Source organism: Cryptomeria japonica, chromosome 5 (assembly GCF_030272615.1).
Source record: "Cryptomeria japonica chromosome 5, Sugi_1.0, whole genome shotgun sequence".
Lineage (NCBI taxonomy): Eukaryota > Viridiplantae > Streptophyta > Pinopsida > Cupressales > Cupressaceae > Cryptomeria > Cryptomeria japonica.
Window position 1 is genome coordinate 619,716,593 of NC_081409.1, and position 144,179 is coordinate 619,860,771.

The following is a 144,179-nucleotide window of genomic DNA, read 5'->3' on the forward strand; positions in this document are numbered from 1 at the left end:
GCTCAGATATTAGTAATTTCTTTCATACTTCCTTTGCTTGTATCTTAGTGGATATGGAACTATTAAAGGCTTTACAAGGTGAGATTTTTCTTCAAGTGAATGAATGCCCATGGACTTAGATGATCAATAATGAGGGCATTCCTTTTCACTATAGATATTTTTTTGTTGGGCATTTGACCTCTACTCATCGCTATGGCCCTTTTGTAAGGTCTTTCTTTGCCTAGTGGAAGAATGCTCTTATGAGCCACCTCATGGTATCCCTTGATGAATTAGATGATGATTCAAATGATTATACTTATTTGACGCCTCCTTTCCTTTTTGCTTCCAATATTTTGGATGCCTTGGATGTTGTGTCCTATTTTGTTACCCCAAAGTTTATCTATGGTTGCCTAATTCTCCTCTTCCATTTTTTGTTCTTGATACCAAGTCTCGGGTGAAATATATATCTCCCTCTTGGCCTAGTTATTATTTACGTGGAGTCCCTTTAGTTTTTTCTAATGATTCCTTATTTCCTACACCTAAAATTTTAACTCATGATAATTCAACTTCTTGGACAGTTATATAACATAAGAAGAAAATTTATTCTTTGAAGGTCTCTCTCCCTCTTAGGTATTTTCTTCGAGGGTGAAGTTTGGTTTTAACTTAGATTTTAATTGATTTTCTAGGGTTATTTCCCAGCTATAGCTAGTTGTTTGGTTTTCACTGTACGATTGTTGTCCTACAAGTTGGTTGCAAAGCTATTGAATTGATCCTTTATTAATTTTTATTTTTTTCAGGTTACCTATTTGGTATCCTTTTTGTTTTATTCTAGGGTCTGGGCCCTATAAAAATATAACTTATTAAAAAATGAAAAGATAATATTGACCATATTAGAGGGGTTAGTACTTAGTATGATACACGCACGGGGGCTTCACTAGCTAGGAAATATTATATCATGTGCATTCATATTGGGGGGTTTAATATCCTAAACAATAAGCTCAATTTATATTGCCTATCTAATAGAAATAGGGGGGTTTTAATTCGAGTTGTGTATTGGGAGGGGGAGACAAAAAAGGAGTTTAAGGCAACACTTTTTTAAAATAGGGGGATTCTTTAGTATGCCATGAATGCATGTGATATAACCTAGGTTCACTAAATGAAGCCCCCGTGGATACACGTAGAAATATAAATATTAAAATCCTCATGGCATTCTCCACCATAAGTTAAAGAACCCATAATGTAAAAAAATCGCCAAACTAACATTAAAGGTCATGCACACTAGTTACAACCTCTCAAGCACTAAAACCTCTTCCTTAAAGGAAATAAATATTATAAAGAATAATTTTTCAAATATAATAAACTAAAGTTGTAAATAATTGGGGCTTTCATGGTGGATGGATATATTTAATTCCCAAATTAAACTATTCAAACTACCACACTAAATTGTTATCAAACCACCTAATACATAAAATCAAGTTAATATATTTAGTGAATTTAAAATTAAACTCACTACCTGTATAAAGTAATAAAGCTGCCAGTGGAGAATTTTATGTTAAAAACCCCAAAAAATATTATGAAATCAGAGATTATAAATTTTTGAGCCGAATATAGATAATGTCATGAAGCTTAAAAAAGAGAATTTCAATTTCAAGACCCTAGGGGACATGACCTTTGGTAGTATATTTCAACTTTACCTCATGTTGAGTTAATAAGTTTTTAGAAGTATTTATGAAAATATATATCAATATTTTGACACATTAGTATCAAAGCTAAAAGGTTCACACCTCAAAACATTTAGCCAAAATTGGAGACCTCTGAATAGGCTAATAAATAATAAAAATAGCATAGGAAAATAATTATTAGTCCACAAAATCCAAGACTCTCGATGAATTCCTATGTCTTCTAGATGGCATTAAAAAAAAAATTCCCATACATGATGGGCTATCTCATAGTGATGAGTATGAAACCTAAAGCCATCCCAAGCCATTTACTTATTTAGTATAAAAATTACAACATCAAATTTATAATTTATGGGCATCGTTTTCTTCCAAATCTTTGATACTACATTTAGTAAAATGTGCCAAGTCTTTCTAATAGATTACGAGTAACCCACTTGTCCTAATTTTATAATATTTCCTTACACTCTTTAATATTAAACCACAAATTACCCACCTTAATATTATTCAATCCAATTAGAATATAAATTATTAAAACCAAATTAAATAAAGTTACTAACATCTAATTGAAATTCAAATTTTAATGTGTGATGAGCGAGATCGAGCGTGCAGGCTTTAGAGGGCAAGATAGGGTTTCATCAGCCGATGATCCTAGACATGGCAATGAGGATATCGACGCAGACGGTGGGGGAGAGGATATCCCACACTTTGCTCCTACCTCCTGCGGTTGATGTGCGGGCCCATTTTTGCCTCTGCTTTATGTGTGGTTGCGGACCGGTGTGGTGGGAGCAGCTCCTCTGGCGTCTGGAGTTTTTGTTTAGGGATGCCCATTCCCTCGTATGTTGTTTTTTCTCTACTTCGTGAGGATGGGGGTTTGTTTTTGGTTCGTGCTGGGAGTGGAGGGGTCATCTTGATGCCTCTCTGGTATTCGTTTGGGGATTTTGCCTGCCGCCTCCTCTTTTTTTGTTCTCTTGGCGTGGAGGGGAGGTTTGGGATTCAGGTGGTGTTTCCTAGGCCTGGTTCTTTTCTGGGCTTGGTGCGTGCAAAGGGATGTGTTGGAGGGGTGCTTTTCTCTGTCAAGGCCTAGTGATCTCTTCTGTGGTGGTTTCGCTAGGTGTTCTTGTCTTGTCTTTTGACAGGTTCGTCCCTTTCGAGGTCTTTGTCCAGATTGGGCCACGGCTTTCTGAGGGAATGATGGAGAACTTTTTTCTGCACGACTTTGTGATCGCTCAAGGGTTTGTTTGCCTTCTCATTTACTCTCTCTATTTTCTTTCTTATGGGTTGTGTGCTGAGGTTTCTATTGAGGTGGATTTGTGTCTCGCTTTTCATCCCGATAGTAGATGTAGGGAGTTTTTTCAGATTGCTACCTTCCTTTGGTGATTGATCTGGTCTCTTTTTCTCATGGTTATGGGAACCATGCTAAAACCCAGAGATTTGGGTTTGGGGAGCTTGCTAAAACCCCGTGGGATGGATTTCTTTGGTCTTGAGTTATTTATGAGAGCCCCTATTTTCTTGTTTCAACAGAAGGTTAAGGGAGCCTTTTCAAAACCCTTTTTTATCATGCTTTTGGAAAGTGATCTTTTTTGTGCATGCTTGGTCTATCCTAGTTCCCCTTTTGATGATGGTTTTTTTATCCCTATCTCGCCTGGTTCCATGGCTCAATTTATTATGCTTTTATATCTCCATCCTGTCATTTCTCTGATTAGTCCTTTTGATGTGGATTTGTCTTCTATGCAGGTGGATACAGAGGTGGCTAGAGGAGACCTGTCTCCTATTGAGGTGGAGTTGGATGTTGTTGGTTTTGCCTGGAAGCCTATTTCTATTGCTGAAGGTATTGGGTGTTGTGTTAAGACCTTATTAGGTTGTGGGAGCCTATTAAAACCCTCTCTCAAGGTTAAGGGAGCCTGGTAAAACCCTTGGTTTATTTCTTTGGATAGGCTAGATGCTGGCAATTTTCAAGGGCCCAGTCTGGCCAGTTTGTGTTTTTGGTTAGGATCTGGTTTTGTTGCTAGTGAGATGGAAATTCTATTATAGGTTAAGGGAGCTTGGGAAAACCCTGATTTTTGGCTAGGGGTTCCTGTTAAACCCTCATTTTCTATTTCTCAAATCTATAAGGTAGTTTAGATGTGCTGTTGTTGCCAGCCTAGTTTGTATTGTCTCTCTTTTGTATTTGGCTAGCGGTTGTGTTTTAGTTGCTCTGTCCTATAGCCTCTGGTGCCACGAGAGATGTAGCTAGCGGTTGTGTTTTAGTTGCTCTGTCCTGTAGCCTCTGGTGCCATGAGAGATGTAATGTTTAATCCCTTTTGGATGTCTCTGGTTTTGCTGCTGGTTAGCTCTATTGCATCTGTCTGCAGCATCCCTTTGTTGGTTCTAATTCCGTGAAAAATCTGAGGGTTTCATGTCCCTTCAAAACCTGTTGTATGGGGTTTCTGGTCCCCTCAAAACATGTTTATCCTAATAAAAAAAATCTAATTAAAATACATAATTAAAGAGAAAAGGATAACAAGATCTAGATATATCTTATTGTATTTGATTCATGTTTCAATTTTCATAATAAGAGATTAGCATGTAGTATAGAATATTGTGACCCATTGATCATGTTGTGATGTATTTCAAGATAGAATTACAGACGTGATCTTGGTCTTTTGTCATGATCTCAACCTTTAGTAATGATATTGTCATTCAAATTACTACATATATAAAAATCTAATTGTTATATATCTCTGAATGCATATAATATTTAAGTTGACAAAAGATTATGTGGATATGATAAGATTAAATCATACTTATACACAACGCTTAAATGTACACATAAACTATCCAAATGAAAAAAATAATAGATTGACATCTCAACCAAAAAGGTTCAGTGCTTATTCAATGGGAAAGTAAAAAATTAGAAAGAGAAGACATCAACATGAACCTACAAAGATACAAAGAAGAACAAGAGCTGTAGATATTTACAATTAAATGAATTAAAACTAGAGATATGCACATAAGTAGATCCACATGATATATACAGAGAAGTAATCAAAATATACTATATTCTATTATATAAAGTTATTTCTAAAATAAAACATTCAATTTATTTTAGGAACTAGACAACTCATCAAATTGGGTTTTTCACAAAAAAATAAAAAATGAAAAATCCTTGATATTTTGTTCAATAAGAATGGTAGAGAAAAAATTTCATAGTGTATTTAAATTCCTAAAATATATTTCTTTATGATAACCTCCACACTCATTAAAAATTAAAAAATTACACAAAAAATGATATAATCATAATTATTATGTCCAAGGGTTGGGGGCTCAAGCTCGATTAGCATTGGTGAGAACTTCTAGTGGTGAAGCCTGAGATCATGAGGTCTAGTCTTCCCCCAGCTAAAATGTTTACCCAACACATTCTTGTAGTCTAAAAAAAATAAAAAAATAAAGATATCCAATACAAAATCTCAAAACTCGCAGACTAAACCGATAACTGCATAATCCCATAATACTTTACTCTCCCACACATGGATATACCACATCACTAGCTAAGCTACACACTACACTAGATTTTTGTCATCGTATAGCACTAAGTAAATGTTCAAAATGTCCCAACTACAATTGACATTTCATATTATTCCATAGCTATGTAGAACACCAATGCAGAACACATAGTGCTCATAATTACCCATATGATGCAAGAAGAACCAAAAATCCTATGAATGGTATGATATGTGAAGAATTTTGCAGCTATCCCTAGAAAATAAAATAGATCTAGTAGAAAAGAAAGAAGAAAACTTGCAAGTAAAATAGAGAAGAAAATCAAAGTTGGATGAATGAAACTAAACCATTTACATTACTAATTTGTATGAATTACAAAATGATATATATAGATCATTGGAGCAGAAATTATGCACAAGATGCATGAAATTTCTGAAGATCAACTGAAGTGGCTGAGAGAAAACTCTTTGGTTAGGATTACATTCGAGCATACAAACATACCTCTCCATAATTTACGGGAGCAAATAGAATGTGTAAGCAAACAAGCATGCATTCATGCTTCTCCATAAATCACATCTTATAAAAGGAGAGCATGCATAATCTAAGCTCTATGGATCATGGTAAACACAAGAAGTTAACTGTGTTAACACCCCCCCTTAAGTCTAACTAAGGAGAGATATGTGTCCTGGCAACAAAGCTTGATAAAAAAACCCACTTACAAAGAGGAAAAGAGAAAACCCAACTGAGAAAAACACCTAGCCATTTATTCAAACTATAGAAGAAAGTTGAAATTGTCGATGAAGAACTGCAAATGAATCCACACTGCAACAAGATTATATCAGATTCATAGAAAACATTGCATGAGTACCTCCAGGATACTTTAAAAATGCAGTTGTACATATTCTGCATTGCTCAAATGGATGTACACGGTCTTTAAACACAGAAATCGATCATCTAAAGATAGGAAGATATGAATCTGCAAACAAATGTGCTCCAAACTAAATGACTGCAAAGATGACCTCCGATTGGGATGATACAATTGTTTATCTAATGTTCAATAATGTCCCACTGGAAAGAAACTCTAGAAGCATTCAAGGATCTGACTCTAGAATCTCATGTAGCCAGGAACCTGCTAGAAAGAATCTCTAGGAGCAAACAAAGTTACAACATTGGAATCTCATGTAGACAGGAATTTAAAACAAAAGAATACTTTTGGTTGTCAATTGGAGGAAGTGTGCAGAGCTTAGTGGTTAATAGCAACATTAATCTTCTATTTTCATTCAAGAAACTTATTAAAAGAAACCTATACTAGATGCTTTAAAAAGAAAACCCCCACATTAAACTTTACGAAAGTTCAATGTTATACAAAGCCCCAAATTTCTCGGATCTTTATCAATGTCATGCTTGCAAAGCATATACAATTTTTAAAGAATCAATATAGAAAATAAGCAAAGAGCATACAAAAATTAGAGGAAGAATATGCATGCATCTAGAAACAGAGGTCTACGTCAGCTTCCATGGTGATGGTAATCTTTTGAAATCTGCCTGCAAATAATTGTGTTTAGCTTCTTCTTCCTAGCAACCTCGCTCTGATACCATCCTCTACAAAATAAAATAGATCTAGTAGAAAAGAAAGAAGCAAACTTTCAAGTAATATGGAGAAGAAAATAAAAACTGAATGAATGCAACTAAATCATTTACATTACTAATTTGTATGAATTTCAAAATAATATATATAGATCATTGGAACAGAAATTATGCACGAGATGGATGAAATTTTTGAAGATCAACTAAATGATAGAGAGAAAACTCCTTGGTTAGGTTTACATTCGAGCATGCAAACATACTTCTCCATAAGTTATGGGAACAAACAGAATGTGTAAGCAAACAAGCATGCATTCATGCTTCTCCGTAAATCACATCTTATAAATGAAGATCACGCATAATCTAAGCTCCGTGGATCACGATAAACACAAGAAGTTAACTGCGCTAACAATATGATCGAGTATAGTTGCCAAACTAGCAACGTGCTCAATGGACTTCATACATCTGGAGAAACAAATCTGCCCATTTCATGGATTTTCCACTTTTTAATCTCCATCTTTCTTCTCCCCATTTTGTCTCTCTAAAGAACATTAAGAGGATTGTCAGATGCAGCATTATCAGGAATGACTATCCTGAACTTCAGTCTTAGGGGTCGCTAGGGTCTAACATAAAGGGGAGAAATGGGCGAACAAATCTCCGTCAGATAGTGTACCTTAAAGCTGCCGCTTCGGAGGTGGCCAATGTTGTTAGAAGAGAGTACAAGTAGCATTTTTCCGTTTTGTATACTCTATTCGCTATCCAGTCCATATTTCGACAGGTGTTTTTGTAATAGATCAAAAGGTATAAAGTAGACATTAAATTATTGCCTATAGCCTCACTAGATGTAAGTGCAATAATTTCCCACGTCCTCTTGGAATATAAGTAAACATGTTTGGAAATACAAAGTAATAAGATTTATTTCTATATCTATCACAGACTACTGTTCAAGATCTAGATGATTCTGGTGCTTGCTTTCTGATAGAAAGTCTAGATGCAATTATCTGAATACAGGTAGTGACTTCAGCTGCATCTCAGTTCTTGTTATAATTGAAAAGAACTGATTGTCATCACTTTCTCTGAATTGTTTTACAGAAAGCACTAACGTTGAGTGGAATACAACTAAGCTTCACATTTTCTTCTGTTTCTTCCATTATACAGTTCGTCAAACCCATCTCAAAAAGGAATATCTTCTGTTGTCTATACTTAGCTCTCTAAGACCAGCTGTAATGGATTTAATTGAGAAAAAGGAATGATGCCAGTTGTAAATTGTAATGTAGTTAATTGACATTGAAAAGTAAGCACAAATATCTTTTTCTGCTCATGAATAATTTCAGTAGCATGAGTTTGTTCCTGTAGGAGTGACTAACTTTGAGTACTTGACCCAGGGTTCTAAGTTTTCAATTAACGTCTGAGTCAAAATGTCGTCATAGTTTCTTTATCGTCTGTCTCTACACCATACCCAGCGCCTGCCGCATTGAAGGGTATAGTTGAAGTAAGAGATTGAGAGGACCCTAAAATATTGTAAAATCCATGAAAGTCTTTAATAAAGAGGGTTAAATATTAGTTAAATGTTATACAGAAAGAAAAATGATCGAAACTAAATGTTATACCAAAAAAAAAAAAACTGATCAAATATGGGTTCAATAATAGTTAGCCACACAATCTTGAATCTATAGCGTAAGTGTCAAGAGAGGATTGGAGATGTCAATAAAGAGTTAAAGTTGGCTATAGTTGAAAGATGAGGTATAAGCAACAAATATCTTTCGTGGTATATGCAATTGTGAAATGGTATATCAAGATACTATTTTAGAATCATTTTATCAAGTTTAAATATTCTAATCTTAATTTTTTAGATCATGTTAAGAGAAATGAAATCAATAACTATTTGATATATCTTATAATATTTCTTTGGATAGTTATATTTGGTCTTTACTTCATTCTGAAAATATAAGAAAGAATGGGGACCTCTAAAAAGACTAATAATCAATAGAAATAGCATAAGAAAATAATTATTAGTCCATAAAGTCCAAGGTTATCAATAAATTCTTATATCTTCTAAATGCTTTAGATAAAAATAATATTTTCTATATTTAATGAGCTCTCTCATTGATGAATATGAAACCTAAGGCCATCCTAAGCCAATAGTTTATTGAAAATTACAAATCAAATTTATAGTTTATGAACATCCTTTTCTTCAAAGTTCTTGATATTTGATTTAGGGACAAAATAGTGTCAAGCCTTTCTAACGCATTAAGAGTGTGCCTCTTGTCCTGATTTTATAATAGTTCCTTACATTCTTTAATATTAAACAACCACAAAGCACCTACCTTACTATTATTCCGTCCAACTGAGATATAAATTATAAAAACCAAATGAAAGCATGATAAAAATGGGATATAAATTATAAAAACCAAATGAAAGCATAATAAAAAACTATAAAATATCATGTTAATTATTACATAATAATTAACTGAAAATTACAGCGCAAATCAATATTTTGAAACAATCTACAGCGTTTGTTTTTAGATGCAATCATTTTATATTTGAATCATATGTAAAAGCTCTACAAAACCATCACATGAATTAGTGATGGCTACGCCAAAAATAATAGGTAAGCGCAGATTTCTATGTTTGAGATATAGAAGAAACAGCTCTACAAAATGAAAAGACTCAGAATTATACAAACAATAGTTCAACACTTGTCTGATTTTGTGCTGCCCAAATTCGAACAATACAAAAGGATAGACAGAGAGGAAACCGAGAACATCAACCGCTTTCATCAAAGCTGCCAAATCTGTCATAAAAATCCAACCAGATCTTTCACTGTCAGTAGTGTAAATTGTAAAATAAATTGTAACAGATAACAGTAATTGTAGTATTTATAACATTATATTTACCCCAAACGTAGTTCAGGCTGTAGATACTGTTCTGGTTCTCTCAAATTCATTTGACATGGCTGCAGACGAAGTGCAGGAGTTGAGGGGAGCAAATTAAGAGGATTTCCCTTACCTTGCCCAAATGCCTTATCCAACGCAGGCCCTTCATTACAATTATTCACCTGAAAATACCCAACGTTGAATATTAGTATGGACTTATAAGAGACTAGTAAATTTGAAATGACGAGAGAATGTTGAATATCTAGCATTCATACCATTTTTTGCAGACGGGCAAATCTCTCTTGCAGAACGTCACTCTATAAAAGGGTGAATAAAAAAGCTGTTAAACTGAAACAATTCGTACAGCAAAATAATTCATAAGACAGATCAATTAAAAATCTTACCTCTCTTTCAACTGCTTCAATCTGAAATATTCACACCACCAAAATGATTGTTAACTTTTAACCCACTTAAATTTAGGACAGCTTTCAAAATACTGAACTAAAATCTTACCTTCCGTAGACTGTGCTCCTCTCGCTGAATAAGCTGATTCATAATTTCATGCTTCCATATGAACAACCAGAGAAAAGAATCAGGAAATTGGTTAGTTAATTTTACTAGAATTACTTTATTAAACTTAAAAATGAGGCTAGAGCCAAGCGTTTCATCGGTACTCACTTTCCTTGATCTGACCCTAGATATTGAAGTATTGAGAACATCTTCAAGATTGTCCAGATCCTTTGGTGTAAGTTGGGTAAGATTCTCCCCCATGAAGTGACTGTAAATCCATAAATATTTTATATATATTACAGTATACTCGGTGCCTGTGAAGTGATTACGATATATAGTAAATGATAAATACCTTATAGCAGCGTGAAGTCTCTCATTCTCAGCTTCTAAATGTTTAAAATGGAAGGGACTATTCTGTATATTTGTTCAACCATACAAAATACAACTGCGTTAATCTTGACTACACAATGCTCTTTTTATTTTTTATTTTTGTATGATCTATTAAAATGCAGAAAATGAAATTAAACTTAAGATTTATTCTTACTGGATCTCCATGAAATCTCCCTTCTTCAAAATAGTACCTCTCTAAAATTTGTTCTAGACTGTAAAAATTACAAAATTGTTTAAATGTAAAATGAATTATAATGATACACTTTAAAAAAAAAACAACTATTATTAGATAGTTATATATATACACAACCATTTATGATATATAAAATATATTACTTTGAAGATTCAGGTTGTGTGAATAGCTTTCCATTGCTGGAGAATACAACAAGACCAACATCAGCAGAACATAAAATGGAAAGCTCTTGAGCTTTCTTGAAAAGGCCAACTCTCCTCTTGGAGAAGGTAACCTGCCTATTTGATGGATTTTCAATTCTTTTAATCTGAATCTTTCCTCTGCCCATTTTGTTACTGTGATGAAGACACTTTAAGGCTATTGCCAAATACAGCATAAACAGGAATGGCGATGGAGAAGTTCAGTGTTAGGGTTCCTTAAATGGACAAAGAAAGGCCCACGAGATATTGTACCTTAAAGCTGCCATTTTGGAGGTGGCCAATGTTATTAGAAGGGAGTACAATTAGCATTGTTTGGCCGTGTGTACTCTAACTCTATATCCATTCAATATTTCGACAGGTGTTTCACAAGGTACAGATTTGATATTAAATTAGTACATGTAGCCTCGCTAGATGTAAATGCAATAGTTTCACGCCTCATAAAATATAAGTAAACATGTTGGAAATATAGAGTAATGCTTATGAAATTTTCTACCAAGGTATTCTAGTGACCTTCTTTGGAAAAAGGAAGTATGGTTTTTAAATTATACATATTCAGTGTTAGTAGATGATCAGATATAATAAATATTAGATAAAAGGAATTTATGTTATTAATATGCAATTGAAAAATATAATTGTGACAGGAATAACAAGGTGTAAATTTATCTTATTGTGTTTGATTTATGTTTAATTCTATAAAATAAGGAATTATTATGATGTATAGAAGATTCTGACTCATTAATCTTGTTGTAGTGTGTTTCAAGATAAAATTCTGGATGTAATCTTGACTTTTTATATGATCTTATCTCTTAGATATGATCTTGTCATCTAAATTACTACATATTTGAAAATATAATTGATATATATTTAAACACATATAAGAATTTAAAAGTAAAAAATTAGAAAGGAGACATCCACTTGAACCTACAAACATAAAAATAAGAGAAAGGCATGCATATGTTTACAATTCAATAAAATCAGAGATATGCACATAAATAGATTCACGTGGTATATTCATATAAGTACTCAAAGGATATTGTGTTCCATTAGATAAAGTTATTTCTAAAAGCAAACATTTAATTCATTTTAGCAACTAGACAATTCATCAAATTGGATCATTCACAACAAAGAAAAATTATTCATATTTTGTTCAACTAGAATAATAGAAAAACTTCCACATCATATAATTAAATTCCTAACATAAATTTATTTATGAATAACCTCAACAATCATTAAATATTAAAAAAGTTACACAATAAAATTGGTTCAATCATAATTTAAATGTCCAACACAAGAATTTTCCATGTTCTTTTGTAGTACCCCTCCTCATTTGAACATATTAAACTCATATTTTACTATTGCTTACTTTCAGTGGATACATTACTATGATGTGTTATTCAAAATTATATGACATTATTTCATGCTTTATCTGGATATGAGATGCATAATTTATTTGTAGTATTTCATACTTGTGATTTATGACATTTTGTGGATTATTGCTATGTATGACACTTTACTTTATCTATGCAATGTGAAATTTATATGTTGTGTGTCTGCGAGTGTATTGGATGCAAGGGGACGATTTTCCTTTACTCACTCCGGTGAGATAGGGAACATCGCGATTCTCTTTCATCAGTGTGCATGCCGTGTTTTCTATATTGTATATATGCATGTGTGGTTTGGTGATGCAGGATATTGCAGGTACAAGTGTCGGGTAGGTACGGGGTATCGTCTCCACCTGGTTTCACAGGTTTGAGCATGCCTTATATTTGTCTGATGGAAGTGGAGGAGGTAGTAGTTGACCCTATTTTACCCTGTTACATTCTTGTGAGTGTTGTCAGTTGGTCATCCTGTCAGTTTGTTCGGCCTTCGTATTTTGTCGTTTGACTTTTTATGAGTCTTTGCTTGGGGTTTGCTCAGTTTGTGTCTTTAGTGGATTTAATTAATTAATTAAATTTATGGAGTTATCTCATAGTTGGTATTTTTGAAATTATGTATTTTATGCATTGAGATTTTAAATTTAATTAATTAAAATGAGTTATTAAATTAAGTTGAAAGTTGCATTATATTAGAAATATATCTTATTTAAATTTTAGTGAAAAATAAATTAGATTAATTTCATTTATTGTTCCTAAAATTTAAAAAATAAAAAATAAAAAAATGAATAAAAAAAGAAATAAATGAATAAAAGAATAGATTAGAATTAAAGTATTGCTTTATTTTCTTTTTTCAGAAAATTAATTAATTTGCATAAAAAAAAATAAAAATAAAAAATAAAAAAAAAGAAACGATTATGATTTTTGCTTATTGCATGTTAATTTCTTTGATGAGAATTAGAAAAGAAAATAAAATTGCTTTTATTACTAAAATTAAATATTAAGTTTTTTGGGGGAAAAATATGTGCAACCTAAAATTTTAGGTTAAAAGGGAATATATCTTTTTCTTTTTGGGAATCATGGGAAGAAGGAAGAGATTTTGGGAAGAAAAAAATATATTTTGGAAGCAATATCTTGTTGAAGAAGAAATTATCAGAGGACTGCTGGTAAGAGAGATTGGCTTGGAAACCCTGTTGCAGGACAAAGCTCATCCACGTGAATCTTCCAGGAAAGCTTTACAGGTTGGGTTGCTTTGTCTAGTGTTCTTTTGTCTTCTTTAAATAAAATTAATATAGTTTTTTGAATCTCCAATCTCTGTTGTGGAGATTCTCATGTTTATTGATTATTTCATGTATATTTTAGTTTTGGTATTGTGAAAATCATAGGGGGTTATGCTGGCAAATTTTTGCCAGATTTACCCTCCTCTGTTCCATAAAATGTTTCTCTGTGTATTATGCAATTTTTGCATTCTTCCTGGTTGAAGGAATTTATTAAAATTGGGTGAAGAAATAATTGGATTAGGGAAGATATTTGTGTAAATAAAAATGGAGTACGTGGGGATGCATTGATTTTTATTTATGTTGAAAATCAATCTTTTTATCCGTATGAAATTTAATTTTTAATCCCTGTGAAAATTTGACTTTTAATTTTCTGTGAAAATGGATCTTTATATTTAGTAAAAAAAAATTGATATTTATTTTATATATTCTTTGTTAATATTTTCCTTAATAAAAATAAGGGGGTTTGTGAAATTTTTTATCTATGTATTTAAATCTGGGCATTTATTAAACTTAAGTTTTAAATTTAAAAAAAAAACGGTTTATGGGAGGAGGTCGGTAGTTACTACCGACGGTAGCAGAACTACCGACAGTAGTATCTGCTACCATAAGGTAGTAGTACTACCAACGGTAGTACCTGCTACCCGTCAGTAGCAGTGCTACCATGCGGTAGCACCTGCTACCGACGATAGTACCTGCTACCATAAGGTAGCAGTGCTACCCGCGGTAGTACATGCTACTATAGGGTAGCAAATTAAGTTTCCAAAACACAATAAATATGCTCTTTTTTTTGCGTGCCTCTGGTAATTTTTGTAGAGTTTGGTTTTTTAATTAATTTATGATATATATATATATATATATATAAGTTTTAAAAATTTTGGGTATTATATCATTTAAGTTATTTAATTTTGTACAAATTAATTCATGTTTCAATATATATATATATATATATATATACTGTAATATGAATATAGGTATATGACATATATACGATGAATATATATATTCATATACTTATATTATATTATATATATATATATATATAATTAATTCAAAATTTGGTTATTTCCAGAAAAAGCTTATATTTTTAGATTCTATATTTATTCTTGGAAATACATTAGAAGGTTAATTTTTATGTGCTTAATTTAGCCTTGTTGATCAAATGACAATTCTGCTTTTCTTTTATCAATGAGGTGTATTTTCTGCTTTTCTGAAATAACTGTATTTGCAAGTAATTAATGCTTTTTACTGTTTTAAAAAGATTGCCTGTTATAGGATCTTTAGAATAAAGGGTATTCTCGGGCAAAAGTATTTTTCATTGTAAATTTGATTTGAGTTATTGTCTTGTTACTAAGGTTGTTTTTACCCCTTAGTTAGGTGTCATTGTATAACGCTGTTGATGTGAGTCATTGTGTGTTATGTTTCCAAATGGTCAATCCTGGGTTAGTGATTGTGTATGCTTCACCTATGGTTTGTTAGGATTAGTTATGGCTATCAGTTTCGACATAGAGTTCTCGTAAAGAGACCTTTCTTGTTAGTGTCCTATGAGAGAGTGGCTTTCGAGCGAGGGCCACACCCAAAGTGGATGGCAGGATAACCCTTCGAAAGTCAGTTAAGAAGTGATAACCTAATAATTGATTAGGGGGTGGGTAGCTAAAATATTAACTAAGATAATATGCCTCGCACATGGTTGAGTGCTTGTATAGGCTCAGGATGTGGTGAGAAGGCCTAGAATGGAAAACCTACCACCTTGTCTTCGTGAAATGATTGGTAGGGTCTGCATGATGCTTAGATGGAGCTGGGGGTTTGGGAGAGGTTACCAGGATAACCCAGGATGGGGGCCGAGACCTATGGAGGCCTACCTAGGGTAACCACCTTAAGCCATGCGATGACACTCTCTCCTTAGAGTCATTAGTGTTTGTGAGTTGAGTCACATGGATATTTGCGGAGTTATGTAGTTCTATTGTACTTGTCTTATTTTGCTTGCTTGAGGGTCTTCTACTATCTCCTAGCACAGTGGGGTAGTTCCATTTTGGGATCACATGGTCGGGTGGTAGTGCCACTTCCCATCGAATGTTCTGGATTGTATCCTCAGGGGAGGAAAGGCTTCGCTGGTGTTTTCTTGGTTCGTGGTTCATGTACCAGCTCATGTTTGTGATCATTGTTCAGTTGAGACCTTGTGGTCGTTGTATCAAACATTTATGTAACCTTGGCATTGTAACTTTTGGATACCATGGTATTTTTGGAAGCTATGTATTTATGGATATTGTAATATTATATCAATGGAATGTATGTTAAATTCAGTTGCTTTAATCTTTTGTATATATGATCTATGGGAAAATAAATGCATTGGAATACTTTGATTCTTTCATTATGGAATTTAGATGTATGTGTAGGTTTTATTTTAAGCATTTAATTTTCCTAATTAGATGGACAATTGGATTAACCATGGTGTTAATATAATCAGTGAACTAATCTTCATTGGTAACCCTTAGGAAATCATGTGTTAAGACTTTCGTTGTGTTATTAAATGTGCAATTGTTATAATTAATGCACTTAATCTTATAAAAATCACCCTTTAGTTGCCTAGTTGTGTTGTTTTCCTTTAGGGTTTTTGGCGGGGCATTACATCTCTCCTAATTTGTTCTACTATATCAACCCATCAGATAGTGTACCTTAAAGATGCCATTTTGGAGGTGGCCAATCTTATTATTAGAAGAGAGTACAAGTAGAATTCTTATGCTTTGTGTACTCTATTCTCTATCTATGAATATTTCGATAGGTGTTTTTGTACTAGATCAAAAGATACAAAGTAGACATTAAATTATTATTACCTATAGCCTGACTAGATGTAAATACAATAATTTCAGACATCCTCTTAGAGTATAAGTAAACGTGTTGGAAATTTAAAGTAATATTGAACAAATTTTATATGCTAATGCAAGGCATTTAGGTGAGCTTCTTTCGTATTATTGAAATGATTAGAACAATGTGCATAGAATACCTGTAAGAAGACCCAGGTAAATGTTGGACCATCTCTGCTTAATATATATTTAGTTAGATTGTATATAATTCATTCTGGTTGGGTCTTTTAGAGCAATAGTAGAACATATCACTGAGTGAAAATAAAATCAAAAGTAAGTAGTGTTAGCAAATGATTATATCTCTCAATATAGTGAATATTATATAAAGAAAGGTAAATTATTGATTTTAATTGAGAAAAATAATTGAAAGAGAAATGGATAAGAATGTTTATATTTATCTTATTGTATTTGATTTATGCCTAAATCTATATATAGTAAATGCTACATATTTGTGAGTACTTTCTTTTATAATATTATAGTAGAATAGATGATAGATGAGTTATGTATAATAATTTGAAGACAAGATAGATAATAGTTTGATAAGCTGCATGTATTACTTATTTATTGATTTTTAATAGGCATAAATATGATTATATTAATCAATTGATTTAGAGTTGGACCATTGTAGTATAATTATAGCTTAATTAGTTGAAGAGATGTAATTATTTTACCACAAAGTGAAAGTATATAGTTGGTTAACTATAAGTTAATTGTTACTTTTGCTAAAAAATATAATGAATATTTGATACAGTATTTAAATAATTATATTAATTTGAAATTATAAATATCTAATAATGATAAAATGTGAAATAATTTGTTGGTTTGTAAACTTAAAAGTATTTATCACAAAGTGAAAGTAGATTTTATATTAACCATAAGTTTTGATTAATAAAAGTGGGAGAGGGCTTGTACCTTTTACATAACTGGGAAGAGCTCACAAGAAGTGAAACTACCAAACACCAAAAAGGAGGACACCCCTTTTTTGAGAAACAATGCTAAATAAAAAAGCACCCAACCAACAGGAACAATGGTCCCAAACCCTAAAAAGGATTTCACTCTCAAAATAGAGGGGTTTTAGAGAGTATCCAAAATCGTAACCCTAACAAAAACCCTTGCACTCACTAAAAATTCGAGGAAACTAAAATCCTAACAGGTTTTGAAAGGCATGCCACAACCTTAAAGGAACACCTAGACAATCATTCAAAACATAAAACAAACTCAAATGGACTAGCCCAAACATGCTCAGAAGCACCTCAATAACCCACCTGACAATGAAAATCCTAGAAAGAAGGATAACTTGGGAAGAAACTCCATTAAAAAACCCAAAGAAACAAAGATCTTGAAACCTACCATAGGTATGAGATCCAAAGAGAAATCCATAAGGGCACAAACAATGAGGAGAGCAAGGAGTGAAAGTAGAAGTCCTCCATGATAAAAACACCCTCTATAAGTAATAAGGATCCAACTTTGTATTAGAAACACAATAAATAGAGCGCTCTTTGGTTAGGCACATATAGGGTAGCCAACCCCCAACATCCATCCCAGGTCCAACCACCACAACACAAGGAAGCTTGCTACCAAATAAAATTGCCTCTTCACAAAGAACAAAGGCAACACCCCACCAGCTCACATCTTTAGAATAAGCCTTTAACACAACACCTTCATGACCAACCACCAAAGGGTTACTAGAAGTAGAAAGGAAACAAACACTTTCATTCCCCCCACCAAACAGGATAGGAGAAGTGAAAGAAATCCATACAAAGAGAAAAAAGAAGATGACCTCCCAAAGAATCCCCATGTATTGAAAGACTCCACCATCCAAAGCAAGAAGACCCCCTCCATAGGAGAAAAAGCTTAAAAGAGAGGAAACCATGATGTAGAGAAGCAGTATCTAGAAGCAAATGAAGAGATCCACAAGTGACCATGCAGAAACAATAGCCCAACATGAACACTACTAAAAATCAAACTTTCCCAACCATGGCATTCAAGGAATGCGATGGGAAATCCACATAAACGACAAATGCATCCATACCAATGGGAAACACAAGAGAAATTGACTAATCAATTAGGGAAAAACACGTCTAAAGTAAATAAATTGATTAATAAATTGAAAACATTTGAACTTGAGCATCATAAATCCCTTGCCACTAGACTAGAAACACTAGCTAGTGGTGCCACAGCTGTTTCCACACAAATTACAAAATGGGAAAACTTTAGGGATATATGTCATTAATAATATGCTGATGGGTTATCATATGAGGGAGTGAAAAACAAAAATATTAGTAAACAACAAATATGTGCCCTTTTTCTTGATTCTAAAAATAGTGTCATTACCTCTTAATGCAAAGAGGTTTCCCATACATTGGTGTACCAATGTGTAGATGAAGAATCTTTTTTAGCAGAGGTGGTGGATGGTCTTTGATGGTCCACCTTGTAATAATTATGAGGTGCCATTGTATTTTTTGAGAAAAGTATACTATGATTTTTCCCTCAATGTGAGGCCAAACTATTTTGACATGAGAGAGGTCCATGGTAGAGGTGGAAGCTCTACCCAAGATAGACCTGGAGCCCATAGGCAAGTAGCCCCAGAGAGTCATCGCCCCCTAGCACCCAAAACCAAGGTGCATTAGGTTGTCCTAGTAGAGATGAAAGATTCAATGGAGATACAGACTCTTCAAGCAGCCACAACATTGACTGGTGCCATCATCCAACATGGGACGTCATTAGCACACCCTATTGTATTGGTTGATGAGCCATTAGTTTCTTGAGGATGTGTTTAGGGATGGATGACATGGCCTCTGTAGATGGATCCACATCTCATTTGTGCATGATTTGTGGGAGTAGATGTCAGGCTCGCATGGCTGAGGATTTGGTGCTTACAAAGGAGTTGATGGACACGGTGTTTGCCCATGAACAAGAGACACAGGTGTGTTTATTTGAATTCATAAAATTTTATTTATCAATCACTTTAAATTTTTAATTACATAAATGAATTTTTATTTATACATCAAATTAAATTGAGACAAATAATATGCATTTCAGGATGCAACAACGATATCTCATACTCCTCTTGTAGTTGCTACAACACCAACTTCGATGCCTAAGTATAAATTTGGTAACATGTTGAAATAGAATAGTACACTTTGAATTCAAAAAAATTACAAGATATACTAACTATCTTTAATGGTTGGTCCAATTTTTGGTTTATAGGTGTTGACTAGGGACCAAATGTCCCAGATTGATAACATCACACTCTCAACTATCAATTTTGGCCTACAAGGCTATACATTATCATATTTTGTACAACCTTTTTTATGTATTATTTTGATGGAATATGGAAGTCATTTCATTTTAGGTTTTTTAAATTATGTTTAATATATTATCTGTACTAATATCTCATGTTAATTTTGTTTATTTAGGGTACCCCCTCCGCATCTAGGCCTCGTCCTAAGAAAAAGAACTCCTGAAAGATGCCAAAATGTGGGAAGAAGGTAATTGAACACATTTTTAGTTGTAAAATTGTTTGAAAATGTTGAAATCAAGTCTTAGTTGGGGTTTGTAGATTGATTAGTGTTTTTTTGTCTATCTTACATGTACAATAGCCATTGAGCTATGTGGATTTGTTGAATGCACCTGATTCACCCATGGATCAAGAGAGGACAGAGGTATGTATCTCTAACTTATTTTATTGATTTCATGATTATATGCACGTGTACATGTGAACTTGTGATAAATTATAATCTTATATTTTTTTCATATAGGAAATATCCATAGCTTCTTCATCAATGGCAAGCCCTCCTCTATGCACTGGAGAAGCATCTCAAGATCCGGTACACTTTTGTTTGATATATTACATTAATTAGTTTTAACCTAAAATACTTATCATTATATTAATTGTATTTAATTTTTTATCATATTTTGTATAGGTAATAGAGACAATTCCTCCATCGATGGTGAGACATCCTTAGTCCATTGGAGAAGCATCTTAGGCACCGGTACACCATTGTTCTCTATATTATAGATTTTTAGTGTTTTTGATGTATTTATGTTAGTACATTGTATTAATTGTACATTTAAACTACAATAGACCCTTTCACGGTTCAGCCATAACATGGATCCTTTTAAGTTTGTCTTCAAGCAAACTCCTAAGAGTGAAAAGGAGAGGAGAGCAAAGACATTAGCTTCGAGATCAGCCGATGAGGTTGTTGGCAATTGACACTCAATTGATTGGTTTCACCATGTTATCATTGATGGCAACATGGTATCTTGTTTCAGCTTCATGTTTTGGTTCGGTTGTGTACCGACAGGCACTTCACCGACACCGACAAGATAGAAAGATTTCTTTGGTTACCGGCAATGCAGGCCAACATGGTTTAAAATAGGATTATCTAGATTGGAGGCCGACATCTCTTGGATCCGACATCGACAATTTTTTTTGTTATCTAGCCGACATGTAATTTGATATTGTAATAATCTTTGTAAGCCAACATAAGGCATGATATGTTGTATAGGGTATATAGGTCAGTTGGATTAGATCATTTTTTATATAGATATGTGGATGTGATATGATGTGAAATACATTAGAGAGATCATGTATGTAAGGATATTTTTGTAAGGGTTATTGCGGTAAAGGGATTAGGGTTTCAGACCAGAATAGATAGAGCTTAAACCAGAACTATATTTTGGCATTGAAGATGATATCTTAGTAGTTCAATACTTCTCCATATTGCAGTATGGATTTATATGTAGTCAGTGAGGATACTTTTATGATTGAGAAGTGTGCTCTAGGTTGTAAGGCTTATTGCAAGTGCAGGCCCCTTATATTTTGTAATATCTCTTCATATGGCCAGTGGATTGATATTGTGGGTCACAAATCCCACCATGGTTTTTCCTCTTTGAGGTTTTCCACATATAATTTTGTGTGTTATGATTCTTATTTATGTGATTGTCTTATTGGTTGCTTTACTTATTTCAATTATATATGTACCGGTATATGAGTTGGTGTATGCATGTTTTAATAAGGCTAAAATTGATCATTCTAGTATAACACTTATTCATTCCCCCCCCTCTCAGTGTTATTGGATTTGGTAGAATGATCATCAAGTATAAGGTAACTCAGTCAAATCGACTGAATTCTGTTTCCAGTTCCTATATTTTCACAACATATAAGACGATGAGAGAAAATGAGAAATTGGATCTATGTGGTTGGATGTTAGATGAATTGTTAATAAACCCAGGAAAGATTAAAGATTAAAAGAAAGGACCTTTCCAGTATGACAACATAATTGTCTATTTTATGTTTTTTTCCTTGAATCACACTCCCGGTTTTGGGAAGAGGCAATGGGCATTTGATATCCCAATAGGGAGACAATTGAAATAGTCAATTGCTACTTTAGGCAGTCAGAGAGATGATAAAGTATGGGGATATTTTAAGGGATTCCAAAAATCTATGAAGTCTAGGTAAAGGGTTCCTAAGCATATTGTTGAAAAATACTCAACAGACATATGCTTCATGGTAAAGAAGGATGAAACACTTATGGAAGAAGTAAAGCCCTAAAATATTTGGATTGAGGAAATGGGCTATGAAGTGGATGCACAAATCCTTGAGGCTTATGCAAAAACATTGATTGATGCACTTGTTGATGAGGCAAAGAAGCCCTATGGTACTGCAAAGAAAAAATCACAAGAGGTTGAAACAAAGTTCAACTAGAAGAAGAGAGAGAAGCAGGAAGGAAAGGCTAGAAAATTTGTTGAGAAGGTTTCACAGGACATTAAAGAATTAATTGATTTTGTCCCAGAGAAAGGCAAGAAGAGGAAGAATCCAGAAGTACACATTGAGCTTGTTACAACTGAGTCTAAATTTGAGGATGACACACCCCTGACATTCAAGAGGGTTGTAAGGAAGAAATCAGAGGAAACAAATGTAGAAGCCAAAAACCAATCGGTTAGGAAGGTTACATTCAAAATACCGGCACAAAAGCAAGCACCAAAAGTAACCACTTCAGCTCCATCTGATATTGCAAGAAGGAAGAAGAAGAATGACATTGATGCAACTATTCAATATGGTAATGTAACTATCATACCACCAAAAACTTGTGCAGAGATAGTAGATGAAATCACTAAGGATGGCATGTAAAGAATCTATAGTTTTATTATGAACATCTAGAGGATGCTAAACAAAGAGAGCTAGAGGAAGCAGTATTATTGTAGGATTTTGCCAAGATCAAGGGCACAATGAAAAGCATAAAAAGAGAGACAATAGAATGACAAGAACAAACTGTATTCTCATCAATATGCAAATGATCAACTGGATTAACCAATACAATGAATATAGGCCTTCTTATATAGGCAAGGCCATATGGATGTATGAGCACACAAATATGACATGTGGCTCAATGAGAAACAAGGGTAGGTAATAAATACTAGGGGTAGGTAGGAGAAATAATATAATATTCCACAAGAGGTGGATGACCCACCGAATGTGGAGTGTAATAGCAAAATAAGACCACAAAAGGTGGAATTTCTCCTACAAGCTCTATCCCTATGTGCACACTTCCCTAAGTGTCTCAAATCCAAACTACAAAGAGATGCATTATCCTAAGTTAACTTAAGTAAAGTGTAATAATATCCAAAATGAATATTTATTTACACCAACACCCCCCCTTAAGTGCAACTTAGGGGATTGAAGACTCAAGTCAACAATGCAAGATGGGTCCCGGCTACTAGGCCATGATAGGTACCCATGTACAATATGCAAATGCAAGCAAAACTATGCAATGCAATCTCTCACAAATGGAGAAAGGGAGAAAACCCAGTGGGAAAAAAATCCCCCCCAAAAGAGAGATGAATGTACAAAAGACTCTCAAAGAAGAAGGACAAAACTTCAAAGAGGAAAAAGTCCCCCCCATAAGAGAGGAAGGAGAAGTCAGCCGACCCCCCTAATGACACATCCCACACCCCCAAGAGAGCTCACAACTACTGGAACTTACTCTCGGTGAAAGGTTTGGTGAATATGTCAGCAACCTGCTCTGTTGTAGGACAATACTGTAAATCAATGACCTGCTCCTGAATGAGCTCTCGGATATAGTGCATATGAATCTCGATGTGTTTGGTCCACTAGTGCTAGACCGGGTTCTTCGAGATTGCAATAGCACTCTGATTGTCACAATGTAGAACTGTCGGTCATGGAGTGGTGAATCCAAACTCAGTGAGAATCTGTTGGAGCCAAATGGTCTCTATCACTGCTTTAACAGCGCCTCGATACTCAGCCTCAGTCGAAGAGAGAGTAATAGCATGTTGCTTCTTGCTCTGCCAACAAATGGGGCCTGAACCAAGGTGAAAACTATAACCAGAAGTAGACTTACGGTCATCAAGATCGCCAGCCCAATCGGAGTCTGTGTAACCAACCAAGCGAAGTCCTGTGCCTGCTGCATAGTGAATCCCATAGTGATGTGTACCCTAAATGTAATGAAGGATGCGTTTGGCGGCTTTCCAATGAAGCTCATGTGGTTCCTACATGAAGCAGGAAACCATGCCAATTGCAAATGAAATATCAGGGCGTGTATGAGTCAAGTAGATGAGACTACCCACAAGCTGACGATACAAAGTGGCATCAACTGGTGGAGAAGAACATTGAGCCTCAAGCTTGACTCCTGAAAGAAAGGGAGTCGGGGTAGGCTTACAATCAGCCATATGAAAGCGTGCAAGTAGATCAAGAGCATACTTGGGTTGCGATAGTGTAATCCTAGAAGGTCACTGTGAAATCTCTATCCTGAGAAAGTAGTGCAAAAGACCCAAATCAATCATAGCAAATCTGTCATGCAAAGTAGATTTGACCTTGCTAATGATGGATGAAGTAATCCCTGTAGTGATCAAGTCATCAACATAGAGCACAAGTATCAAGTAAGAGTCATCCTGTCGCAAAATGTAGACATTCGAATCGGAATGACACCTGGTGAAACCTGCGGAGAGAAGAAAGGAATCCATCTTGGCGTACCAAGCCCTGGGGGCTTGCTTAAGGCCATAGAGAGATTTCCTTAGTCTGCAAACCAAGGAAGTATCCTGGATGAAACCCTGTGGCTGCTCCATATAAATCTCCTCATCAAGGTCACCATGAAGAAAAGCACTCTTCACATCCATCTGATGTACAACCCAACTATGAGCTGCAGTAATAGCAAGTGTCAAACGAATGGAGTTCATCTTGGCTATGGGTGCAAAGGTCTCATTATAGTCAACACTTGCAACCTAAGAGAAACCTTTCGCAACAAGCCGAGCCTTATACTTATCCACACTACCATCCATTGCAAACTTGGTCCAATATATCCACTTACATCAAACCATCTTTCTCCCCTTAGGGAGATGGACTAAATCCCATGTGTTGTTCCTCATCAAGGAACTATACTCTTCCTCCATAGCTTGGTCCCACTTAGGAACCCCTGATGCTTCCCTAAATGTCTATGGATCTGAAATGGTAGCAATGAATGCATGTGGTAGATCTTGATGCTATGATCGAGTTGTCCATGTATCTGAAGGATCCCCAACAAGAGAACCCGCAGACTCAAGTGTCTGTCGAGCCCAACAAGGTTGAGGTGGAGGTGGAGAACAAGGCTCCTCAACTGCAAGTGGACCCTGCGGAGGTGTAACCCTACGAATCGGAGTTGAAGGAGTCTCATCAACTAAATCACTAACATCACTATCCACAATGGAGGAAGGTGGAGGAGGTAGAGAGGCTAAGCTAGGAGAGCTTTCCTCAAAGTGAACACTCCTCTCAATGAACACCTCATGTGTCTCTGGATCCATCAATCTGTATGCCTTAACACCCTCAAGATATCTAACAAATATGCAAGGCCGACTCTGCGGTTCCAATGCCTTGCATTTCTGTGGAGGTATGCGAGCCCATGCTGGACACCCAAAGACTCTGAAATGTCTCACAATCAGTTTCCTACCATCCCAAGCTTCAAAAGGAGTAATACCTTGCAAAGCTTTGTGAGGAACCCGATTCTGGATGTGTGTGGCACAACTGATAGCCTCTGCCCAAAAAGCAGGATCAAGAGAACGTGCATGTATCATACAGCTAGCCATTTCTTTGAGAGTTCTATTCTTGTGTTCTGCAACCCCATTATGCTATGGAGTGTATGCAATAGAATGCTAAAGATCAATTCCCTCAAATGTACAAAAATCCTCAAGTCTTTTGTTCACATATTCCCTTCCATTATCTGTGCGAAGAATCTTGACCACTTTCCCTGATTGCTTCTCCACACGAGTCTTGAAGTCCTGAAATCTATCAAATACTTCGCTCTTATGAATAAGAAAGTAGACCCAAGTGAAGTGGGAGTAGTCATCAATGAAGGTGAGAACATAGCGGGCCTTACTAAATGAAGGTGCTGGAAATGGACCTGCTACATCGCTGTGAACAAGTTGAAGAACTTCCAAAGCTCTCCAAACTTTCCCCTTATCAAACTTCTCTTCAGGATGCTTGCCCATGGAACAACCTAAACATACACCCTCTGAAAAACTGATTCGAGGTAGACCTGTGACCATGTCTTTAGTGCTGAGCTGCTAAAGATAGCGGTAGTTGAGGTGACCAAACCACTCATGCCATAGCTTACTTTTTGAATTTGAATGAGTATGCAAGGCCCTAGAAGGTGAACTTGGTACAAAGTGGGAGAATGAATAAAGCCTTGAGTTGTCATTGACTTGTCCCACTGCTATCAAGGCATCATTATCAAGTTCCTTGACCACAATGGAATCTGGTGTAAACTCAACCTTTTTCCCATTCCCATAGTGAGTGATTTGGTAGATGGAGAGAAGGTTGGTAGACAAGTTAGGAACATAGAGAACATTCTCAAATGTTCCATCATCCATGTCAACTGAACCTTTCCCTTCAACCTCTACTTGTGTATCATCACCTATGTAAATGTGAGGTACCTTAGATGGCTCCAATGAAGAAAATTGCTCCTTTGTAGAACCCATCTGATATGAGGCACCTGAGTCAAGTATCCATTGCTATGAAGAACTTGTTGTAGCCACAAATGCTTGCCCTTTTCCCTTAGACTGTGAGGAAGAGGAAGGAGATGAATCCTTCTTTGTGTAGGCGGATGGCAAGTTGATGTTGTTTTTCTTGAGAAGATTAGTTAGCTCATCAACTTGCTTTGCATGGCATCGATGCTCATCATGACCATACTTCTTGCAATATGCACAAGTTGGTTTATCCTTCTTAGGTGGTGTCCCCTTCTTGGAAGAGGATGTAAAATCGCCTTGTGATGGAGAGGATGATTGTCCTTTTTCCTGGTGTGGCTTAGACATAGAGTGCTTCTTCTTCTTGTTGGAATCTTTGCCTTGACTTCCTTGATTCCCTTGATTTGCCACCAAAGCCTTGGACTTTGAAGACTTGAGAAGCCCAATGTTCAACAACTTAGATTGTTCCAATATCAACATTTCTGTGAAAGAATCAAATGAAGGCATAACATAGGAACTCCCCACTGTCAAACGATGAGTTTGGAAGCTAGACACAAATGCTGCATATTCTGGTGCAAGCTTATCCAACAAGTTGAATATCAACTGAGCATCCTTTTTGTCAATTCCACAATCCTTAAGCTTTGCTCTTAGCTCATTTGCTTTGGTAACATAATCTTGGATTGTATCAAAACTCTTGGGATCCAAGTTGGTGAGTTCATTGTCAATCTGATAGCCTCTGATTTCATCAAGTTGACCATACAATTTCTGAAACATATCCCAAGCCTCTTTGATTGTTTTACACTTCTCAATGTGGAAAATGAGGTCATCTGATACATACTTGCGCAAAGTTCCAAGAGCCATGCAATTCTTTGTGAGCCATTCTAATTGAGCATTTGGATTAGCCTTAGAATCAGGTGGTGTTGTTATTGTTCCATCTATGTAATGTGTGAGACCCTTTTCCTTTAATTTACTCCATACTTTAATTTTCCATGATGCATAATTATGTGGAGTTAAAGGTGGAAATTTATGAGGACTCATTGCAAAAAAAAATAGAAAGAGCACAAAGAGAGGCACAATCACACAAGACACCCCCCCAAATTCACTCAATCAAAGAACCCCCCCCAAAAGTGATGATTTGACACTTTATACTTAGTGCATATACAATGGGCCACTTGCAAAAATGGCAAAGTGGACTTCTGATTAAAATTTTACAACTACCTCAATAAGGCCAAAAGAGACTCAAACTGATAATGCAAGAGGTCTAAACTAAGATCCAAGCACTTTACAAGTACCTAATAGGCCAAATACGACCAATATCTAAAAGTACAATGTCCATTCAAAATCTCTGAAATCTAATTATAGATTATGAAAGTAGACGAAAAAACATGCACGTTTTAAAAAAATGGCACCTGAAAAGGAGGTCATATGAGCTCAAACGAGGCCCTTGAAGTTGCAGAATTGAGGATTGGATAGGTACAGCTGAGAGAATCCAAAAATTCTAAAAAACTTATGTACCAAAATTATAAAATAACCATACCACTACGAATATCATGAAATTTTAGCCCATTTCAAAAAAAATTGCACCAAAAAAGGAGCAAAAATGAGCAAGATATGGCCTTTCAAAGTTGGACTGCAAAACTGAAAAGCTCAATGGAGAGGGGGTCAAAATTTTCAAAAATATGTTGATGTAGCACTGATGTCAGCAATTCACTGGCTTAAATTTGACGGTCGTATGATCATCATGCAAACTTCACCTCCCTACTGACTGGGCGTCTGTACCGTACAGACTGATGACTGGGTGCGGTGACTGTGCAGCTGACTGTGTGTACGGTTGGCTGACGTGGCGCGGTGACTGTGTGTACGGACTGTAGACTGCGGGCCAGTGGCAGTCTGCCACATGGTAGGTGCAGATTCCATCAGTTTTGTAGTCGCTGACGGAGAGAAGGCGTCGTCGGAGAAGGATATTCCGACGGGCCAAGAGCCGAGGTCGTCGGAGGTGGAGGGAGCTGCCGGAGAGCCGGAGGTGGAGGGAGTTGTCGGAGAGTGTGGGCGGCGGCTGGCGGGGTCCAGGTGGCACGGTAGCTGGGCGGCGCGGGTCTCGACGGCACGGGTCACGGTGGTGGCGGGTACACGCCGGTGGCTCCGACAGCGCAGGTACGACCTGCAACACCTGCAGCACACGCAGGGTACGGGGGGGTCTGCGGAGCCCCAAAACAACCAAAGAATTTATTTATTTATTTATTTATTTTTATTCGCCTTTTTTTTTTCAAATTTTTTCAAAAAAAAATTTGATCGCCCTTTTTTCCAAAAATTTTCCTTTTTTTTTTTTCTAAAAAAAAGTTTCGAAAATAGCCAAAATGGGGAAAAAAAATTTCTCACCAAAACAGGTCGACTTTATAGTCGAAATTTATGGAAATGGCCTCCTGGATTCAACGGTGATGTCCACATCGTTGTACGACACCCCCAAAAAATGAAGATCCCCAAATCCGAAAATAGAAGCCTCCAAAATGTCTCCAAAAAACTAATCAATGAAGCCCCAATAGCTCTAATACCATGTAGGATTTTGCCAAGATCAAGGGCACAATGAAAAGCATAAAAAGAGAGACAATAGAATGACAAGAACAAACTGTATTCTCATCAATATGCAAATGATCAACTGGATTAACCAATATAATGAATATAGGCTTGCTTATATAGGCAAGGCCATATGGATGTATGAGCACACAAATATGACATGTGGCTCAATGAGAAACAAGGGTAGATAAGAACTATTAGGGGTAGGTAGGAGAAATAATATAATATTCCACAAGAGGTGTATGACCCACCGAATGTGGAGTGTAACAGCAAAATAAGACCACAAAAGGTGGAATTTCTCCTACAAGCTCTATCCCTATGTGCACACTTCCCTAAGTGTCTCAAATCCAAACTACGAAGAGATGCATTAGCCTAAGTTAACTTAAGTAAAGTGTAATAATATCCAAAATGAATATTTATTTACACCAACAATTATTATATCTGGATATTTATAAGAAAGTCTTAATAGAAATTGAAAACCAAATACCAACAGAATTATATAATATGTTACATGCTAGAAGATTGTCACTAATGCAAGAAGATAAGCATAATTAAATTCAAGAGTTGTTATTTGTCTGTGTTACTATTGTTCTAGAGGAAATGGAAAGGACACTTGAGGTGGCACATAGAAAAGTCTTTAATAGCAAACATAGAATAACCAGTCCGATGTTAGGAAGGGTAAATGAGATAATAAAGGAGACTCAAAAGGCATGGGTTAAGTTCTTTAGAGAGAACAAAGGTTTCTTTACTTCACCGGAATCAAAGACAGACACTGCAGACTCCTTGATTGAAGGAAAAGGAAAATGGATTATGGGTACTTCATCCTCAATTTTCAAGAACATTAAGATAGTGGAAATCAAGCCCCCGGTAGATACAAATGTACAAACAAATGTTAAGATATTGGCTAATACTAAGAGTGAAAAGATTTATATTATACAGGACACTAATATTGAGGATAAAAGTCCTCCGGATACAAATGTATAGGTTGAGGTTACAGCTCCTACAGAGGAACTCGTAGTAACAGAGACTACACCAAGTGGCAAAGCCACCAGTGCAAGTGAGGAAGCTATACAGGATAAATCATCAGAGGAGAAGAAAGGGGAATCCGGTAGGGAACCGGTAGTAGGTCCACCATTGTTGTCAATTGACACCTCACAGGTTGTAGAGAAAAACATAACCAAGATGATTCCTACTGAACTCATGATGATGGCTTCACATAAATTAATGAAGGAGGGATCTACAGATAAAGAGATTATTGATCATTCAATTACTGTTTTACACAAACTAGTCCCAGAGTGCAAGATTTACAATGAAGTGAGCCCATCTAGTAAGCTAAAGATAATTATCGAGAACATTTCAAAGGATTTTCAATCCTTGTAGCAGATCTCAAACCGACAAGCACTAGAGAGATTCACATAGGCTAAAAGAGTTGCATTTGATTAGGTGATTGAATCTGTAAAGAAGAAGATTGATGAAAAGTTGAAACTAGTAGATAATTCTTTGAAGTAGTGTACAAATATTTATAGGGTATGTTGTAACACAGATATACTTTCAGCTAATGTGGATAAAAGAATAAAAGAGTTTCAAGAGAAAATTGCAAATATTGCTAATTCTTTTGATGGATTGACTTCATTGACTACATCCATTGATGGTTAGATTTTGATTTTGGAAGCCCAAATTTTTATTCTTGAGAAAGAAAAAGACAAAATAATAAGAAGAGATAAAAGTTTGAGAGGTGTTGTTCACCAAAACTGGTTAACCCAAGTACAACTACAATTGATCTATGAAATAGCCAATTCAATCTATGAAGAACCTCATGACTTGGATAACATAACAAGGATCTAAATTCTTCTACTCTTTAGGCTCTACAAAACCTAGGTGGGTGTACCTTTGATGCATTGAATAAGACCCATTACACACAAAACAACATCAACAAAAAGAAAATGAATCTCAAAAGGTATAAAAACAAGGAGGGTACTCTAGATTGGCTAGATCTACACTTACAACTCAACAATGTTTGAATCATGAGATGGATGGAATACTACCACAGAACAAGAAGCAAAAGATGTTCTGATTTTTTATTTTAAAAGTGTTGCAAGTAACCTCTAGTTGTAATGGACCAATGCCTTAACCTGGGCATGGAGTCAAATATATAACATTATAAGAGAACCTAGTTGCAAATATGGTTTACCAAAATATCCCTACATTAATGCCTGACATTAATACATTCTACATTCATTCATAGAACCATGCATAATCCAAACAATGATTCAGTTCCACAATTTCTGCTACAAGAATTTAAATCCTTTCTGTAAAAGATTCCTAATTAGAACAAGAATTTCACTCCCCCTTGGAGAGGAAAAACTTAAAATCCCTTGAAAATTGAATTATATTGAAACTAACAATAAATGCCTGAAGACAATTCTATGGCACTTTACACCTACCTTGCACATGTATGACCTGCAACTAAACCAATTACAATCTTATGCAAAATACCCACATACAGAACTAAAACTCTGAAAACATTATTGAACTAGAAAATTCATTGCAAATTTGGAACTTACAATTTCGGATTTCTCCCTTGGAAAAAATCTCTAAAAAATGGAACCCTTACAATTGAGAAGAAATGGGAATATGAAGGAGGGGGGAAAAGACCAAAATACATCAGAACGTGCCAAGTGTCCCTTTTTTCCTAACTGCAAAAATATCTCCTCTTCTTCCCATAAAAACTTCTCTCAAAATATCTCATATTTGTTGAAACTAACTATATGACTGGATTCCTCATCCTGAGAGCTTTCCGATGATATGTAATACTTTATATTTCGAGCAAAAAATAACCCCTACGCGAATTAATCTCTCAATGTGCACCATCATTTAAATTTTTCAATTTTACACTATAGTCTAAACTATACAATTTAACTTTGATTTTTCACCATTTTTGGACTTGCGCCCTGCCACGTGGCATCTTGTGATTCGTCAGGAGGGTCCACTGATTGCCACTTGGGATGAAACCTCATCTTTTTGCCACTTGTCGGCCACCTCATGCCACCTATCTGCCTCATCACTACCACCTCAGCGAAACCCGCTAGCTCACCTGCCAGCTCATCTTTCGCTATTTCACAATGGGTAACTAGCAAGCATCTTCACTTCGCAAAACAATGTGCATTGTCCAATCTTTCTCAACTTGCAAGCTCTTTAACCTTTCACTACTTCACGATGGGTAACTAGTGAGCAGCTTTGCTTCACAAAACAATGCGCATCGTTGATCTGCTGCGATCTACTGCAAACTTGCTCACCTATTATCTCACCATTTCTATGCAAAATTTTCCTTGGGAATCATGCACACGTTGGGTCCACCTGGTCGCTAGCTATCTCTTCACTGCCTCGGGGCTCGTGCACGCACGCGTGGGGTCCACTGGGCGCCCATTAGCACCTTGCATCAAAAGCCTTCAAGGATTTGACACTATGGATGTGTTTGTGTTTGTATATAAATATCAAAATGTCCCCATGCCCAGGCAATGTGGGATAATTGCTTAACCTGGATCTGCAGTATCTGAAGGTTTTATGAATGTTTTCATTTTCTTTTCACATTTCATGTCAATCCATCCATAGAGGAACGCTGGCAATACACCTACCAATTTCGGTTGCAGAAGCTTAGTAGCCACACAAGGGAGGAATCTAGCTTAATGCCATGCCAAATGCAATTGCTTTAAAGTTTAATTGGCCTTCCTCCATTTCCACATTGCAGGGAAGAATGGTTGAGCTTTCTTTGGCCTTGTCAACCATCACACACCACGCATGGAGGTTGCTGACAGGGGTTTTGGAGAGGAAACTCTACACTATTGCATTTGCTTGGAAGTGTTTTTAACTGCTCAACATTGCCCCTTGTTTCCAACATAGGGGAGAAACTAGCAAAGGGTGTGGAATTTGGTTATACACCTACCAATTTCCATTTGCTTGGAAGTTTCTTGAAGCCTCTTCAATGCCACATCATAGGGGATGTTAACAATAGTTGTGGAATTTGGCTTGCACCTACCAATCATTTTTCTTGAAGTTTTCTATGGTTTAACCTTTCAACATAGAGAAGATGCTGGCAAAGTCACATGGAGTGTAGCCTTTACACCAGCCACTGCATTTTCCTCAAAGTTTATAAGCCCTTGTCTGCAGACTTTAAGTACGCCACACATGAGGAGGGGATTTGGCCTAGAGCCTACCCACTTGAAATTGCTTGAAGTTTCTAATGCCTTGGGGTTTATTTCCTTTTCCATATGCCACACGTGGGAGGGAAATACACTTGCCAATCATTTACCTGAAAGTTTACCTTCAGCACTTCACCACGCCACATTTACAGTAGGGGAAGACAAAGGATTTGGAATTTGCATTATACCTACCAATATGCATCTATTTAAATCTCCTCTTAAGCTTTTCAACCACCATGTAGGATGGAGGTTGACTCTACACCAGTTAATTACATTTTTTTCGAAGTTGCATTGTCATTTCCCACAACTCACCCACCATGCAGGAGCTCATGGCAGGGAGGAGAATGCTAGCTGGGCATGGAGACTGGGCTTCTGCACTTTACAATCACATTCACCAATGCTACTACAGATTGCATTTGCTTTAAAAAATAAAATTCAGAGATTTTTCTCACACGTGGGAAGGGGAAGGAGGCCTTGCACCATTGCATTTGCTTTAAAGTTTAAAACTTTAGTTTGCTATGCCATCTACAAAATGCATGGGTTTGAAATTTCTATGCCTCCAACGCCACACAGGGGACTGTCAAAGGTTGTGGAATTAATTTTACACCAATGAGATTTTCTCTTAAAGTTCCATTCAGCATATACTCGTATACTAGCATTTGTTCTTGTTGCTCAGTGCAAAAACCAATGAGCCTTGCCGAGATCCTTTGGTAGCTACCATTTCAGCTTCTGGTAATGTGTGGCAGAAAAAGTGACACTAAGCAAACATGCCCTAATCTCACTTTCAACCACACACTTGTGGAATACGAAAGAGCCTAGAGGTATCACACAATTGGCTACTTCTTTTTGTGGAAGAGAGAGCCACGGGCTACCTATTAGGATTTCTATTCCTTTGTTGCAATTGAAAGATAAAATGATGCAAGTTCAATCCCTAACCCCAAAGTGCAAGTATGAACTAATAACAAGATTGCAGAATTGAACTTAAACAATGGAAAGTTGTAAACACAAGGACAAGACAAGAATGTAAATGCATACCCGGTGTTAAAATATGAGTGAAAATGTTTGGGACGGGGGCGCGGGCGCCACTGTCCTGATTCTGCCCCTGAAACTGCTCCTAAAACTGCTGTTTTGCAACCTGAAAAGCTGTCAAAATGCTGAAACTTGTTGTTTGACAGAAGGACCAGGGCACCCAGCGCCCCTATCCCAGGGACCAGGGTGCCTAGCGCCCCTGTCCTGGCAGGACCAGGGTGCCCCATGCCCCTGTCCTGGTCTTTTGCTCTGAAACTTGGTGTGGAGTGCTGTCTCGGTCTGCTTCTTCCGGATCTGCAACTTGTGGCGTCATCCGAATTTCGAAACCTGTACTTATATCTGAAAAGGTGTGGTGGGCGGCTATATAGGGTTTTGCCTTAGTCAAACCCCCGCTTTGGTGATTTCCACCTCCACGAATAGCCAAGTTGTATTGTAAAAGTAATGTGTGTGTAGACCTTGTGTGTGTGTAAGATCCTAAAATGCAAGTAAGCAAACTAGAGCAACCTAGAAAGTAAACCCTAATTGCTTGTAAATGATAATGTAAATGCTCTAAATCAATATGCAAAGTGATCTAAAGCATGAATACAAGTGATATAATGAGGCTTATGCAAAGACATGAAAACAACATGAAATCATACCCAACCCCAAGGGAGGGGTAGAAGCCAATCTTCAGTCGGTAATCCCCTATTGTTCTTCAATGTCTTCAAAGCCCTAAATGGATGAATGAAATTGATGAATGCTTGATGGATGGATCTTGAATGTTGTTGAAGTCTTCAAAGATCTGCTCTTTCGCTGCATAGAAGGCCCTTGAAAACCAAAAATCGGATCCTTTCTAATGAAGAAAGAGAGCTCTTATATATGAAACCCTAGGTCTTAATTTCAACTTTTGGCCGACCTAGAGATTGGATCTCCCACCAATTTCTTGGGATTAAGCTTTATTTTATGATTGGATCATGCTCCTAAGATTTCGAGAAAAATGTCCGGGACCATGTGCACGCCGGGCGCCATGGTCCCGATGACTTTTCACCAAATTTTCAGGGCCGTCGGATATGATGATTTTAGAGAGAATCCTGAAGTTACAGCTGATTTTGAGATGTTTTGACCCCCAAAATCAAGCCCCCAAGTTCAAAATAGGACCTAATTAGGGTTTTTGATTAAATGATGTATTGGAGGAATAAAATGAAAGGGGCACACTTTTAATGAAAGGGTCAAACTTTATGATGTGGAAGATGATGAAATAAGACCTTAGACCTAATTAATTTAATTAATTAAGTGCTAAAGGGGAAATGCAATGCAAAATGCAAAATGCGCCAAGGCGGGTGCTAAACTAGGTGTGAAATTGTACCACCCTAGCAAGTGCGTACAATTTACGATGCTACATTTAGCCCCCACTTTAGCGGTCATATGAACACTACGTGCATATGTAAGCTAAAGTACAGGAAAGTAAACATTATTTGAAAAAGGATATATCCATAAGTCCATCGAACGAAGCCCCCAGCGGTATCTGCAGTACACAGTTAGGAACCGCACCCTACAAAACACGCGTTAGATCACAAAATCACCTAATGCTTACTAAGGAAGGTGATGAAAATTCGAGGGTAGCTATATGCCCCCCCTGTTTCGACTTGCTAATTTTAGTGAGTTGAAATAGGGTATCATGTTTACCACTTCAGATTGTTAAAGAATATTGATGACAAATGCTCACAAGAAGATTTGATATGAGATCAAAAACTAATGGAGAATCATTTGGTAAGAAAGAGGACTAAATCTCAATTCCAACACAACAAAGAGTGCGAGGGTTTGAGAGTTCTCTAACACAAGATGAAGGATGTAAATGGAAACAAAATGCAAAGAGAATAAAAGATAAGGAAAAAAGCATGAATACACACATTGGTGATCCATGAGAAGAATAGTGAGAGAGAAAACATGGACTTCTCGCCCCTAGATCTTGTCTAGGTGATCCGAGGGACAAAGGACATGGAAAACTAGCCCCTAGAGTCTGTCTAGGTGATCCATGTAAGGGAGGAGAGTGAGAAAGTCTAGCCTTATGCCGCTAGTTCCACTCAACCTCATGCATGTGTGTGTAAGGGAGGTTAGAAGCACCTCATAGGAGTCTATGCCCGAGTGTGCTACAACCTATATATGTATAGTACAAAAGCGTGACATCTCGCTCTAAGAGTCTGTGCTCTGGTTCCGAGAATAATCACCTTGCATAAAAGAAAAATGGAGACATCTCGCTCTAAGAGTCTGTGCTCTGGTTCCGAGAATGACCCATTGCTCAAAAAGTGTAATGTTTATGTCATAAGCAAAGTAGAACAAGGATACCTACCTTCATCACAAAAGAAGATACCCCAAAAATGCAACAATGTCATAGATCCAAGCAAGAGAGTTTTTTACTCTTTTAAGCAAGGATAAGATAGTTGAAAAGGGATATCTTGTAGTATGTGTAAAGGAGATCCTTAGAGGAGAAGAGATCTTTGTACAAAAGACACCTATCCTCGAGAGGAATTGTCTTATACAAATATAACATCTTCTAGAATAAGACAAAGAAGAGAATAAGAATGCAATACTTCCTTCTTTTGCGAGGTGAAAGTGATTCTTAATGAAGGATGACGCTCTTTTTAACCCAATTGGGAGAGTGAATTCATTATGGATGTATTTTACCAAGTGCAAAAGAGATTGTAGTCAAGGACTTACACCTCTTGTAAGAGAGAATCCTTGAACAAACAACAACAAATACATACAAGGAATAACATCAAGTAATAAAGTTCACACCATCCACGAAATAGGAAAAAGTGGATCCTTAGATAAAAATAAGAAAAGATCATTGCCTCCCAAGGATAAGGACAATGAGAAGGACTTACACAATCTTCTAGGGAGAGATTTAGACATAAGCAAAATGTACTACATACTCACATGAGTTCATGCCAGCAAGACATTAGTGTATGTAAAATGCTCCTCAGAAGAAGTGGGTAGGATAAGAAAGAGAATACACGTCTTCTCCCATATCTAGGAAAAGAGAATTCTAAAGCAAAGATGATCAATATTTCCACACTATTACCCCATAGGAACAAGAGATAACATAGAAAAATTAGTCTATTATGTTGCTTCAAAAATATGATTGCACTTGAAATTGTACCATCATGAATGACAATGAGCCCCCAGTAAATGAGCTACCAATGTCACATAATGATGAGCAACATAATAGCCATTAATGTTATTTAAAGACATGATAGATTGAATGAGGTATTTGAATATGACATGCTAAATGCTCAACTATAAGTGAGATCAAAAACATGTATAAAATGATAAAAATTGAAGAAGAAAAGTCACAAGAAATCTTAGAAGAGGGATGAGTGTAATCTATTAGAGCCTTATCCCTGGAGGAAAGGACTTTATGATGAATAGGAGATAAAGATTCATAAGTGGATTTAGAAATTTGAGGGGATTCATAAAGAGATTTGCTCATCGCCAAGATTTCCTTATGAGGGGAATGAGAGTTGATAGAAGTAGAAGATGATTTAGTTGGAGTGAGATCATCATCACTACTAAATATAGAATTCACATTGAGAGATGGTCTTTTAGATGCTTTGGTGGGCTTAGAAAGATTATATCCAAGTCCAAATGAATATTCATGCATGTTATGTTCTAAAGGAACTTTAATTCCTTGTTCATTTGTGCCACAACCATTTCCACTATAGCCACTCTTAGCCAAAATATGAAAACCATGACCATAATGATTAGCCATTTCAGAAAGAAAAGGTGTTTTTTCATAAGACAAAGAATCAAATTCTTCAGAATTAGAGGTGTGAGGAGAAGGATTTTGAGAAGCGGCCACAAAATTATTGCTCATAGGTTCAGGTAAGACTGATTGATCTCTAGTTTCTTCCTTCTTTTTAACTTTAAGCTCTCTAGGAGGAACCCTATACTCACCTACAAAGGTGGGATTAAAATCAAGAGATCCCCAATCGTCTTCTGTGAGAACCTTCTCAGGATTAAAAGCCTTTTCATGTGTAGATTCAAGTTGAGAAAAATCTTCTTCAGGAACTTCAAACTCATCCAAAGAATTTTGATTATCAGAGGGTGATGATTCATCTATAGGTATCTTGTTTAACGAGTCATCACTAGAAGAGGAAGGCTTAGAAGAACCCCCTTTGGAAGTAAATGTTTGTAAACAAGCTTGAAAATTAGTATCACCTATCAAGGTATATGTCTTATTATTATAAATAAATTTAACTTGTCTATGCAATGTAGAGGGGACAGCTTGCATACTGTGAATCCAAGGTCTCCCTAATAACAAGTTGTATGTTAGATTTCCCGACATAACATGGATAGGAGTAGGCAAAGTAATAGGTCCCACTGTGATGGGTAAGGTGATAATACCTAATGAAGACTTAGCCCCATTATCAAAGCCTCAAATGGGATGAGAGTCGGGCTCAATAAGGGATGTATCCACATTCATCTTATGCAATAGATTAATGCTACACACATTAAGGCCAGAACCATTATCTACCAGTGTTCGTCTTATAGCAGTGTCATTTATGATAACCACAATCATCAAGGGATCATATTGATGTTGAATTTCACTAGTAGGTAACTCATCTTGAGTAAACACAATTTGAGCTTTAGGATTCATCACAGAGTTAACCAAAGACACTATATTACTAGATGTATTAGGTGGAGGAACATTCAAATATTTCAAGGCATCTTGTAACATTCCATGATGACCGGAAGAAGTTTGGATCAAATCCCAAAGGGATATCTTAGCAGGGGTAGCTTTAAGTTGTTCTATGAGATCATAGTCCTTACCGAGAACTTGTGAAATACGAGGAGCTTGAGGAAGAATAGGTTGGGAAGGAGGAAGTGAAGTTGGGATAACTGGAGGAGGATTAGGTTGCCTATTGTTTCTTGTGTTATAGGTGTGAGCAACCGCATTATAACTCTCTCTAGTCAGTTGCTTAGCATACTCATAAGGGCTCTTAGTAGAATAACCTCCTTGCACAATAATAATAGGTTTCTTGGGAGTGCAAAAAGAATCATTAGCATAACCACCTTGAACCACTAAGATAGGCTTATTTAAAGGTTGAGAATTTTGAGAAGGACAAGCACCTTGGATAGTGAAGAGAGGTTTGTTAGGTGTTTCATTTACATGTATCAAATTGATTGAGGATGGTTTAGGGGAATGAACAAAAGTGTTGGAAGAATTGTTGATAGTCTTCTCTTGCACTAAAATCTCATCACGGATTAAATCAATTTTAGGAGAGAGACAAGGGGTAGGCATTGATGTTCCAGTAGGAAAAGTAATACTAGGAAAGGTCATATCATCCTCTATCATCAAAGGATCTACATGGGGAATAAACTCTCTAGGAGAAGGATCAACATTACTCTCTAAAGTCTCACTTTTGAGATGGAGATCTTTGAAAGAGATGTTAACCATCTTGCTTTGAACTAGGGTATCCTTATGAGTAGAACCAAGTTGAAGAGAGGGAGATGCTTTATTTTTAGAGGGAGAATAATTGAGATTCAAGGAAGGTGAGAAACTATCAAGGGGGTTTTCAATCTTGATTTCATCCCCTTTGGCTAGGGTTCTCTCATGGGGTAGAGAATAATCTACACCTTCTTCTAATGGTTCATCCCAAATAGCGAAGTTGTTGAAAGGAATGCTTGAAGTATTGTTAATTTCGGGAGAGGAGATAACATTGTTTATTAATTCCTCATCCTTAGGAGGGAGAGCATCAATAGATGTGTTAAACCCATCCTCTTTCCTCAAAATATGTTCAATATGATCTTTAGGGGAGAGAGAATTAAGGAATTTGCTTATTATTTCATCTTCTTTCTCTAAGGGATGCTTATGGGTAAGACAAACTTTAGGAGAAGGGTAAGCATTTATCATTAATTCATCATCTCTAGTTGGAATTTTGTTGGAAAAGGAAATGCCATCACTAGGAAATGTAGGGATAATGTCATCTTCTTGCACAAAAGGATCCTCACGAAGGGAGTGTTTTTTAGGAGGGACATGAACATATTTCTCCAAAGATTCATGCTTAGGAAGGAGATCTTTGAAAGAAGTGTTCATAACCTCTTGTTGCACTAACATGCCCGCATTGGAAGGACCAACTTTAGGAGAAAATAAGTCAATGTCCATCAATAAATCTAGGGAAGGTGAAGTAACATTAAGAAAGGTGTTTATGATATCATTCTCTTCCTTTAGGATAGATAAATAGGAAGGGCACATTTTAGGAGAATTGTCAAGATCACTCTTAAAGTCTTCATCCTTAGAGAATGGGAGAGTCTCAAAGGGATCAGAAGCAACTCTTTTAGGTACTAAAATGTTGTTATAGATGGGGGGAGGTTCTTTAGGACAAGGAAAAATTGAAACAAGGGAAGCTAACCCATTATCACATCTATGAAATGAATGCATCATGACAACAATTTTCCTTTTTCAAATGATAACACATGCAAAATAGAAGGAAATGTTTAATTTTAACCAATACAAGCACTTAGAATGTAGATTTAGAAAATGAAATTTATGATTCAAATGAGTTCCTAAATCAGATTTGAAATTATTGATCCCAATTAAGCTATCGACAAGCTCAACTTTGAATTGACAAATTAAGGTTTTTAGCAAAAATTTCTTCCAGATTTTTGAATCTTGCAAGAAATTAAAACTTGTAAATACAAATTTGATTTTGAAATAGCATAAACACTCAAATTTGAAAACATAAATTAGAATTAGAGAAGATTGAAATTCACGTCGGGTTCACCAAAATGTGTGGGGGAAAAAGTGACACTAAGCAAACATGCCCTAATCTCACTTTCAACCACACACTTGTGGAATACGAAAGAGCCTAGAGGTATCACACAATTGGCTACTTCTTTTTGTGGAAGAGAGAGCCACGAGCTACCTATTAGGATTTCTATTCATTTGTTGCAATTGAAAGATAAAATGATGCAAGTTCAATCCCTAACCCCAAAGTGCAAGTATGAACTAATAACAAGATTGCAGAATTGAACTTAATCAATGGAAACCTATAAACACAAGGACAAGACAAGAATGTAAATGCATACCCGGTGTTAAAATATGAGTGAAAATATTTGGGACGGGGGCGCGGGCGCCACTGTCCTGATTGTGCCCCTAAAACTGCTCCTGAAAATGCTATTTTGCAACCTGAAAAGCTGTCAAAATGCTGAAACTTGCTGTCTGACAGAAGGACCAGGGCACCCAGCACCCCTGTCCTAGGGACCAGGGTGCCCAGCGCCCCTGTCCTGGCAGGACTAGGGCACCCCATGCCCCTGTCCTAGTCTTTTGCTCTGAAACTTGGTGTGGAGTGTTGTCTCGGTCTGCTTCTTTCGGATTTGCAACTTGTGGCATCGTCCAAATTTTGAAACCTGCACTTATATCTGAAAAGGTGTGGTGGGAAGCTATATAGGGTTTTGCCTTAGTCAAACCCCCACTTTGGTGATTTCCACCTCCATGAATAGCCAAGTTGTATTGTAAAAGTAATGTGTGTGCAGACCTTGTGTGTGTGTAAGATCCTAAAATGCAAGCAAACAAACTAGAGCAACCTAGAAAGTAAACCCTAATTGCTTGTAAATGATAATGTAAATGCTCTAAATCAATATGCAAAGTGATCTAAAGCATGAATACAAGTGATATAATGAGGCTTATGCAAAGACATGAAAACAACATGAAATCATACCCAACCCCAAGGGAGGGGTAGAAGCCAATCTTCAGTCGGTAATCCCCTATTGTTCTTCAATGTCTTCAAAGCCCTAAATGGATGAATGAAATTGATGAATGCTTGATGGATGGATCTTGAATGTTGTTGAAGTCTTCAAAGATCTGCTCTTTCGCTGCATAGAAGGCCCTTGAAAACCAAAAATCGGATCCTTTCTAATGAAGAAAGAGAGCTCTTATATATGAAACCCTAGGTCTTAATTTCAACTTTTGGCCAACCTAGAGATTGGATCTCCCACCAATTTCTTGGGGTTAAGCTTTATTTTATGATTGGATCGTGCTCCTAAGATTTCGGGAAAAATGTCTGGGACCATGTGCACGCCGGGCGCCATGGTCCCGAACGACTTTTCACCAAATTTTCAGGGCCGTCGGATATGATGATTTTAGAGAGAATCCCGAAGTTACAGCTGATTTCGAGATGTTTTGACCCCCGAAATCAAGCCCCCAAGTTCAAAATAGGACCTAATTAGGGTTTTTGATTAAATGATGTATTGGAGGAATAAAATGAAAGGGGCACACTTTTAATGAAAGGGCCCAACTTTATGATGTGGAAGATGATGAAATAAGACCTTAGACCTAATTAATTTAATTAATTAAGTGCTAAAGGGGAAATGCAATGCAAAATGCAAAATGCGCCAAGGCGGGTGCTAAACTAGGTGTGAAATTGTACCACCCTAGCAAGTGCGTACAATTTACGACACTACAGGTAACATTTCCTTTTGAACACTACTACTTAACACTTATCCCAAACTCCACAAATCTCTTCTTTTCAATGATATAAATTCCATTCCTTCATAGTTAAATCATATAAACATATGATTGAAAACAACAATTTAAACCTTGACAAAAAGGGCACATGAAGGTACAAGGCAGGTCGGGCCCCAAAGTGGGTTCGACTAAAAAAAAATTTGTTTTCATTTAACTGACCTTTGAAATACCTCAAGCACCTTGAACATGCCTCTGAAATCGGTCGATACCATTCTTGGATCAATAAACTGAGTTTCACAACTTTCAGTCACTTGCGCCACATTTTTGCATTTAATCCCAAAGACGTATTTTTCAAACTGGTCAAAACACCTTTCTAGACTTTGCATACTGACAAGCGTGTACTTTGATATATAAAAATTAACTCTGCCAAGCCGTTTCTCAAGACAAATGCTGAGTGAAGAAATATTAATGGTCAAAGATGACCAACTAGCTTTGTCATGCGAACCTGATAAAGTCAATAAGCAGGGAACTCATGATGCCTTTCTTAAAAATATCAAACGATCTTCATAGACCCTCAAATCTGAGGCATAGGTACTTTGAAGTATGGATCAAAACTTAGAATGCTCAGTTTGATTGGGAAGCTGATAGGGTACAAATAGTGCGCTCAGGAAAATAGCCACTTTAACTGATGTAGCAATGAAAATACAGAACACTGAATAAGGTGGCTCAAGAAACCCTTTTGAAAACTAATCAAATGGATTGGTAGGAGCTTGAAATTTGAAACATAGCTTGTCTTTTATACCAAAAATAGTTCCTTTTATACCTGACATGACATTCACCAAGGCATATTTTACAAATGTGCAAAGCGAGGCTCTGACTAGCTCCTGAAACAAGGACTTATGCAAACAGTAAACTGCAAATGGATTGAGCTTGCCAAACTGAGAAATTGGATTGAGAGGGACTTGAAATTTGTCATGTACACTAACTTTTATGCATATAATTCAATACACCTTTAATTTCACCATGAAAATCAACAAGTAAAAAGTTATGGGCACTCAAAGTAGGCTACTTAATAAAATCTGCATTTGCACCTAACATGCACTTTCAGCTCACCCCTTGAAGTGGGTACCTGATAAATTGATCCAAAATGAATTCTGAAAGTTGCAAAACACTTCATAAGCCAAATGAAAGGTATAGGACACATTTCCCAAGCCTTACCCTTTGATAATTAATTGGCTCCATTTTACCCTCTTTCTAACTAGGCCATTCAAGTTGACTCATTTTATGGTCATTTGGAAATGCAGAGAAAAAATTTGAAATGGGCCTCTCAAATTCACCAAATTTAATGAGTCCCAACAAGAGGTTTGGTGAGTCCTCGGTTGGATTCACTTAGTGTACATAAAAGGGAATGTATGGATATGGTTGGAAATCCCACACCGACAGAGGTAAGTGAGAAAGAGTCCTTTGCACATACATTAAATTGACTTGTATCTATTTTTGATACTTTCAAAGTTGGTTGGGATACTTATCTTGAGCTATTGGATAAGACTTATCTAAAAATTTGGAAATTTGTTAAGCTCTGGTAAGATATTTTTGGGATATTCATTTTACAGCTTTTTGGATCTTTGACTTTCTTTTTACAATTTTTGATGGAATTGATGTCAAAGGGGGAGTGATATAGATGTGAAAAATAATAGGAGTTGTATACATTAGGGGGAGACATGGAGTATGGAGTATTTTGCATTGATGAATATTCAGCTCACGGGGAGCAGGCAGGATGAAATCAGCTGATTAAACCTTGACCATTTTTCACATGAGTGTTTCCATCAATGCCAACGGGGGAGATTGTTGGCAATTGACACTCAATTGGTTGGTTTCACTATCTTGTCATTGATGGAAACGTGGTATCTTATTTTGGCTTCATGTTTTGGTTCAGTTGTGTACCAACTTGCACTTCACCAACACTGGAAGGATAGAAGGATTTCTTTGGTTACCGGCAATGCAGGTCGACATGGTTTAGAATATGGTTATCGGGATTGGAGGTCGACATCTGTTGGATCCGACATGGGCAATTGTTTTTGTTATTCATTTATTTATGTTAGCTAGCCGACATGTAATTTGATATTGTAATAATCTTTGTAAGCTGACATAAGGCATGATAAGTTGTATACGATATATAGGTCAATTGGATTAGAACATTTTTATATAGATATGGTGATGGATATGTGGATCTGATATGATGTGAAATACATCAGAGAGATCATGTATGTAAGGATATTTTGTAAGGGTTATTCCAGTAAAGAGATTAGGGTTTCAGACCAGAACAGACAGAGCTTAAATCAGAATTGTATTCTAGCATAGAAGATGCTATCTTAGCAGTTTAACACTTCTCCAAATTGTAGTCTGGATTTATACGTAGTTAGTGAGGCTCCTTTTGTAATTGAGTAGTGTGCTCTAGGCTGTAAGCCTTCCTGCAAGTGCAAGCCCCTTATATTTTGTAATATCTCTTCATATGGCTAGTATATTGATATTGTGGGTCACAAATCCCAATGTGGTTTTTCCTCTTTGAGGTTTTCCACATATAATTATGTGTGTTGTGATTCTCATTTATGTAATTGGCTTATTGGTTGCTTTACTTCTTTCAATTTTGTATGTACCAGTATACCGGTTGGTGTATGCATGTTTTAATAAGGCTAAAATTGATCATTCCAGTATAACACTGATTCACCCCCCCCCCCCCCCCCCCGCCCCCTCCTCGTGTTATTGGATTCCAATAGAGGCAATCTACATTTCAATTGCAAATGAATTATAGTTAAATGCATAGTTATGTTGTTAATTGTGAATTATTTTTTACAAAAGAATTCTAACTTGGGTTTTGAATTGTGGTTTTGCAACCATCTACAAAGTCGTGCACTACATCAAAGAGGCTTGATTTTGATGATCCACCACAAGTTTAGGATCATATAGTGTTAGTTGTGGTCATAGAATGACCAATACATGTATATATTCTACATTTTTATTGTATATCAATTTGGACATGGCATATGCCACATCTTTGTAATACTTGTATTGACTTGGGAGACATGACTTTTTTTAATATATATATATATAAATATTGATATTCGATCCAATAAATGTGTACTAAGTTCATTATTGTTTATTCATTGTATTTCATGGCTATCCTTTTATAAAGTTAATTGAACATTTGTCTATGTAATCAACAATATGAATATAAACAACAAAAATCTATGATATTAAACATTGCAATCATGGAATATGATTTGATAAAATTTCTAAAATGTTGAATTAACCCTACAAAACTCCTTGTATTCAGTTCATTATTGTGTATTCATTGTATTTTGTGGCTGCCCTTTTATAAATTTAAATGAATATTTGCCTATGTAATCAACAATATGAATATAAACAAAAATATGTGTGTGGTGCGAGAGCACCCTCACCCTTGTAGTGGTCAAATTTTGGTTCTCGTGTGAACAAACTGATGTCACAAGCACATCCGGGTGGGCAGTTTTATACTAGGCATGCTCCTCTCATGCATCCCAAAGCATCGGATGTCGAGAGTCATTCCCTACCGATGCGATCTCTCAAGTGCCCTGAATCCAAAAAATTGTGAAACTTTGACAGAATGTTTCCTCCAATCCATGACACATATGATTGATTTTTTTGAACTTATGGGGTTGCATGAGGCTCCTCTACGATGCATTATCTAGGTTTTTGATGACTTAGAGCCATTTTAAATTGGTAGCATTTTTTCGCCTGCTGCAAAAATCATCAGTTGCATGCAATTCAAAGTTGCAAGATAGGCTAAAATAGATTTGGTTCATCATGTGCACAAACTGAAATCATGAGCACATCTGGGTGGGAAGGTATACGCTAGGCATGATCCTCTCGTTCATCGCAAAGCACCAGAACATCGAGAGTCATACCCTACCAGTGAGATTTCTCAAGTGCCCTAATTCCAAAAAATTGTATGATCCTCTCGTTCATCGCAAAGCACCAGAACATCGAGAGTCATACCCTACCAGTGAGATTTCTCAAGTGCCCTAATTCCAAAAAATTGTCAAACTTTGATGGACTATTTCTTCCAATCCATGACACATATGATTGATCTATTTGAACTTGTGGTGTCCCCTAAGGCTTCTCTACAATGTCCTATCTCGAATTTTGATGAATCGAAGCCATTTTTAATTGGTAGCTTTTTTTTGCCTACTGCAAAAACCATCAGTTGTATGCAATGCAAAGTTGCAAGATAGGCTAGAATTGATTGGGTTCATCGTGTGCACAAACCAATGTCACAAGTGCATCCGGGTGGGCAGTTTTATGCTAGGCATGATCCTCTCATCCATCCCAAAGCATCAAAACATCGAGATTCATACCCTACCGATGCGATCTCTCAAGTGCTCTGAGTCCAAAAAATTATTAAAAGTTTACAAAATATTTCTTCCAATCCAAGATAGATATGATCAATCCATTTGAACCTGTGGGCTTGTGTGAGGCTCCTCTACAATGGCCTATCTCGATTTTTGATGAATCAGAGCCATTTTCAATTTGTATCATTTTTTTGCTTGCTACAAAAATCGTCAGTTGCATGCAATGCAAAGTTGCAAGATAGGCTATAATTGATTCAGTTCGTTGTATGCACAAAACAAAATCATGATCATGTCTAATTGGGTAGGTTTATTCTAGGCATGATCCTCTTGTGCATCTCAAAGCATTGGAACATCGAGAGTCATACCCTACAGACGCGATCTCTCAAGTGCTATGAGTCCAAAAAATTGTCAAACTTTGACAGACTATTTCTTCCAATCTAGGCCACATATGATTGGTTTGTTTTAACTTGTGGGGTTATGTGAGGCTCCTCTACAATGGACTATCTCAGTTTTTCATGACTTGGAGACATTTTCAATTGATAAAAAATTTTCGCATGCTACAAAAACTGTTAGTTGCATGCAATGCAAAGTTACAAGATAGGCTAGAATTGATTCGATTTGTCTTGCTCACAAATTGACTTCACAAGCGTGTCTTGGTGGACATTTTTACACTAGGCATGATCCTCTCATGCATCCCAAAGAGTCGGAACATCGAGAGTCATACCCTACCAGCACGATCTCTCAAGTGCCCTGAGTCCAAAAATTTGTCAAACTTTGATGGACTATTTCTTCCAATCCATGACACATATGACCAATCTGTTTGAACCTGTCGGGTCACATGAGGCTCCTCTACAATGAATTATCTTGGTTTTTGACAACTCCGATCCATTTTCAATTGGTAGCATTTTTTTGCTTGGTGCAAAAATCGTCAGTTGCATGCAATGCAAAGTTGCAAGATAGGCTAAAATTGATTTGGTTCATCATGTGCACAAACTGAAATAATGATCACATCTAGGTGGGAAGGTATATGCTAGGCATGATCCTCTCATGCATCCCAAAGCACCAGAATGTCAAGAGTCATAACCTACCGATGAGATCTCTCAAGTGCCCTAATTCCAAAAAATTCTCAAACTTTGACAGACTGTTTCTTCCAATCCATGACACATATGATTGATCTATTTGAACTTGTGGTGTTTCCTGAGGCTTCTCTAGAATGGCCTATCTTGGATTTTGATGAATCAAAGCCATTTTCAATTGGTAGCATTTTTTTGCCTACTGCAAAAACCGTCAGTTGTATGCAATGCAAAGTTGCAAGATAGGCTAGAATTGATTGGGTTCATCGTGTGCACAAACCGATGTCATGAGCACATTTGGGTGGGTAGTTTTACACTAGGCATGATCCTCTTATCCATCCCAAAGCATCAGAATGTCGAGATTCATACCCTACCGGTGCGATCTCTCAAGTGCCCTAAGTTGAAAGAATTGTCAAACTTTTACAAAATATTTCTTCCAATCCAGGATACATATGATCAATCTGTTTGAACCCATGGGGTTGTGTGAGGCTTCTCTATAATGTCCTATCTCATTTTTTGATGAATTAGAGCCATTTTCAATTGGTATCATTTGTTCACCTGGTGCAAAAACCATCAATTGCATGCAATGCAAAGTTGCAAGATAAGCTAGAATTGATTTGGTTCGTTGTATGCACAAAACAAAATCAAGATCACATCTAATTGGGTAGGTTTATTCTAAGCATGATCCTCTCATTCATCTCAAAGCATCAGAACATCGAGAGTCATACCCTACCGGCACGATCTCTCAAGTGCTATGAGTCCAAAAAATTGTCAAACTTTGATAGACTATTTCTTCCAATCTAGGACACATATGATCAATTTGTTTGAACTTGTGGGGTTATGTGAGGCTCCTCTACAATGGGCTATCTTCATTTTTTATGACACTGAGCCATTTTCAGCTGATAGCATTTTTCACCTGCTAAAAAAACTGTCAGTTGCATGTAATGCAAAGTTACAAGATAGGCTAGAATTGATTCGGTTTGTCATGTTCACAAACTGACATCACAAGCATGTCTAGGTGGACATTTTTATGCTAGGCATGATCTTCTCATACATCCCAAAGCGTCAGAACGTCGAGAGTCATACCCTACCAGCGCGATCTCTCAAGTGCCCTGAGTCCAAAAAATTGTCAAACTTTGACGGACTGTTTCTTCCAATCCATGACACATATACTCGATCTGTTTGAACCTGTAAAGCAAAAAAATCGAACCCTAGTTGTTCTCCCCTCCCCAACTCCAAGGAGAGAGAAGGGAGAGTCACTAGGGTTGATGGTTTTTACTTAGGGGAGACTTTACATTCAAAAGAGGGGTTGAAACCCACAAGACCCAATCCCACGCAATGCAATATTGGATTCTAAATGAGTTTCAAGGGTTGTGACATCAAGGATACCCTCTTTTGTAAAGAATGTAGATAGAAAGATTGAACTAGGAATGCATGTAAAGTAGGAAAGATTCACTTATAAACAAAGATAGGGATATGGGATGAAGCTGTGGACCTGGAATTAGTAGTAAAATGTCGAGACGGTGCTATTCTGCAAATTTGAGTGAAAGTTGACAGGACGATGGCGCCCGGCGTGCACACGGTCCTCCGAAAAATCCGCGAAACGAAGGGGGATCTGTTCGTCTCTACACAAGGATTCCAGATCTTCAATTACAGCTGCATACCTACAACCTACACACAGAAAAGAGAGGATGATTGGGGGCTTAGGGATGAGGGGTTTGCCTTTAGGTCAAACCCTGGTTTTGGAATTAACCAAGAAATGAGAATGTTGTAAATGTAAATGTTTGTAATGTAAACAAGTACTGATACCTTGTTGTAAGAATGTGTGTATTCTTACATGCGAAGGTGTAATGTATGTAGTATGTTGTATGTTGTATGTGATCTCCTCTTCAATGGTTGAATCCTTGTCTTGAATGCAACACCTAGCCTTGAATGGAGACTTAGAATGCTCAATTGCTTGAAGGAATGCTTGAATGCTTGAATGTTTGAATGTTTGAATATCGCTTTCGCGTCTTGCTCGCATATGTTTTTCTCTTTCCTTACCTCCTCAAATGGGAGGGGAAATGTAGTTTATATTCTTGTCAATTAGGGCTGATAGACTGATTTTCCCAACCTTAGGCCGACCAGGAAACATTATTTCCCGAATTGCAAACTTAAAGACCCGATGCCCAAAAGAGACCGGGCCCAAAATAGGGCCAGGGACCAGGGCGCTAGGCGCCATGGTCCTAGGGGACCAAGGCACTAGGCGCCCTAGTCCAGAAGGACCAGGGCACTGGGCGCCATGGTCCCACCTCCTGGGACAGCAGGGTGCAAGGAGGAATCAGGCCAGGGTACAGAAAAATGCAGTTTTTGGTGTTATAAACAGATTTCGGGGTCTCCATTCAGGTTCAACATTGCGCCACCATCGTGAAGACCCAAATGCAGTCAAAATTGCAAGTGTCACAATTTTAGGATGCTACATTTAGCCTCCACTTTAGCGGGAGTATAAGCGTACGCCCATACTTCCGGTAAAGTACAAGGAAACAACATTGAAAAACTTTCACCATGTCAAGGAGGCAAGATACACCAAGCCCCTAGTGGACTAAGGATCTTACGACTTTGATTGACAAAGTAAAAGGGAAAATCATGAGGGAGAACCATGACTATCAATAGTAAGGTTCCCTCTCTATGAGTCATGCAAGAAAGATATCAAAAATTTTCAAGGCAAAGCTAAATTTGTCAAGAAATTTTCAAGTATCTTGGAGAGATATGAACGGGGTGTATGCCCCCTATGTTAAAGCGATCGCACATGCCTCACCGGGGGTGATTGCTTTAAGGTAGTGATACATATAAGAAATGAAAAAGGAGCACGTTATCACAAGGATTTAGCCCCCAAGTGTGAGATAAGCCCAAGGATAATAGACACAAAACACAAAGCACAAGGTGACTTCGCTTTCCTCGGGGTCAGTATGCTGTATGATAATTCATGTATATCATATGTATGTATGCATAATTGTTCTTCATTCCCCAATCAAGGAAGGTCACCTAGAAGAAGGGAACACATGTGTCTTTTGAGTCAACATGAGAGAGACCAAAAGAGATCTCAATGCTTTGCATCGTCCTCAAGTAGACAAAACTAAGGAAAATAAATAGAAGAATGAGAATAACACATAGAAGAAGTAACAAAAGAGATCAAGAGAGGAGGAGAGAATCTGCTATGCTAATGAACTAGTCTAGCACTTCATCTACCCCCCGATCTTGCTGATCAATATTTCAGGAAGGCAGGAAACATGCTAGAGGAGGAACATTCAACACAGCAGATGGAGCTATCACAAGATCCAAACAAGGGCTATGTTCATGTTCCGAGCCACGTTGTTCTTGTCTAGGAGATAGGATAAGTGCTTTAGAAAATTCATTAGATAAATGGTTATCAACATCAACATATTCATATTCACTATCAGAATGAACAGGAGTAACATTTTCATCATGAATAACATTTTCATCTATATCATCATCAAGATTTATAAAAATAGGATCTTTAACTCGCATAGGATCAAGACCATCATGCATCTTATGTTTAGGAGATTTCGGCTCAATCATCAGCTGAGGAGAAAATGGAATAATAATGGTTGAAGGTGTTTTTGGGGATTGCAAAGTTTGAAAAGTAGCTGCCTGAGCTCTAAGATGATGCTTTTGTCGGTGTTCACGTGAAGAACAATTTTGTCTAGTCTTAGTAGGAAGTTGAGGAGATTGAGGAGGAGGAATGTTCTCATCCTTATCACTTGGGTGTTTAGGTTGTGGTCTCTTAGGTTGAACAATAGGAGAAGAGGAAGGTCTCTTCTCTCCATAAGAGGAAGGAGGAGGAACTGCTCCATATAAGGGAGGAATATTTGGTTTAGGAAGGAGACCAAGTCCATCATGACGAGGAGGGATAGGTCTACTTTTAGGAAGTTTATTAGATCTAAGCATAGTCACATTCATAAGGATGGGTTGGGAATCTTCTTGAGGAAAGACATTAGTTTTATCTTTCAAAGGAAGAACTTCCTTCTCAAGAATGATAGGAATGTCAAGTTTGGGTGTTCTAGGTTCACTTAGAGATAGGATCATATCTTTTTTCCACTTTTGATAAGATTTGAAAAGATGATCACTTTGCAGAGGAAGAGATTGGAATTGTTTAGGCCAAAAATAATCAATAGGAATGCTAGAAGTTCTTTCAGCTGGTTTAAAGAGACTATGAATGACAGTAACAACTTCACCATTATGGGGAAATTTCAAACACTTATGAATAGGAGAAGCAATAGCTTTCATGGAAGATAGCCAAGGATAGCCTAACTTCACACAAAATTGTTCGGATGATGGAATAATAGCAAAGTCCACATCAAGGGATTTGTTATGGACCTCAATAGGTAATGTAATAGAACCAATTGTAGGAGAAGAAAATGCATCAAATAGTTTCACAACCACATTTGTTTCATCATAGATCACTTGATTCAATTGCAAAGTAAAAAGAAATTCTTCAGTAATGATATTAACCATACAAGAAGGATCAATAAGCACTCCACGGCAAGGTGTATTCTTGACATTTGCAACTATATATAAAGGACCATCAGTTGCCCTGATAGTTTCACTAGAATCAAAGGTGATGGAAAGTTCTTTAGGGATTTTCTGCTGCTCCACAAAGTTAATCACATTCGGAGTCATAGACACAAGATCATCAGGTGAGACAGAGGAATCAGTAGTATCAATCGCATTAGAGGTATGCGAAGGTAATGGATCAGTAAAAATCTGAAGATTTTGGTTAGGAGGAGCTATAGATGTGTTGCCTTTATCATTCACACTAGAAACAGAGATAGTATTATTATCAATCAAATCTTGAATTTTACCTTTTAAAGCAAAACATTTTTCAGTATCATGCCCAGGATGACGATGAAATTGACAAAAAGATTTGTTATCAAAATAGGGTGAGTTAATCTTTGCAGGATCTATTTGCTTTATAGGAGGAAGAGTAAGCACATTTTGTTCCAATAACTTATTCATAATACTATGCAATGATTCATTCAAAGGAGTAAACTTTCTTTCTTTCTTGAAAAACTTAGAAATAGGAGGCACACCTGATGCCGCATTCACATTGTTGTTAATGATGTTTTCATTGAATTTAATGGACTCTTTGTTCGGTTTAAACTTCCCAAATGGTTGTTGACTACTATCACCCTTATCACTCGGAGCCATAGGATTTGCTTGTTCCATTTGACTCACAGTCAGTTGATAATTGTGAAGAGTTGCGCACAACTGTTGGAAAGAAGTAAACTCAGAAAATAGAAGTTTTTCTCTAATATCTTTTTGTAAATTAGAAATAAAGATTCTTTGAATATCATTGTCAGGTACTGGAAAAGAAATTTGAGCATACAAATGCTTATATCTACCAATGAAATCAGTCACTTTTTCTTTAACACCTTGTTTACAATGCATTAAATCAATCAAAGTAACTTTAGGACTTATATTGTTTTGAAATTGTTGAATAAAAGCATTTGCAAGTTGTTCAAAAGAAGTAATAGAATAAGAAGGCAATGAGCAATACCATTGTAGGGCTTTATCTCTTAATGTTCTAGTAAACAGTTTTGCAAGCAACCTTTGGTCATAAGCAAAATCAGTACATATTGTTTGAAAGGTCTTAACATGTGTTAGAGGATCACCCTTACCATTATAAAGCTCCAAATGCGGAATTTCAACATGTTTAGGGGGGATAGCTCAAACAATGTCAAGAGAAAGTGGGCTCGCAACATCAAATGTGGGCACACTAAACTTAGATTGATTCATAGAGGCAATTTGTTGCTGTAAAGAAGAGACAGTTTGTGCAAGATTGTTAATGGTCGCTTCAGTCGAAGAGTTCATATTAGACATGTTAGATTGTGATGGAGGTGTTATGTTATTGAAAGAAGGTAGAGAGTAAGGTGGTGGGACACTATGATAGTTAGTCATAGGAGATGATTGGAAAGGAGGAACACTACAAGGAGGAATGGAAGGGTTAAATGAATTACCCCCTTGCGTCATGTTCATTTGTGGAGATATAAGAGGAACACTCATTGAAGGAATGAATGAAGAAGTTGGATTGAATGAAGGAAGAGGGTTGATTGAAGAAGAAGGATTGCCCCCATGACTAGTGATCATAGGAGGATTGTCTTGTATTGAAGTAGTCATTATGTTTGATGTAAAAGTAGGTATACTAGCAATAGGAGTTGTCAAAGGAATAGAATGATGAACTTGAGTAGGAGGTTGTGTCTAACCTAAGGTTTCGGCACAACTTTTCATTGGCATCACATTCGAATCCACAATGTGTGCAATACCACGCAAAATATCAATTCCATTCTTATCACTTTGAACCATACACTTTAGACCCTCAATTAATGAAAGAGCTTCACTATCAGGGTATTCTTGAGACATCCATTGTCGAAACTCATCAAATTGGTTATCCAATTTCGAAAGTTGTTCTACAGAAACCTCATGGAGAGCTTCTTCATCATTAAGAGGATTAGAGGAATTACCCATGTCCTCGTTAAATAGGCCATTCAAATTAGGTTCCATTTCCTCAGTAATTAAACCTTGGAAAGACTTAATTCTAAGGCTTCGTCTAACGGGAATAGTGTAAGTAGGACTTATTGTTGTAAAACTCATGCACTAAAGAGAGAGAGAAGATTTTGAATTTTAGAGGTAGCAAATTTCAATAAAATCAGCCAATCTCCTAGATTTAAGCTGTTAAATGCAATCAGGACAATCTCCCGAAATTTCAGAAAAAATGTCCGGGACCGTGGCGAACGGAGTGCACACGGTCCTCGCAACTTTTTTCAAAATTTTCAGGGATGAAATTTATGATGATTTTAAAGCTAATCTGAAAAAATTGAGTGATTTTATGATCTGTAGATAGGCCAAATTAAAGTTGCAATCTCAAAATTTGAACCCTACCAAGATTGTTGAAAAATGTAAAATTTGAATTTTGAAAAAGAGGGGGAAATTGAAATTTTGAATTTTATGATTTTAGAGGGAATACTAAAAGCAATGCAAGTGTTGAAATTTAAAAGTTGACTCGATTTCATGCAAAATTCGAATTTGAAAGTGGAAATCAAAGTTGTTGCAATTAAACACTTAATTTCAAAAGTCACAAACTGCAAAAAATTGAATAAAGCGCTGAAATTTCGAATGAATGCCAACACACTTTTTAGATTTAGGACTGTAAGAAACACAATTTTAACACGAATTTCAATTTCAACAATTTTTTGAATGATTAGAAGCCTCAATCCAAGCAATCGCTAGACCAACTTTGACTTTAATTTTGAAAGTGGTAAAATTGATAAAATCAGCCAAAATTCTGGATTTTAGCAGAAAAATACAGTAAGATCTAGCTCCCAAAATTTCGGAAAAAATGTTGGGGACGATGGCGCTCGGGGTGCACACGGTCCTCGCAACTTTTTTCCAAATTTTCAGGTATGAAAGATATTGTGATTTTATTGCGGAATCCAAAGTTACAGCCGATTTGGAGGTGTTTCGATTAGTGAAATTATCAGTCAAAGGTTGAATCAAGAAGGTTTTAAAAATTAGGGTTTTGACATTTAACCACTTAATTTTTAGAATTAAAGCACAAATATGAATTGACAATTTGCAATAGAAGGGTAGATCTGAAACAAGCATTAACAACTAAACATTCCACAAGTTTAATTACTAAAAAGAAAATTTTAGAGTATTTATGCAATTAGCCTCTAAAATTTGCAAAAGATCAAACATGAAAATGTAATTAAGGAAACAAAATTTTCAGATCTAACCATGAATAATCAGAATGAGGATGTTCACATCGGGTTCACCAAAATGTAAAGCGGAAAAATCGAAACCTAGTTGTTCTCCTCTCCCCAACTCCAAGGAGAGAGAAGGGAGAGTCACTAGGGTTGATGGTTTTCACTTAGGGGAGACTTTACATTCAAAAGAGGGGTTGAAACCCACAAGATCCAATCCCATGCAATGCAAGATTGGATTCTAAATGAGTTTCAAGGGTTGTGACATCAAGGATACCCTCTTTTGTAAAGAATGTAGATAGAAAGATTGAACTAGGAATGCATGTAAAGTAGGAAAGATTCGCTTATAAACAAAGATAGGGATATGGGATGAAGCTGCGGACCTGGAATTAGTAGTAAAATGTCGAGACGGTGCTGTTCTACAAATTTGAGTGAAAGTTGACAAGATGATGGCACCCGGCGTGCACACAATCCTCCGAAAAATCCGTGAAACGAAGGGGGATCTGTTCGTCTCTGCACAAGGATTCCAGATCTTCAATTACAACCGCGTACTTGCAACCTACACACAAAAAAGAGAGGATGATTGGGGGGTTAGGGATGAGGGGTTTGCCTTTAGGTCAAACCCCGATTTTGGAATTAACCAAGAAATGAGAATGCTGTAAATGTAAATGTTTGTAATGTAAACAAGTATTGATACCTTGTTGTAAGAATGTGTGTATTCTTACATGCGAAGGTGTAATGTATGTAGTATGTTGTATGTTGTATGTGATCTCCTCTTCAATGGTTGAATCCTTGTCTTGAATGCAACACCTAGCCTTGAATGGAGACTTAGAATGCTCAATTGCTTGAAGGAATGCTTGAATGCTTGAATGTTTGAATGTTTGAATATCGCTTTCGCGTCTTGCTCGCATATGTTTTTCTCTTTCCTTACCTCCTCAAATGGGAGGGGAAATGTAGTTTATATACTTGTCAATTAGGGCTGATAGACTGATTTTCCTGACCTTAGGCCGACCAGGAAACATTATTTCCTGAATTGCAAACTTAAAGACCTGATGCCCAAAAGAGACCGGGCCCAAAATAGGGCCAGGGACCAGGGCCCTGGGCGCCATGGTCCTGGGGGACCAGGGCACTAGGCACCCTAGTCCAGAAGGACCAGGGCACTGGGCACCATGGTCCCACCTCCCGGGACAGCAGGGTGCAAGGAGGGATCAGGCCAGGGTACAGAAAAATGCAGTTTTTGGTGTTATAAACAGATTTCGGGGTCTCCATTCAGGTTCAACGTTGCACCGCCATCGTAAAGACCCAAATGCGGTCAAAATTGCAAGTGTCACAATTTTAGGATGCTACAGAACCTATGGGGTCATGTGAGGCTCCTCTATGATGACTTATCTCAGTTTTTGATGACTCAGAGCCATTTTCAATTCGTAGCATTTTTTCGCCTGCTGCAAAAATCGTTAGTTGCATGCAATGCAAAGTTGCAAGATAGGCTAAAATTGATTTGGTTAGTCATGTGCATAAACTAAAATCATGATCACATCCAGGTGGGAAGGTATATGCTAGGCATGATCCTCTCATGCATCCCAAAGCACCATAACATCGAGAGTCATACCCTATCGGTGAGATCTCTCAAGTGCCCTAATTCCAAAAAATTGTCAAACTTTGATGGACTGTTTCTTCCAATCCATGACACATATGATTGATCTATTTGAACTTGTGGTGTTGCCTAAGGCTTCTCTATAATGGTCTATCTTGGATTTTAATGAATCAAATACATTTTCAATTGGTAGCATTTTTTTGCCTGCTGCAAAAAATCGTCAGTTGTATGCAATGTAAAGTTGCAAGATAGGCTAGAATCGATTGGGTTCATCATGTGCATAAACCGATGTCATGAGCATGTCTGAGTGGGCAGTTTTACACTATGCATGATCCACTCATCAATCCCAAAGCATCAGAATGTCGAGATTCATACCCTACCGATGCGATCTCTCAAGTGCCCTGAGTCCAAAAAATTGTCAAACTTTTATAGAATATTTTTTCCAATCCAAGATACATATGATCAATCCATTTGAACCAATGGGGTTGTGTAAGGCTCCTCTATAATGTCCTATCTCAGTTTTTGATGAATCAGAGCCATTTTCAATTGGTATCATTTTTTCGCCTGCTGCAAAAACCATCAATTACATGCAATGCAAAGTTGCAAGATAGGCTAGAATTGATTCAGTTCATTGTATGCACAAAAAAAAATCATGATCACATCTAAGTAGGTAGGTTTATTCTAGGCATGATCCTCTCATTCATCTCAAAGCATCAGAATGTCGAGAGTCATACCCTACCGGCGCGATCTCTCAAGTGCTATGAGTCCAAAAAATTGTCAAAATTTAACAGACTATTTCTTCCAATCTAGGACACATATGATCAGTCTTTTTGAACTTGTGGGGTTATGTGAGGCTCCTCTAGAATGGCCTATCTCAATTTTTGATGAGTCAGAGCCATTTTCAATTGGTAGCATTTTTTCGCCTGCTACAAAAACTATCAGTTGCATGCAATGCAAAGTTACAAGATAGGCTAGAATTGATTCAGTTTGTCGTGTTCACAAACTGACATCACAAGCATGTCTGGATGGACAGTTTTATGCTAGGCATGATCCTCTCATGCATCCCAAAGCATCGAAATGTCAAGAGTCATACCCTACCAGTGCGATCTCTCAAGTGCCCCGAGTCAAAAAAATTATCAAACTTTGATGGACTATTTCTTCCAATCCATGACACATATGATCGATCTGTTTGAACCTGTGGGGTTATGTGAGACTCCTCTATGATGTCTTATCTTAGTTTTTGATGAATCAGAGCCATTTTCAATTGGTAGCATTTTTTCGCCTATTGCAAAAATCGTCAGTTGCATGCAATGAAAAGTTGCAAGATAGGCTAAAATTGATTTGGCTCATCATGTGCACAAATTGAAATCATGATCACATCCAGGTGGGAAGTTATATGCTAGGTATGAGCCTCTCATATATACCAAAGCACCAGAATTTCAAGAGTCATACCCTACCGACAAGATCTCTCAAGTGCCCTAATTCCAAAAAATTGTCAAACTTTGACAGACTGTTTCTTCCAATCCATGACACATATGATTGATCTATTTGAACTTGTGGTGTTTCCTGAGGCTTCTCTACAATAGCCTATCTTTTATTTTGATGAATCAAAGCTATTTTCAATTGGTAGCATTTTTTTTCCTGTTGCAAAAACCGTCAGTTGTATGCAATGCAAAGTTACAAGATAGGCTAGAATTGATTGGGTTCATCATGTGCACAAACCAATGTCATGAGCGCATCTGGGTGGGAAATTTTACACTAGGTATGGTCCTCTCATCCATCCCAAAGTGTCAAGACGTCGAGATTCATACCCTACCAGTGTGATCTCTCAAGTGTCCTAAGTCCAAAAAATTGTCAAACTTTTACAGAATATTTCTTCCAATCCAGTATACATATGATCAATCCATTTGAACCCATGGGGTTGTGTGAGGCTCCTCTATAATGGCCTATCTTGATTTTTGATGAATCAGAGCCATTTTCAATTGGTATCATTTTTTTGCCTGCTACAAAAACCGTCAGTTGCATGCAATGCAAAGTTGCAAGATAGGCTAGAATTGATTCGGTTCGTTGTGTGCACAAAATGAAATCATGATCACGTCTAATTGGGAATTTTTATTCTAGGAATGATCCTCTCATGCATCTCAAAGCATCAAAACATCGAGAGTCATACCCTACCGGCGCGATCTCGCAAGTGCTATGAGTCCAAAAAATATCAGACTTTGACAGACTATTTCTTCCAATATATGACATATATGATCTATTTGTTTGAACTTGTGGGGTTATGTGAGGCTCCTCTATAATGTCCTATCTTGATTTTTGATAACTCAGAGCCATTTTCAATTAATAGCATTTTTTTGCCTGCTACAAAAACTGTCAGTTGCATGCAATGCAAAGTTACAAGATAGGCTAGAATTCATTTGGTTTATCATGTTCACAAACTGACATCACAAGCATGTTTAGGTAGGAATTTTTATGCTAGGCATATCCTCATATGCATCCCAAAGCATCAAAACATCGAGAGTCATACCCTACCAGCGTGATCTCTCAAGTGCCCTGAGTCCAAAAATTTGTCAAACTTTGATGAACTATTCCTTCTAATAAAAGATAAATATGATTAATCTATTTGAACCTATGGAGTCATATGAGGCTCCTCTACAATGGCCTATCTTGGTTTTTTTACAACTCGGAGCCATTTTCAATTGGTAGCATTTTTTTGCCTGCTTCAAAAACTGCCAATTGCATGCAATGCAAAGTTGCAAGATAGACTATTTCATTTGGTTCATCATGTACACAAGCCGACTACATGAGCACATCTAAGTGGGAAGTTTTATGCTAGACATGCTCCTCTTGTGCATCCCAAAGTGTTGGAACATCAAGAGTCATACCCTACTGATGCGATGTACAAGTTGCTTGACAACTTTTTTGGATTTGTTTTTGACAATAATGACAATTTTTGCTCAAATTGTATCTAGACTCAATCTATGACTCCTATGACCCGTTAATGACTTAAATAATTATCCATGATTATACAAGAATCAAGAATGGTCAGGATTGACCTTATCACATCACATAAACTCAAAACATAGTCACAAAACATAGACACAAAAAATAGTCACAAAACATTGTCACATATTATTTAAAAAATTGCCTCTAGATATGGTCATATAAGCTCTTGGCTATTTGAATATACAAGAAAATGTCTTACAAATCATCTCATGGGCTTTTATACAAAATTTTGCATTACAATATGTACGATTTATCTCATTGCCATTTTAATATACAAAATTTGGCATCTAAATATGTACAAATCAGCTCATTGCCATTTAAATATACAAAACTATGCCCCTAAATATGTAAAAAATTAGCTCATGGGCCTTTATATATACAAAAAATGAATATAGAACAATTCATCGATGATATATAAAAAATTCTCAAATTGATTCTACTCTGAATCGTGGAATCAATCAAGTGAGCCTTTAAGATTGGCTCTAACCAGTATTGTGTCAAGTATTGCCTCATGGTCAGTTTCACAAACTTTTCATATAATCTTGTTATGAGGTCTACCACAATACTTCATCAAATGAATATTTGTTGCAACAATAAGGTTAGAGAAATGAAGAATATGTCGGTATGTTTTAAAGTCCTCGAACAACCAAACATCAGAATTCTTGATAGGGTATCTCCTAAGCCATGTTACTGTCAGGACAACAGACCCTATTGGGTTCTCAAGACCCTCTCCGTCAATGATTGTGGTTGTCAATTTTATTTTAGGCTCAACACAATGACATAAATAGTAATATGTTCCTTGTTCATTGTTCTCTTTTACAAGAACTACATACACATGACCTGCATTTTATAAAGTGATAATTAATACCAAAAATAAAGTGTGATGTACAACAAAATTAACCAAAAAGAGTACTTGCAAAAAAATTAACTCAAAAATCACTTGAATCCACTAGGTCAAATACATGGTTAAAATCCAATGATGTCTCCATCTAGCTCAATTGTAGTGCTTTGGGAATTTGATATGTATCAATGAGAACCAACAGTCTACAAGATCATTTGTCAACCCACTCTTGTGAATCACATTCTTCCTACAAACAATACATGCATGAAGAGAAAAAACACACCATCTATCTTGTATAAAAAAAATTACTAGTGAACTTGCATTTGAACTCATAAATGAGTGCATGTCACTCAATCCTGCAACTGTACAACAATCTAGATAGTTTTCAATGTTAGATTCAGTGATCAACCAAAAATATCTATGAACCATTGACGTACCTGGATTACCTGGACGCATCGTAGACTTACACCATCGCATAATTTTTTCTGCATCTATCAACTCAGCACCACCTTCGTACTTCAATTCTTCTTGAGCTAGGGCTCTTTTTACACATGCTCCTACACCATCGTTCTCTCCCTTACCATGTCCAGCCTCAGTGAAATAACCAAAATGTTGTACACCACTTGTCATATGCATCCTTGTCAACCAATAAAATATCCTTGCATTCTTGAATTGTGTGGTACAATTATCTGACCATATTGTCAGTTGTATTGTATGTTTCTTTCCTTTAAATTATCATAGAAAAATTTAAAGCATCCTTGTACAAACTATGATGAATGAGTAAAATCATCACTTATGTAGAAGTGATACTCTCTTACAACCTTTCTATCCTCCTCTATGATATCATATACATGCATGAATGTTATGTGTACAAAAATAAAAACTTGTGTAGAATGATAATACATAGTTTGCACTTCATTTTGAGGTTGTAGTGTATAATTTTCAGCAAAATAAACAATACAGATAATGGTGCCAAGAGGAAATGTGTCCTTACATAACTTGAATTGCTCATTTAACCATCGAGCTCTATGTGTATGCATTATGTACTCATAAACTAGTTTCTCTTGAAACATTTTCATAAATTCAGCTACACATATATCATTTTGTACTAACTCACATCTCTTCAAATATTTTCCATCTTTAACTCCATATGTGTCTATCTTGTATTTTCCAAAAGAAACTAGTTTCCTACCAATTTCATGTGTGCTCTCCAAATGTACACATCTTGGTAAACGTTGAAAACCACCACATATAGCACAATAACCTTCCAAACAAAGCATCTTAAATAATAAATGCAACCATCATGTCTATTACATAGCACACTTGAAATAAATTCTCTTAATGACTTAGGAGGTGATTGTATATTGCATTCCTGCAAAACATCGTTAGTGTGCAAAGTAGAACAAATATGACGAGAAATATCACAGTGCATGGAAAATTCAATATACATCCTACAACAACACGTGTTGTGTACATGATTAATCTTAATATAAAAAGGTTTTTCCATTTCAAAAAATCTTTAAGAAATTCTTATTTGAGGAAACTTTTGAAAGAATCTTTCAAAAAAAAATTCTTTGAGTCATATCCAAATAGTGTTTGGCATGTGGCTCATGATTTGTAGACCCAACTCGCCTTCTTACAACATCTATTTAGTTGGGAAAAACTCTTGTGTTGTCATGCCAAAAAATTTCAATTAATGTTCTTAGTGTATCAACAACAACCTTGTCTTTGTGTGGTAGTCTACCCAAGAATTCCCAAAGAGAATTATTGTTAGGTTCCTCTATTTTTTCTCACCTCTATAATGATTTACTTATTGTTGTTCTACTAACATTTAATGACTTACTTGTTTTACTTATCAAACGATCTTTTTTTATTTTCTTGCTCATTATGGCTAATGTAATGACACGTCGAGTAGCATTAGAATCTTTAGTACATAATTTTGAACCAATAGCTTGATATGCATCAAATAGATTTCTCACAATAGTTCTTTCACTATTACTTTCAGATGATCTCAGGCCTAGAATTTTCACTGTCTCTCTAAAATTTAAATTTTTAATCATTTGAACAATTAATTGACATCTTGCGGTTTTATTTAAGTTTTTAAAATAGTTTTGCCATATTCTTTTAACCATTCTCTTACAAGTTTGTTCATTAATTTTATTGGGAATTGGCTTCAATATATTTTCATCAATGTCAATTAGATACTTTGGTTTTCTATGAATGATTGTAGGAGGTGTTAACATCAGTGCATTGTGTACATTCAATTAATCATATAGAGAAGGTGTATGTTCATCATTTAATTGATTATTAAATGTGGTATCTTCTTCAATTGCATTAGGTTCATACAGTAAATCAAATGTCTCTTCTTCAATTGCATTAGGTGCATTATGTTCGTTTGGTAAATCTAATTGAGATGTTGGGGATAGCATACTATCTTCTCCTATTGTTCTTATGTCACTTAGTTTCTTCATACGATGCCTTTGTCTTTCCTTTTCAACCTCTCGTTGCTCCATCATTCCTCTCTTGTTATTTCCCATTGTGTATATCGGCTGTCCTAAATAGAATCATATTACATATATATGTAAACAAAAGTTCATAAATAAACAAATAACCATAAATATGCATCTTATCATTATTTTTTGAATCAAAACTATTAAAAAATCACAATAATATTGACAAAAATAATAAGAACAACAATTCAATCATTTGAAATCATGCAAAAACAAAAAATTCACTTACTTCTATGTATAAAACAGTGATAGAAGTGCAGACATAGTTGCAGTGGGGCCTTCAATGACCTCAAAAATGTCTTTTGAGGCCATTGAGGCTCTTGGGAAAATAAAACTATGTCAAGTACCTCGTACATGCTATATTAATAATCACATGTGTGTTGTTAGTCCCTAAAATGTTAGCAAGCCCAAGGGTATTTTTTTCACCCTGTACATGCTTAGAACTAATAATTAGGGCGTACACACTCATAAGCCTTAAAAATGTTATGGAAGGGCAGTGAAATAATAGGCTCAATACCTTAGACACACTTAGAACTAATAATTAGCATGTACGCACTCCTACGCCTTAAAAATGTTATGGTAGGATAGTGAACTAATATGCTTAGTACCCCGTATGTGCTATTTGTAGTAAAGAAAATGTGAAGGAAAAGAGAGAGAGAGAGAGAGAGAGAGAGAGAGAGAGAGAGAGAGAGAGAGAGAGAGAGAGAGGGGGACAAAAGAAAGGGTATGGAGGAAGGGAGAAGGGGGAGAGGGAGGGAGAAAATAAAGGGTATGGAGGAAGGGAGGAGGGAGGAGAGAGAGAGAGAGAGAGAGATGGGGTATTGAGGAAGGGAGAAGGGGAGAGAATCAAGTCTCTATTTTTTACTTAAGTCTCTCTCTCCCTCTCCCACTCTTTATCTCTGTAGTCTCTCCCTCTCATCCTCTATCTCTCTATCTCACTCTCCCCTTCTCTCAAGTGTATCTCTCTCTCATTCTCTCCCTCTCTCCTCCCTCTCCCTCTCTCCCTTTCTCATTACCTCTCTTTGTCACTCTCTCCCTCTCTCCCTCTCTTCACGCCTCTCTCTCTCTCTAGTCTCTTGTACTCTCCTTCCATCCCTTCCTCCCTCTCACTCAGACTCTCTCTATCTCTCACCCTCTATTTCTCTGTCTCTCTCACCTTGCCTCCCTCCACCTCTTAGGTCTCTCTTTCTCTACCAATCCCTTTATCCACCTCTTAGATATCTCTATATCTCCCCCACTCCTCTCTCTCTCTCTCTCTCTCTCTCTCTCTCTCTCTCTCTCTCTCTCTCTCTCTCTCTCTTGTCTCTCCCTTGTAGTCTCTATCTATCTATCTCAATCTCCTCCTCTCTTAGGTGTATCTCTCTATCATTCCCTCCCTCTCCTCCCCCTCTCTCCCTCTCTAGGGTCATATGGTATCCTAGAGATCCATGCATGTGTCCTAATGGGTCATAGGACACCATATGACTTCTTAGGACACCATATGACCCATAACAACACATAAGAGGTCATATGGAGTCCTGAGGGGTCATAGGACACCATATGACCCCTTAGAACTGTTGGCATATGATGAATCGACGTGTTGATATGATGATAATGTATGTTGTCATTGATGTCAATAAGTACAAGTGAACCGGTATGTAGATTGGAAGAAGTTGGTGAATCGGTATGAAGAGATGCAGTGAACCGGTGTCGGGGTTTCACTGAGTGTGACTACCAGTTGGTAGTCTCAGTCCTAGGGCTTTTGGTTTGGCAATCTAGCTTGTGGGATGCAACTAATGACATTATGCTATGAGTTAGCTAAGAGATGAAGATGAGATCGAGATGCCACGTCTGCTTTGTGCACATGAAGGATTTGCTTGAGGATCTTGCACGTGAAGATTGACTGCATTAAATGTCTACCTTGGGAATGAAAATTCTTCCTAGTAGTATGAGAAGAAAGTGTGATGAGTTACTAATTCCCATGACTAATGAAGAATGGATGATATAGATTGTCTTGTGATCTATTTGAAATTGTATTTCTATAAGCAAAGTGTTTGGATGATCAGCATTGGACCACTTGTATTGTAAACCTAAAATGCTTAGGGTTTAGGTTTTATGCTACCAACCCAATTGTTGTCTATAAGGTCGATGATGTTAGTTAATGTTTGTGTTGGAAAATGCTATGTGTCTATTCGAGTGATGAGATACTTGCTAGACCAGTGACAGAAATTTGTAGAGTGTGATTGCAGAGTAGAGGAACTGAAAAGGATCTGCCTTAGCATATAGTGTTGTTATCAGATGAAAGTTTTACCTGTTATCTTCTAACCATTTCAACAGAAGGAAAATCCCTTTGTCAAGTAGCTTTAATAGGCTTACCATAAATCCTCTAACCAGGTGACTCAAGTTTATTGAGTTCTTTAAATCCTCTAGCAAGGTAACCTTTAATAGGGTTTCAACCTTTAATAGGGTATATAGCCATCCCTTAATTGGGTGATCTTTAATAGGATTGGTTCCTAGAAGAACCTTATTGTAAACTATTTAACCAAACTAGGCTCCTAACAGAGTGAGCTTTAAAATATTTCAAAACAATCCTTTGGGTATTCATCCCCACTATGGTTTTTCCCATTTGGGTTTCCACTTGAAAGATCTGTGTCATGGGTTGTGGATTTTTCATGTGATGATTAAGTATTATTTGTTTAAGTGATTATGCATGCAGAGCTAATGGTTATGGTATTGTTGATATAACACATGCATATGTTTATGGGTGAAGTAGTTATCAAGTATTAAATGTATTTGAAGTGTTTAGACTTACCAGTCTATGTTGTCTGAAGTCTTACTATGTTTAACCGGTATTGCCATGGTTAAGTTTAGTGATGAAGACAACTGATTAGTGTTGTTTTAACTTGATAAGTTGCGGAGAATTTTTTGTATGTACTGATTCACCCCCCTCTCAGTACTAGTTAGGGTATATGTTGTTCATTATTATTCATCAAGCACACCATATAACCCATAATGATACCAAATGGTGTCCTCAAGGGTCATATAACACTATATGATCTCTTAGGACACCATACAACCCATAACAACACCATATGGAGTCCTAAGGGGTCAAATGGTTTTCTATGGGGTTGTAAGAGACCATATCACCCCTTAGGACACCATATGACCCCTAACAACACCATATTCTATCCTAAGGGGTCATAAGGTGTCCTAGGAGTTATAGGACACCATAAGACACATAATGACACCATATGGTGTTGTAAGGGGTCATAGGATACCATATGACCCTTATAACACAATATGGCCCCTAACAACATCTAAGGGGTCATAGGACACTATATGATCCCTTAGCACACCATAGGACCTATAACGACACCAAATAGTTGTTGGCATTCTACATTCTTATGAGAATATTTGATGTTGTCATTGATGGCAACCAACTGGCAAGTCATCGACAATTAGTTTCTACATGCCCAGCATCACAAACTTGATACAGTAGCAGACACCGATAGTAGCAGGCACTTACACCAGCATTCAGATTACATCAGCAACAAAGCATATCAACACTCTAGCTGACATGGGATAAAGTTTTTTTTATTGTAATATAATTGTCTTTTGTAAGCCGACATGGTATATTGAAAAGGCTCATATATGTATGAGATCTTATAAGTCATTTTGGTGTGTGTGATGATACATTTTTATTGTATAAGGTGATATAGTTGACACCAAAGGTTTTGGTTATTCACTGAGCTTAAACTGGTACTAAACCTAGCATTAGAGATGTTATTTTGAGCAGTACATTGTATTGGATTTGATAATCCACTTTTGTGGTCAGTGTGACTCTTTATTGAGTAGTGAGCTCTAGGTTATTGGTCTCCCTACATGTGCAGGCCCCTTATTGTGAGTAGTATTTATTCATTGGCCAGTGAGTAAATATTGTGGGTCACAAATCCCACTGATGTTTTTTCCTTACTGGTTTTCCTCATTAAATATATTGTGTTATGGTGTGTTTCTTTGTTGTCTCTATTATTCTGTTTACTACATTAATTCTTATTTACTAGTACACTATTTTGGGTTGCAAAGTTGTAAATAAGTTTAAATACTCTACTAACCGGTTAGACACTTATTCACCTCCCCTCTCTGTGTCTTTGGGAATGTCATTGAATCTAACAATTGGTATCAGAGCGTGGTCCTCTATTTGCAAAAGCCTAACAACTTGAGGGAGATTCTGACACCGGTATAGATGGAGAACTTAAGAAAATAGTTGGAAGGAGCTCTTGAAGATTTTGATGCAGAAAAATTGAAGAATATCAAACTTGAAGATGATCTGAGGACTGCTAAGGAATTTATTAAAGGACTTCAATAAAATCTGGTTATAGCACAAAATAAGAGAAAGGAACTTCATGAGAAGATGCAAAATGATGATGATGAAAAAGAGAATCTTAGAGACATTGCAAATAAGTTGAGACAAGAAAACAATAATACGAAGAATTAAATGCAAGATATGACTCTGAGGTTATTTAAGGATATTGAAGACAAGAAGAAGAATGAAGAAGACTTGACTAGGAGACTTAATGATGCTGGAAATGAAAATCTGAGACTTGGTCATGAAAATGATATATTAAAGACAGATTTGATTCACATGCAACATGATAAAGCGCAACTTGTGAGACAAGTTGGAATTCTGGAATGAGTTGGTTACTGCAAATAAACACAAAGACAAATTCAAGAAAAGTTTAGAAGAACTTGATGACATGCTTAAAAGATAGAATCCTGATGGAGATACAAATGGACTTGGATTTGAACATGGAGAAAGTTCTGGTACTGCAAATAATCAAGATTAGAACAAATCGGTAAGACAACCTGAAGAGGGGAAAAATGAGATGAAAAGTCAAATGATCAATAACACAATGAAATAAACAAGAAAACCATAAAACATCAAAAGATCATTTTATACCTTTTCTATTTTACCTCTTCCTCGGATTGAGCCTTCGGTGAAGTTGAATAGCATCTCTCTTCAACTTGATTGGATGGGATCCCTCTTCATGGATGTGGAATGCTCTCCAAAAGCTCAACAAGGTAAGTGAATTGTTGGATTGGATTTGGATTGAAAGATTAAGGATGCATGGATTTGATAGAGGATTATGAAGAGGATGAGAGAAGAAATAGGCAGTATGACAATGCATGATAAGTAGATGATTTATGAGGAGAATAGGCTCCAATTTATAGATTGGAGAAGGACAATGGAGGGCCAAGATGGATTTTATTATGAAGGGTTGAGATTGATTTTAGATAGAAGGCATGGATCAAGGGTGCCTTGGGAAAATAAACAAGAATATTAAATTCCTTGGGAAAAGTGGGGGAGACATTTGAATTTCAAATATGGGGAATTAAAAATTCCAAAATAAGGCTGCATTGAGGGATTCAAAGAAATTTTAATTTTTTTGAGAGACTCAATGTTGATGTGACATGAGTGGAATTAAAAATTGAGGGATAATGATAAGCATGATTATGAGAGATTCTAGAAGGATTAATTAGGTTGAGTGGGATTAGGAAAAGTGATTTGTAGGAATCACATGACTAGGTTAATTAATTAGAATTAATTAATTGAGTGGGTTTTAGAGGAAATAATTGTTGGAGGGGACTTTAAAAGAATAGGGGAATAATTAATTATTGGACAATAGTGACAGGATTAATCAAATTAGCTTTAATTGATTCTGAGAGGAATAAGGATAACACAATCAAGTCAATTAATTATGTTGAAAGGTTTAAATTAATTAAATATTAATTTTAGGTGTCTACACAACCTAATGCTTATAAATTTGATGGGAAATGTTTTAATTGCAACAAATATGGTCACAGAGAAAATCAGTGTAGATTTACAAATAATCAGAATATAAACTCACCCACCGGTCAATGTTCCAAATGCAACAAAGTTGGTCATAATTCAGAAAATTGAAGAATGAATGTAAAATGCTATGTTTGTGGAAGATTTGGACATTGATCTAATCAATGTAGATCACTAACCAGTCAAGAATATGGAAAGGCTATTCAGAGGAATAATGTAACTTGTTATGCATGCAAAAAGATTGGACATATTATAAAATTGTGTAGAAGCAAGAATGCACCGACGAACAACAAAGGATCTATTTTGAAGGGCATATAAAAGGTAGATGAAGTAAAGCAATAATTTTCAAAACAATGCATTAAGATGAGTGATCAGAAAACTGATGAAACTATCTCTGCATCAGTAGAATAGAGTAATCCTCTACCGGTAGGAGATTCTTCATCTAGCTGAGGAATAATCCTTAGGGGGTATTGCAAAAAGTTGAAAATCATGCATTCTACCCTCGGTTGATGGTGAGAAGATATATTTCTTCTTTACCAGTGGATGTGTTAAGTTTTCACTTAACCGGTGAGAATTTAATGTAGTTTTAAAGAACCTTTTTGGCTATAAAGCACAGGGAAACCCTTATTTTGAACTCACCACGCATTCAAATAATCAGAGAGTGCAAAACTGAGCAAGGGCATTCTAAGGAAAAGTTGCGAAGTAATTTTCAAGCATTCATAATTTTAGTTAAGATGTATTTATCTTTGAAATGGCTTCCTCATCTTTTGTTCCTGAGTTTATTTTGAACCCTACCATTGTGGAAAATGTCAAACGCCCTAGACCCGTATTCAAGATTATCCTCGAGATTGTGAAACAAGATGATTTTGTAGGAGCTTTTTTGAAAATACCAAAAGGTCTAGCATTTACAGAATACCCTAGAATCTACATGCATTGCAACATAGAAAACCTAGGGACTGAGGATCTAAAGAAGATATTCAATGACTAGCTATTGAAATGGTGTGATAAAACCCAAACATGAGATTGTACAAGACTTAGGTTTTGTAGATATTATGAACATTCTTGAATTTCCAAAGGAAGTTGTCAGACTTGTATTGAGCAGAGTCTATGGTGAATTCATGTGGTTAGAGTCAGTTTGCAAGATAACCAAGGATGCAGTTAAGGAGGTTACTGGTTTACCTTCAACAGGTAGTAGGCCTGATAAAACCAAGAAGATACCTAATAGGGGAGTTATGGATTTAACCGGAGCCACATATGATAACAAGTCACTTAGAGTGAATGATGTTAAGGATATCAATGTGAGATATGTGAGTATGGTACTAGGATACAAAGCAACTCACGCAAATAGACTGAATTCTATTTCTACCCTATGTGTTGACAGTGCATATGAGATGGTGAACAATAATGCTAAGATTGATGTGTGTGATTGGCTTAAAGATGAATTAAATGACAACCTGTAGAAGATTAAGGGAGACAAGAAAGGTACTTTCCATTTTGGAAACCTTCTAGTATGCCTAATATTGTACTTTACCAAAGAGATACCCAACATAGGTCATGAGGATTTTGGTTATGACATCCTGGTAGAAAGATAGATACAAGATACTTTCACTAGTATGGGTTGATAGTGCTAAAAACATCACAGACTACTTCAAAACATTTCAATCTAAGATGAGAGCAAGAGAGAGACTGCCAGAGAGCATAATTGACAAATATGACAAGGAAATTCATTTTGTGATTAAGAGAGATGAAACTTCGATGGAAGAAGTAAGCCCTATAACTATTTGGGTTACTGAGATGGGTTATGAGGTTGACCTATCTATTATGGAAATATATGCTAAAGCTCTACTTGATGCACCAAGAGAGCCATCTAAGAAATTCTTTGGAAATTCAAAAACTATTGAGAGCAATATATCTATGCAAAAAAGAACAAAAAGAAGAGAAAAATTTATCAAATATGCCTCCAAGAAGGTCAAGAAAATCAAAGAAAATGTTATGAACATTAGTGGCATATCAGCCAGTGAGCTTGAAGGACTACAACCTGAAGCACATGTTTTGCCAATTGTAACATCCTCCGATACTGATAGTGGTAAGGTTGTTGAGTTTAAAAGAGTAGAAAGGAAGAAAAAACCATCACCAGTACCCTCTCCTTCACCTAAGAAAACAAGAACACTAAGGAAGATACAGCACGTAGTTAGGGAACTGAAGAAGAAACTTACACCTAAGAAGAAACAAACACCAGTTACCCCCACACTAAATGATCTATTGAATGAGATTACAGAGGAAGGTAATCTAATGTAAATAAATGGTATATTTCTTCCAATGATTCTGACAAAAGAACAATTGAAGAAAGTATTATTCTACACTTAGATATTTACAAGAAAGTTTTGATAGAAGTGATTGATGAGATACCAAATAATCTCTACATGAGATTGGAAGCCAAAAGGCTATCTGTAATGGAATTGGACAAAAAGTTAAAAGTTGAAGCACTCTTAGTTATACATCTGATAAATTCTAAAGAAGAAATAAATGAACTTATTTCTGAAGCTAACCGGTCAGTATTTGTTAGTGGACACCGACAAGTGCGCCTAATGGCTGGAAGGGTAAAAGAAATTGCAGATGAGACTGTAGATAAATGGGACATATTCTTTGTTGAAAAGGAAAAGCAAGACAAAAGAAGCAGACCTAAAATGGAAAAAATATTCAAAGTATATCAAAAGGACAAAGGTAAAGGTAAATGTAAAGTAGGTGGTGTGCCCTCCATAAAAATAATAGATAACATTCCTCCACAAACCCAGGACACCCCTCCATTAGCACCTTCATCACCGGTTCATACAGTTGATCCACCAGATATAGCTATTGAAGGTTTAATACATGATGATACTAACCCTAAGTCAGAGATACTCTTTAGCATGAATGTAGATACTCGAGAGGTAAACATTGTTGTGGATAAAGATTTTAGAGGTTAAGGCAGACAGTGTTGAGGGCAACAAGATTTCAAAGAAATCGGCACAAACTATTGACTCTCAGGAAACTAAGATATCGGCTCAAACAGAGAAACCAGAGACTAAGAAACTAATAAAGGATAAGATAGCTAGCACAGGGACACCAGAATCTGAGGAACTGGCAGTGATACTAACAAAAAAAAAATATGAGACAGAGGTTCATGTTGAATCTATAACACCGATAGTAGCAGAGAAGCCTAATTAGATTGAGAAATCAGTAAAGGTAGAAGTATAGACATAGACAGATCCACCAAAGGAAAATACAAGGAAAGTGGATGCATTTGATGGAAACAAAGAGGATATAGTTAAGGTGATTGGTCAAACATCTATTGAAAAGAAACCTACAACAAAACCAAGAACATCTATAGGTGAATTCAGACCTACCAATATTACAGAGGTACTTTTGGATTCAATTAAAAGGATTACTGATTGCAATTCCTTAGCATTTAAGGTAATTGATAACACATTACCTATTCTAAAGATGATTGCACCCAATTGTAAGATAGATCGCATTAATGATTCTTTAGGGAAATTGGACACATTGTCCAAATTTATTGTTGATAATGTAATAGCTATAGATAAGGTGAATGAGGATACCATAAAGGAGAGAGTTGAAAAAGAGAAGAATACATTCTTTGAAAATACCATAAAGAAATGTACCAATCATGTGGATACACTTTTATTGGTACTCAATTCTACAGTTTTGGAGTATAAGAAGCTATATAGGGAAGCATGTAAACCTCACTATTTAACAAAGGACATTGATAAGGAGATCAAAAAGACACAAAAGGAAATTGATGACATTGCAGACAATATAATAGGTTCATCCGGACTTATATTAGTTTATGAGCAGGAATTGGCAGTTTTTGAGGAGAAGTTAGAAAAACTTGAGAAAGAGAAGGCAAGAATAAGGTCTAATGCCCAAGAACTAAAGGATAAACTTGTTCTGAGTCTGGATAATCTGATTACTCAAAGAGGTGAAATATCTAAGGCAATAGTTCAAGGAGAACGATCATCGGAGCAGAAAATACACTATCTCACCGGTATGATCCAACAAATAGAGGCAACTTTAAATGACAGTAACAAGTTTATGCAGAGTTTGAATATCATTTTGGCAGACATCTTTCAGATTGTAACCAACCGGTAATAGACCTTGAGGTAGAATTTTTGTATTCTTTTGATTATTTATGACATCCTTTGTCATTGATGTCAAAGGGGGAGTAGTGAAGAGAAAAATGCATGTACAAAGGAGATCACTTGCTCAAGGGCAACACATATTTTTGGATTTATGTTTTTGGATAACAGTGTTGATTTTTCTCATGAGTGTTTCCATCAATGCCAAAGGGGGAGATTGTTGGCATTCTAAACTCTTATGAGAATAGTTGATGTTGTCATTGACGGCAACCAACTAGAAATTCATCGGCAATTGGTTTCTACATGCCCGACATCACAAACTTCATACACTGGTAGACACTAGCACCGACAGACACTTACATCGGCATTCAGATTACATCAGCAACAAAGCATACCGACACTCCAACCGACATGGGATAAAGTTTTCTTTATTGTAATATAATTGTCTTTTGTAAGCTGACATGGTATATTGTAAAAGACTCATATATGTATGAGATCTTATAAGTCATTTTGGTGTGTGTGATGAGATATTTTTATTGTATAAGGTGATATAGTTGACAATGAAGGTTTTGGTTATTGACTAAGCTTAAACTGGTACTGAACCTGGCATTAGAGATACTATTTTGAGTAGTACATTGTATTGGATTTGATAAACCACTTTTGTAGTCAGTGTGACTCTTTATTGAGCAGTGACCTCTAGGCTGTTGGCCTCCCTACATGTGTAGGCCCCTTATTGTAAGTAGTATTTCTTCATTGACCAATGAGTAAATATTGTGGGTCACAAATCCCACCAAGGTTTTTCCCACACTAGGTTTCCTCGTTAAATATCTTGTGTTATGTTGTGTTTCTATGTTGTCTCTATTATTTTTATTTATTGCATTAATTCTTATTTACCGATACACTATTTTGGGTTGCAAAGTTATAAATAAGTTTAAATATTCTGCTAACCAATTAGACATTGATTCACCCCCCTCTCAATGTCTTTGGGACTATCATTGAATATAACAATAGTGTCCTAAGGGGTCATAGAACACCATATGGTTGTGTTATGGGTTGTATCGTGTCCTGAGGGGTCATATGGCATCCTATGACCCCTTAGGACACCATATAGTGTCACTATGGGTCGTATGGTGTCTTAAGGGGTCATATGGTGTTTTAAGGGGTCATAGGACACCATATGACCTCTTAGGAAATAATATGACCTCTAATGACACCTAAGGGGTCATAAAACACCATATGATGCTTTAGGACACCATACGACCCATAACGACACCATATAGAGTCTTAAGGGGTCATATGGTATCCTAAGGGATCATAGAACACCATATGACCCCTTAGGACACCATATGACCCATAATGACACCTAAGGGGTCATATGGAGTCCTAAGGGGTCATAGAACACCATATGACCCATAAAGATTATCCAACCAATAAATCCACACAATCCAAAGAAACCAATATGTTCATCTTATTCAAACGTTCTACTTTAAATCCTATCTTCTTTATTAAAAAAAAAGAAAACTGACCACCTTGTCAATATTCTTATCACCTCATCTATATGCAAACAAAAAGAAGATATATTGGAGGAGCCTCCCCATAAATGTTTATAAATTATGTCATACAATTTTCTTGATTAATAAATGATAGCTAATAAAATGATATATTATTTAAAGTTATGAATAGAACATCATATAATAGAACATTAGTATTTTAGTTTTGATATAGCTAAGTTAGACCATTGTCAGCATGAGAGAGACTCCAGATGAACAAATAACGAGGCTTTGCTAAAAAGAAAGTGTAAGAGCTTGACCTAACCCTAAGAGTACTACCTATTTATGGTGAAAATGGATAACAATAATAACAATATTGAAAGACTAAATGAATTCAACCACCAAACCCTAGCCTAACAATGAACAAAGATCCACCATAACATATGAAGATTACCTAAGACAATGCAAATAACTCAAAATCACAAAGATTATACCATCACATGTCCAATAGGGTTTTGATCTCCATTCTTCCTATCTCCATTGATCTTGCTTGATATACTTGCTCTCAGATTTTTATATGCACAAGAGCTCAACAAAGAACGGAATGTGGTTGCAAGTGGAATTGTAGTGTAGCCAAGTACTCCAAAATCAGTCATTAGGATGTGTCATTAGGATATGACAATGAAGAAGGCATCTCTTTAAATAGAAGACACAATAAGAAATGGAGGGTTAAGATTGAGAGGTGTAAAAAGAGAGGTCGGCTAGGATTAGAGGGTAGGTAAAAGAAATACCAAAATAATGAAAGAGGTAGGTAGTGTATGAATTAAGAGATGAATGACATGTGTCATGTGTAGAAAAAGATAATGAATTAAATAAATAAATAAAGATTTATTTAATTAATAGAAGAAGTAGGACAATTAAATAAATAAAATATTTATTTAATTTAGGAAAGGGATAATTTAAATAAATAAATGTATTTATTTAAATGAGAAATAAGGCTAGAAGAGGATAAATGAATTAATTAAATAAATAAAAATTTATTTAATTAATAGAAGAATTAGGCTTAGATAATTAAATAAATAAAATATTTATTTAATTAGACATGACAATTTTGAGTGTCTACATTTTGCCCCTCTTTGAGACAATGCGGCTTGTCGCGTTGTTTCAAAGAAGATAAGATGAACTGATACAGAGTTGCCCCAGTATGGGAATGATATGCCCCCTCGAGAGATTTTTATATGCACAAGAGCTCAACAAAGAACGGAATGTGGTTGCAAGTGGAATTGTAGTGTAGCCAAGTACTCCAAAATCAGTCATTAGGATGTGTCATTAGGATATGACAATGAAGAAGGCATCTCTTTAAATAGAAGACACAATAAGAAATGGAGGGTTAAGATTGAGAGGTGTAAAAAGAGAGGTCGGCTAGGATTAGAGGGTAGGTAAAAGAAATACCAAAATAATGAAAGAGGTAGGTAGTGTATGAATTAAGAGATGAATGACATGTGTCATGTGTAGAAAAAGATAATGAATTAAATAAATAAATAAAGATTTATTTAATTAATAGAAGAAGTAGGACAATTAAATAAATAAAATATTTATTTAATTTAGGAAAGGGATAATTTAAATAAATAAATGTATTTATTTAAATGAGAAATAAGGCTAGAAGAGGATAAATGAATTAATTAAATAAATAAAAATTTATTTAATTAATAGAAGAATTAGGCTTAGATAATTAAATAAATAAAATATTTATTTAATTAGACATGACAATTTTGAGTGTCTACATTTTGCCCCTCTTTGAGACAATGCGGCTTGTCGCGTTGTTTCAAAGAAGATAAGATGAACTGATACAGAGTTGCCCCAGTATGGGAATGATATGCCCCCTCGAGAGATTGGATGAAAATGTCTGAAAAGATTGCAGACAATCTCTCGATAAGAAAGACAGGATAGAATGGATTGACCGGATAAAGTGACAAAGTCACAGGATAAAGAAGACTGACTCGAGAAATGAAGGCGAGGGCTAGGGGTAGTCTATAAGATAGACCACGGGGGAAAATACATCCTCATTGTCATCTACACCATCACAAGAGCATAGTGCAAAGCGAAAATAAAGCAGCAACAGTCAGCAGCGATGGCTTTGGTTCATAGATTTGACCGCGTTCGCCGATTCTAGAGGCCAACAGAGGTAGGAGAGCCAATAAGTACCACAAAACCTCCTCGTACTTTGACGCATTTATTGTCATTAATGCATGTCGAATAGGTTAATAAATGCACTTAGACTAGGGTCCAAAAAGTGTCAAAAAACGTCCAGGCACGTCTGTGCAGAGCATAGGCATGTCTGTGTCAAGAAGGCGCATCTGTGTTTTTCAGGCGCGTCTATGCAGTCTTTGAGCGCGTTTATGTCAAAAAATGCACAGTTTTAGTCTTCTAGGTCAAATCGACAGTTCTGTGATGAACATACGCTGTCGATTGGATAAGCTGCTGAGAGGATACACTCAAGCAGGTCCTCTAGGAAGACTAGGATAGATCAAGGCACTTTGTGATGAACAGGGAGCACCAAGATAGGCAGCACTTTGTGATGAACAGGGAGTGCGAATGTGAGTAACACTTTGTGATGAACAGTGAGTGTCACACACGTAGTACTTTGTGATGAACAGGGAGTACTACTAGGATAGATAGCAACACTTTGTGATGAACAGTGAGTGTCACTAGGATAGGTAAGCGTATGCATTTAGATAGCAAGTAGCATTTTGTGATAAACAGTGAATGCCACGATAACTGACATGATTGAGTTGCTTGACTGCAGGAGTACTTGCCGATGCTGGAGTCACGGGAGAGATTCCCATCGACTCAGAGGTTGCGACCTGAGTTGACAGCCGAGGACTGAGCTGCGATTGAGGTTATGGGATTGAGATACATTCTATATGTGCCTGAGTTTTGGGTGAACATGGGATTGTTGACTGCATTGGCTGAGAGATGGCACTCAGAGACTTGTAGTTTGTATTTGTCGATGGGTGAGATGACAGTCACCTTGGAGGATGTATACAGGATTCTACGGATACCGATCGATGGGGAGTGAGTACCCTATGATCGAGACGGAGATAGGGATGCACTAAGACAAGTGTTCTAGGATCCAGGACTAGGGATGAGGGTGGGACATGTGGCATGGGATACCATGACATGGACAGGATTAGCACTACCAACAGTGTTGACAGGAGTTATCAGTGGGTTCCTCTGTCTGGATAGGATGACACGAGGGGTGACTGCAGGGGAGACAGGGGCCAGGAGAGTTGATCTTGGGGTGGGTCCTTCTAGGGCTCAAACTCCATCGAGGCCAGGCAGCTCTGAGGGAGGGAGTTCATCATAGCCTTAGAGGGCTCCCTATGTATCAGTATTGTACCATTTTTTGTATTGTAGACACCTGCGGGTGATTTTGTAGCCATATGAGTCTTTTAACATCATTGTATCATGACACTTTTGATTATATATGAGAGATGATCCATTTTTGCGGCAGCTATATGCATGTGTACCTATGTGATGAAATGTTCTTATGTGATACATGTTTTATGATATGGATGCTTATATGATGCAATGCAATATATTTTTGTTCTTTTATGTTGTATATGTGATGCATGATGCAAATGTGAATGTATGTAATGAAAATGAATATGATAATGCAAATGATTATTTACATAATGAAAATGTGAGATGTGCTAACATGTGTTGTATGCAGGATGTGATGCAATTGTGATATCTATATGTATGTATGAAATGCTTATATGTGGTGATGTAGGTGTAACTATATGAAATGCAAATGTTTTTGGTGTGTCATTATACTCAGTCATGTGATAGCGGGCTACACGGATTCGAGAAGGACAATGGAAGTCAATCAAGAAAGGGGGATGGAAGATAGAAGATATGAACGTGAAAGAGCTTCTTGTGCGTTATCATCATTGAGCTTTATTATGGCAAAATAGGTTATGACAATCGAGGCATTTGTTTGGCCCAGAAAGTCATTGTACCTGTTTGCATGGAGATAAGACAGTCACAAACAAGGAATGCCCCAGTTCATACTAGACTCACAGTGTCCTCATATCCTTAGACAAGTCATAGCATTACTAAGAGACAATCCACAGACAGCAAATGCAAATAGGTGACGATACCCCATCCTCGCCTTTCTAGTCAAAGACATCTTAGAGATAGAATCTCTAATCAAAGACATCCTGGAAAAGCTAAAAGACATGTCACCGAAAAAGATGAAATCAAAAGAAAACCAAGACTCGACACCAACATCCACTGTAGTCCTTAAGTTTAGTGTCTCTTGTCACTTGTATAAGTCTTATTTTGATTGTGGTCACAATGTTCACTTTCACAAAAAGGATAGATAGCACTGAACCATAATGTTGTCTGAGTCTGTTGAAAGATTTGATTTGTTGAAGCCCATTGTTGTTGCTGTGTCTCATTTGAAACTGACTGAATCCATGAAACTGATACCTTATTGCGGAGAAGATGGAACTTTATTGTGAACTGGCGATGCAGATGTTGCTTTATTGCGGATTGTGCGCGGATAGACTTGAAGGAAGCTGGAAGAAACTGTACTCCTCGAAACATGTGATGTTCTCAGTTCCACACCCATCACTAGACGTAGGAATTGGCCGTAGTCACAGATAGGATCCAATTTATTATGGATGAAAAGGGGGTGAAAAGGGAGGGTTATGGATGGCTAACCAATCTTAGGTAGATCAATAACAAGCCATGATGGGAATGGGTAAGTTTATTGTGAGTGAATAGGTTGTGAGTGTGTGCAAAGTGAAAGGATGAAAGAGAATCCTGAAGGAGAGAGGAGCAATGTCTCTACGCATGGCGCTGGTGACCCAGTTTTCACCATGGTACTTGCCCAGGGCGCCACCGAAGTGGTTTTCACCGTTGGACGAAATTATTTCTCTTTACTTTTCTTGATTTTTCAATTTTTTTGTTGTCACAAGGCGCCTGTTTGCCAGGTTTTCACCAAGTAACGATTTTTTTGTTTTATAATTTTTTTGTATTTTTTTGAAAATTTTTGATTTTTTTTTTTTTTGTATTTTTGAATTAAGGTATTCCAAAGAGCTATGTGTAGAACCTGCAAAGGTGCATGCTGTTGATAGGATCCTCCAAGGGTTCACCTTCTGTAGTTGAGAGCTGATATGCCCCAGATCCATATGCTACTGTGATGATGTAAGGACCAAGCCAGTTTGGTTCGAACTTGCCCTTCTTATCTCTGTCTTGCTGATTCTTGGGGTTCTCTCTGAGGACTAAGTCACCTACCTCAAATGCGCGAGGCTTGACTTTGTGATTGTAGCTGCATTGTTCCTTGACTGAATGATGTGTAGCTTGAGTGTCTGTCTTCCTTGATAAAGGAATTGAGATAGAATTACTAGTGTGTGGACTACACAGGCCCATATGCATGTCACCTGAAGAAGTTTGGGCATCACTGATAATAAAGTCCTTTGAGGAAGCTCCATTAAAGGTCCATGATGTATCACCAGAAGGAAAAGGATGTGTGGAACAAGTGGATGAGTTATGAAGGCTTATGATTGTGAAAAGAAGTGAAAGTAGGATAGCATGATGGAGACTTAGGATCAACAAGTATGCTTTATGACTTGAAATTTTAGAACTTTTTCCCCTAGTTATTTTGATATTAGGGGAGATCAACTCTTTCTCTTTTTGCTTCATAGGATTTTTATCCTTGACTTTGATTTTTGCAGAGTCTAGTAGCTTTTGATTTTGATTTGGACTAAAGGACTTTTCTTTAGTTTTTACTTTTAGATTTTTCTTTTCAAAGCTTGATTTGTGATCCCCAATTAGTAAGGGCTTTTGTAATTCTTGTTGATCCAAGTCTGGAAGAGGAGTGAAAATGGAATGAGTAGATGAAATGGTAAGGCTATGTGAGTTCTCAAGAGGGTTGGTGAATGAAAGTGCGGCGTTGGTTGTTCGATAGATCGGGAGGTAAGATATTGTCGCGAAGGTATGTGAATATGGGACCATATAACTGGGATTCAGGACCAACAACACATATCATTTCCGTAGGAGTGATCTCATATGACGGAATCAGCAGGTTGTCTACCAGGAACTCATAGCAGGTCTCATTTTGCAGTAGATCAATGAGCGAAGCAATTGTAGCCATGGCATCAGCAGCGCGATTCTGTTCTCTTGGTATCTGCTCAAACTCTATCTTTGCAAAGTGTTGTTTCAGATCATCTACCAGTTGTTTGTAAGGCATTAGCTTTTCCCTTTTGTTTGATAATCATCAATTGCTTGACGGATGACAAGTTGAGAATCCCCAAAAACACGAAGCTCTTGGATCTTCCATTGAACTGCAATTCTTAGCCCAGTTGTTAATGCCTCGTACTCCACTATATTTTTGGTGCAAGGAAATGATAAGCGGTATGACTTTGGTATAGAATCGCCTTGGGGAGTTATAAAGAGTATACCTGCTCCTGCCCCGTGCTGTGTGTATGAGCCGTCAAAGTATAGTTGCCATGGCTTTGCAGGTGATATTGTTAGAATGGACTCATCTGGAAATTCTGACTGTAGAGGAACATCATCTATCATGGGAGCATCTGCCAGTTGGTTTGCAATTGCTTGTCCTTTTATAGCTTTTCTGTCCACGTATTCAATATCGAATTCACTCAAGATCATTACCCACTTGGCCAGCCGCCCAGTAAGTGTAGCTTTGTTGAGAAGATATTTTAGTGGATCAATTCTGGCAATCAACTTAGTCTTGTGAGTGAGCATATAATGTCATAATTTTTGTGAAGCAAAGACCATAGTGAGACACGCACGTTTGATTGGAGTGTAGTTTAGCTCATATCCCACCAATGTGCGACTGATATAGTAGACTGCTTTTTCCTTGCCGTCAGGTATTTGCTGTGCTAGGAGTGCCCCCAGTGCTGTCGGAGTAGCCGATATGTAAAGTAGCAATGGTTGATCTGGAATTGGTGGCATCAAAACTGGCGGGTTCAAAAGATATTCTTTGAGCGCCTGAAAAGCCTGTTGATAGTTCTCATCCCATTTGAACTTAATGTTTTTGTGTAGCAGATGCTGGAAAGGGTTACACTTATCTGCAAGTTGTGCTATGAATCTTCGTATGGACTAGAGTCTCCCTTGTAAAGATCGAAGTTGACTGATATTCTTGGGTGGTGGCATGTCCAAGATAGCCTTGACTTTTGCTGGATCAGCTTCTATTCCTCTTTTAGACATAATGAATCCTAGGAGCTTCTCGGAGGTTACTCCAAAGACACATTTCTTAGGATTTAGTCTTACCTTGTATTTTTCCAGCCTATCAAAGACAACTGAAAGTATGTTCAAGTGTGTGTCTCTGTCTATTGATTTTCCCAAAAGATCATCAACATAATCTTCCACGGTTATGTGCATGAGATCATGGAAGATAGTAGTCATGGCTCGTTGATACGTGGCACCTGCATTTTTCAGCCCAAAGGGCATGACATTCCAACAAAATGTTCCCCATGGACAAGTAAATGATGTTTTATGTTGATCTTCAGGTGCAATCCTGATTTGATTATATCCAGAAAATCCGTCCATTAAAGATAGCATTTCATGACCTGCCGTGAGATCAACGATCAAGTCAATGTTTGGTAATGGGAAATCGTCCTTTGGACAAGCCTTGTTGATATCCCTAAAGTCTGTACATATTCGGATGCTGCAATCTGGTTTGCTGACAGGTACTAGATTGGAGATCCATTTGGGATAATCAATTGGGCATATGAATCCGACATCCAATAATTTCTCCAGCTCTGCCTTGACTAGCAATGCCACTTGTGGATGCATTTTCCTTAATTTCTGCTTTACTGGTTTTGCCCTCGGTTTAACTGTTAAATGATGTATTACTAAATCCAGGTCTAGTCCAGGCATATCAGCATAAGACCATGCGAAGTTGATTTGTCGTTCCTTGAAAAAGCTTATGAACTTTGTCCTCTCGGCCTCTGTCAATGATTGAGCCAAAAATATGTTGTGTGGAACTTCTGCTGTACCAATGTTTGTCTTTATAGTCTCCTCTACCAACATGGATGATTTTTCCTCGTATGATGCTGGGAGAATGTCGAGCCTTCCATCTTCAGGCGCCTCAGAGAGGTTTTCACCCTTAGATACGTCCTTTCTTTTTACTTTTTCGGAGTCAGATAGCGCCACAGTGTGGTTTTCACCATAAGACTCTTGTTTTGTTTTTATTTTCACATTTTTGCGACTAGAAGGCCCGACACCCTCACCAAAGTATGCCATGTTATTAAGTTCTATGGCGTATCCTACTTTGTGTTCTCCGGGAGGAAGATCATCACGAATGCCAAGATAATCGACAATAGCTTCGTCATTTTGAAATGTATCAAACTGTGCTGGTCCGTCATGATCCCAGTCAATGAGTTGGGGGTGGACAAGGGGAAGGTCTTTAGTGTTTTCAGAGTTCGCAAGGCTAATAGTGAAGATGTGGTTATATTCAGGTATGTCAAGGTAATCGTCGAGGTCATCGATGGCACTCTCCTCATCAGTTTCGATCGTGAGCGAATCCAAATTGTCATCACTAGTAGCACCCTCAGGGACAGGTGTCCTCATCCTATGTGATCTTGACCTAGGGCCTTGAAACGAAGCTTGTGCGGGATCCTCATGGGTCGGTTCTTGACCAACTCTGAATTTCTTGTAAAACTCCTCCTCCTCTGTAGGTTCCTCTGGCTCTCTAAATGTCTCGTTGAGCTCATAGTCGTCGGTATAGGATATCAGCTAGGATAACGTATCGGGAGGATTGGCGAATGAAAGTGCGGCGTTGGTTGTTCGATAGATCGGGAGGTAAGATATTGTCACGAAGGTATGTGAATATGGGACCATATAACTGGGATTTAGGACCAACAGCACATATCATTTTCGTAGGAGTGATCTCATATGACGGAATCAGCAGGTTGTCTACCAGGAACTCATAGCAGGTCTCATTTTGCGGTAGATCAATGAGCGAAGCAATTGTAGCCATGGCATCAGCAGCGCGATTCTGTTCTCTTGGTATCTGCTCAAACTCTATCTTTGCAAAGTGCTGTTTCAGATCATCTACCAGTTGTTTGTAAGGCATTAGCTTTTCATCTTTTGTTTGATAATCATCAATTGCTTGACGGATGACCAGTTGAGAATCCCCAAAAACACGAAGCTCTTGGATCTTCCATTGAACTGCCAAAATATTTATGGTGAAAATGGATAACAATAATAACAATATTGAAAGACTAAATGAATTCAACCACCAAACCCTAGCCTAACAATGAACAAAGATCCACCATAACATATGAAGATTACCTAAGACAATGCAAATAACTCAAAATCACAAAGATTATACCATCACATGTCCAATAGGGTTTTGATCTCCATTCTTCCTATCTCCATTGATCTTGCTTGATATACTTGCTCTCAGATTTTTATATGCACAAGAGCTCAACAAAGAACGGAATGTGGTTGCAAGTGGAATTGTAGTGTAGCCAAGTACTCCAAAATCAGTCATTAGGATGTGTCATTAGGATATGACAATGAAGAAGGCATCTCTTTAAATAGAAGACACAATAAGAAATGGAGGGTTAAGATTGAGAGGTGTAAAAAGAGAGGTCGGCTAGGATTAGAGGGTAGGTAAAAGAAATACCAAAATAATGAAAGAGGTAGGTAGTGTATGAATTAAGAGATGAATGACATGTGTCATGTGTAGAAAAAGATAATGAATTAAATAAATAAATAAAGATTTATTTAATTAATAGAAGAAGTAGGACAATTAAATAAATAAAATATTTATTTAATTTAGGAAAGGGATAATTTAAATAAATAAATGTATTTATTTAAATGAGAAATAAGGCTAGAAGAGGATAAATGAATTAATTAAATAAATAAAAATTTATTTAATTAATAGAAGAATTAGGCTTAGATAATTAAATAAATAAAATATTTATTTAATTAGACATGACAATTTTGAGTGTCTACACTACCTTTCTAAAATATTTGATGCTCTTAAATTTGCAAGGCTATAGGAATGATCTCAATTCTGACTATAGGAATTACACACTTGATTTATTTCATGGGTATGTACCCTTCCAATCATTTTGACAAGTGATGATCATCATATACTACCACTGTCATGCTTACAACAAACTTCAATTTATTTAGATGATAGGCATTCTGTAATAGCATGGGAACTCTCGCATACCCACCACTATCATTCTCAGTGACATAATCTGTGTTACTCTCCCTCTTTCTCTTCCTACCAGTTGTTTCTATTGGCATATGTGCAGAGTTTGATGACATGATGATATTGTATGTTGTCATTGATGTCAATATATTGAAGTAAGCAAACTCGCAAGTGAACCAGTATATGCAAAGTGGTGAACCGGTATGTTGGAGTCTGAACCAGTATATGAAAATTTTGTATTGAGGTTTCATTTTATATGACTACCGATTGGTAGTCTCAGCTTCAGGGTTTCTGGTTAATGTATTCCAAGTCTGCGTGATTCGACTGATGACATCTTGTGATGAGTTAGCATTGAAATGAAGATTAGATTGCATTGCCACGTCAACCTTGTGCATGTGAAGGGTCTTCTTTAGGATCTTGCATGAAGAATACTGATTCTATCAACCTCAGGAATGAGCAAAATCTTAGTAAATGGTGGAGAGCACGTGATGGGTTATCAACTTCCAGAAGCGGTGAAGAACGAACGATGGAGAATGTCTTGAGATTTGTTCAAGATTATTTTACCCTATGTAATGTGTTTAAATGGCCAGGATTAGACCAACTGCATTATTAACCTAGATGCTTAGGGTTTTAGGTTTTGGCTACCGACCTAATCATTGTCTATAAGGTCGATGATGATTCTCATTTGAAGTTATTGGCAAATGATTGTATGTGAGGTGATTCTTGCTAGACCAGAGAAGTGAGTAGATACCTACAAAGTGTAATTGCAGATGTAAAGGAATTGAAGTGGATCTGCCTTGGCATTAAGTGTTGTTATCAAATCATTGTATTACCTATTGACTTCTAACCATTTCAGCAGTTGGAAAATCCCTTTACTGGGTACCTTTAATAGGCTTTTTGTAAATCCTTTAACAGGGTGACTCAAAATCATTGAGTTTTTCAAATCCTCTTGCAAGGTAACCTTTAACATGGTTTTAACCTCTAACCAGTTATTTAGCCATCCCTTAACTGGGTGATCCCTAGCAGGATCGGTTCCTAGCAGAACCTGTTGTAAAGTCTTTAACCGGACTAGGCTCCTAACAAAGCGAACTTCAGAAGAGTTCAAGAGCAACTTGTGGGTATTCATCCCCACCATGGTTTTTTCCAATTGGGTTTCCACATGAAAATAAGTGTGTCATGTGTGATGCTTTTTCATGTGATTCTTTAGTGTTTTATGTTAAGCAGTAATGCAAGTTGATCCAGTGGTCATTATATTTCTGATGTATTACTTGTTTAAGAATATGGGTGAAGTGGAAATAAGATATTAGGTTTTGTGAAGATCTAAGTGTTACCGGTTTATGACTTTTATAGTCACTGTGTTTTACTGGTATTGCCTTCATTTAGATCGGTGATGTTGTTTACCAATTAGTGCAATCTTTGCAATTTAAGTTGTTAAAGAAGTTTTTGTCTATACCGATTCACCCCCCCTCTCAGTATCTATTGGGTATTTATTGTTCATCATTATTCATCAGTTTCCTTTTGAAAAACATATTGCAGGTAGTTTGACTCATCATTTTGCTTTATTGACACTATTTTCCACATCTGCTCTGCTCATTAAAAACACATTCGAGAAGAATATTGTTGCGGGTTTCCTTGTTTGTCACGGTAATGCACCCATGGTTCAATTTCAGACCCTTCTTCCTCCTATTAAATATACACACACAAATCCACCAGTCAATTTTCTTAGGAGAGCATACATGATAAAAATCAAAGAGGAAGTTGCAGACAAGAAATAAATTCACTTACTTATATGGAGGGAGGGAGGGAGAGAAGAAGAGAGAGAGGGATGGGGTATGGAGGAAGGGAGAAGGGGAGAGAAGGAGAGGGAGAGGGAGAGGGAGAGGGAAAGAGAGAGAGAGAGAGAGAGAGAGAGAGAGAGAGAGAGAGAGAGAGAGAGAGAGAGAGTACACATACACACATATGTGTGTGTATATATACTTACTATATTATCTATTATATATTTATATATTATATATAAAAAATTATATATTATATATACAATATCATATTATACACACACCCAAAATTTAAACAAATGTAGCACGTGCATGTTGTTTATAGTTAAGATAGAGCGTACACACTTCTTACACCATAAGTACCCCATACACGGTTTTTATACCATAGGTAGCCCGTATGCACTTTTGACTGTTTAGGCTTGGAAATAGGCTTGGATGATAAAGCTACTGTTTGGAAGTTTGATTTCTCTCTATTTACCTCCTTTTTTGCATGTTTTATTTTATCAACTTGGTTTCTTGACTTTGCCATCATTAGGTTTACACTTCATCAAGTGGGTATTTCTAAAATTGGCACCATATTTTCACCCATCTTTTGAGCTTTCTAACCATATAGTTTTTTTTTAATTTGAACAACAATAACATATTAGTATTGAATTTCTTTTACCAGTGTCTCCATAGTTCTCATAGACATAGGTGCACCATTTTTTTTAATAAATTTTGATATACTTATCCAAATATAAAAAACTTTATATATTATTGTAGTGCACTTGATTCTTTACAATAAAAATAAATAAAAAATTATACTTTTGATTTTTTTAGTGCAACTTATGCTTCGTGCACGAACATGTACCTAATTTTTCGGATGTGCTCGATTAGAAAAATACTCAACAAAAATTACAAAAAAGTGCACATCTTCTAGTGCTCACTCTTAACTATCTTTATACTAAAGGATTTGTCAAAATACTAAATCTAACTATGACTTTTTTGATGTGCACGTCAGAAGCTATGTTATGTTTTTTAGAAAAAAATCAGGGCCTCTTTTTCATTCGTGAAGGATTTCACCCCCTTAATCTTATCCAAATTTGAAAAACTTTAGTAGTTTGGAAACTAGATTTAGAGTACTTGTTCTTTGATTATCTTCATATCTTGAGTGGATGACTTTCAAATTTTGCCTCCAAGTTTAGGTTCACCTGATTTCAGAAAAAAAGTGTCCACTAATACACCCCTTTTTGACCACACCATCTTTGTGCACTTACCCGGTTTACATTGCAAGAAACCAGAAACTAAGTTGAGTCTTCAAATGAATATGGAGAAGCCAAATCCAACTATTAAAATCTTCAAGAACTTGGACCAACGTACAAGGATTCTGTAAATCCTTCTATGCTTTGGGCTCTGCATAACCCAGGAGGGTGACCCCTTAGTGAATTTTATGATCTTTGTACCATGCTCAAAGGTTCACTAAAACAAGGTAGATGATCTCATAAGAAGGCTCAATGATAGGGAGAATTCTCAAGGATGGACAATCCTCCAATGATTCTCAACCTAATTGGAGCATGAGATGGGTTGAACACACAATAAGAAACATAAAATGAAAAAATACTCTAATAATCAACCAATTTATAGTGAGGACAGATGAACGGAACACAAAACTAATCGTAAAGACTCAAAGAAGTTAATGACCAGTGCCTTATCCATTGGGGAGTCAAATTCATGAAATATAAGGTGAATTACAATATAAATAATCTGATAGCATATTCATCTAAGAATATTTTGCCTTACAAGACATCTCAACTATGACCCCAACCCAAATCTACTTATCAAAATCCCTGCACAAGCCCTACCACTCTGTAATTTTGCCTAAGAATTTAATCAACCCCTTGGATCAAAGCACAAACACAAACCACATACATCATAACAATGCACTGAAGAAAATAAACCCTTGATTTATTCCATTCAAAAGATATTAAAATCATACATTGGAGAGAAATAATCCTGAATTTCATTTATTTATTCAAATTTTATATCTGCCATTAAATAGTATACAATTAAGTCCTTCAAAACTTGCATAAAACATGATACAAGAGTCATTTTATTTTACTCTGCAAAAGACTCTACACTTTGCACAGATGCATTTAAAACCTGCTAAAGGAAACCAAATTTTGGAACCCCTTCAGGAACCAGAATTTTGACCCACATCTCAAGGCCTTGAAATCCCTTTTATAGAATAGAAACAAGGGAGAAAACAAGCTATGGGCCAAGAGAGACACATGTCACCAGAAGATTTAATCTCAGCAATTATGCTGAAAAGGCCATATGCAATTCTGTTACAGAAATATTCTTTATAACTTCCAAAAACTATCCATACATTGGCACCCGTGATAAAACAGAATCACAATTTGTAACTGATCATTGGTAGAAACAATGATACCTTCAGGTGGAATGTGAGATTCTACATTCTTTCCTATAGAGCGATTCCCTTTTGGGAAGGGAAGTTGGATCCTGGCAAGAAGTAAAGTCACCCCCAAACTAGAGGAAGACCTCCAACTTTAATGCCCAGGATCAAAAAGTGAAAGGAGGAGCTTACAAGGAAACATAATATGTTAGGAAGTGTTCATAGCCTCCATGTCATCTCAAAGACAACTGGCTATCATTCCCCACTCAAACAAATCCTTCTTTCATTCCCCTATAGGCCCCTTCTCAAACCCCCTGCTAGCTAGTGGTAGAGTACAAGAAAAGGATGTATCATGCATAGCTTTTTCTGATAAGAAAAGGGTTTCACACCCCCTCTAACAATCCTTTGCACTTTTACAACTCCTCTAACAATAAGAAAACTCACATAGGAGAGAGAACACCCATCCGGTAACACAGAGCACACAAAAACTCCATGCATGATATTGCTCAAACATCATCTTCTTCGCTGATGAAAAACCACTCTTAGAAAATGAAGAGGTTTCTTTTCTCTTCTACCAATTGAAAAACTACCCCATTCTATTTATAATTAGAAATTGCTTCACTTGATGGTGCTCATTCATGCAAAAAATGATTATTCTGGTGCTTTCTACTCACCCTGCTAGCTATGGACTCTAGAAGTCATGCCTATCAAATCCACTACCTCCTGCTAAGGCTTATCTTATGTGAATGATTCTCTTCTGATCTTATTATTCCTTGATTATACAAATTCTGCTTCAGAATCCCTAACAACAAGCAACCTTTGATTTTACAAAGAAGTCAATGATCTCCCATCTCTAATGCAGAATTTATCCAAATCCCCTTATGCCTCTAAAACCATCATCCTTGCTTGTCTAATCAACCTCAACTCAATAGAAACCTTCAAACTAGTCCCTTAGGAATGAGTCAACATCCAAGTGTCCTGACTTATCGCTATTCACTCCATGTCAACAAGCTTACACTCTGTCTGTTCTAAATTTCCCGCACGGGTGACAAATAATGCCTTTAATTACCCTTTTAAAATTCAATTTGAAATTCCACTGTAGATCTTACCCAGCCTGATGAATCAAACGATCACCAATGGTCAATCTAATATTGACCTTCTATCGTGGCATGTGGCCCATCAAAATATGTAACGTAGCAGCACCATGTCATCTTCTAGCTTAACATTGTCAGCGGCCCCACCGTTTGTCTTCTTGGTCAGCCTGGGATGTGTGGCATCATCTCGTGATGTCACAGTCCATAACCTTCTTGCCTCTTCCTTCATGGGGTTACAAGGTTTGTTGGATCTGTTCACACTTTACCTTGCAACTATAGTGCCTACCAACCTTTGCAAATTAAACGTCAAACACCCTTTTGCCTAGATTATAACATCATCGTCCATTGAAAATCATGCAAATTGATGGAGCCATTTGTAGTCCAGTCTTTACTCGCTGGGAATCGGTAACATAAAAAGGTTTCAAAAATTAAACCATTGACTTAAATTTCTTCGTCGAGGACATGTGGCACCATCTCATGATGCCACAATCCATAATCTCCTTGTACTTTCAATCGTGGAGCTGCGTAGATCGTAGGATCTACTCGTGGTTTACCATAAAGTCACCTACAAAAATTATTAAACTTTAGACTTAGGAAAATTTAGGAGCTGGCAAAAAAATGTTAAACGGGACCTGCTTAGGCTAACTTCACATGCAATCTTAGGAAAATACAAAGGGGCTGGCCAAAATCAACTCAATGCCTAGGAAAAACAATGGCCCCACCAAAACAAACCCTTTGCTTAAGTAGAAAAAGGCAATGAAGGAATAAGACATGCTTAGGGTTTTTAAACAAAAGACTTAAACAAAATGCACAAACCCTAAACCTTGAACCCTGAAAAGAGGGCAAACTTAATCCATAATGATCAATATTTTAACTAAGGCATGAGGATTTTTGTACAACCATTTTTAGAAATATCAATGGCTCTAGTTGGGGATGATCATTACTCAGGAATGATGCGAGAATCTAGAATCTTTGGTGAAGCAGACCAATTTGCAGAGTAGACCAAAAAGAAATTACTTGGATAGGGAAACTTCAATAGAAAGGAAACTACACTACTTATGTACAAGGTCTAAACTAATGCTCATGGAAAAAGGCTACTTTTAGGAAAAGTAGAGCTTCAAGAATTGTCCATGAATAGGCAATTCAAGAAGAAAATGATAACTAATCCATTGGGCATAGAGCCAAAAATGATTACTCTACCCCAAGATGCTTGTGGTATGAAGCTCAAACCACATGTGATGGCCCAAGGCCATATGAAAAATAAGTCCATGTTTTTCTCAGTCAAATATGTAGTTATGATCATATTGCATTACAAGCAATCTAAGGATATCGTTGTCATATACCTATTCATGATTAGAAAGCTATTCATCCTTCAATATGTCATAAAAACACTTTATCTCAGCACATTCTTCACTGATCTAAACTTTATCTCCAGGCATTGCTTGAAACAAACAATACCCATGCTCAATGTTTGAAATAAAAACATGTCAAAAATAGCATTCATCAAGTTTCATGATAGCCCCATCAAGCTAAAAAGGGAAGTGAAAAACTTCATACTCTGTTCTACATTTGGCAACATGAAAATTGGTCTCTTCATTTTTTTGTACCTCCATAACATATTCATCATTGAAGTATTCTTGCAAACATAGTACAAATTTATCACAAATGTCAAAGGAAGTGCTCTCATATGTTGGTCCATCCAACATAGCAACCGGTTTACAAATATCCATATCTGAACAATCAACATTTGAAAACCATTCAAATTCACTTATGTTTCCTGTTGATATAGTTACTGATTCTTGATATAGTTACGGATTCTTGATCAGCATTTAATACACTTACTGATTGTTGATATAGTTACTGATTCTTGAAAAGTACTAATAAGGTATTATCATGTTCTTAGAAGGTTGTGACTCATTTTAATCATGTTGTGATGTGTTTTAACATACAATTACGGATGTTATCTTAACCTTTTGTCATGATGTTGAACTTTTATCAATATCTTATCTCTTAGTTATGATCTTATCATTCAAATCACTAGATATTTTGAATTCTAATTGACTTTTTAAAAATGTATACAAGGTATTATGCAGATATTATAATATTAAATCATACACATACATAGGGCCTAAAACTATAGATAAACTCTCTCTCTCTCTCTCTCTCTCTCTCTCTCTCTCTCTCTCTCTCTCTCTCTCTCTCTCTCTCTCTCTATCTCTGTGTGTGTGTGTGTGTACACACACATACACACACAACAAAAGGTGACTAGTGCTTATTTAATGTAAAAGAAGGTTGAAAATTAGAAATAGGAGATAACAACTTTAACCTAAATGTGTTCTTAAAAATTGATTTGAAAATGTGGGAGGTGAGAGATAGAAGGGGAACAAGAGTTTAAGGGGGGTCCAGAGGAAGAGTTGTAGGCCAAGACGAGGATACAAAAGAAGATGATAGAGATGGTTTTGCTTCCAATTGTCAATGTTTGGTTCAGGGGCGATGGTTTTGCTTCCCTTTGGCATGATTTTCTCACATTGGTTTTGTGTTTGGTGGGAGAAAGAGGTGTGAGCAGAGGTTATGCAGAGGTTTCTATAGGTGTTGTGTATGGAGGATCTTTTGTTATTATTTTTGGACTTTATTATCCTGTCACCAAGGTGGATGGAGATATTGTGAATCGGGGTTTTATGTCCCTGTTCTTCCCTCTTTCTAGTCATCTGGCTATTTTTGTGTTTGCAGATGGTTTGGCCTCCATGTGGGCAAGGGTCTTCTTCCCCCTTTTCTTAATGGTGTTTGATAGTCACAGGGGGAGATCTCTCATGTCTCTGCTACTCTTTGCTCATCTATTAGCTTGGCATGTTGTTGTCAAGCAGATTTGGGAGGGATCTATGGTGAGCATGTTTATTGTGTGGGTTCTCGTTGCTTCTCCTTTGGATTTTTTCTTTGCTACTCCTATGGAGTTGGTGTCCCTTCCTATAGAAGTGGAATGGATTATATTAGAAGATTCCAAGGTTTGGGAGGATTTTTGGCTTCCTTCTTCCCTCTCTATGGTTTTTAAGCTGGATATGTCTCTTATTGAGGTGGAGATGGCCTTTGTGGGAGGAGAGGGTTTCTCTAGTTTTGAATCTTTGGTGTTGGGTAGAGGATGCTTTGGAGCTGGTCTGATCATGGTTTGTCTTTTCTTATAAATGGTTCTCTTATCTTTTCCCCTATTGAGGTGGGGGTTGCCTCTCTGAAGGTTGAGATGGTTGTCATTTGTGAGGAGATCTTCTCTTTTGGTAGGTTATGGGATCATTTTCAAAACCCATTTCCAATCCCGTTGTGGGGGTTTTCAGCTATTGCAAATCATCTTGCTAGTTTTGGGAGCCATTTTTTTCCCCCATGGATGTGGTTGCAAAATGTTTTGGGTTCCTTGCAAAAACCCAGCTTCTCAAAATGCACCTTTAGGAAGTACTACTATTGTTTGGGCCTTGATTGGTTGTGGGAGCCTTATTAGTCCTCCTTTTGAGGTTGAAAGAGCCTACAAAAACTCTATGTTGAAGGTTTGGGGAGCCTTTCAAAACCCTTTGGTCCCAGATTGTGTTTGTATTCTTATCTACAAGAATATGGTGGTTGTTACTTTGAGATCTTTGATCATCCTCAATGTTCAGGTTATGGGTGCCTAGAAAAACCATTGGTATTTGTTGAAGGTTAAGGGATCCTAGATAAATCCCATGTTCTTGTGAAAGGCTTTGGCCTTCTTCCTTTTCAACTAGGTTTCACTGATATCTCTTTGTTGCTAGGCTGAGTTTGGGCTACGAGTTTCCTTTGATGTATTTTTTTGCAAAGCTATCTATTTTGGGTTTTGGATCCTTGTAAAATCTGAGGGTTTCAGGTCCCTTCAAAACCTATTGTAATGGATTTCGTGTCCCCTCAAAACCTATTTTACCTTTAATAAAAAACTTTAACATAAACACATTCAAACAAGAGTAATGAATATACATTTTTACAACTGAATACAATGAGAGATATGAATATACGTAGGTGTACTTGTAATATCCAGATAGGTACTCAAAAAGTATTTTCCATTGTATAAAGTTCTTTTAAAAGTATCAAGGAGTTTTTTTGTGATACAATACTCCTTAATAACTAGTAAAATCAAGCCAACAAACATGATTTCAAAAACACACTATTATTCCTCAAGAATATTTAATTACATATAGGTACATTGAACTATATAAAGGTGTTAGCATTATGCTTAATTATTGAGTTTCATGTAAAATAAACCTAACTTTTTCAAAGTAATAGTAATCTTCATTTGATAGACTATATAATTCATGGTTATATTCAATTGGATCTATAAGCAAACCTTTTTTTCAAAACAAAAACATGCATATGTAGAAATATAATGTTTTTGTAAAAACTGATATTGCGTTCACAATTGTACAAATTAAAAAATCTACAAGTAAAATTTATTCATTTAAAATATTCAATTAATTTTAACAACTAGATAATTAATCAAATTTTATCCTAGACAAACAAGGAAATCCTCTTGATATTTTTCTTAATTACAAAAATTCCACATTTATGCGCTAAAATTTCTAAAATAAAATTGTTTATATTAGTATTCCACCCTCATTAAAAATTATAATAATTACACAAATAAATAGACTCGTGCATGTTTTAGGTGCTCTATAGGATAATTTATTATATCATTAATAATGAATAAGTTTATGAATAAAGTGCTCTATGAAGGGCCATGGATGTTCAGCAAGTCAACCTTGGCTTTACATAAATGGGTTCCTAACCTCCCTTTGGATGATTCCTTTTTTGTGTCGATGCCTGGACGCGTCTCCCTGGCCTTCCATTGGAGTTGTGGAATGAGGTATTTAAAGGGATTGTGGGATCATTTGGTGAGCTTGTTTTGATCGACCCGATGACAGCAGTTGAATCAAGGTAGGTTTTTGCTCGTATTTCTGTTAATGTTAATCAAATGACAGATATGCCTCAAACTATTGAGATTCTGTCTAAATTGGGGAAATGGACCCAAGTGATTGAATATGAATCTCTCTCATTTGTTTGTTTTATTTGTAAAAAGTCAGGTCATTGGGCGAAATCTTGTCCACTCAAGAAGGGTAAGAATGGTAAAAATGATAGCAACTTGAAGCAGAAATGACAAACAAAAGGGAAGAATGATGATCCACCTTCAGAGGTTGTCCCTGAGAAGGAAGTGACCGAGAGGGAAAACGAGGAAAAAAGGGGGGTGAATAATAACAATGAAAAATCAATTTGTGGTTGTTCTAATAGTCAAAAAGAAAGTAACAAGGAGGAAGAGCATGGGAAAGAAGAAAAGGTTCAAAAAGCTGAATTAGAGGATTTGAAGGTTGGTCCTATCATCTAGGGAAAAGTTGATGAGTGTTCCTATGATGATTCTTTTGCTTCATCTAATAATAAAGAAAATGAGGAAGACTTTAGTGAAGCGCTGGACTGTAATATTTTGGATACTCAACCTTTGTTGTTATTAACCAATGGAAGTCCTAAGCAGACTGGAAATATGATCCTGAAATCCCAATGCAAAACACCTCCTAAAAGTTTGGAAACGGTGGCTCTTGAGGATAATATTAGGATTTTTGATATTAAAGAAGGCAAGTCAAATAATGGAGGACCCGATGGAGGTATTTCAACCAGAAGCAAGAATAAGAAAGTGTTAGATGTTGGAAGTCATAGTAAAAAGCAGGGGAGACCCTCTCTAAAGAATCAGAGGGAATAGGAAAGTTGGAAGAACCGTGTTGATGGAACACAAAACTCCATTGAGTCATCCTTATCCCTAGTTAAAGTATGAAGATAATCTCATGGAATATTAGAGGGTTGAATGCCCCCAATAAGCAGGATGTGTTGCATAATATTGTAAGAGATTATAAACTAGATGTAGTCCTTATTCAGGAAACTAAGATGTGTAAGGATAAAGTGGAAAGGATTAGAATATTCAAAAGTAATGGGGTAATTGGAACAAGTTCGAAGGGTGTCTTTGGTGGTACAACTATATTTTGGAATCATAATACTATTATAGGTAAGGAAATTGCTTCAAGGGTCAATAGGACCTCAGTCTTGCTTGAGCACATTAAGGATAACTTTGTCTGGGTTATCACTAATGTCTATGCACCTAATTCTAAAGTTGGAAGAACTAAATTTTGGAGTAGCCTGGCTAAAGATAGACTAAGTTTTGCTGATAAAAGCTAGATTATTGTGCAAGATTTCAATACCCCTTTAAAAGAGGATGAAAAGATGGGAGGCCTTCCTTTGCAGCTAGAGGGAAGACAAGATTTTATGGATTTTATTAATGATCAAGCTTTGATGGATGTGGATCTCTAAGGGATTAATTACACTTGGACCAAAAGAACTAGTTCTGATCTTATTCAAGTCAGGTTGGATAGATCCTTGATTTCTCCTGATTGGCTTTCTAAGTATAATTGTTCTTTGGCGTCTATCATTAAGATTGGTTCTGATCATTACCCTATTTCTTTCACTGCCAATTCAACTTCTACAAAGCAAAATTTTCCTTTTAGATTTGAAAAATCTTGGTTGTCCCACCCATCTTTGGAAGTCTATGTTGTTGAATGGTGGAATTTGGAGGTTGAGGGAACGACCTTATTTAGAGTAGCTAGAAAGATTAATATCATAAAAGACAAAGTTAAAATATGGAACAAAGAAACTTTTGGAGATATCTTTAAAACTAAAGCTCAAATTAAGACAGATATAAAATAAGTTCAAAATAAAATCCAAGAGGAAGGGCTTTCTGAGGATTTGTGAAATGTTGAAAATAGGTTGTTGTCCAAATACCATAAAATTATCTCTAATGAAGAAACTTTTTGGAGACAAAGATCAAGAACTTTGTATTTGAAGGAAGGTGACAAAAACACCCAATTTTTTCACATGACTGCTCTCAAGCATAGGGCGGCCAACAAAATTTCTAGGTTATCCTGCAATAGGGGGATATTGTCGAATGAAAATGAAATAAGAAAGGAAGCTATGGATTTATTTAGCAATTTGTTGGGATGGGTGGACATTCTGGATATCAGAAATCAAGACCTTCTAGCTCAAGCTATCCCTCCCATTTTAAATGAGGAAGACAACAAAAAACTCTCTCGGATCCCTTCGAATCAGGAAATAAAAAAGGTTGTGTTTTCCTTTCTTTGAGATAAGTCTCCTAGTCCGGATGGATTCCCTATGTTCTTCTTCCAAAACTTTTGGCATATTGTGGAGATTAATATTTGTAATGGAGTTAAAGAATTCTTTGGTTCAATGTGACTTCTAAAAGAAGTCAATGCTACCTTTATTGTTCTTATTCCTAAGATCTCTGGAGCTGACTCTCTCAATAAGTTCAGACCTATCAGTCTTTGTAATTTTGTTTACAAGATTATATCTAAGGTTCTTACTTCTAGAATGCTGGATATTCTCCCCCACATTATTTTGGCTCAACAAAGCGGTTTTGTCCCTGGTAGATAGATTCTAGATTCTATCATTGCTATTCATGAGAATATTCATTCTCTAACTGCTGCTAAAAAACGTGGCTTTTTTCTTAAGTTCGACATGTCTAAGGACTATGACAAAGTGAATTGGCAATTCTTTTTCAGAACTATGAAAGCTTTTGGGTTTGGGGAAAAGGTGATTCAACTTTGTTCTCAGTTGACTAGAACTTCTACCTCTATTGTTATTATTAATGGATCCCCTTCTAGTTTCTTCAAAAGTTCTAGAGGCCTAAGACAGGGGGATCCCATCTCTCCTATTTTGTTTACTATTCTGGCTGAAAGTTTGGGTAGATTTATTATGAGAAATGTGGAAAAAGGGAAACTCAAAGGCCTTAAACCTTCATCTTCCAATATAACCTGTACTCATGAACAGTTTGTTGATGATTTGATCACTATGGGAGAAACTACCATAAGGGAAATGAGAAACATGAAGAGTGTTATGAATTCCTATGAAGCTGCTTCTAGTCAAAAAATAAATTGGGATAAGAGTTCTTTGTTCTTCACCAATACCCTAGTGAATAGACAAAGAAGGATCGAAAGAATCCTTGGATGCAAAATTGTTGAGTTTCCTTCAACCTGTCTAGGTCTCCCTCTAGGCTTAAAGTCTTCAGAGAAATTTTGGATGAAGTTGGTTGATAGATTCAATTCCAAACTGGCTGGATGGAAATGAGCCCTCCTTAGCCAAGCGAGTAAGGTGACATTGCTTAAAGCTACCCTTCAAAATTTGCCTATCGATGCCCTTAGTATGTTCAAAGTCCCTAGAAAGTTTGTGGAGGCAATTGAAAGAATTCAAACAAAATTCTTATGGTTGGGAGTGGAAGATATAAATAGAATCCCCCTTATTGCTTGGAATAATATTTGTACTTCTAAGGCTTTTGGGGGTTTGGGATTAAGGAACATTATAACTATAAATAATGCCTTGTTAGCTACACAAATTTGGAGAATGAAAGGGGAGGAAAGGGAATGTAATTTAATTTGGAAAAAGAAATACCTTTACATGCAACCATCTGAGGAAGAATTTATGGAAAATTCATTTTTTGTGGAAGGCTCTGCAATTTGGAATGCAGTTCAAATGGCTAAAGCTTGGGCTGCAACTGGAAGAAAGTGGAAATTGGGGAATGGGAGAATTATTAGATTCAGGGAGGATAGATGGCTTATGGATAAAATGCTAGAGGAAATCCCATCCTTAAGGAATGGAAAGACTAGTTCAAAAGAAGGTATGGAGTCTTTGTTAGAGACTACTTGAGAAATGGGAAGTGGATTGAGTTCAACCAACTTTGTTCGAGATTAAAATTTTTAGAGATCTTGCTTTCTTCTAAAAATTTTATGGACAATTCTAAGGATTGTTTGATTTGGAGGGAAACTTCTAATGGGAAATATTATGTGTCTTCAGTGGTGTTTATCCACAACAAATTTCTAGAAGAGATCCCTTTGTGGGCTAAAGTGTGGATAAAGAAGTTGATGCCCAAAATTAATATCTTCTTTTAGATTTTTATCCAAAATAAGGTGCTAACTCTTGATAATATCCATAAGCATGGATTTGTTTTTCCTAATAGGTGTTCTATTTGCTGCAGGGAGGAGGAGTTTGCTTGTCGTGTCCTCTACTAGTGTATTTTCAGTCAAGATATTTGAAATATTATTTTTAGTAGGTGGAAGTTGAGTTGGGTTTTCCCAAACTCTCTGCAAGAGTTTTGGCAGCAATGGTATTGCCCTAGTTCCAATTCTAAGAATGTTTATCTTTGGAAACTTACTCTCCCTAATGTCATATGGAACATTTAGAAGGAGCGCAACATCAAGATTTTTAGGGATAAAAGTGTGAACCCTGAAGTGGTGGTGGATAAAATCTATAGAGGGATCTTTCAATGTCTTAATGGAATTGATAATGGTTTAGCTGCTAAAGAAGACTTTAATGAAAGATGGAACCTCTCCAATAATAGAATCAGTAAGGATAAGGGTAGGGATGGTCTTTTCTGGTGCTTTCCTTCTCAGGGATGGATTAAGGCCAACTTTGATGGGGCTTCTAAGGGGAACCCAGGGAAAGGTGGTTATGGGGACATTGTCAAGAATTTTGTTGGAAGTTGCCTTGCAGCTATTGCTGGCCCTTTGGGTAACCAAACTAGTCATTATGTTGAGGCCTCGACAACTTTGAATACTTTGATTATAGCAAAAAAATATCAATCGTGATAATATATGGTTGGAGGGAGGCTCACTTAACATTATTAAATACCTTAAGGGAGAAATTGATCCTTCGTGGACTATATAAAATATTATTTTTAAAGCTAGAGAAATTATTTCTAGCTTTAAATCTATTATCATTGAACATGCCTTCAGAGAAAAAAATGTTGTAGCAGATGGTCTAGCGAACCTTGAGGTAATTTTTGAAGCTCAAAGTATATGGAATGGGGAAGTTAATATTGATTTTAATATTAAAGAACTCATCAGAAAGGACAAAATTATGGGGAAAGATGGATAGCACGTTAATCATGAAAGTAATGAGTAATCTTCAAATTTCTAGAAAGGTGATTATGACATGTCAGAAGGGCATAGTCCTAATCAAGAATATTAATTTTCTGCACACTTTGTGGGTATGCATTTTAAAAAAGTTGAGTGTCATTTGGAAGAAAGCTCTGAAGTTGCAAAAGCAAAGAAATTGTAAAACAAAATATAAAATGGGGGGGATCTAAGAAGAGAGGAACCTGATAATATTCCCAGATGGTGGGAGATGCCTAAGGTTTGGACAAAGCTAGAGAAAGGATTCATGATGAATTTCATGGAAAAGTTGGTCAACTATGATAAAGGCAGTGTTAACCTAGAGGTTACTAAAGTTACTGAAAACTGGATAAATGGCTCCTTCAAAATTCATGGTGTTAGGTTTAAGCTAGATGCGGACCTCATTGCGATGGTCACAGGTATGCCCCATTATGGTCTTAACTTCTTTAGAGACCTGAAAGTGTCTAATAATGTAGTTAAGCTTTTTCCGCGTAAAGAGAAGGAGAGAGCGAAACTAGGAAAAGCCACGGGGGGGTATAATGATGCTTCCAATATCAAGAAAATTTGGGGTTGTGTGCTTAATGCAATTATGGAATATATTACTCTGGAGGGTCATTTTACCAAGGTCCACAAATACCATTTTGTGCTTTTAAATAATTTTACACATGAGAAGAGGATTTCTCTACCCTATTACCTCTTTAGGTCTCTGTCGTGGTCTCTGAATAAGAATAGCAAGAACCCTTCTTCACCTGTACTTCATTACGGCCCTATTTTGCTCATTTATGGGCATTGCAAGATTCTAGCTATCCAGGAAAACAAGAGATTGTCAGTGTCACCAAGGAAAGGAAAGAGTAAGATGGAGGAGGGTGGCCTAGCAAGGATGAGTTGACACAGAGCAAAAAGGGTAAAAAATCCACTGTGGAGAAAATTCAAGAGGACATGGGTAATCAAAAGGATACAGAGGTTGATTTTGAGGACATGGGAAAAGATGGAAGTGAGATGGAGACTGATAAGTCTGACGGAGAGGAGAGCTAGAAAGAAGAGGAAGTGGGGGAAGAGGAAGGAGGAGCTGAGGATATTTCTAATTAGAATAGCCCTACCCACAATGTGAGTATAAGTAATGTTAATAGCCAGCCAATGGAGGAGTAGGAAAATCATATTAATAAGGAAAGGGAAATGGAAACTGAGTAGGAGAAGGATAAGGAGAAATCAAGCAGGGATCAGGATAAAGCTGGAGATGGGATTATTCTAGATAAAATCAAAAACCAGTCTGAGGCTCGAATGGGTTTTGATAGGTGGGTTTATGAAGGAATCAAGAATCTGGAAAAAAATGATAAGTAGAAGGAAGAGAAGGGAAATAAAATTGAAAGTAACTAGAAGCAGTGGAAAAAGGGTATGGAGGAAAAAGTGGAGAAGCTAGAAGCTCAAATTAGTAAACTGGAGGAAGGAAAAACAACCATGAAAATTTTTTTGTTAATGATTCCAGATATCCTTGCCTCTGTGACTAATAATTTAGAGGAGACTACCAAGTTCCTTGATGGCTCTAGTACTTCCAAACCTGTTGTGGACCTAGATATTGATAAGGATGCTATTGAGGCAGGGACTGTGGAAAGTGCTCCTGGTGGTGCAGCAAAAAGAACAAGGGTGAGTATGAAAAAAAATGCTTTGGCCTCTTCCAAGGATATCCCTATGCTCAGGGATAATATTAAATATTTACAAGGGATTAGCAGAAATTTGGCTAATGCCCTTAAAAACATTAAGTAATTTGTTTTTTGTCTTTTTTCTGTTATGGTTGAATGTTGTTGGTTTTGTTGGGCTTTTATGCTTATTTTTGCTCAGAACTGTGCTAGTTTTTTGGTAGAATGTCTTTTCTTGTTTCTTAATGCTATTATCTTTTAAGGATCTTGTGTAAAGGGCTTCATGATCCCTTCAAAACCTTTTTTTCCCATAATCAAAAACTCTCTATTTCCATCCACTATGTAATATACACCAAAAAAAACCTTATACTCCCATTATTAGAACACATGAACCCAAAATACCTGATTTTCCAATGCATGTTATTCCACATCACTAGCTAGACTACATGCTATACTATATTTTTGTTCATCCTATGATAGTAATTGAACATCTATAATTGACCTTTCATATTTGTCCATAGCTATGTAGAACTCCATTATATAGCATATAGTGCTTTGTAAATCCTACAAGTACTAGTAGATAGGAAAATCCTACCATCTCCCTGATATGATCAACGATATCACCAAACTAGCAACATGATTAATGAGAATCATACCATTGATAAAATAATGATTCAATATAAATTATATAGCACAAATATTTTTCCCATAATCAAGTAGAAAACCAAAAATGTCATGTCATATAATATCTAACTTTTGTGCTTATGAAAATTTTAAAACTACCAAATTTCCATATCCTATAATATGAGTATGACTATTTTTGGATCTAGCATTTGGTTCATATTTAATCACCAAAATTAAAAATCACACTTATTGGTCAATCATCAAGATGAGAAAAGAGGACGGTTCACATAGTGTAATATAAAATGTTGATAACTATTTTACATTATAAAATCAAGAAGCACTTATACCCATTTTAAAAACTGTCAAGATTTCATACCAAAATTTATTAGGCCACAACATTTACTAAATTATAGACAAGTGGTCTCCTCTCATTCAATATTATAGGATACTAATCACTTGATACTAAAAGATGAAATGAAAACCTCTATTTTTTCACTTATATAATGTATGTTTGCATTGTAAATTATGCATCCATATTAGTATAATAAGTAATAGATTCAAATAAAATCATCATATTCGACATCTAGATATAGAATATTGGTGATGAAATAGTCATTATATACTATCCATTTTCTATATTCAATGAATAATAATTTTCTACATGTAGATTTGTAATATATTAACATTATAACAAAACAACATGTGCTTCATAGGAAATCAAATGACTAGTGGTTAAGGGGAGTATAATGAAAGAAACAATAAATTGTTGGTAAAATAAACTTACACAATATGTTTACCACCCACTACATGTAATCATTTTAATATAAATTCATTATGTTGAATGGGAATAACATCATATTTCTTTGCATGGATCCTAACAATCGGATACATAATAACTAACATAATTTTGTTGGCATATGTGCAAGAGTATGATGACATGATGATATTGTATGTTGTCATTGATGTCAATATGCTGAGAAGTGAATAGGTATATTGAAGTTAAGCAACTGGCAAAGAGAACTGGTATGGTGGTGTAAACCGGTATATGTGCAATAAGTGAAGTGGTATGCTTGTCCAAGTGAACCAGTATGATGTTGTGACCCGGAACTGGTATGTCAGAATGAGAAACGGTACATGGAATGTGGTAGGACTACCAGTTGGTAGTCTTAGCTTCAGGGTTTCTAGCTGAAGTGTTCCAAGCCTGTGTGATTCAACTGATGACATTGTGTGATGAGTTAGCATTGTAATGGAGATTAGATCGTGTTGCCAAGTCAGCCTCGTGCACGTGAAGGATCTTGCATGAAGGAGATTGATCCTATCTACCTCAGGAATGTGTGAAGTCTTTGCAAATGGTGGAGAACACGTGATGGGTTATCACCTTGATGAAGTGGTGAAGAATGAATGATGGAGAATGTCTTGAGATCTGTTCAAGCCTATTGTATTCAAATGCAAAGTGCTCAATGGTCAGGATTGAATCGGTCAATTGCTTAACCTAAGTGTTTAGGGTTTAGGGTTTATGTTGCCGACCTATGTGTGTTCTATAAGGTCGATGTTATGTTTCATGTTGAGGTTGTTGGCAAATGTTGTGTGTGTATCTAAGTGCAGAGATATGTGATTCTTACTAGACCAGATAAGACAATTGATACCTGCATAGTGTGTGTGCAGAAGGAAGGAACTAAAGCAGATCTGCATTGGCATTGAGTGCTATTACCAAATCATTATAATACCTATTGATCTGTAACTACTTCAACAGTTGGAAAATCCCTTAACTGGGTAGCTTTAACCAACTTGCTATAAATCCTTTAACAGGGTAACTCAAAGCCATTGAGTTCATAAAATCCTTTAACAAGGTAACCTCTAACAGGGTTTGTTGTCTTCAAAATTTGATTCACCTCAACATCCTTATAATAAAATGATTAAACTCTGTGCAGAAGAGATATTAAAGGGAAGGAAACTCTTAGGACAACATATGACAAGGTTTGATTTAACCTTCTACACTTTGGACTTACTTAGAGTCCAGGCGGGTATACCTTTGTGAACTAAATTCACACTTTCAAAAGATAAATCCATAGCAAACCAATCCAGAAAAGCAGTGGATCTAAACACCTTGAAACCAACTGAAACAAAGGAATGAAAATTATACTCATATTCAATATTTTGATCTACAAAACATGCAGTAGACAACCTTGATCTATACCAGTGCCTTATCCAAGGTCACAAAGTCATCTAAATTCAAACAATACTCCCCAAATAGAATATCTTCACACATCCCATTGGCTCGGCTTCTGTTAATCCTTATATATGCCTGACATACTTGAGACTTTATGCACACCAAATCAAATTATGCTCATCAAGATTCAAAATATCCTACAAAGAATTTACTGGTAGAGGCGATCCCTACATATTTAATTTCCCTCCTAAAGAGAAAAGCTAGTGAACACATCTACTGAAAATTGCCTTACAATCCCCATTCAAAAAAAATAACCCTGGATTATTCAGAATGAAATAGTAAATAATTGCAAACACATTTGAAGACGACACAAAGTTTTTACTCAAAATCGATGGTCTGTATATTGATATTATCTTCAAGAAAGTATTACAAAAACTTTTGAATATTCTCCATTAAAATTAGAAAAGCTCAGATAAATTTTTTGCAGCGTTTTCTTACAATTCTTTGCGATCCTTTTTCCACCAGTCCTGGTATCCATTTATAACAATATGGATGCAAATATCTTTGGAATTTCCTAGGAGAATTTGTTACAATTATTGCTTCTCAAGAAGAAGTTACAAAACCTTTTGCAAAAATAGTTACAAGTCCTTTTCAACCTCTACAACTTCTTCAACTTGCTGTTCGGTTGCAACCTCTTCTAACTATTCAGGAGTGCCCTCTAACTGCTCTGCATCCTGGATGGCATATTTTGTTGTCTATTCATTGTACACATCATCAGTTGGCCACATGAAATTAATCACTTTTGTCTAAGCCTTGGTCAACCTTTTCTCAGAATTTCTCATCATGTTGACTTCTGAATTGAGAAAACCATAATGAGACTTGATTTTCTCTATCTCCTGAATTGTTACAACAAAGAAGGAAGCATCATCTAGATCAAAAATTCCTTTAATTTTGGCTGACAGTTTGACCTCTAATTCCTTGAGCCACACTTGTTTGTCCTTCAGTTGATCTAGGCTAGCAAAAACTCCTGGGAGCAACTCAAAAACCTGATCAATGTACTCCTTTTTGTACAAGTTAATTTTCCTATCAGCATTACACACCCCTTTTGCTAATTTTACTAGGTCTTTGGTGGTGTCACAAGTGGATTTGATGATAGGATTGGCCCCTGCTTCATCATAACATGCACAAATAGACTCCAAGTCCTTCTCTCTGGGCTTCCATTTATCCAAAATAGGTGTCAAAACGGCCTTATCTCCATTGAGCTCATTCCTCATATCCAAAATCTTGTGTATGCTATTATATAGCAATGAGGCACTCATTGTATCTGCAAAACTTGAAATAGTAGCCCTTACTCTATCCTCATATTTCTTGGCATACAGGGACTGATCTTGTTTCAAATTCTCTAGCTCTTGAAGAGTAATCTCAATTATCTGGGAGCTGGAGGGTGCTGGAGATGGTGGGTACTCAATGATGGGACTACTAGGTGGAGGTCTTGCAGGAGAAGAGGAGATCATCAGTGTTGAAGACTCACCTTGATGGTACTGTCCTATCAACTGGCTTTGCAGCTTAGCAATGATGCTATCTCTACCTCTTACCTCTTCCTTAACACTATTACAGGCCTTCAAAATTGTCTCCAACTTGACTTGGAGGTCTTCTTTCTCCTTGGCCTCCTTTTTTGCTACTGCAACACTAAACTTTGCAGTAGTGCTAGTAGCTTCTACAACCCCTATGTTCTGCACTCTCTTTACTATCATTCCACAAAGGTAGCTTGATCCCAGGGTATATTTACTTCTCTTACTCTCATCTCTCTTGAGAGACCACATGACGAGCGTAGCATTATCCTTGCTGAAAGTGATTCCCTCCATGGGCTTAGTTTCTTTCCTTACTGCCTCCAGAACCAGGCAATTTGCTATATCCCACTCAACGAGAATAAGCACTCCAGCTTGTGCCACCATATCTCTCCCTTGCTCAGGAGTGATGGTCTTAAATTCTTCCATCATTTCCTATTTTATTTCTTCCTCTACTAGAGCTGGATCTTTTTTAGGCTTCTCACCTTTTCTCTTCTCGCATCTTGCATTGTATTTATCTATATTTTGTTTCCATACAAACTGCATTAATGCTCCTGAGGTAAGAAAATTGTTGTTAGCCAAGAAGTCATCACTGGCTTGCTTTATCTCAGGATCCAACTCTTGGCCTTTAAGTTCAGTGGTATTAATGTTCATTTCAGCAGCAAGGGGTTCTTCTGGCATACCCTCCTCTACTTCATCATATGTATAGGCAATTTCTCCTAGACTGCCTAACTGCAAAAGTTGCTCAGCTGCTACTTGCTCATCTCCTATGTGGATAGGGGATTCGGATGGAGAGTAAAAAGGTGTATCAGATGGTATTTCTTTTCCTACTCTCTACTTCTTAGGGCTCTCTTGGATGTCAATAACATCTTGTATCTTCCTCTTTCCTTTGGAGGTAGAGGGCTCACCTGTTGTGGGCATCAACACACTATAACTAGATTTCTTGTGTAGTGTGTAATCACTAGGAGGGATTGCTTTGGTGGAGGCAGACCTACTTAGAATCATTCTTACTTTTCAAGGTTTCTTTTAATCACAGCTTCCCTTTTCTCCTTTAGGGTTTGCATCACATCCTCAAAGCAAGCAATTAAAAGCTTTATTTTCTCCTCAAAAGGGAAAAAGCTAGACAATGGGTCATAGCTGGCATCAAACTGATGCACAAAGTCTAAGGCTTTCTTATAAGCCACCCATTTTTCTTTCCTCAGTTCCTGCTCATCCAAATCAAACTCATTTCTAATGAGCTCCTCAAGAAACTGAACTTGATGGAGTCTACCTCTGCACATAGCTCTCTTTCTAAACATGCCATTGAAGATGTCTTCTGGATCAGCACAAATGGATACTGCAGTTGACAAATGATAAGGTTTGAGAAAGTCTTCAAAACAATTCCAACCTCCCTTGGTTATTATAAATTAATGGGCTATGGTAACAGTAGGGAAAATAGTCTCTTTACCCCTGCCTGTCAGCTCTGCCTCCTGTACACTTCCAATTTGTCTGAGGACTTCTGCAATTCCCACTTTGAGAGGGACCTGATAGGGCAACAAAAATGGAGTGCCTTTAAAACCAAAAACTCTGAAAACTGTTGAGACTGGGTATAGATAAATGTCACCCCAATTATGAACAATCTTTATATTCTCTGCAAATTCTTTTGGTCTAATAAATTCCAAAAGAACCTTGGGGATTCTTGGATTTTTTGAGCAGAGGAGAGTCCTAATCTTGGATGCAAAATATTTATCAAATTTTAAGAAACTGGCATCCTCTCTGTCCCATGACAACACAGTACTCCATAGTTGCACTGGCATCTTTTCTCCTTCCTTCTCTTTGATGAGGTTCAATCCACTAGCAAAGTAATCACCACCTTTGAAGAAAAATAGATGCATAAGGAGTGAATACCATCCAAAAGGTCTATCCACCTTCACATTTTTTATTCCTATTAGCCCTCCATGGATAGCATCAGCAATGAAAGAAGCATAATCAAATGTTACTGCAAGGGAAGGATTCAAAATCTAAGCAATCATTAGCAAGTAGTGATTGGGCATATTTGTCTCAGCATCTTCTCCCAAAATCTAGCAGAGTGCCGAATACATTCCCTTAGCCTTGAGGGTGAATAGATTCAATGAGAAGGGCACTTCTGTGTTGGTTCCTACAACTGTCAACCCACCTATCTTCACAAAAAATTCCTTAAGAGGCCCATTTCTAAGATGATTCCTCTATGCACCATATACTTGAGCTAATGATTTGAAGTTTATGGGTTCCAGATAATTTGTAAACTCATTGAGCCCAAAAGCACTTCTCAACTCTTCATTATTAATTTCAATAAGGGCTTTTCAATTTATGTCCCTAAAGCTTCTTGTAACTAGATCATAATTATGTGCAATTTGAGTCAATAGATCCATGTCCATCAATACCCCTAGAACTACCAACTTCCCTACATCTAATTCTAAGATGCTATTTTGTGGGGCTGGAGAATTCCTCATTCCAAATCCAACCTTGAATAACCCCAACCCAGACAATCCGACCTGTGGATCTCTCAACCAATTGCCCTTATCATATAGCCCTTCTCCTATCTTCAAACGAGGAGCTCTAGGCACTAATTCTTTTACTTTTGATGCCTGGTTAGTTGACAACGTCAACTGCTCAAGAAAATCATCACAAATGGCCCTCTCCTGATAATTAACCTTCCTGGAAAACTCTCTCTTAGGTGCCATTTTGAAAATGTAAGAAATCAAAATACTACCCCCAAATGGTTCAGTGACAAATTAAGACCCTAATTAAAACACCACAAAGAAATTACCACAAAAGAGTACAAGAAAACCTGATTTTAGCTCGAAGGAATCTTCTCTACAACTGAATTGACTCGCTCTATATCTTAAGACAAAAGCTCTGTATCTCCTCTTCTGCAACAATTCTTTTCAATGATACCCTTACTCAATTGACAGGAGATCATATTTGGTACTCAGGGTCTTAATTGCGACATTGATTCTGCATGCTTAGGCCATCCCTTCAGAATTAAATTCATGACAGAATTTGTATTTTTCGCTCCAATGGGCCACAACATTCCTGCAATTCTTTCCTTTCGCACTTTCATTGTTTTGTAAATCATAACCTTCAGGTAATTTTGTTAAAAGAAATCACACCAACCATCCAATCAAAAGAGACTTGATCGGCTGTTATACTGACTTAACATTCTTGCCTTCACACTAGGCCCCACCTCCTTTTCGCCATTTTGCAGACTTTATCTTTCAAGCACTTCTCCTTCACGAAACTACACCAGATGTTAGATGGAATCTTAACTACTTGGCATTTAACTCTCATCGGGACCACCGACATCTTTATTAACTGCACCTTTACCTTGACTGCTAGCGGTCTTTCGCTATTTCGTGGAGCTTAAACATCTATCAACTTCGGGCTGCAAAACAACGTGAAGCATTGGAATAATTCGGAGATGACCATCCTTTAAGGGAAACCTTTTATGCCTGCTTTGCCTACGCCACCTTTTTATTGGTTAATGACTACCACGTGGTGCTCAACCATTGGTTTTAGAAAACTATTCAAGCCCAATTCAACATTCGCCACGTGTCTCTCCCTTTTACCACCGGTTACACCTTGGCGAGCCCTCAGCTTCTTCTGAAACCACATGTCCACAGACACATCACCATCTAGATTGACACTTGGACAAACCCTTTTTACTTTCGCTATTTCGTGAAGCATATCCTTCAAGCATCTCGCAACTGCAAAATAGCACTGGCCGTTGGATCAAAATGAAGTTGAACCTCCTTTATCCTCATGTTTTATCTGCCTTCAGGGATGAAAATCCTTTTCACCATTTTGTAGGGCATAAAGCATGAGCATCTTACCCTTGCGAATTCACGTGGGCCATTAGGTTATTTTCTATTTTCTCGATGCTTAACCATCTGAACTAACTTTGGTGAACATGGGCCCTCCAACTCAACCTCAAACACTTGGCATCTAGTCACTTTCATAGCTGACGTGTCAGTTTTTCATTTGCTGAGAGAAACACTGGGTTCCACCTCACTTTCACCACCTATATTTTCCAGGTCACCTCTTATCCCGCGGCATGACTCACTTCTGGGACCCACCTTCTTTTAACCCTTGGACCTTCTTTACTGACTATTGTGGCCTCTGCCACGTGCAACCATCTCACTCACTCTATATACCAGCTAGACTATCTACTTGGAGTACCACATCATTTTACCACTTCATGAAAGATAACTGTCGAGCATTTTCATCCTACGAAACAGCGCGAACAGTCCGATCAAATGGGACTTGATCACCCTTTAGTCACTTAGAAAATCCTTGCATGTAGGGTCCCACCAAATTCTTTCACCATTTCATGAAAGGTATTTTGCTTGCAAGTTCAGGCTATAAAATAATGCCAGCCGTTGGATCTTGGACAAGATGAGACCTCTTTAATCCAGGCCAAAATCATCATTTAGAACACATTTCCTTTTCGCTATTTTGTGGGTCTTAAACCATGCGTAACTTTGCCTAATGAAATAGCGAAAACCATAGATCTTCCTGAGAGATGCGCACCACTTACTGGGCCCGACAACATTAGGAGGAAAATATATAAGGCGTAAAATCTCATGATTATTTCAAATGACCGCCTAGGCAAATGACAAAGGGGGACACTTTCTACAAACCTGGGACCCATTACTTAAGTGGATAAAGTAATGAAGAAATAGAACCAGAGGGTTTTCTAATAAAACATTGAATGATTTAAAACTAAAAACCCTAAACCCTTAGGACCTAACATAGGGCTGAATCAATTGATAGCATGCCTTACTCAAAATTTCAAGAACCTAGCCAATTATGGAAAAGGAAAATGGTGATAACAACGGCTCTGACTGGGGATGGTTGATCGCAAGATCAATACAAGAAAACTCAAAAACTTTGGAGAAATAGACCAAAACACAGACCCAAATAGAAAAAACAAGGAAGAAACAAAATATGTACAAACAAAGGACCTATTGTGCATGGATGTCAAGAGAAATAATGTTTTAGGAATTGTCCATGCACTGTAAATTCATGTACTTCATCATTCATATTCTTCACAAAATACGAATCCTTACCATTTAAGTCACAGACCACAAAAGGGCCAATCCATAATGATTCAAATTTTTTATGTTTTCCCTTGTCTTGTCCTTTTTCATTCCACTGAAGAACCATGTCATCAATTTGAAGCTTCCTTAATGATGTCCTTTTATCAAAAAGGTATTTAGACTGCAATTGGATCTTCTGATTTCTTCTGTGAGCTAAAGCTCTGAGCTCTTCCACCTCCACAATTTGGATCATTCTATTTTCCATAGGTTCAGATAGCTCCATATCCTCATCTTGTAAGAACTTGTAAACTGGAAGAAGATTATTCACTAGCAATCTGACCTGAGCACCATAAAACAGTTGAAAAGGTGACATTCCAATGGCCTTTTTTACTATTATTTTATCTGCCCATAGAGCTAACTTCAATTTTTGATCCCAAGATCTTTTATTTTCTTCCAAGATTTTCTTGGTGATGTTTAAAAGACTTTTATTGCTGGATCCTGCTTGTCCATTCCCCTGAGGGTGATAAGGTGAAGAGTAAGACATGAGTATTCCATGACTGGTATAAAAGCCTACAAACTCTTTTGATCTGAAACACATGGCATTATCCATCACCAATTTTGTAGGTATTCCAAATCTAGTTACAACATTATCCATCAGGAAATCAATGACAACCTTACTTGTAGCTCTTCTTGTAGGAATAGCTTCTATCCATTTTGTGAAATAGTCAGTGGCAACTATGATCCATCTGTGACCTCTCCCTAACCTCTCAACAATCTCTCCAATAAAATCAATTCCCCACTGGACAAAAGGGGCTTCCACTGTGACTGGATTTAGGGGCAAGGCTCCTTCATACTTTAGCTTGGATGAAAACTTCTGACAGGGGTCACATTTCCGAACATATGTATGAGCATATTTGAATAAGGTAGGCCAATAGTATCCAACCTAGATTATCTTACCAGTAGTGGTCTTATCAGAGTAGTGGCCTCCACATACTCCATCATGCATTTCAATCAATACTCATTTAGCCTAGAATTCATCCAAACACATTAGTAATTCTCCATCTCTTTTTCTCTAGAACATATCACCTTGAATGAGCACATATTTTTGGGACTTGAGTTTCAAAGTTCTTTTTTGATTATGTGTCATTCCTTCTAAGAATGCAGCATCTCTTAGGAATTTGACTATCTCTGAGTACCAAGGTTGCCTTTCAATGCTAGTGACAGAAGCACCTCCGAATTCAACATTATGTATTTCAACATTCATAAGATTAGACTCAGTCATGAGTTTAGCTAAACCTAAACCTCTTACCAATTTGGTAATCTTTATCTCCAAGTCGAATTCTTGAATTCTATTAATCCATCTACACCTTTTCCCTGTAATGTCAGACTAGGACAAAATATCCTTAACTGCAGCATGTGGGACATAAGCAATGATATTTGCATTCACCAGATATGGCCTAAAAGCCTTGACAACTTTAACTAGAGCATAAGCTTGTTTCTCCATGGTCTCATATTTTAGTTCTACTGCTTGCAAAGACTTGCTATAAAAAGCTATGGGATGTTCATATCCCTCATTATCCTTTTGTAATAACACTGCAGCTACTGTATGATATGAAGCAAAGGAAAATAGAGAAAAGGGCTTACTATAATCAGGAGATTTTAACAGTGGTGCTTCCTGAATTGCCTTCTTAATTTTAGCAAAAGCCTTTGAGGCTTCTTGATCCCAACAAAATTTGGTATCCTTCTTGAGCAACTTGACAATAGGCTTCACTATCTCTACAAATTTTGCAATGAATCTCCTAACAAAATTCACTTTGCCTAGAAAAGATTGAATACCTTTTACATTCTTAGGTTCAGACACCTTATTTATTGCTTCAATTCTTTCAGGGTCTATCCTTACCCCTTCTTTGGAAACAATGTGTCCCAATAGTTTTCCTTCAGTGACTCCAAAATGACATTTTTTGGGATTTAGTGATACACCAAATTCCAAGGCTTTACTGAACACCTTTTTGAAATGTCCACAATGATCTTCAGCCCTTTTGGAGAAATAGGTTAGATCATCTTGATAGACCACCATGATGATATTAATGAATTCTTTGAAAGCTACATCCATGGCTCTCTGAAATGTGGCTCCAGCATTCTTCAATCCGAATGGTATTCTCACATAGACATATGTTCCCCATGGAGTAGTGAAGGCAATTTTAAACTATTCAGATTCCTTCACTAACACTTGATTGTACCTTGAAAAACCATCCATCATGGATAAAATTTCACATCCTATCACTCTTTGTAGCATGGCTCCCATATTTGGGGAAGAGTAGTTATCTTTCAAAGAAGCAACATGTAGATTCCTAAAATCCACACACAATCTAATGTCCCCATTCTTCTTTCTTACTGGGACTAGATTGGAGACCCAAGAAGAATGTCTTATAGGTTTTATAATCCCCACTTCTCTTAATTTAGTCAACTCTTGTTGCATCTTAGTTTCTAACAGGGGATTAATGGGTCTCTATTTCTGTCTGAAAGGCTTAGCATCTAGAAGTAGCGAAACTTCATGCTGAAAAAGATCTTGTCTATACACCTTTAGGTCTTCATAAGACCAAGCAAAAACATGTTTATATTTCTTCAGTAAATTAATAAGGTTAGTCCTGACATGAGGGGGTAATTTCTTCCCAATGTATACTAACTTAGGGGATGATTCAGTTCCTAGGTTTACCTCCTCTATCTCTTCCAACTTGGTGGTAGACTGCTGATATAAGTGACTATCATTATAACTGAACATGCTTTCCATCTCTACCTGCCCTTTAGGTATTTCATTGGTTTCCAACTAGACTAAATCATTTCCAAACATTGTTTCCCTATTGTCAACTACCTCCACCAGTGCATTGCAATCAATCTTTTGTCCATCATAATCATCAACACATTGGATGAACCTAAGAATGTCTTCATCATTAGCAAAAACTTTCAAACTGTACACATTATCAGGGATAGAAGGCCTAGATTTTATTTCCACAGTGGAAATATCAGTTAATGTTGCATCATCATTCTTCAAGGCAACATTAGCTAGGAAATTTGCCATGATGTTCTTTGATCTCTCTATCCAATTGATAGAAAATGCACTAAAATGCTCAATAACATCCCAAACTACATGTTTATATCTCTTTAGCGTATCATTCTTGGATGCATATCTGGATCTTACCTAAGATACAACCAATTCTGAATCCCCTAACACTGTCAACAGCTGGATTTCATGCTTCTTTGCAACTTTAAGCCCCAGCAATAGAGCTTCATATTTTGCAGTATTATTTGTGCATTGGAAAGCCAATAAAAATGAATACTTAAAAGTTATACCTGATGGGGATACAAAAAGAACCCCAGCTCCTGATCCTTCTTTCGAGCAAGCTCCATCAAAATACATCTGCCATAACCCATACTGTTGTGCTTCTAATTCGACCACAATGGGGTCAATATTCTTCAATTGGGGTAAAATAGGTTGAAGTCTAAAGTTATCAAGATCTACATCAATCATACAATTGAGCATATTAGGGTCTACATTTTCTATTACCCTAGGAGCATGTGGCTCTCTGTACAATTTGACCTGATTTCCATTGATTGGAATGGTGGCATAGGATAAGTCCAGTTGAACATTCCCTCCTACTGTTGCTGCCCACTGCCTGGAAAGTAACATACCATAATGGGGCTTGGTATCAGTAACAATAACATCCATTTTATAAGTTGCCTCAGGGAATGCTGCTATTTTTACCTCAACATCTTTCATTGTACCTATCATAGGTACTTCCCTATTATCCATAGCATAGCATTTTCCATATATAGTAGTTACTGACAGTCCTAATTCTTTCATAACACCATAGGGCATTACATTAGTAGCAGCTCCTGAATCTATCATGTAGTTTTTAATCAACCAGTTGTTTACTAACAAAGTAACATAGAAAGGGTCTACCTGTGAAGGCTCTTGACTGATAGTGGTTCCAACATAAACCTCTGGGGTTTGTAACTCTTGATCCTTTCCAATCCTAGCTGAACCGGTGGGTAAGACCGTGTCACTGTTAGATATACTAGAAAATAAAGACAAGGTTGCATCCCTATGTTATTTAATCTTCAGTAATTCTACTAATGGGACAGTGACCTTCATTTGAGTAAGAGCTTGAGCCATGTCAAATGTAGAACTATTACTTGTTTCAGTACTAGCTCTACATCTTTCTGTCTTGAGCTAACTTGCCTTTTTCACTATGGCAGCTCCTTGTATGTCACCAGTATCTCTACTCTTTGGTACATTTTTGACCTGTTCCTTCTTTTCTTGACCAATCTTAGGAATAGTAGTAGCACTACCTATTGCCCCCTTTTGGGTGATCTCTTTTATGAACATGGAACCAAGTTCACCCTGATCAGTGCCCTTCTTGGTGCTTCTCAAGTTATAGTTGTGTTTTGCTTTGGCAATAGCGGCTTTAGTGAGATTTTTGACTTCTTCCTCACTAGGCCTCTTCATCCTCAATTGTTACCACATTCAATGTAGGATGCCAATCTAAGGTTAGTTGTCCTTGAACAAACCTTTCATTATCTAGCACATCATTGTATTCACTTTGCACGGACTCCTCATCACTTTTTATGATGGTTTCAAACATATTGATGTCAAGCTTAGCTTTTTGTCTCATAGATTCTTCAAGAGCCCGAGCCACTGCACACTGATGAGGAGAATGTGGTCCATCACAAGCAATACATCATGGAGTATTTTCTATATTATGGACAGTTTTTCCTTTCAAGGGATTTGGAGTGTCTTGATTTGGGCGATTTTGGGCTTTTCATTTTGGGGTTTGCCATCTTTCCATTTGGTATTATATGGCATATCATGCAATCTAGGGGGTCTATCTTGCCAGTTATAATGAGGTTTGTCATTTTTGTTTACCTTGGCAGTCAGATCCTTCATTGCAATAACCAATTTCTCTATCTTATCATCCTCCTTAGCAACTTTATTTGGTTGCTGTTTTGTTTCCTGCCATAATCTACCATCTGTTCTTCTTCCCAACTTCCCGAATGCTTTTCTATTACTTTCTACATTAATGGCAATTCTAAAAGCATCTCTCAAGTTATGTGGATTCTTATCTCTTAGGATATAGGCCATCTTAGAGTCAAATGCATTGTAGTAGGTATTTAAACACATGTTATCATCTAATTTCATCACTTGATACAGTCTATGCATAGCCTTTTGGAATCTAGCATTGAAGTCAGTGACCATTTCATTATCAGACTTTTTGATATTATTGAATTCATTAAGAATGAAGCTCACATTAGTCTTGTCACCATACTGCCTTGGAAACAATTTTTAAAATCCTCCCATGACCCTATACTATTTACTGGAAGACCTTTGAGCTAATCTCTTGCATCATCAACCAGGGACTGAACAAATAGTTTCATAGTAACATCTTCATCCACTATCTCATAATCATTTATTAGGTCCCCAAAAGATTTCAGATGTTCCTCAGCACTAATTGCATTGTTCCCAACAAATTTATGGAGTCTGTCTCTTAACTCAATAGGAACATGATTGGGATATCTTGGGATCCCATCAAAGAACAATTGTCTATATTGTTCTAAATTGATTGGTCTCCTTTGAAAAGGGGTAATAGCATTATTATTTCCCATGTTCATTCTAATTTTTGGAATTGGAGACTGAGATATTTGGGTGTGATGACTATTCACAGGGATTTGACTCACTGATGCTACATTAGCAGGCACTGCAGGTTGAATTTTAACAAGAGGAAAGGAAATTTGTTGAGGATCGGGCTTATTCAGATCTTCTGATGAAAATGTGATAGGGGGAGCCTTTAAGTAACTAATTTTTCTTTTGGGGAGCCTTTAAGTAACTAATTTTTCTTTTTACTTCCTAATTTGTTGCTTCCAATTTAGCTTTCTCTAGCTCCATTTGGAGATCCTCCATTTTTTTCCTCATTCTTTCCATTTCTTCCTCATGTGCTGACAACCTATGAGAAATCTCCTCTGCAGTTTTAGATTCAATTCCATCATCTACCCATTTCTATTTTCCTTTATTCACATTAGTCCTAGGAAGCTGAGAATCACTAAGTACTTCCTTGTTTGGTTGGACTGCTAACCTATATGCTGGCTTGGCTTTGGGGATTAGGATTTCTCTAATCACAAGGCCTTCCTCATCACTTTTTCCCTTCTTTTTTGCTAGTACCTCAAGATCAACTATCTCTCTAAGAAGCCTATCTCTTTCCTTTAATTTAGCTTTAACCTACTTCTCCTTATTTGCTTCCTTTTGGGATCTTAGGGAAATTAAATGGTGAACTCTCCTATTCAAGTCTTCAATCTCTTGGGACATTTTATCTTCATCAGGGAAATTTTCCTCAGAATCTGATATATAGACTTGGTCTATGTCAATCAAACTAATGTTTCCATCTATTGTTCTAGGCATAGAGTATCTAATTGCATTTGAACTGGTCCTATCTCTTGGAGAAACACTAACATGGGATAGACCTTGATTTAAAACATGTGCATTATCAATATTTCCAAACAATCCTGAATGGAAACCTAATATATCATGTTCTAAATCTCTGGAAGAAGAAATAGACTTTGCATAAATAGGTCGATCAGGCATCTTACCAGTATTATTGTTCTTTTGTACCCAAGTAGCATTTGATGGCTCATGTAGCACATATCTCTTCTAACCTCTCCATGACTGCTCTAGCAAACCTTCTTGCAAAGTTTCACAAGGATGCTTCTTCATGAATGACGTGGTGTTTTTTCCTCCTTGCATTACGCTTGTTTTCTTTTGAAATGATTTATAATTCACAACGACTAGTTCCAATATAAAAAAGTTGCCACCCATAAGAATATGGGAATTATGAGAACAAGCTTTTTAGAATAATACGCAAGAATTCCACAAACACAATGGTTTTCCTTACAAACTTAAGCACAAATCTGTGTCTGGATCCTTAATGTGACCCTCCCTAGCAGAGTCGCCACTTTTGTTGTCTTCAAAATTTGATTCACCTCAATATCCTTATAATAAAATGATTAAACTCTGTGCAGAAGAGATATTAAAGGGAAGGAAACTCTTAGGACAACATATTACAAGGTTTGATTTAAAATTCTACACTTTGGACTTACTTAGAGTCCAGGGGGGTATACCTTTGTGAACTAAATTCACACTTTCAAAAGATAAATCCATAGCAAACCAGTCCAGAAAACCAGTGGATCTAATCACCTTGAAACCAACTGAAACAAAGGAAAGAAAATTATACTCCTATTCAATATTTTGATCTACAAAACATGCAGTAGACAACCTTGATCTATACCAGTGCCTTATCCAAGGTCACAGAGTCATCTAAATTCAAACAATACTCCCTAAACAGAATATCTTTACACATCCCATTGGCTCAGCTTCTGTTAATCCTTATATATGCCTGACATACTTGAGAATTTATGCACACCAAATCAAACTATGCTCATCAAGATTCAAAATATCCTACAAAGAATTTATTGGTAGAGGCAATCCCTGCATATTTAATTTCCCTCCTAAAGAGAAAATCTAGTGAACACATCTACTGAAAATTGCCTTACAATCCCCATTCAAACAAAATAACCCTGGATTATTCAGAATGAAACAGTAAATAATTGCAAACACATTTGAAGACGACACAAAGTTTTTACTCAAAATCGATGGTCTGTATATTGATATTATATTCAAGAAAGTATTACAAAAACTTTTGAATATTCTCCATTAAACTTAGAAAAGCTCAGATAAATTTTCTACAGCGTTTTCTTACAATTCTTTGTGATCCTTTTTCCACCAATCCTGGTATCCATTTATAACAATATGGATGCACATAGCTTTGCACTTTCCTAGGAGAATTTGTTACAATTATTGCTTCTCAAGAAGAAGTTACAAAACCTTTTGCAAAAATGGTTACAAGTCCTTTTTGACCTCTGCAGCTTCTTCAACTTGTTGTTCAGTTGCAACCTCTTCTAACTGTTCAGGAGCGCCCTCTAACTGCTCTGCATCTTGGATGGTATATTTTGTTGTCCATTCATTATACACATCATTAGTTGGCCACGTGAAATTAATCACTTTTGTCTTAGCCTTGGTCAACCTTTTCCAAGAATTTCTCATCTTGTTGGCTTTTGAATTGAGAAAACCATAATGAGACTTGATTTTCTCTATCTCATGAATTGTTACAACAAATAAGGAAGCATCATCTAGATCAACAATTCCTTTAATTATGGCTGACAGTTTGACCTCTAATTCCTTGAGCCAAACTTGTTTGTCCTTCAGTTGATCTAGGCTAGCAAAAACTCCTGGGAGCAACTCAAAAACCTGATCAGCATACTCCTTTTTGTACAAGTTAATTTTCCTATTAGCATTGTCCACCCCTTCTGCTAATTTTACTAGGTCTTTGGTGGTGTCACAAGTGGATTTGATGATAGGATCGGCCCCTGCTTCATCACAAGATGCACAAATAAACTCCAAGTCCTGCTCTCTGGGCTTCCATTTATCCAAAATAGGTGTCAAAATAGCCTTATCTTCATTGAGCTCATTCCTCATATCCAAATTCTTACTTATGTTATTATATAGAAATGAGGCACTCATTGTATCTACAAAACTTGAAATAGTAGCCCTTACTCTATGCTCATATTTCTTGGCATACAGGGCCTGAGCCTGTTTCAAATTCTCCTACTCTTGAGGAGTAATCTCAATCATCTGGGTGTTGGAGGGTGCTGGAGATTGTGGGAAATCAATGATGGGACTACTAGGTGGAGGTCTTGTAGGAGAAGAGGAGATCATTAGTGTTGAAGACTCACCTTGATGGTACTGTCCTGTCAACTGGCTTTGCAACTTAGCAATGATGCTATCTCTACCTCTTACCTCTTCCTTAACACTATTACAGGCCTTCAAAATTGTCTCCAACTTGACTTGGAGGTCTTCTTTCTCCTTGGCCTCCTTTTCTGCTACTGTAACACTAAACTTTGCAGTCTCTAGCACAGTGCTAGCAGCTTCTACAACCCCTATGTTCAACACTCTCTTTACTATCATTCCACCAAGGTAGCTTGACCCCAAGGTATATTTACTTCTCTTACTCTCATCTCTCTTGAGAGACCACATGATGAGTGTAGCATTATCCTTGCTGAAAGTGATTCCCTCCATGGGCTTAGTTTCTTTCCTTACTGCCTCCAGAACCAGGGCATCTACTATATCCCACTCAGCGAGAATAAGCACTCCAGCTTGTGCCACCATATCTCTCCCTTGCTCAGGAGTGATGGTCTTTAATTCTTCCATCATTTCCTATTTTATTTATTCCTCTACCAAAGCTGCATCTTTTTTAGGCTGCTCACCTTTTCTCTTCTCGCATCTTGCATTGTATTTATCTATATTTTGTTTCCATACAAAATGCATAAATGCTCCTGAGGTAAGAAAATTGTTGTTAGCCAAGAAGTCATCACTGGCTTTCTTTGTCTCAGGATCCAACTCCTGGCCTTTAATTTCAATGGTATTAATGTTCATTTCAGTAGCAAGGGGTTCTTCTGGCATACCCTCCTCTACTTCATCATATGTATAGGCAATTTCTCCTAGACTGCCTAACTGCAAAAGTTGCTCAACTGCTGCTTGCTCATCTCCTATGTGGATAGGGGATTGGGATGGAGAGTACAAAGGTGTATCAGATGGTATTTCTTCCCTACTTTCTCCTTCTTAGGGCTCTCTTAGATGTCAATGACATCTTGTATCTTCCCCTTTCCTTTGGAGGTAGAGGGCTCCCCTGTTGTGGGCATCAGCACACTATAGCTAGATTTCTTGTGCAGTGTGTAATCACTAGGAGGGATTGCTTTGGTGGAGGCAGACCTACTTAGAATCATTCTTGCTTTTTCAAGGTTGCTTTTAATCACAGCTTCCCTTTTCTCCTTCAGGGTCTGCATCAAATCCTCAAAGCAAACAATTAAAAGCTTTATTTTCTCCTCAATAGGGAAAAAGCTAGACAATGGGTCATAGCTGGCATCAAACTGATGCACAAAGTCTAAGGCTTTCTTATAAGCCACCCATTTTTCTTTCCTCAGTTCCTGCTCATCCAAATCAAACTCATTTCTAATGAGGTCCTCAAGAAACTGAACTTGATGGAGTCTACCTCTGCACACAGCTCTCTTTCTAAACATGCCATTGAAGATGTCTTCTGGATTAGCACAAATGGATACTGCAGTTGACAAATGATAAGGCTTGAGAAAGTCTTCAAAACAATTCTAACCTCCCTTGGTTATTATAAATTAATGGGCTATGGTAACAGTAGGGAAAATAGTCCCTTTACCCCTGCCTGTCAGCTCTCCCTCTTGTACACTTCCAATTTGTCTGAGGACTTCTACAATTCCCACTTTGAGAGGGACCTGATAGGGCAACAAAAATGGAGTGCCTTTAAAACCAAAAACTCTGAAAACTGTTGAGACTGGGTATAGATAAATGTCACCCCAATTATGAACAATCTTTATATTCTCTGCAAGTTCTTTTGGTCTAATAAATTCCAAAAGAACCTTGGGGATTCTTGGGTTTTTGAGCAGAGGAGAGTCCTAATCTTGGATGCAAAATATTTATCAAATTTTAAGAAACTGGCATCCTCTCTGTCCCATGACAACACAGTACTCCATAGTTGCACTGGCATCTTTTCTCCTTCCTTCTCTTTGATGAGGTTCAATCCACTAGCAAAGTAATCACCACCTTTGAACAAAAATAGATGCAAAAGGAGTGAATACCATCCAAAAGGTCTATCCACCTTCACATTTTTTATTCCTATTAGCCCTCCATGGATAGCATCAGCAATGAAAGAAGCATAATCAAATGTTACTGCAAGGGAAGGATTCAAAATCTAAGCAATCATTAGCAAGTAGTGATTGGGCATATTTGTCTCAGCATCTTCTCCCAAAATCTAGCAGAGTGCCGAATACATTCCCTTAGCCTTGAGGGTGAATAGATTCAATGAGAAGGGTACTTCTGTGTTGGGTCCTACAACTGTCAACCCACCTATCTTCACAAAAAATTCCTTAAGAGGCCCATTTCTAAGATGATTCCTCTATGCACCATATACTTGAGCTAATGATTTGAAGTTTATGGGTTCTAGATAATTTGTAAACTCATTGAGCCCAAAAGCACTTCTCAACTCTTCATTATTAATTTCAATAAGGGCTTTTCAATTTATGTCCCTAAAGCTTCTTGTAACTAGATCATAATTATGTGCAATTTGAGTCAATAGATCCATGTCCATCAATACCCCTAGAACTACCAACTTCCCTACATCTAATTCCAAGATGCTATTTTGTGGGGCCGGAGAATTCCTCATTCCAAATCCAACCTTGAATAACCCCAACCCAGACAATCCGACCTGTGGATCTCTCAACCAGTTTCCCTTATCATATAGCCCTTCTCCTATCTTCAAACGAGGAGCTCTAGGCACTAATTCTTTTACTTTTGATGCCTGGTTAGTTGACAACATCAACTACTCAAGAAAATCATCACAAATGGCCCTCTCCTGATAATTAAACTTCCCAAAAAACTCTCTCTTAGGTGCCATTTTGAAAATACAAGCAATCAAAATACTAATCCCAAATGGTTCAGTGACAAATTAAGACCTTAATTAAAACACCACAAAGAAATTACCACAGAGGAGTACAAGAAAACCTGATTTTAGCTCGAAGGAATCTTCTTTGCAACTGAATTGACTTGCTCTATATCTAAAGACAAAAGCTTTGTATCTCCTTTTCTACAACAATTCTTTTGAATGATACCCTTACTCAATCGACAGGAGATCATATATGGTACCCAAGGTCTTAACTGCGACAATGATTCCGCATGCTTAGGCCGTCCCTTTAGAATTAAATTCATGACAGAATTCCTATTTTTCGCTCCAACGAGCCACAACATTCCTACAATTCTTTCCTTTCGCACTTTTGTTGTTTCACAAAGCATAACCTTTAGGTAATTTCGTTAAACGAAATCATGCCAACCGTTCGGTCAAAAGAGACTTGATCAGCCTTTATACTGGCTTAACAATCTTGCCTTCACATTGGGCCCCACCTCCTTTTCTCCATTTCACAGACTTTATCTTTCGAGCACTTCTCCTTCGCGAAACCGATCCAGACGTTAGATGGAATCTTAACTGCTCGGCATTTAACTCTCACCGGGATCACCGACATCTTTATTAACCGTGCCTTTACCTTGATTGCTAGCATTTTTTTGCTATTTCGTGGAGCTTAAACATCTGTCAACTTCAAGCTATGAAACAATGTGAAGTGTTGGATTAATTCAGAGATGACCATCCTTTAAGGGAAACCTTTTATGCCTGCTTTTCCTATGCCACCTTTTTATTGGTTAATGACTACTACATGGCGCTCAACCATTGGTTTTAGAAAACTGTTCAAGCCTAGTTCAATGTTCACCATGTGTCTCTCCCTTTTACCGCTGGTTACACCTTGGTGAGCCCTCAGCTTCTTTTCAAACCACGTGTCCACAGACACGTCACTGTCTAGCTTGACACCTGGACAAACCCTTTTTACTTTCGCTATTCGGCGAAGCATATCCTTCAAGCATCTCGCAACCGTGAAATAGCGCTGGCCATTGGATCAAAAAAAAGTTGAACCTCCTTTATCCTCATGTTTTATCTGCCTTCGGGGATGAAATGCCTTTTTTTCCATTTCACAGGGCATAAAGCATGAGCATCTTACCCTTGCGAATTCACGCGGGCTGTTAGATTATTTTCTATTTGCTCGATGCTTAACCATCTGAACTAACTTTGGCGAATGTGGGCCTTCCAACTCAACCTCAAACACCTAGCATCTAGTCATTTTCAGAGCTAACATGTCAGTTTTTCATTTGCTGAGAGAAACACTGGGTTCCACCTCACTTTCGCCACCTTTTTTTTCCAGGTCACCTCTTATCCCACAACATGACTCACTTTTAGGACCCACCTTCTTTTAACCCTTGGACTTGCTTTGCTAACTATTGTGGCCTCTGCCACGTGCAACCATCTCACTCACTCTCTACACCAGCTTGACTATCTACTTGGAGTGCCATGTCATTTTGCCACTTTGCGAAAGATAACTATTGAGCATTTTCATCCTGCAAAATAGCATGAACCGTCCGATCAAATGGGACTTGATCACCCTTTAGTCACTTAGAAAATCCTTGCATGCAGGGTCCCACCAAACGCTTTCGCCATTTTGTGAAAGGTATTTTGCTTGCAAGTTCAAGCTGTGAAATAACTCTAGCTGTTGGATCTTGGACAAGATGAGACCTATTTAAACCAGGCCAAAATTTTCATTTAGAACACATTTCCTTTTCACTATTTCGTGGGTCTTAAACCACGCGCAACTTCGCCTAATGAAATAGCGAAACCATAGATCTTCCTGAGAGATGAGCACCACTTACTGGGCCCATCAACATTAGGAGGAAAATATATAAGGCGTAAAATCTCACGATTATTTCAAATGACTACCTAGGCAAATGACAAGGGGGGACACTTTCTACAAACCTAGGACCCATTACTTAAGTGGATAAAGTAACAAAGAAATAGAACTAGAGGGTTTTCTAATAAAACATTGAATGATTTAAAACTGTAAACCCTAAACCCTTAGGACCTAACACAGGGCTGAATCAATTGATAGCATGCCTTACTCAAAATTTCAAGAACCTAGCCAATTATGGGAAAGGGAAACCCATTTTTTAAATAGTGATAATAGGGTTTAACCCTTAACTAGGTATTCTAGCCATCCCTTAACCGAGTGATGGCTAACAGGATTGGTTCCTAATAGAACCTGTTGTAACAGTCTTTAACCAGACTAAGATTCTAACAGAGCAGACTTCTAAAGAGTTCAAAACAACTTGTGGATATTCATTCCCATCATGGTTTTTGTCAGTTGGGTTTCCACGTGAAAAATATGTGTGTCATATGTGATGTCTTTTTCATGTGATACTTTATTGTTTGTTGTCAAGCGGTGAATCATGTTGATCTAGCAAGTTATTATATTTCTTATGATAGATTATCTATTTATGCATAAGGGAAAAGTAGAAATGAGGGAGTAGGTTGTGTGGAAAGCTAAGAAGATTGATCAGTTCATGTCTTTCACAGTTGCACTGTGTTTAATCGGTAGTAGTTTGGTTTGGATCGGTGTTAGGGATTGCCGGTAGTTTACAGTCTGCAATCAAACCATTTCAGGAGAATTTTTTTTGCCTGTACTGATTCACCCCCCCTCTCAGTACCGGTTTGGTACTCATCATTCATCATTGAGTTATCAATTGGTATCAGAGCATCCTCCGGGTCCTTTGTGTTGTAAGCTTAATTGCTTGAGGGAAAGATCCTATTGTAATGATGAAGAGGGAAGGTCCAAAGTTCAACAAAGATAACTTTAAAATATGGAAGGATAGAATGAAGATATACATCAAAAGCATGGGTGCTCAACATTGGAGCTATGTTGAGAAAGTTTATGTTATCCCTACCAATACTCTCACCGATGACCAAAAGAGAGAGATTCAGGAGAATGGGCAAGTCGTGGAAGCCCTAATTAGTAGCTTATCTAACATTGAGTTTATTGATGTCTAGGGTAAAGACAATCCCAAATAAGTATGGGATACTCTTGAGAATATCTATGGCGGTGATGAGCATGTAAAACAAGCTAAGGAATAAATCCTTAGAGGGAAGTTTGAAGACATGTGCATGGTTGAAGGTGAGGCCATTCAACAATATGGAATACAAATCAAAACCATTGTTGGTGATATCAAGAGTGCAGGTGGTAAAATGGAAGATTCTACTGTTGTCAGCAAAGTTTTGAGATCCTTATTACTGGTCTATGCAATAAGGGTTGCTGCTATTTAGGAGTTGAGATCAATAGACAAGACTAAGGTATCCCTAGACTCCATCATTGCAAAGTTGATAGCCTATGAGCTAAATAGTTTTGATGGAAGTGTTCAAAAGATCGAATCAGCTTTTAGAGCATCTAATGCACCATCTAGAAAAGGAAAAGAAGCAAGCACCAGTAGTGAACCAAGACAGAGTAGAGAAATGGATAATGAGGAGATTCTAATGGAATTTGAAGCTCTTCATACCAAGAGACTTCCTAAGGGAACCGATAAATATACAGGTAAGCTTCCTTTGAAATGCTTTTCTTGTAACCGGATAGGACACATCGCTATAAACTATCCTAATGGTGATAGCAAGGACAAACCAGAAAGGTTCAAGAAATTCAAAGGACGAAACCGGAGAAACTGTTTTGTAGCAGTTGATGAAGGTGTCACAGATGAGGAATCAAAAGATGAAGAAAATGAAGATATTGTATTTGTTGCAGTCAAGGAGGATGTATCAGACAAGAAGGCTCTTGTCTCCCGCTTTGATAATTCCAATGAGTGAATTATTGATAGTGGTTGCTCTCGCTATATGAATGGTGACCAGAGAAAGTTTATATCCCTGGAAGAGTATGATGGTGGTGTGGTTCATTTTGGTAATGATGCACCATGTATGGTCAAAGGCAGAGGGTCCATCTCTCTAAATGGAAAGAGCAGTGATGATAATGTGTATTGGGTGGAAGGTCTCAGACACAATCTATTGAGTATTGCCTAGCTGAATGATAGTGGACTCACTCTCGAATTCAAAAATGGAGTCTACAAAATAAAAGGAAAGAATGATGAACTGATGGCCACCGGTATGCAGACCAAAGGTAACTTATTTCAGCTGAATGCAAATATAAGTACATGTCTTATGGCTAAGTTTGGTGATAGATGGATATGGCATAGGAGACTCTGCCATGTAAACTTTGATAACATAGTAAAGGCCAGTACGATCAAGGTAGTTAGAGGACTGTCGACACTGAGCAAACCGGAAAATCCTTTGTGCAGAGAATGTCAACTAGGGAAAATGTCTTCCTCAACCTTCAAAGGTAAATTTTTCACTACTGACAATCTACTTGATCTTTTGCATACTAATTTGTGTGGTCCTATGAAAACTAGGAGTGTGCAAGGATATAGGTATTTTATGATTCTAATAGATGATTTCTCAAGAATGATGTGGGTCACATTATTGAAGGACAAATCTGAAGCTTTTGGAAAGTTCAAAGCCTTCAGAGCACTAGTAGAAAAGGAAAGTTGTAGAAGAATCAAATGCCTTAGAGCTGATCAAGGAGGGGAATTAACTTCCGGTGAATTTGACAAATATTGTGAAGAGAATGACATCAAGAGGCAATTGTCTACCCCCTAGACTCCACTTAGCAGAGAGGAACAATCGGACTGTGGTTGAAGTGGCTAGAACTATGCTAATCCAAGGAAAAGTTACTCACACCTTTTGGAGAGAAGCGGTGAGCACTGCAGTCTACACAATGAATCGGGTACTCATCAAGAAAGGAAAGGATAAGACTCCTTATGAGTACTGGACCAATAAGACACTAGTGTTAAGCTACTTCAAAGTGTTTAGTAGTAAATGTTATATCAAGAGGAGTGAACATCAGGTCAAGTTTGATGCTAAATGTGATGAGGGAATATTCCTAGGGTATTCTACTAAGAGAAAAGCTCTCAAATGTTTCAACAATAGGACTCAGAGAACTGTTGAAAGCATCAATGTTAGGGTTGATGAAAAATCTGAGAAATCAGAGCAAACTGATAGAGAGCATATAGGAGATGAACTAGTAGTAACCTTCTAGGAACCGGTTGTAAATCTGCCCAGTACCAGCAACTGTGCTCCTACACTGGTAGATGTTGATGAAGATGAGGATAATGAAGAAAAGCAAGAGGAAGCTATTAAGAATATACCTAGGTATGTCAAACTCAATCATGATCCAAAGCAGATCATAGGAGACAAAGATGTAGGAATTCTTACAAGAATAAAGGTCAGAGAAAGCTCATGTATGATCTCTGAATTTGAGCCTAAATCATTCAAAGAGGCACAAAAAGATGAAGATTGGATCAAGGAAATGGAGGAGGAACTTGACCAGATAGAAAAGAATGGTACATGGTCTTTAGTACCCAGAACGGAGCATAAAAATGTCATTGGAACCAAATGGGTTTTCAGAAATAAGCTAAATGAGGATGGCATAGTGGTAAGGAACAAAGCCAGACTAGTATGTAAAGGATATGCCCAAGAAGAAGGAGAAGACTATGGTGAAACCTTTGCTCCAGCAGCAAGATTGGAAGGATTCTATATGCTTCTTGCATATGCAACTTTTAAAGGATTCAAGGTATACCAAATGGATGTAAAATCTGCATTTTTAAATGGAATACTTGAAGAGGAAGTGTATATAGAGCAAGAAGATGGGTTTGCCCTATTAGAAGATAGTGACATGGTGTGTAGGCTCCATAAAGCCTTATATGGACTGAAGCAGGCACCAAGAGCATGGTATGAATGCTTGCACTCTCATCTTGTGAAGATAGGATTTGAAAGAACAAGTGAAGATAATAATATCTACTTGAAATCAGAAGGAGATTTGATTCTGATCTATGAAGTATTTGTTGATGACATAATCTTTGGTGGAGATGACAGGATGAGTAATGACTTTGTAGATGAGATGAAAAAGGAGTTTGAAATGTCACTCATAGGGGAAATTAAGTTCTTCATTAGACTGCAGATTTAGCAAATGAAAAATGGAATCTTTATTACTCAGTCCAAGTATGTCAAAGAGGTTTTGAAGACCTTTGGCATGGAAGACAGTAAACTGGTTTGTACACCAATGGTGAGTGTTTGTAAACTATCAAAAGAGGATGACTCAGCATTGGTAAATGAGAAGGAGTACCGATCTATGATTGGTAAGTTGCATTATGTAGTGCATAGCAAACCAGACATTGCACATGCAGTGGGTATTACCACTCAGTTTCAACAAAGCCCAAGAGAATCCCACTTGGTAGTAGTCAAGCGGATTCTTAGATATCTGAACGGAACTATTGACTATGGGTTATGGTATCCATACAATAATGAGTTCAACCTGAAAGTGTTCACAGATGCTGATTGGGCTGGTAATGTAGATGACCAAAAGAGCACAACCGGTGGTGTATTCTTTCTCAGCGGTAGACTAGTCTCATGGATGAGTAAAAAGCAGAGTTGTATCTCTCAGTCTACAGTAGAAGTGGAGTATGTCATAGCTTTTATGAACTGCATCCAGAGTATTTGGATGAAGCATGTATTGAATTGGCTTCAAAGTTCCTGTATATGAACCGGTAAGTATATTCTGTGACAATACAAGTGCAATTAAGATTTCCAAGAATCTAGTTTTACATGCTAGAAACAAGCACTTTGAACTCAAGTATCATTTCTTGAGGGAAAAGGTTCAGAACAAAGAGGTGGTATTGGAACATGTTTCTAGTAAGGAGTAGTTAGCAGACATATTCACCAAGCCTCTACCGAAGGCTACTTTTACCTATCTACAAGGTGAGTTAGGGGTGTTTCCCCTTCAAGAGGTAATCTAAAGGTTTGTGCTCTACATTAGTCAGATCTTACTTTGCTATATCTTCTCAGGATTGATGTGTGGAAGAATGCTACTCCTCGGGAGGAGTAGCATAGTGGAATAAGGAAGCTTGTGCCTCCACTTTGGCATTTTTGTCAAAGGGGGAGAAGATATGAAGTGGAAAAGATATCTACAATATTAAGGAGAAGATGTGATGCAGAAAGAGTGATATCTTTGTATATTTCCATCAATGCCAAAGGGGGAGATTGTTGGCATATGTGCAAGAGTATGATGAAATGATGATATTGTATGTTGTCATTGATGTTAATATGCTGAGAAGTGAACCAATATATTGAAGTTAAGCAACTGGCAAAGAGAACCAGTATGGTGGTGTAAACTGGTATATGTGTAATAAGTGAAGCAATATGCTTGTCTAAGTGAACTAGTATGATGTTGTGAACAGGAACCGGTATGTCAAAATGAGAACCAGTACATGGAATGTGGTAGGACTACCAGTTGGTAGTCTTAGCTTCAGGGTTTTCGGTTGAAGTGTTCCAAGCCTGTGTGATTCACCTGATGACATTGTGTGATGAGTTAGCATTGTAATGGAGATTAGATCATGTTTCCACATCAGCCTCATGCACATGAAGGAGATTGATCCTATCTACCTTAGGAATGTGCAAAGTCTTTGCAAACGGTGGACAACGCATGATGGGTTATCACCTCCATGAAGCGGTGAAGAATGAACACTGGAGAATGTCTTGAGATCTATTCAAGACTATTGTATTCAAATGGAAAGTGCTCAATGGTCAGGATTGAACCGATCAATTACTTAACCTAAGTGTTTAGGGTTTAGGGTTTATGCTGCTAACCTATCTATGTTCTATAAGGTCGATGTTATGTTTCATGTTGAGGTTGTTGGAAAATGTTGTGTGTGTATCTAAGTGCAGAGATACGTGATTCTTGCCAGACCAGATAAGAGGATTGATACCTGCATAGTGTGTGTATAGAAGGAAGGAACTAAAGCGAATCTGCATTGGCATTGAGTGCTATTACTAGATCATTGTAATATCTGTTGATCTTTAACTACTTCAATAGTTGGAAAATCCCTTAACCGGGTAGCTTTAACCAACTTGTTGTAAATCCTTTAACAGGGTGACTCAAAGCCATTGAGTTCATAAAATCCTTTAACAAGGTAACCTCTAATAGGTTTTAACCCTTAACTGGGTATTCTAGCCATCCCTTAACTGGGTGATCCCTAATAGGATTGGTTCCTAACAGAACCTGTTGTAACAGTCTTTAACGGGACTAGGCTTCTAACAGAGTAGACTTATAAAGAGTTCAAAACAGCTTGTGGGTATTCATTCCCACCGTGGTTTTTCCCAGTTGGGTTTCCAGGTGAAAAATATGTGTGTCATATGTGATGTCTTTTTCATGTGATGCTTTGTTGTTTTCTGTCAAGCGGTGAATCATGTTGATCTAGCAAGTTATTATATTTCTGATGATAGATTATCTATTTATGCATAAGGGCAAAGTGGAAATGAGGGAGTAGGTTGTGTGGAAAGCTAAGAAGATTGAGCGATTCATGTCTTTCATAGTTGCACTGTGTTTAACCGGTAGTAGCTAGGTTTGGACCGGTGCTAGGGATTGCCAGTAGTTTACAGTCTGCAATCAAACCGGTTCAGGAGAAGTTTTTATGCTTCTACTGATTCACCCCCCCCCCACCCCTCTCAGTACCAGTTTGGTACTCACCATTCATCATTAAGTTATCAAAATTTTCTATAGAAGTGATACTAATGTTGTTAATGTCTATATGTGGATTCCAATAGACCAATATCACCATTTCTAGCCAACATAGTTAGTGTAATGTCACTTGGAAGTTGTAATGTCACAAATAAAATAAAAATATGCCACTTATATAAATCCAACCAACAATACCAAGTTAAAAAATATTAAAATTAAATAGAACAAAAACTAAATCCTAGGAAATAAATAATTTTCCAACCGCTAAAGCCAAATTAAAGCTTTAAATAGTCATATAAATATTAATGGATAACAAGATGTATGGACATGGTTATAAACTCAATGAAGGAATTTTTATGAAACCCATTGAATTGAATCTCTAAGATTGATTATAATGAAAGGGCCTCATATAGTATCAAAAAAACTATAGGTTATATCCTATACATAAAGAGTAAGACACCATTGAAAATTAGATTAAAAACATACAATGGAAAGAAAAAAAAAGGAGCAAAATAATAATTATGGAGAAATAACCTAGACTAAGAATACTTAAGGAGAACACTAATAAAACAATTTCCTTAGGATTGGAATATGTTTGAGTTTACAAAACATGTGAGTTGGAGAATCAATTTCAGCATTAAATATGTTTTCATAGAAAGAAAATAAAAAAAGAGAGATGGTGAGCAAGAGAGGTATATGGAGAGAAGGAGAGGGGATATATAAATGTGTGGGGGAAAAAGTGACACTAAACAAACATGCCCTATTCTCACCTTTTGACACACATTTGTGGAATATGAAAGAGCCTAGAGGTATCACACAATTGGCTACTTCTTTTTGTGGAAGAGAGAGCCACGGGCTACCTATTAGGATTTCTATTCCTTTGTTGCAAATGATAGATAGAATGATGCAAGTTCAATCCCTAACCCCAAAGTGCAAGTATGAACTAATAACAAGATTGCAGAATTGAACTTAAACAATGGAAAGATATAAACACAAGGACAAGACAAGAATGTAAATGCATACCCGGTGTTAAAATATGAGTGAAAATGTTTGGGACGGGGGCGCGGGCGCCACTGTCCTGATTTTGCCCCTAAAACTGCTCCTGAAAATGCTGTTTTGCAACCTGAAAAGCTGTCAAAATGCTGAAACTTGCTGTCTGACAGAAGGACCAGGGCGCCCAGCGCCCTTGTCCCAAGGACCAGGGTGCCCAGTGCCCCTGTCCTGGTAGGACTAGGGTGCCCCATGCCCCTGTCCTGGTCTTTTGCTCTGCAATTTGGTGTGGAGTGTTGTCTCGGCCTGCTTCTTCCGGATCTGTAACTTGCGGCGTCGTTTGAATCTCGAAACCTACACTTATATCTGAAAAGGGTATGGTGGGCAGCTATATAGGGTTTTGCCTTAGTCAAACCCCCCCTTTGGTGGTTTCCACCTCCATGAATAGCCAAGTTGTATTGTAAAAGTAGTGTGTGTGCAGACCTTGTGTGTGTGCAAGATCCTAAAATGCAAGTAAGCAAACTAGAGCAACCTAGAAAGTAAACCCTAATAGCTTGTAAATGATAATGTAAATGCTCCAAATCAAGATGAAAAGTGATCTAAAGCATGAATATAAATGATGTAATGAAGCTTATGCAAAGACATGAAAACAACATGAAATCATACCCAACTCCAAGGGAGGGGTACAAGCCAATCTTCAGTCGGTGATCCCTTATTGCTCTTAAATGCCTTCAAAGCCCTAAATGGATGAATGAAATTGATAGATGCTTGATGGATGGATTTTGAATGTTGTTGAAGTCTTCAAAGATCTGCTCTTTCGCTGCATAGAAGGTCCTTGAAAACCAAAAATTTGGATCCTTTCAAATGAAGAAAGAGAGCTCTTATATATGAAACCCTAGGTCTTAATTTCAACTTTTGGCTGACCTAGAGATTGAATCTCCCACCAATTTCTTGGGGTTAAGCTTTATTTTATGATTGGATCATGCTCCTAAAATTTTGAGAAAAATGTCCGGGACCGTGTGCACTCCGGGCGCCATGGTCCTGGCAACTTTTCACCAAATTTTTAGGGTCGTCAGATATGATGATTTTAGAGAGAATCCCGAAGTTACAGCTGATTTTGAGATGTTTTGACCCTCAAAATCAAGCCCCCAAGTTCAAAATAGGACCTAATTACGGTTTTAGATTAAATGATGTATTGGAAGAATAAAATGAAAGGGGCACACTTTAATGAAAAGGGCCCAACTTTATGATATGGGAGATGATAAAATAGAACCTTAGACCTAATTAATTTAATTAATTAAGTGCTAAAGGGGAAATGCAATGCAAAATGCAAAATTCACCAAGGCGGGTGCTAAACTAGGTGTGAAATTGTACCACCCTAGCAAGTGCGTACAATTTACGACGCTACATTTAGCCCCCACTTTAGCGGTCATATGAACACTACGTGCATATGCAAGCTAAAGTACAGAAAAGTAAACATTATTTGAAAAAGGATATATCCATAAGTTGTCGGATGAAGCCCCCAGTGGCATCTGCAGTACTCAGTTAGGAACCGCACCCTACAAAACACATGTTAGATCACAAAATCACCTAATGCTTACTAAGGAAGGTGATGAAAATTTGAGGGTAGCTATATGCCCCCCCTATTTCGGCTTGCTAATTTTAGTGAGTTGAAACAGGGTATCATGTTTACCACTTCGAATTGTTAAAGAATATTGATAACAAATTCTCACAAGAAGATTTGATATGAGATCAAAAACTAATGGAGAATCATTTGGTAAGAAAGAGGACTAAATCTCAATTCTAACACAACAAAGAGTGTGAGGATTTGAGAGTTCTCTAACACAAGATGAAGGATGTAAATGGAAACAAAATGCAAAGAGAAGAAAAGAAAGGAAACAAGGATGAATACACACATTGGTGATCCATGAAAAGAATAGTGAGAGTGAAAACATGGACTTCTCGCCCCTAGATCTTGTCTAGGTGATCCATGGGAAAAAGGACATGGAAAACTAGCCCCCAGAATCTGTCTAGGTGATCCATGTAAGGGAGGAGAGTGAGAAAATCTAGCCTTATGCCGCTAGTTCCACTCAACCTCGTGCATGTGTGTGTAAGTGAGGTTAGAAGCACCTCATAGGAGTCTATGCCCGAGTATGCTACAACCTGTATATGTATAGTACGAAAGTGTGACATCTCGCTCTAAGAGTCTGTGCTCTGGTTCCGAGAATGACCCATTGCTCAAAAAGTGTAATGTTTATGTCATAAGCAAAGTAGAACAAGGATACCTACCTTCATCACAAAAGAAGATACCCCAAAAATGCAACAATGTCATAGATCCAAGCAAGAGAGTTTTGCACTCTTTAAGCAAGGATAAGATAGTTGAAAAGGGATATCTTGTAGTATGTGTAAAGGAGATCCTTAGAGGAGAAGAGATCTTTGTACAAAAGACACCTATCCCCAAGAGGAATTGTCTTAGACAAATATAACATTCTCTAGAATAAGACAAAGAAGAGAATAAGAATGCAATACTTCCTTCTTTTGCGAGGTGAACCTGATTCTTAATGAAGGATGACGCTTTTTTTAACCCAATTGGGAGAGTGAATTCATTATGGATGTATTTTACCAAGTGCAAAAGAGGTTGTAGTCAAGGACTTACACCTCTTGTAAGAGAGAATCCTTGAACAAACAACAACAAATGCATACAAGGAATAACATCAAGTAATAAAGTTCACACCATCCACGAAATAGGAAAAAAGTGGATCCTTAATTAAAAATAAGGAAAGATCATTGCCTCCCAAGGATAAGGACAATGAGAAGGACTTACACAATCTTCTAGGGAGAGATTTAGACATAAGCAAAATGTACTACATACTCACATGAGTTCATGCAAGCAAGACATTAGTGTATGTAAAATGCTCCTCACAAGAAGTGGGTAAGGTAAGAAAGAGAATACACATCTTCTCCCATATCTAGGAAAAGAGGATTCTAAAGAAAAGATGATCAATATTTCCACATTATTGCCCCAAAGGGAAATTTTAACCATGAAAAGAAGAGATGTATGAAATCACTCTCGTCCCCATAGGAACAAGAGATAACATAGAAAATTAGGCTATTATGTTGCTTCAAAAAATATGATTGCACTTGAAATTGTACCATCATGAATGACAATGAGCCCCCAGTAAATGAGCTACCAATGTCACATAATGATGAGCAACATAATAGCCATTAATGTTATTTAAAGACATGATAGATTGAATAAGGTATTTGAATATGACATGCTAAATGCTCAACTATAAGTGAGATCAAAAACATGTATAAAGTGATAAAAATTGAAGAAGAAAAGTCACAAGAAATCTTAGAAGAGGGATGAGTGTAATTTATTAGAGCCTTATTCCTAGAGGAAAGGACTTTATGATGAATAGGAGATAAAGATTCATAAGTGGATTTAGAAATTTGATAGGAGTCATAAAGAGATTTGGTCATCTCCAAGATTTCCTTATGGGGGGAATGAGAGTTGATAGAAGTAGAAGATGATTTAGTTGAAGTGAGATCATCATCACTACTAAATATAGCATTCACATTGAGAGATGGTCTTTTAGATGCTTTGGTGGGCTTAGAAAGATTATATCCAAGTCCAAATGAATATTCATGCATGTTATGCTCTAAAGGAACTTTAATTCCTTGTTCATTTGTGCCACAACCATTTCCACTATAGCCACTCTTAGCCAAAATATGAAAACCACGACCATACCGATTAGCCATTTTAGAAAGAAAAGGTGGTTTTTCATAAGACAAAGAATCAAATTTTTCAGAATTAGAGGTGTGAGGAGAAGAAGTTTGAGAAGCGGCCACAAAATTATTGCTCATAGGTTCAGGTAAGTTTGATTGATCTCTAGTTTCTTCCTTCTTTTTAACTTTAAGCTCTTTAGGAGGAGCCCTATACTCACCTACAAAGGTGGGATTAAAATAAAGAGATCCCCAATCGTCTTCTGTGAGAACCTTCTCAGGATCAAAAGCCTTTTCATGTGTAGATTCAAGTTGAGAAGAATCTTCTTCAGGAACTTCAAACTCATCCAAAGAATTTTGATTATCAGAGGGTGATGATCCATCCATAGGTATCTTGTTTAACGAGTCATCACTAGAAGAGGAAGGCTTAGAAGAACTCCCTTTGGAAGTAGATGTTTGCAAACAAGCTTGAAAATTAGTATCACCTATCAAGGTATATGTCTTATTATTATAAATAAATTTAACTTGTCTATACAATGTAGAGGGGACACCTTTCATACTATGAATCCAAGGTCTCCCTAATAACAAGTTGTATGTTAGATTTCCCGACATAACATGGATAGGAGTAGGCAAAGTAACAGGTCCCACTATGATGGGTAAGGTGATAATACCTAATGAAGACTTAGCCACATTATCAAAGCCTCGAATGGGACGAGAGTCAGGCTCAATAAGGGATGTATCCACATTCATCTTATGAAATAGATTAATGCTACACACATTAAGGCCAGAACCATTATCTACCAGTGTTCGTCTTATAGCAGTGTCATTTATGATAACCACAATCATCAAGGGATCATATTGATATTGAATTTCACTAGTAGGCAACTCATCTTGAGTAAACACAATTTGAGCTTTAGGATTCATCACAGAGTTAACCAAAGACACTATATTAATAGATGTATTAGGTGGAGGAACATTCAAATCTTTCAAGGCATCTTGTAACATTCCATGATGAGCAGAAGAAGTTTGGATCAAATCCCAAAGGGATATCTTAGCAGGGGTAGCTTTGAGTTGTTCTATGAGATCATAGTCCTTACTAAGCATTTGTGAAATACGAGGAGCTTGAGGAAGAATAGGTTGGGAAGGAGGAAGTGAAGTTGGGATAACTGGAGGAGGATTAGGTTGCCTATTGTTTCTTGTGTTATAGGTATGGGCAACCGCATGATAACTCTCTCTAGTTAATTGCTTAGCATACTCATAAGGGATCTTAGTAGAATAACCTCCTTGCACAGTAATAATAGGTTTCTTAGGAGTGCAAAAAGAATCATTAGCATAACCACCTTGAACCACTAAGATAGGCTTATTTAAAGGTTGAGAATTTTGAGAAGGATAGGCACCTTAGACAGTGAAGAGAGGTTTGTTAGGTGTTTCATTCACATGTATCAAATTGATTGAGGATGGTTTAGGGGAATGAACAAAAGTGTTGGAAGAATTGTTGATAGTCTTCTCTTGCACTAAAATCTCATCATGGATTAAATCAATTTTAGGAGAGAGACAAGGGGTAGGCATTGATGTTCTAGTAGGCAGAGTAATATTAGGAAAGGTCACATCATCCTCTATCATCAAAGGATCTACATGGGGAATAAACTCTCTAGGAGAAGGATCAACATTACTCTCTAAAGTCTCACTTTTGAGAGGGAGATCTTTGAAAGATATGTTAACCATCTTGCTTTGAACTAGGGTTTCCTTATGAGTAGAACCAAGTTGAGAAGAGGGAGATGCTTTTTTTTTAGAGAGAGAATGATTGAGATTCAAGGAAGGTGAAAAACTATCAAGGGAGTTTTAAATCTTGATTTCATTCCCTTTGGATAGGGTTCTCTCATGGGATAGAGAATAATCTACACCTTCTTCTAATGGTTCATCCCAAATAGTGAAGTTGTTGAAAGGAATGTTTGAAGTATTGTCAATTTCGGGAGAGGAGATAACATTGTTTATTAATTCCTCATCCTTAGGAGGGAGAGCATCAATAGATGTGTTAAACTCATCCTCTTTCCTCAAAATATGTTCAATATGATCTTTAGGGGAGAGAGAATTAAGGAAATTGCTTATTATTTCATCTTCTTTCTCTAAGGGATGCTTATGGGTAAGACAAACTTTAGGAGAAGGGTAAGCATTTATCATTAATTCATCATCTCTAGTGGGAATTTTGTTGGAAAAGGAAATGCCATCACTAGGGAATGTAGGGATCCTGTCATCTTCTTGCACAAAAGGATCCTCATGAAGGGAGTGTTTTTTAGGAGGAACATGAACATATTTCTCCAAAGATTCATGCTTAGGAAGGAGATCTTTGAAAGAAGTGTTCATAACCTCTTGTTGCACTAACATGCCCCCGTTGGAAGGACCAAATTTAGGAGAAAATAAGTCAATGTCCATCAATGCATTTTCACTTAGAGAGGAATCATGTAGGGAAGGTGAAGTAACATTAAGAAAGGTGTTTATGATATCATTCTCTTCCTCTAGGATAGATAAATAGGAAGGGCACATTTTAGGAGAATTGTCAAGATCACTCTTAAAGTCTTCATCCTCAGAGCATGGGAGAGTCTCAAAGGGATTGGAAGCAACTCTTTTAGGCACTAAAATTTTGTTATAGATGGGGGGAGGTTCTTTAGGAAAAGGAAAAATTGAAACAAGGGAAGCTAACCCATTATCACATCTATGAAATGGATGCATCATGACCACAATTTTCCTCTTTCAAATGATAAGACATGCAAAATAGAAGCAAATGTTTAATTTTAACCAATGCAAGCACTTAGAATGTAGATTTAGAAAATGAAATTTATGATTCAAATGAGTTCCTAAATCAGATTTCAAATTAGTGATCCCAATTAAGCTATCCACAAGTTCAACTTTGAATTGAAAAATTAGGGTTTTAGCAAAAATTTCCTCTAGATTATTTTGAATCTTGCAAGAAATTAAAACTTGTAAATACAAATTTGATTTTGCAATAGCATAAACACTCAAATTGTAAAACATAAATCAGAATTAGAGAAGATTGGAGTTCACGTTGGGTTCACCAAAATGTGTGGGGGAAAAAGTGACACTAAGCAAACATGCCCTAATCTCACCTTTTGACACACATTTGTGGAATATGAAAGAGCCTAGAGGTATCACACAATTGGCTACTTCTTTTTGTGGAAGAGAGAGCCACGGGCTACCTATTAGGATTTCTATTCCTTTGTTGCAAATGATAGATAGAATGATGCAAGTTCAATCCCTAACCCCAAAGTGCAAGTATGAACTAATAACAAGATTGCAGAATTGAACTTAAACAATGGAAAGCTGTAAACACAAGGACAAGACAAGAATGTAAATGTGTACCTGGTGTTAAAATCTAAGTGAAAATGTTTGGGACGGGGGCGCGGGCGCCACTGTCCTGATTCTGCCCCTGAAACTACTCCTGAAACTGCTGTTTTGCAACCTGAAAAGCTGTCAAAAATGCTGAAACTTGCTGTCTGACAGAAGGACCAGGGTGCCCAGCGCCCCTGTCATGGTAGGACCAGGGCGCCCCACGCCCCTGTCCTAGTCTTTTTCTCTGCAATTTGGTGTGGAGTGTTGTCTCGGCCTGCTTCTTCCGGATCTGTAACTTGCGGTGTCGTTTGAATCCCGAAACCTGCACTTATATCTGAAAAGGGTATGGTGGGCGGCTATATATGGTTTTGCCTTAGTCAAACCCCTGCTTTGGTGGTTTCCACCTCCATGAATAGCCAAGTTGTATTGTAAAAGTAGTGTGTGTGCAGACCTTGTGTGTGTGCAAGATCCTAAAATGCAAGTAAGCAAACTAGAGCAACCTAGAAAGTAAACCCTAATTGCTTGTAAATGATAATGTAAATGCTCCAAATCAAGATGAAAAGTGATCTAAAGCATGAATATAAATGATGTAATGAAGCTTATGCAAAGACATGAAAACAACATGAAATCATACCCAACTCCAAGGGAGGGGTACAAGCCAATCTTTAGTCGGTGATCCCTTATTGCTCTTCAATACCTTCAAAGCCCTAAATGGATGAATGAAATTGATAGATGCTTGATGGATGGATGTTGAATGTTATTGAAGTCTTCAAAGATCTACTCTTTCACTGCATAGAAGGTCCTTGAAAACCAAAAATTCAGATCCTTTCAAATGAAGAAAGAGAGCTCTTATATATGAAACCCTAGGTCTTAATTTCAACTTTTGGCCGACCTAGAGATTGAATCTCCCGCCAATTTCTTGGGGTTAAGCTTTATTTTATGATTGGATCGCGCTCCTAAAATTTTGGGAAAAATGTCCAGGACCATGTGCACTCTGAGCGCCATGGTTCCGGCAACTTTTCACCAAATTTTTAGGGTCATTGGATATGATGATTTTAGAGAGAATCTTGGAGTTACAGCTGATTTCGAGATGTTTTGACCCTCGAAATCAAGCCCCCAAGTTCAAAATAGGACCTAATTAGGGTTTTAGATTAAATGATGTATTGGAAGAATAAAATGAAAGGGGCACACTTTAATGAAAAGGGCCCAACTTTATGATATGGGAGATGATAAAATAGAACCTTAGACCTAATTAATTTAATTAATTAAGTGCTAAAGGGGAAATGCAATGCAAAATGCAAAATGCACCAAGGCAGGTGCTAAACTAGGTGTGAAATTGTACCACCCTAGCAAGTGCGTACAATTTACGACGCTACAATAAATAATTAGGGAGGGAAGGAGAAAGAGAAGAGAGATAGAGAGAGGTAAGATATACATAAGTGGGGAGGGAGGAAGGGATAGGTTTGAAGAGTGAGAAGGGAGGGAGATAGAGGTAAGTAGTGAGGGAAGGAGAGAGAGATTATCGAGGGAAGTGGTTGAGAGTGAAGCAAAGATGAAGAGAGAAATGCATAGGGGAGATCTAGATATGTGGATAGGTAGAGAGAGGGACAAAGGGAAATAGGTAGGGATGGATAGGTAGAGAGAGATAGATGGTGGGAGAGAGATGTGTGTAGAGAAATATAGGTAGGGAGTAAGGGAGAGAGAGGAATGCAAAGAAATAGAGGTAGAGAGGGAGTGAAAGGGAGGTCTAGAGAGTAAGATAGAGAGAGAGAGAGGTAGGTCTAGATGTTGGGGAGAGAGGAGAGAGTAAGATAGAGAGGTAGAGAGAGGGTATAGAGGAAGAGTGATATGGGGAGAGATAGTTCTAGACCTTAAGGGAGATAAAGAGAGTGAGATAGAGAGAAAGAGAGAAAGGTTATAGTAGTCTAATTAAATTAATGAAATTTGGTTGTCTATAAATTTATAAAATCTTCTCAAGTTTACATTATTCTTTTTAACTCCTAGAAATTTGAAACCATTTTCAAACATCTTGTCAATATATACATGAAATATAACTTAAATTATAAGAAAAGTAAAAAAGACATTGAAATGTGACTTATACTTAAATGGCATATTTCATGTATATATTTTGATGAAGAGAAAATGTCCTGATACAGAGATTATTTTATTTCACAATAACTTGAGTATGTTACTATGCACTTGTATTAGGTGAATGTGTAGTGTTCATCCTTTACATACTTTTATTTTGATGTATTCTTAGATATTCATGGACTTGTTTAGATACATTTATGATAGTCTTGGTAGATTCTTATGGTTTGGTTTATGTTATGATGATAGACATTTCATGTTGACAGATGATACATTATGTTTTATGTAGATGATGATACATTCAAGAATTTGCTGAGATTTATATTTGGATATTTATGTATTTTCAGTTATTTATTCTTACTTATGATGTTATCATGCTATGTGGTAACCATGCTTCATTATTATATTAGACATGATGATGTGTCTTCATTATGTTGTATTGTATATTGAACGTGGAAGGGACGATGTCATACCACTCATTGTGAGTGGGGTGCGATGTTGTGATTCTCTTACCACCTATGTGTCTACCCCACATGACTTCACCTCCACATGGATTCACTAGTCAAAGCATATATCTAATCCCATTGGCAAGTTGAAACGGGGAATCATATAATGTCCTCACATTCTAGGCCTAGTTGAAACCTTATCAGCTCTAGTATATTGGTTATGTAGTGTTTATTTAATTATTATGTGGGTTGGTTTTATTGTGGTAATTAATTAATAATATGATGAGTTCTAGTGTGTAAATAATAAATAATATTTATTGAGATTTTAATATTGTTAAATAAACTATTTTATTGAAGATATTATATTTAATTGAGCTTTTAATTGATTGCTTTATTTAGAGATTTTATATTTAATTGATAAGTAATTATTTATTCTTTTATTTTATGTTATTTTCTTTATTGGCCAATTGGGAGTTTTATTTAGTATTTATTATTTTCTCTTTGTTTTCAAAGGTGAAAGTGGAGTGAGATTTATGCTTTGCATTGAGTTTTTGATTGGGTTTTATGCATGAGAGATTATTATTATTAGGATTCTTGCTTTATGTTTTATTTACGGATTTTTGGAATGTTTTAAGGGGGGTTTTTGCGTTATTATTGCGTAATTTTGGAATTGGAGAAGTGGGTAATATTGTTCTAGAGAATTTTTTATATTTTTGAGAGAAGAATTGCTTTTGGATTTTGAAGAAGTTTTTTGTGGAATCGATTGTTATGGATTGCATTGGTGTTTTTTGGATTTTGGTTGCACTTCTATTTTTCTTCAAATTTCGATCTGTCTTCTAATTTCTAGGTTAGAGGGTTTCTTGCCTTTGCAATTAATTTTACATCTTTTATTTTTGAAAGGAAAAGATTGTCTAATTTGTGTCTGTAAACTATCTTCTAGGTTTATTGGAGAGAAATTGTGATGTAGGAGCATCCCCGATTGATGAGCAATCTTGAATCAACCAAAAATATTTCCTTTCAGTTTTGTTCTTGTTTAGTTCTTTGTGCAGTTTTTTGTATTCTTACTAGTATGTATTGATAGTTGCTTGTTCCTTGTGGAAGATCTTATTTTTAGTTTTCAAACGGTTTTATGTGCTTGATTCTAGATTTACAACTCATTTGGGTCCTTTACTAGTTAGTTATCATTTCTGATTGATGGTTATGGGTTCTAGGACAATTCTTATGCTTACCAATTGGTTTTCCTTCATTACCGATGTGATTCTTGGTGTGTGGATCCATCTTGGGTCTTGTCTAATTTTTTTTGGCATGTGGCTGACCTTCCCCATGAACCACATCACTTGGTTGTTATTTTTCTGGATATATTTCTTAATTCTTAGGGCTGACCTAATTACACGTTTCATTTTTTTGCATTAGTGGATGTAATCTTATGAGGCCGACCTGAAAGTGTTCGGGTGGGTATAAATATGTTATCATATATTCATTTGTAGGGGGTGAAGGAAATAGAACTAAGAATAAGGATTGAGATTCGCATGTGGTGATCTGGTTAGTTCTTAGAGTCCCGGTTGGATTGCATCTAGCTTGAAGAATGCATGTAATCAGTTAATTAATGGATGTTCTTTGACGATAATCTGATGATTGCCAGATGATTCCCAAAAGTTATAAGGCTT

General features: G+C 36.9%; 1 protein-coding gene across 1 annotated transcript; it reads right to left on the reverse strand.

Moving 5' to 3' along the window:
• Positions 1 to 9,295: 9,295 nt before the first annotated feature.
• On the reverse strand, positions 9,296 to 11,041 carry LOC131063734 (truncated transcription factor CAULIFLOWER A). The gene is made up of 9 exons (XM_057997637.2): positions 10,835 to 11,041; positions 10,653 to 10,710; positions 10,461 to 10,522; positions 10,277 to 10,376; positions 10,112 to 10,162; positions 10,003 to 10,023; positions 9,874 to 9,915; positions 9,620 to 9,780; positions 9,296 to 9,516 (listed from the first exon to the last, which is right to left on the reverse strand). Exons 1-9 carry the CDS (start codon positions 11,017 to 11,019, stop codon positions 9,489 to 9,491), a joined length of 708 nt encoding a protein of 235 aa, XP_057853620.1. The 5' UTR covers positions 11,020 to 11,041; the 3' UTR covers positions 9,296 to 9,488.
• Positions 11,042 to 144,179: the final 133,138 nt, after the last annotated feature.

Bases quoted from the DNA above. Each gene is read 5' to 3' on its own strand.
- LOC131063734 (XM_057997637.2), bottom strand. From the start codon at position 11,019: ATGGGCAGAGGAAAGATTCAGATTAAAAGAATTGAAAATCCATCAAAT. The intron at 10,377-10,460 runs GTATTTATCATT...ATGGATTTACAG, and splicing joins AGACTTCACGCTGCTATAAG to TCACTTCATGGGGGAGAATC. The intron at 9,916-10,002 runs GTAAGATTTTTA...ACCCTTTTATAG, and splicing joins TTGAAGCAGTTGAAAGAGAG to AGTGACGTTCTGCAAGAGAG.